The sequence below is a fragment of the Lithobates pipiens genome, unplaced genomic scaffold, assembly GCF_037356315.1.
Source record: "Lithobates pipiens isolate NorthernLeopardFrog02 unplaced genomic scaffold, aLitPip1_a1.2 Scaffold_8, whole genome shotgun sequence".
Taxonomy (NCBI): Eukaryota; Metazoa; Chordata; class Amphibia; order Anura; family Ranidae; genus Lithobates; species Lithobates pipiens.
The window spans coordinates 329278835-329423013 of NW_027507903.1; the positions used below are offsets into that span (position 1 = coordinate 329278835).

Here is a 144179-nt window from a genome sequence, read left to right on the forward strand (position 1 = left end):
CAGTGAGGCTGCGATTATGGGCACATAGAGGCTGCATTGATGGGCACATTGAGGCTGCGATTATGGGCACAGTGAGGCTGCATTGATGGGCGCAGTGAGGCTGCGATTATGGGCACATCATGGGCATATCACACAAGCCAGTCTAGGGGGCGGGACCTTGTTATAGTGCCGCAGACAGTGCACAAACCCAGCTCCATGACACACAGCAGGAGATGTCTGCTGTGTATGTGATCAAAAGCAGGCTATGGTGAGTCTGCATTCATAGGCACAGTGAAGTCACATTGATGGGAATATTGAGGCTGCAATTTTGGGCACAGTGAGGCTCCGATTTTGGGTAGCCAGGCTGCGATTATGGGCACATTGAGGATGCATTGATGGGCACATTGAGGCTGCGATTTTGGGCACATTGAGGATGCATTGATGGGCACATTGAGGCTGCGATTTTGGGCACAGTGAGGCTGCAATTATGGGCACATTGAGGCTACATTGATGGGCACAGTGAGGCTGTGATTATGGGCACACTGAGGCTGCATTGATGGCACAGGGAGGCTGTGATTATGGGCACTGTCAGGAAAGGCTGGCTGGGGACAGTGGTCCGTCACCTGTCTGTGCGCGCCTGCGGGTGCCTGGTGTGCATGTTCGCGGTTGCGCGCGATCGCGGCTGCGCGCGTTTGCGGTCACGTGGGTGTGTGCGTTCGCAGTCGCGCGGTTGCGAGTGTTCGCGTGCGCGCGCACAGTTACCGGCGCCAGGCGGGCTATTTAAACCCAGTTCTCCCTTCAGGTCTTGCTGCTTGATCTACAGCGTTCCTGAGACTACTACCTGAATCTGATCTGTTTGTGTATTGACCCGGCCTGACCTGTGACCTTCCCTGCCTTCTGCCTGCCTCTGACCTCCGTCTTGTCTACGACTCTGCACCTGTCTCATCCTCTGGTCCATCCGTGCTCATCCGTTACCGACCCGGCCTGTTCCACGTTCCTGCCTCTGCCTGCTGCATCTGTTCCTGTACTGACTGTTTGGTTTGACCCGGCTTGCCTGACTCTTCTGCGTGCCTGCCCCTGAGTGATCCACCTGTTCCTGTTGGTCTCCTGCTGTCTACTGGTTCCTGTCCACTGCCACTGGGGCCTGCTTGTCCAGCTACAGTTCCTGAAGTCAGCCTGATCCATCCACCGGCTGTTGATCCTGCCAGGCACTCGTGCTACCTTTAACTCCCATGCCTCCTGTCACTATCATCAGGGGCCGTGTGTCGGGGACGCAAGAGAGGTCTCCTTCTGCATTCTGGGCTCACCACTAGGTACGTGACAGTATCAAGCAGCCATGACCGAGCCCAGGCAGGGAGCCTCTCCTTTGGATGAACTGTGTTTGCATTTGGTGGGTTTGACCCAGGCAGTCAAGGGTCTTCAAGAAAGCTATTCCCGTTTGGAGGAACGTGTTCAAGCCCTCTCTCCGCCAGCTACTACCCAAGGGTCACCATCTGCCTCTGCCAGTATGCCTGTTCCACCAGCAGTGGTGATGTTACCCCCTGAACCTCGAGTGCCCACGCCTGAAAGATTTTCTGGTGAACGCAGCAAATTCAGGGCCTTTCGCAACTCCTGCGAGCTATACTTTGCTCTTCAGCCACGGACATTTTCTTTAGAAGACACCAAAGTAAGCTTTGTGATCTCCTTGCTCCAGAACGAACCCCAGATATGGGCACATCGCCTTCTTGAACAAAAGGCTGACGAAATTTCCAACCTGACCACCTTTTTTGACGCGATGGCCCGAATCTATGAGGACCCTCAGCTCTCAGCAACTGCCGAAGCCGCTCTCCATGCATTACAGCAGGGTCGCAGGGCCGCAGAGGACTACGTTGCAGAGTTCAGGCGTTGGAGTGCAGACACCAATTGGAACGATGCTGCTCTCCGCTACCAGTTCCGGTTGGGTCTGTCTGATCCCCTTAAAGATGAACTCGCCCGTGTAGGGGTTCCTCAGACTCTGGATGAATTAATCAATCTATCCATACAGATTGACAGGCGCCTACGTGAATGCAGGTCAGAGAGAGCCGCAGGTCCATCAAGGCCCACCTGGATGTTGCCGAGAGTGCCCAGTTACTCAAGTACTATGCCACCAGCTCAGTCTACTCCAACTACTGATGTGCCGGAGCCTATGCAGCTGGGTTTGCTACGACCAACGCTCACACCTGAAGAACGTCAGCATCGCCGCATGAATGATCTGTGCATGTATTGTGGGGAGCCTGGGCACTACGTGAGGTCCTGCCCAACCAAGATCCGTAAGTGGCTTCCTCCTTCTGCTGATCAAGTCCTTGCAATCACCAATGCTTCCCCTCATCTTGCTCTTTCCGTTTTGTTGCAGCTCCCCGGAAAGAACATCCAGGTTCCCGCTATCGTTGACTCGGGAGCATGCAGCTGCTTTATGGACTCTGCTTTTGCAGCGAAACACCACATACCACTACGCTCCAAGACCCAAGGACTACTGATACATCTTGCCGATGGATCTGCCATCCGGTCTGGTCCTGTCACCCAGGAAACCATCCCCATCTCTGCCAGCATATCCAATCTACACCATTAACTTTTATGTCTTGACATCATCACTTCACCCTTGTTTCCAGTTATCCTGGGAATGCCCTGGCTCCAGGCCCACAACCCCTGCATTGACTGGACTACCAGAGATGTTACCTTTCCTTCACCTTATTGCTTCCAACATTGTCTACCAAGGACTTCCAACCAGCCCACAGCTCTGATGTTCCTGGATACGGAAGCTTGCCAATTAGTTCCAGAGGCATACCACGACTTCATGTATGTCTTCAGCAAGAAAGGTGCAGAGACTCTTCCCCCTCACCGGGTCTATGACTGTCCTATCGAGCTCCTCCCTGGGGCCGAAGTACCATTTGGAAGAATTTTTCCTTTAACTGAACTAGAACTGGCAGCACTTAAGGACTATATTGACGAAAATCTTAAGAAAGGATTTATCCGCTCTTCTACATCCCCTGCAGGAGTTGGCATTTTCTTTGTGGAAAAGAAGGACCATACCCTTCGTCCATGTGTCGATTACCGGGAACTAAACAAGGTGACCATTAAAAACCGATATCCTCTCCCTTTGGTGCCGGAACTTTTCGAGAGACTGGGGGCAGCAGTCATTTTTACTAAATTAGACCTACGGGGGGCCTATAATCTGGTCCGCATAAGGGAGGGTGACGAATGGAAGACAGCTTTTCGCACCCGATTCGGACATTTCGAATACCTAGTTATGCCTTTTGGGCTCTGTAACGCCCCTGCCACCTTCCAGCATTTTATAAATGACATCTTCAGAGACTTCCTGGACCTATTCGTCATCATCTACCTGGATGACATTTTGATCTTTTCTGCCTCCATCAGTAGCCATCGTCAACATGTCAAGTGTGTGTTGGAGCGACTCCGTCAGCATGGCCTTTATGCAAAACCTGAGAAATGTGAATTTGAACAACAGAGCATACAGTTTCTGGGACTAATCATTTCTGTTGAGGGCATTAAAATGAACCCTCAAAAAATGTCCGCTATCCTTGAGTGGCCTACTCCTGTGGATAAAAAGGGTGTTCAGCGGTTTGTGGGCTTTTCGAACTTTTATCGGAAATTTATTAAAGGATTCTCAGCCATCATCTCACCTATTACCCAGCTGACCAAGCAGGGAGTTCGATTTCATTGGACTCCCGAAGCCCAAACTGCTTTTGACACCCTTAAGAGACTTTTTAACTCCGCTTCCGTACTGAAACACCCTGACCCGGCTCTCCCGTTTGTTCTGGAGGTTGGTGCATCCGAAGTCGCCGTTGGGGCAGTACTCTCACAACGACAAGGTCCCAAGTCTCTTCTGTTCCCTGTTGGCTTCTTTTCATGCAAGCTTTCTGCTCCTGAAAGAAACTACGATGTGGGAGAACTATTAGCAATAAAAGCGGCTTTGGAGGAGTGGCGGTACCTTCTGGAGGGAGCAGCTCACCCGATCCTGATCTATACGGATCACAAAAACCTGGAGTACCTGAAATCTGCTAGAAGGTTGAAGCCACGTCAAGCCAGGTGGGCGCTGTTCTTTTCCAGGTTTGCCTTCCATGTCACCTACAGACCGGGTTCAAAAAATACCAAACCGGACGCATTGTCCCGCATGTTCAATGATCCCAAAGTACCTACCTCTCCGGATACTATTCTGTCGGCGGAAAACTTTCTCCTTCTTCAGGAAGATCTTTTAAGTCGGATTAAGCAAGCTTCCAGTGAAGTCCCCCCTCCGGCAGAAGCAAGGCTGCTTGCGAAAGACGGTCTGTTCTGGCTTGAGGACAAAATCTTAATTCCAGAAAATCTTCGGGCCACCATACTCGAGCTCTGCCATGACCATGTACTAGCCGGCCACTTCGGTGTCTCCAAGATGCCTGACCTCGTGCAACGCACGTTCTGGTGGCCGCAAGTTGCAAAGGACTGCAAAATATACGTGGAGTCTTGTACTATCTGTAATCGCAACAAGGGTAATAAGGCCAGGGCTTGGGGCCTACTCAAACCTCTACCTGCTCCAGAGAGACCCTGGAAATGAATCTCCATGGACTTTATTGTTGAACTCCCCCCTTCAGAAGGCCATACGGCCATCTTTGTGGTAGTGGATCGGCTGTCCAAGATGGCACACTTCATCCCCTTGAAAGGATCACCATCGGCACCAGAAACTGGAAAAGTTTTTATCAGGGAAGTCATCAGACTTCATGGAGTTCCAGCCAACATCTTATCAGATAGGGGGGTGCAGTTTACCTCTCATTTCTGGAAAGCACTGTGCAGTTCCCTTGGCATCGAGCTATCTTTTTCTTCTGCATACCACCCTCAGACAAATGGGCAGACAGAGAGAACTAACCAGACTCTTGAGCAGTATCTTCGCTGCTTTTCCTCATTTTCTCAGGACGACTGGTTCTCTCTGTTGCCACTGGCCGAGTTTGCTTATAATAATTCCATCCATTCTACCATCAAGCAGACCCCGTTTTTTGCCAATTATGGTTACCACCCATCATTTCTACTTAACTCTGTTCCTGAATGTTCTGTGCCAGCCGTTCTCAAGACTGTGGATTTTTTCAATACCAACAATAAACTGTTGCAGGAAACCATGACCAGAGCATAAGCTCTAAACAAAGAGACTTTTGATAAGAACAGACGGGGGGAACTGATCCTGAAACCTGGAGACCAAGTTTGGCTGTCTACAGTTAATCTCCAACTCGCTTGCCCTTCAAAGAAATTGGGCCCTAAGTTTCTGGGTCCCTTCTCAGTCAAGAGGAGAATCAATGAGGTGGCCTATGAACTGGAACTGCCAGAATCACTTCGGGTACACCCCGTTTTTCATGTTTCTCTCCTGAAACCCGCCATCTCTAATCCTTTCCCAGGACGAGCCACAGATCCCCCTGCTCTTATTTTGGTCAATGGTGAAGAGGAGTTCGAAGTGGAGGCAATAATGGATTGCAGGAAGAGAAATAACTGTGTCCAATTTCTCATTAAATGGAAGGGGTACGGTTCCGAGGAAAACTCATGGGAGCCTGAAAGCAACATACATGCCAAGCATCTGATACAAGCCTTCAAGAGATCCCATCCTGAGAAAATGGCCCGGTTGGGCATCCGAAGGCTGCCCCTTGGGAGGGGGCAATGTCAGGAAAGGCTGGCTGGGGACAGTGGTCCGTCACCTGTCTGTGCGCGCCTGCGGGTGCCTGGTGTGCGTGTTCGCGGTTGCGCGCGATCGCACGGCTGCGCGCATTCGCGGTCGCGTGGGTGCGCACGTTCGCATGCACGTGCGCGCACAGTTACCGGCGCCAGGCGGGCTATTTAGACCCAGTTCTCCCTTCAGATCTTGCTGCTTGATCTACAGCGTTCCTGAGACTACTACCTGAATCTGATCTGTTTGTGTATTGACCCGGCCTGACCTGTGACCTTCCCTGCCTTCTGCCTGCCTCTGACCTCCGGCTTGTCTACGACTCTGCACCTGTCTCATCCTCTGGTCCATCCGTGCTCATCCGTTACTGACCCGGCCTGTTCCACGTTCCTGCCTCTGCCTGCTGCATCTGTTCCTGTACTGACTGTTTGGTTTGACCCGGCTTGCCTGACTCTTCTGCGTGCCTGCCCCTGAGTGATCCACCTGTTCCTGTTGGTCTCCTGCTGTCTACTGGTTCCTGTCCGCTGCCACTGGGGCCTGCTTGTCCAGCTACAGTTCCTGAAGTCAGCCTGATCCATCCACCGGCTGTTGATCCTGCCAGGCACTCGTGCTACCTTTGACTCCCGTGCCTCCTGTCACCATCATCAGGGGCCGTGAGTCGGGGACGCAAGAGAGGTCTCCTTCTGCATTCCGGGCTCACCACTAGTTACGTGACAGGCACAGTGAGGCTACATTGATGGGCACATTGAGGCTGTGATTATGGGCACAGTGAGGCTGCATTGAGGGGCACAGTGAGGCTGTGATTATGGGCACAGTGAGGCTGCGATTTTGATGGGCAAATTCAGGCACATTAAGGCTGCAATTATGGACACATTGATGGGCACAGTGAGGCTGCTATTATGGGCAAACTGAGGCTGCATTGATGACACAGTGAGGTTGTGATTATGGGCACAGTGAGGCTGTGATTATGGACACATTAAGGCTGAATTAATGGGCACATTGGGGCTGTGATTATGGGTACAGTGACGCTGCATTGATGGGCACAGTGAGGCGGCGATTATGGGCACATTGAGGCTGCAATAATGGGCACAGTCAGGCTGCGATTTTGGGCACAGCGAGGCTGTGATTATGGGCACATTGAGGCTGTGATTTTGGGCACATTGAGGCTGCGATTATGGGCACAATGAGGCTGCATTGATGGCACAGTGAGGCTGCATTGATGGGTGCAGTGAGGCTGCAATTATGGGCACATTAAGGGTGCATTGATGGGCACAGTGAGACTGTGATTATGGGCACATTGAGGCTGCATTGATGGGCACAGTGAGGCAGCGATTATGGGAACATTGAGGCTGCATTGATGGCCCAGTGAGGCTGTGATTATGGGCACAGTGAGGCTGCCATTTTGGGCACAGTGAGGCTGCGATTATGGGCACATTGAGGCTGCATTGATGGGCACAGTGAAGCTGCATTAATAGGCACAGTGAGGCTGCGATTATGGGCACATTGAGGCTGCGATTTTTATGGGCAAATTGAGGCACATTGAGGCTGCAATTAAGGGCACGCTGAAGCTGCATTGATGGGCACAGTGAGGCTGCGATAATGGGCACAGTGAGGCTGCACTGATGACACAGTGAGGCTGTGGTTATGGTCACAGTGAGGCTGTGATTATGGGCACAGTGAGGCTGCGATTATGGGCACATTGAGGCTGCATTGATGGGCACAGTGAAGCTGTGATTATGGGCACAGTGAGACTGTGATTATGGGCACATTGAGGCTGCATTGATGGGCACAGTGAGGCTGCGATTATGGGCACAGTAAGACTGCATTAATGGGCACAGTGAGGTTGCAATTATGGGCACATTGAGGCTGCGTTTTGATGGGCAAATTGAGGCACATTGAGGCTGCAATTATGGGCACATTGAGGCTGCATTGATGGGCACAGTGAGGCTACGATTATGGGCAAAATGAGGCTGCGTTGATGACACAGTGAGGCTGTGATTATGGTCACAGTGAGGCTGTGATTATGGGCACTTTGAGGCTGAGATTATGGGCACAGTGAGGCTGCATTGATGGGCATATTAAGGCTGCGATTATGGGCACAGTATGGTTGCATTGATGGGAATAGTGAGGTTTGCGATTTTGGGCACAGTCAGGCTGTGATTATGGGCACAGTGAGGCTGTCATTATGGGCACATTGAGGCTGCATTGATGGGCACATTGGGGTGGCGATTATGGGCACAGTCAGGCTGCATTGATGGGCACAGTGAGGCTGCGATTATGGGCACATTGCGGCTGCAATAATGGGCACAGTGAGAATGCGATTTTGGGCACAGTGAGACTGTGATTAGGGGCACAGTGAGGCTGTGATTATGGGCACATTGAGGCTGCATTGATGAGCACATTGGGGCTGCAATTATGGGCACACTGAGGCTGCATTGATGGGCACAGTGAGGCTGCGATTATGGGCACATTGAAGCTGCAATAAGGGGCACAGTGAGGCTGCGATTTTGGGCATAGTGAGGCTGTGATCATGGGCATGGTGAGGCTGTGATTTTGGACACAGTGAGGTTGTGATTATGGGCACATTGAGGCTGCACTGATGGGAACATTGAGGCTGCGATTATGGGCACAGTGAGGCTGCATTGATGGGCGCAGTGAGGCTGCAATTATGGGCACATTGAGGCTGCATTGATGGGCACAGTGAGGCTGTGATTATGGGCACATTGAGGCTGCATTGATGGGCACAGTGGGGCTGTGATTATGGGCACATTGAGGCTGCATTGACGGCACAGTGAGGCTCTGATTTTGGGCACAGTGAGGCTGCGATTTTGGGCACAGTGAGGCTGAGATTATGGGCACATTGAGGCTGTGATTATGGGCACATTGAGGCTGCATTGATGGGCACAGTGAGGCTGCGATTATGGGCACATTGAGGCTGCAGTGATGGGCACAGTGGGGCTGTGATTATGGGCACATTGAGGCTGCATTGACGGCACAGTGAGGCTCTGATTTTGGGCACAGTGAGGCTGCGATTTTGGGCACAGTGAGGCTGAGATTATGGGCACATTGAGGCTGTGATTATGGGCACATTGAGGCTGCATTGATGGGCACAGTGAGGCTGCGATTATGGGCACATTGAGGCTGCAGTGATGGGCACAGTAAGGCTGCATTAATGGGCACAGTGAGGTTGCAATTATGGGCACATTGAGGCTGCATTTTGATGGGCAAATTGAGGCATATTGAGGCTGCAATTATGGGCACATTGAGGCTGCATTGATGGGCACAGTGAGGCTGCGATTATGGGCAAAATGAGGCTGCGATGATGACACAGTGAGGCTGTGATTATGGTCACAGTGAGGCTGTGATTATGGGCACATTAAGGCTGAGATTATGGGCACAGTGAGGCTGTATTGATGGGCATATTGAGGCTGCGATTATGGGCACAGTATGGTTGAATTGATGGGCAAAGTGAGGTTTGCAATTTTGGGCACAGTAAGGCTGTGATTATGGGCACAGTGAGGCTGTCATTATGGGCACATTGAGCTGCATTGATGGGCACAGTGAGGCTGCGATTATGGGCACATTGCCGCTGCAATAATGGGCACAGTGAGAATGCGATTTTGGGCACAGTGAGACTGTGATTATGGGTACAGTGAGGCTGTGATTATGGGCACATTGAGGCTGCATTGATGAGCACATTGAGGCTGCGATTATGGGCACACTGAGGCTGCAATAAGGGGCACAGTGAGGCTGCGATTTTGGGCACAGTGAGGCTTTGATTATGGGCACAGTGAGGCTGTGATTTTGGACACAGTGAGGTTGTGATTATGGGCACATTGAGGCTGCACTGATGGGAACATTGAGGCTGCGATTATGGGCACAGTGAGGCTGCATTGATGGGCGCAGTTAGGCTGCAATTATGGGCACATTGAGGCTGCATTGATGGGCACAGTGAGGCTGTGATTATGGGCACATTGAGGCTGCATTGATGGGCACAGTGGGGCTGTGATTATGGGCACATTGAGGCTGCATTGACGGCACAGTGAGGCTGCGATTTTGGGCACAGTGAGGCTGAGATTATGGGCACATTGAGGCTGCATTGATGGGCCCATTGAAGCTATGATTATGGGCACAGTGAGGCTGTGATTATGGGCACATTGAGGCTGCATTGATGGGCACAGTGAGGCTGCGATTATGAGCACATTGAGGTTGCATTGATGGCACAGTGAGGCTGTGATTATGGGCACAGTGAGGCTGCAATTATGAGCACAGACAGGCTGCGATTATGGGCACACTGAGGCTGCATTGATGGGCAGAGTGAGGCTGCATTGATGGGCACAGTGAGGCTGCACTTTTGGGCACAGTGAGGCTGCAATTATGGGCACATCGAGGCTGCAATTATGGGCACATTGAGGCTGAGATTATTTGCACATTGAAGCTGCATTGATGGGCACAGTGAGGCTGCGATTATTTGCAAATTGAGGCTGCATTGATGGCACAGTGAGGTTGCAATTTTGGGCACAGTGTGACTGCGATTTTGGGCACAGTGAGGCTGAGATTTTGGGCACAGAGAAGCTGCGACTATGGGCACAGTGAGGCTGCAATTATGGGCACATTGAGGCTGCATTGATGGGCACAGTGAAGCTGCATTAATAGGCACAGTGAGGCTGCGATTATGGGCACATTGAGGCTGCGATTTTGATGGGCAAATTGAGGCACATTGAGGCTGCAATTAAGGGCACGCTGAAGCTGCATTGATGGGCACAGTGAGGCTGCGATAATGGGCACAGTGAGGCTGCACTGATGACACAGTGAGGCTGTGGTTATGGTCACAGTGAGGCTGTGATTATGGGCACAGTGAGGCTGCGATTATGGGCACATTGAGGCTGCATTGATGGGCACAGTGAAGCTGTGATTATGGGCACAGTGAGACTGTGATTATGGGCACATTGAGGCTGCACTGATGGGCACAGTGAGGCTGCGATTATGGGCACAGTAAGGCTGCATTAATGGGCACAGTGAGGTTGCAATTATGGGCACATTGAGGCTGCGTTTTGATGGGCAAATTGAGGCACATTGAGGCTGCAATTATGGGCACATTGAGGCTGCATTGATGGGCACAGTGAGGCTACGATTATGGGCAAAATGAGGCTGCGTTGATGACACAGTGAGGCTGTGATTATGGTCTCAGTGAGGCTGTGATTATGGGCACTTTGAGGCTGAGATTATGGGCACAGTGAGGCTGCATTGATGGGCATATTGAGGCTGCGATTATGGGCACAGTATGGTTGCATTGATGGGAAAAGTGAGGTTTGCGATTTTGGGCACAGTCAGGCTGTGATTATGGGCACAGTGAGGCTGTCATTATGGGCACATTGAGGCTGCATTGATGGGCACATTGGGGTGGCGATTATGGGCACAGTCAGGCTGCATTGATGGGCACAGTGAGGCTGCGATTATGGGCACACTGAGGCTGCAATAAGGGGCACAGTGAGGCTGCGATTTTGGGCACAGTGAGGCTTTGATTATGGGCACAGTGAGGCTGTGATTTTGGACACAGTGAGGTTGTGATTATGGGCACATTGAGGCTGCACTGATGGGAACATTGAGGCTGCGATTATGGGCACAGTGAGGCTGCATTGATGGGCGCAGTTAGGCTGCAATTATGGGCACATTGAGGCTGCATTGATGGGCACAGTGAGGCTGTGATTATGGGCACATTGAGGCTGCATTGATGGGCACAGTGGGGCTGTGATTATGGGCACATTGAGGCTGCATTGACGGCACAGTGAGGCTGCGATTTTGGGCACAGTGAGGCTGAGATTATGGGCACATTGAGGCTGCATTGATGGGCCCATTGAAGCTATGATTATGGGCACAGTGAGGCTGTGATTATGGGCACATTGAGGCTGCATTGATGGGCACAGTGAGGCTGCGATTATGAGCACATTGAGGCTGCATTGATGGCACAGTGAGGCTGTGATTATGGGCACAGTGAGGCTGCAATTATGAGCACATTGAGGCTGCATTGATGGCACAGTGAAGCTGTGATTATGAGCACAGTGAGGCTGCAATTATGGGCACAGAGAGGCTGCGATTATGGGCACACTGAGGCTGCATTGATGGGCAGAGTGAGGCTGCATTGATGGGCACAGTGAGGCTGCACTTTTGGGCACAGTGAGGCTGCAATTATGGGCACATCGAGGCTGCAATTATGGGCACATTGAGGCTGAGATTATTTGCACATTGAAGCTGCATTGATGGGCACAGTGAGGCTGCGATTATTTGCAAATTGAGGCTGCATTGATGGCACAGTGAGGTTGCAATTTTGGGCACAGTGTGACTGCGATTTTGGGCACAGTGAGGCTGAGATTTTGGGCACAGAGAGGCTGCGACTATGGGCACAGTGAGGCTGCAATTATGGGCACATTGAGGCTGCGATTATGGGCAAAGCGAGGCTGCATTGATGGGCACAGTGAGGCTGCAATTATGGGCACAGTGAGGCCGCATTGATGGACACAGGGAGACTGCAATTATGGGCACAGTGAGGTTGCATTGATGGGCAAAGTGAGGCTGCATTGATAGGCACTGGTGAGACTGCATTGATCTCTTGTACCATGTCTGCAGTCTCTGACCATCTCTTGTCTTATATCATGTCTGCAGTCTCTGAGGGGGTCTGGGGAGAGGAGTCAAGAGTGGGAGTGCTACCAGGATGGGGGTCATGGGAGAAGTCAGATGTGTGTGGACTCTGGAAAGGAGACTATAGGATAAAACCAGAGCCACCAAGCTGGAGCCGACTAACTGAGCCCTGCAAGGTGCACCTGAGAGGAGGCCAGTGACAGTGCCGCCAGGCCAGCCTAAGAGGGGGTCACTGAGGTCTATCCCAACGCACCTTCAGTGTCACTTACAATTCTACTTCCTCCACTCCTCTTCCCTTCTCTGTCGGAGTCCCCCAAGGTTCTGTTCTCTGACCTCTTTTATTTTCAATCTACACCTCTTCCCTGGGTCAGCTGATAGCCACTCACGGCTTTCAATATCATTTCTACGCTGACAACACACAAATCTATCTCTCCACCCCTCAATTCACTCCATCAGTCTCCTCACGCATTACTAACTTACTAACAGACATATCTGTATGGATGTCACACCACTTCCTCAAACTCAACTTGTCCAAAACCGAACTTATAATATTTCCTCCCCCACGTGCCTCTTCCTCTGACTTCTTTGTCAAGAGCAATGGCACAACCATCCACCCATCCCCACATGTCAGGGTGCTAGGTGTTATCCTGGACTCTGAACACTCCTTTCGGCCCCACATCCAATCACTTTCCAAAGCTTGCCGCCTCAACCTCCGAAACATCTCTAAACGTCCCTTTCTAACCAATGAAACCACAAAGCTCCTGATTCACTCCCTGGTTATTTCTCGGACTACTGCAACTCCCTCCTCATTGGCTTACCTTTAAATAGACTATCCCCCCTTCAGTCCATCATGAAGTCTGCTGCCAGACTCATCCACCTTACAAACCGCACAGTGTCTGCTACCCCTTTCTGCCAATCCCTCCACTGGCAGCCACTTGCTCAACAAATTAAATTCAAAATACTAACACTTACAAAGCCATCCACAATTCTGCCCTCATCTACATCATTAGCCTAGTCTCAAAATACCAACCTAATTGCCCACTTTGTTCCTCCCAAGACCTCCTGCTCTCTAGCTCCCTCATCACCTCCTCCCATATCCACCTCTAGGACTTCTCCCGAGCCTCGCCCATCCTCTAGAATTCACTACCCCAATCTGTCAGAATGTCTCCAAATGTATCCACTTTTAGGAGATCCCTGAAAACGTTCCTCTTCAGAGAAGCCTATCCCGCCTCCATCTAACAACTGCACTAATTTCTCCATGAGTTCATCCCCCACAGCTAATACCCTTTTGTATAACTTGACCCTCCCTCCTAGATTGTAAGCTCTAACGAGAAGGGCCCTCTGATTCCCCCTGTCTTGAATTATATTGTATTGTAATGTCTGCCCTAATGTTGTAAATCGCTACGTAAACTTTCGGTGCTATATAAATCCTGTATTATAATAATAATAATAATAATAATAATAATAATAATAATGTAAGGGGGGCGTAAATACAATAATGTAAAGGGACACTGATATAAAGGTTTCCCACTCATATCAGTAACCCCCCCCCCCTTACCTAAGTGGATTCTTTCTGCAGAAGGTGGTCTCTGGTAATCAGAGTCCCCCCCCCCCCTCACGTTCCCAGAGTTCCTGGGGTCCCCCTTGATGATTGACCACTGTTACCACTTTTAACTGGAATTTTCTTTCATATATATATATATATATATATATATATATATATATATATATATATATATATATATATATATACACACATACTTGTAGCACTGACCCCCGAAGGAGCGGCTGATTTAATTGGGCTTACCATTACCTTCTTCACCTCATGTATGTCTAGGGGTTTCCCGAGGTAAATGGCCCATGAACTGTAGAGACTGACGCCAGGTCCGCTTAAGGGATTTTTATTTGCAAAAGAATAAACGAAACACAGTCTCTCAAAGTAGGATTAGAGGGTTTTAGGTATGAAAGTCCAGATACTCTTGAACTAAATCGAACAGGCAAAAGAGTCTCTCGCATTAGGAAATCCAGAGAATAGCCATTCACAACTGGATCCTCACCCTTATTGGATAGTCCTTCTCTCACTAGGCCTAGCAGCCGATAGAGTGCTTAAATCAAACAAAGTCTCTGCCACAGACTTGTTGTAGAACACTTGAATAGAACTGAAAGATGTAGACAACTCAAAGAACCCTCGTATGGTGCCAGTATCTTGCAGCCGGTCCGGCGATACCACATGAGACTAGAATCATTTGGGGTCTTTGAACTTAGCCTCCAGGCTCCTGCCGAGAAGCCAACCCTTGCGTGGTTCTCTCCCGAAGAGTCCTCCCCTGGATGCCTTCACAGTTGCTGGGCCTCTCCACAAACCGAGACGGCACCGGACCACCTTAGAATCCTTCTTTCAGTTACTTTGCCTAGGGCTAGCCAGCCCCGAGACTTGGAGTCGGATGGATCCACACCCCAGGCCATGAGAGCCCTGGGGGCTGGTCAGGACGACCAGGACCAAATAGCCAGATCGCACTTCTGGACCGGAATCCTGAAGCACGTGATGTCTGTACCTTAAGTACCCTCTCCCAGAATGCACAGCAAGAGTGACACTCCCACTGGGCTGGTTCCCGAAAGAGAACTGGCACCTAATGTACCCAATTGGACTACGTTCTAGCACCTGCCAGGGATGTGACAGCACCACCTATGGTCAAGCAGAACGCAATGCAATCCAGCCAGACTGGTACTGAGGCCAAAATTTAGAGTAATTAAACCCAAAACCAAACTGCGGTTACAGAAATTTTAAATGCCAAAAACACATAGCGTGTGCTCTTCAGGAGCCGGCGCTACATATACATATATCCCTATGTGCTTTCATATCTGTCTAGCTATATATATAATACACTCTTCAAATGTGCTTTAAAATGCATAGTTTTACCTTTCATGAACAAGAAAATAATGACGCTATGATTGTGGGCTGGTATAATAATGCTATAGGGCTGGTATGGCATTTTTTCCAGGGTTGTTTTATATTCCCAGTGTGGTGGAGATTTTGAAATATAATATTTATAGCAAGGAGCTTAAAGGAAACCATTCTGAATGTATGACTTAATATTTTCAGGTTTATGTGTGTATGTGGGCAGAGGTTTTAATACAGAAATGTCTCCTATCTTGTGGGAACCATTGAATGCCCCCAGGTGTTAAGTGAATACCAATCATCTTTGCAGACATTGAGGCTCCATCTCCCCAGGGGACATTAACATGCTAATGTCGGAACTGTTTGGGCTTAAGGATCAAAGGAGGTGGTTCATTAATTGATAGACGAAGTGGCTCCGGACGTTCAAACCTGAAATATGGACATTTCTCGGAGCTTGAGAAATAGCCAATCAGTGTGTGAGCCATCCTGAACCAATCGCCATTTAGACTTCAGAATCTGCCAATCAGAGGTTGATGCGAACTCAGAGCCAATGGGTGTGTTCCATCTTCTGATTGGCTGAGAATGCATATTAAATAGGGCGAGAGTTAGCTGGTGGCCGGTTCAGTTCCAGACCATCGGGGCGACAGGATGTCCGTGTGACGTTTACTTCTCTCTCTCTCGCTCTCGCTCTCTCGCTCTCTCGCTCTCGCTTTCTCACTCTCTCGCTCTCTCTTGCACTCTCTCGCTCTCTCTCTCCATCCACTTGTCTTGAAATATTGATAAATATATTGAAAGTGTATGTCTATTGTAACCATATGGCCTAAATTATCTTTTCAGCCTAAGCAACACTGTACTTGTAACATCACTTGAGTTATATGATAAGTTCTAATTATTCTAAAGTTTCTTTTCTGTATAAATAAATGTAATTTTTTATCTTTTCGCACTGTAATCGTTAGTTTTTATTCTTATATAGACAAAGGTTTAATCACGTATTTCTTGTATCATTAATCATTTAAGTGAGATATAAAAATAGCCAAAACAAAAGTCCGGCCCTGGGCTCAGGTAAGTATAAGGGGGGCTGGGGGGGAGGGGGGAAAGGAGCTGCATACTCAAGGTGTTTTTGCCTTTATGCAGTGAATGCATTAAGGCAAAAAAACCTTCTGACTTTAGAACCACAGATCAACATTAGAAGTCTGCTTATTTCCTTTAACATAGTATATATTATAGAGAGCATAAAAGGAGGAGTGGCTACACTCCAGGGTGCATAGGAACACCCTACAAGGAGGTGAAAAACAGAACAGGTAGCATACAAGGCTATCATGTTGCAAAAATCCCCAGGAGATCAACAGTTAGGGCCGGTTCACACAGCGATGCGATGCGAGGCGACACGGCTCGCCTCGCCTCGCTCCCGCAAGTCGCCCCCGTTCAGTACTATGGAACCGTTCTGAGAGGAGCGACTCGAGTCGCTCCGACTCAGAAAAAAGGTTCCTGTACTACTTCTGGGCGACTTCGGGGGCGACTTGCATTGACTTCTATACAGAAGTCCTCTGCAAGTCGCCGCTGAGATCCCCGCAGGTCGCGGCGAGGCAAGTCGGAGACGCCTCGCCGCGCCTCACTGTGTGAACCGGCCCTCAACTCATTAGACTTCACTTATAAATAAAGTATTGTTTTTTATGAGGCTGAACTTTTATTCATTGTTATAAATAAGATGGCAAAAAAGTACATAATATGGGGAGTCTTGCCAAATGTGTTCTTATGACCAGTGCCTTTCTCTATTTTCTCTTTCCTGGTCTTTGAGCTCTATCCCTAGACTACTGCTATTATCTGCTAGCCTTCACCTATCAATCAAATACTCTGTCTTCACTAGTACCTGGTTTGAGGGCATACAAGGACTCCCACAGGGTTTGCTAATGTATTGCGTGGGTAGCCTGTAGTCCAGTCCCTGTTCTGTGGTTCTGTAATTCTACAACTACTTTCTTTATTTCTCTGGCATTTTCAATAATCCCTGTTTCTCTCTGTCTGACACCTACTTCTACCCTCAACTCTGCAAGATTCTCATAGCAAAACTCAAATCCACAAATCCTTATACAGTAATTCTCTGTTTCTTGTTACACATACCGTACTGTACATACCCATATTCTTTGTGGACATTCTAATACACTTACAGTACCTTGTGCTACACCTTGTGCTACACCTGTAATCTGCTCCCCTTCCCGAAAATAATCTTATGTCAAGCATAAATGTATCTCAAGTGTCTGTATTAGCCCAGTGAAACCAAGCAGATTTAAATGTTCACCTCCTAAAATTATTATGAGGCAATATGTAACCGCAACTGCCATACTTTATAGTGCTTGTGTTGAACTCTGTGTAGAGGCGAGTGACTATCACAAGTAGGTCCAAACTGCATTGATGATTGTAAATTGTTTTGTAGTATGAAACTTAAAGAGGAAGTAAACCCTGATGAGTTTACTTCCTCTTTCATTCCCTGCAAAGGCAAAGCATAATGGACTACTATGCATCGCATAGTAGTCCATTATGTGTCACTTACCTGACACAGGAGCCAGCGAAGTCGTCGATGTCCCCTGTAGTCCGCCGCATCCATCTTCTTGGTGGGGTCTCGCAGCTCTGCCGCTGTCATTCGGCGAAGCCGCGATGACGTCACTCCCGTGCATGCGCCGTAGACAGCGGTGCCTGTTTTCGGGCAAATATCTCCTAAACCATATAGGTTTAGGAGATATTTCTTGGACCTACAGGTAAGCCTTAATCTAGGCTTACCTGTAGGTCAAAGTGGTTTGTAAGGGTTTACAACCACTTTAAGCAAAACTTCCGCCTTTCTGCCTCCTCTGCCTCCTCCCCCCTTCTCCAACACCTTTGGACGCAATTTTTGACAGGTGCTTTCACTTCCACTGAGATCGCCCAGCCCCCCTCCCCCTTTTCCATAGCATTCTATGTGACAGTTTCCAGGAAAGCTGTGGGACCATTCAAAAAGGAAAGCACACCTCATGTATGTGCAATAGGAAGCCAGCACCAGCTGTGAAGCCGCTAGGATTCACGGTCAACTTTCCATAGTAAGTGGAACTCACTTTAAACACTCCTTGCCCCCTTACATGCCACATTTGGCATGTAATTTTTTTTTTGGGGGGGGGGTGCCTAGTTTTGAGTGGGACTTCCTGTTCCACTTCTGACTACAGGCCGCCTTGGCGACTCCCTTTCTTACCCTAGGCGGCCCCTCCCTCTCGGCAATCTTCTGGGACACGTCACAGGTCCCAAAAGATTGCCTGTCCACTCAGAGATCTGTCATTGCTGGGTGCCCACAATTTCAATGGAGGCGCCGCAGAGGGGAGGGTGATAGGAGCGAGTCTCCGTGCGGCCACATCGCTGGATCGTGGGACAGGTGAGTGTAGCTGCCGACTTTTAATAAATTAACAAAAGCCTGGAACTCCGCTTTAACTAATTTCAGACAGAAAACATTTATTACATTGCAAGCCTCCCATTAATGAAAAAAAATGTATGCACACTTAACCTTATAACTCAGTCCCTAAACCTAACCCTTAAAGTGGTGGAAAACCTCAGATATAAAATATGAACAAAGCATATCCCTCTATAGCAGTGGTTTACAAACTGCAGCCTGCGGGCCAGATGAGGCTCTCTGCTTGCTTTTATCTGGCCCTTTGGGCACTATTCCTCCCACTGACACCAACAATGTGGTACCATTCTTGCCACTGACACCAACAGTGGGGAACTGTTCCTCCTTCTGACACCAACAATGGGGCATTTTTCCTTCCACTGACACCAACATAGGATACTATTTCTCACACTGATAGAAATGATGAGGCACTATCCCCCCCCCCCCCCACTGACAGCAAAGATGGGGAAATATTTCTCCAAATAATACCAACAATGGTGCACTATTCCCCTGCCAGCCCTGCACTTACCCCATCCAGGTTGCGGCTTCTGCGGCTTCCCCTCTGCGTCTCCTCCCTAATTCTGGTGAACACTTCTCCTCCCAGCCAATTAGGACTTAGAACTCGCAGCCAATCGGGTCTTAGGACTCACGGCCAATCGGGTCTCAGGACCCGCCTCCTAATTGGCTGGGAGGAGAAACAGGAAAACATTAGTGGATATTAATTTGCTAATGTCACAGAATTGGGTAGGCTCTGGGCGCAGTGCTCTTCCCTCTGAGCCCATCCTTTTTTAAGCCAATTACAGCCTCTGGCTCTAATCATGTGCGTTGAAAAAAAAATGCCCATTGGAATCTTGCGTCTGGTGCCCTGCCTGTAGATCAGGGGCCTGGTGCATGGATTAGGGGTCTGCGCCCCTGCACCCTGCATGAGCAGCCACCACTGGGGTGGTCCTAAGCAACTGACCACCAGCTTGTTAATATGAAAAGTCACTCTGACAGCTCCCGCCCTCTGAAACTGCTTGTGTGGTGGGTGATGTTAAGGAGCAGAGGTCGCTGCTATGGGAAACTGATATGAGAGATATGGGGTGGGGCAGAGGACACAGCTGGGGGGTAGGGGGGTCAGAGGTCACTGCTATGGGGGAAAAGGGGATAGAGCACACTACTGTGTGTGTGTTGGGTGATGTGAAGGGCTGACGTGAAAGGGGCAGAAGACACTGGTATGGGCAGGGCAACCCCCATAGCAGTGTCCTTTAGTCTCCTCTTCTCCCCCACAGTAGTCTCCTCTTCTCCCCCATAGTAGAGTCCTCTGCTGTCCCTTTCACCCATAGCAGTGACCAGGACCGCCATCAGGGGGTACAGCCGTCACAACTGTAAGGGGCCCCAGGGGCCCGAGGGGGACATCACAGAGATGGGACATCACAGAGATGGGACATCACAGAGATGGGACATCAAAGTAGATAGTAAGATTAGGAACCTACATTCCAAACAGCGGACAGCATTAACCACTTTCAGACCGGACCATTTTGCTGGTAAATGACCAGAGGTCTTTTTACACTTTGGCACTGCGCTGCTTTAACTGGTAATTGCGCGGTCATGCAATGTTGTACCCAAACAAAATTTGCGTCCTTTTCTTCCCACAAATAGAGCTTTCTTTTGATGGTATTTGATTGCCTCTGCGATTTTTATTTTTTGCGATATAAACGTAAAAAGACCGCAAATTTTGAAAAAAAATGATATTTTCTACTTTTTGTTATTAGAAAAATCCAATAAACTCAATTTTAGTCATACATTTAGGCCAAAATGTATTCAGCCACATGTCTTTGGTAAAAAAAAAGTCAATAATTGTATATTTATTGGTTTGCGCAAAAGTTGTCACATCTACAAACTAAGGTACGTTTTCTGGAATTTACGCAGCTTTTAGTTTACGACTGCCTATCTCATTTCTTGAGGTGCTAAAATGACAGGGCAGTACAAAACCCCCCCAAATGACCCCATTTTGGAAAGTAGACCCCCTAAGGAAATTGATAAGAGGCATGTTGAGCCCATTGAATATTTTATTTTTTTGCCTCAAGCGATTGAATAATGACAAAAAAAAAATTTTTTTTTTTTTTTTACACAAAGTTGTCACTAAATGATATATTGCTCACACATGCTATGGGCGTATGTGAAATGACACCCCAAAATAAATTCTGCTGCTTCTCCTGAGTACGGGGATACCACATATGTGGGACTTTTTGGGAGCCTAGCCGCGTACAGGGCCCCGAAAACCAAGCACCGCCTTCAGGCTTTCTAAGGGCGTAAATTTTTGATTTCACGCCTCACTACCTATTACAGTTTTGAAGGCCATAAAATGCCAAGATGGCACAAAACCCCCACAAATGACCCCATTTTAGAAAGTAGACACCCCAAGCTATTTGCTGAGAGGCATGTTGAGTCCATGGAATATTTTATATTTTGCCACAAGTTGCGGGAAAATTACAAACTTTTTTTTTTTTTTTTTTTTTTTCACAAAGTTGTCACTAAATGATATATTGCTCATGCATGCCATGGGCATATGTGAAATGACACCCCAAAATAAATTCTGCTGCTTCTCCTGAGTACGGGGATACCACATATGTGGGACTTTTTGGGAGCCTAGCCGCGTACGGGGCCCCGAAAACCAAGCACCGCCTTCAGGCTTTCTAAGGGCGTAATTTTTTGAGTTCACTTCTCACTACCTATTACAGTTTTGAAGGCCATAAAATGCCAAGATGGCACAAAACCCCCACAAATGACCCCATTTTAGAAAGTAGACACCCCAAGCTATTTGCTGAGAGGCATGTTGAGTCCATGGAATATTTTATATTTTGCCACAAGTTGCGGGAAAATTACAAACTTTTTTTTTTTTTCACAAAGTTGTCACTAAATGATATATTGCTCACGCATGCCATGGGCATATGTGAAATGACACCCCAAAATAAATTCTGCTGCTTCTCCTGAGTACGGGGATACCACATATGTGGGACTTTTTGGGAGCCTAGCCGCGTACGGGGCCCCAAAAACCAAGCACCGCCTTCAGGCTTTCTAAGGGCGTTACAGTTTTGAAGGCCATAAAATGCCAAGATGGCACAAACCCCCCCCCCCCAAATGACCCCATTTTAGAAAGTAGACACCCCTAAATTTAGGGGTACACTAGTGAGACTAGGTAATAAATGGCGGGTGCCCTGAAACTATAAAAAAATAACTAACCAACCAGCGTCACCTGTAACAGTTATATGGTGATCACTGGTGAAAGGGTTAACTAGGGGGCAATCAGGGGGCTTTATGCGGTAGTATATGGGGGTCCCTGGCGCTATAAAAAGCTGCGGCGAACCTAAATACCTACCTGCCTAACTAGCGTCACCTGTGACACTAATACAGCGATCAGAAAAACGATCGCTTATTAGGCTGGGTTCACACTGGAGCGATGCGGGAACGCCACGAATGCGCGGCGGGTTCCCGCATCGCATGCCTCCCGGCGGCAGTTCACACTGCCCTAGGCGAACTGCTGGGAGTGTCAGTGAAATGTTAATGACACCCCCAGATCAGTTCGCATATCGCAGTGCGATCTGCAAACTTGGATCGCATGGTGTGAACACCCATGCGATCCGATTCTGCTGCGGACCAAAAAAAGGGTCCCGTGTGAGTTTGCGGCGGGTGCGGCGGGTGCGACACGAATTCAGCCATACTATCTGTATAGCTGAACTCGAATCGCACAGAGATCGGATGTGATTTGCACTGCAGTGCGGTGCGAATCACATCCGTTCTCATAAACCGCTGCAATGTGAACCCAGCCTTAGTGACACTGGCGACGGGGGGTGATCACGGGGTTAAACCTTTATTGGGGGGGTTAGGGGGGTACCTTAGAACTAAAGGGGGCTAACCCTAACTGCCCTAACAGTTATTAGTCACAAATGACACCTGCCGGGTGATCAGGGGGTTAAACCTTTATTAGGTAATAAATGGCGGGTGCCCTGAAACTATAAAAAAATAACTAACCAACCAGCGTCACCTGTAACAGTTATATGGTGATCACTGGTGAAAGGGTTAACTAGGGGGCAATCAGGGGGCTTTATGCGGTAGTATATGGGGGTCCCTAGCGCTATAAAAAGCTGCGGCGAACCTAAATACCTACCTGCCTAACTAGCGTCACCTGTGACACTAATACGGCGATCAGAAAAATGATCGCTTATTAGGCTGGGTTCACACTGGAGCGATGCGGAAACGCCGCGAATCCGCGGCGGGTTCCCGCATCGCATGCCTCCCGGCGGCAGTTCACACTGCCCTATGCGAACTGCTGGGAGTGTCAGTGAAATGTTACTGACACCCCCAGATCAGTTCGCATATCGCAGTGCGATCTGCAAACTCGGATCGCATGGTGTGAACACCCATGCGATCCGATTCTGCTGCGGGCCAAAAAAAGGGTCCCGTGCGAATTTGCGGCGGGTGCGGCGGGTGTGGCGGGTGCGGCGGGTGCGGCGAATGGCTGAACTCGAATCGCACAGAGATCGGATGTGATTTGCACTGCAGTGCGGTGCGAATCACATTCGTTCTCATAAACCGCTGCAATGTGAACCCAGCCTTAGTGACACTGGCGACGGGGGGTGATCACGGGGTTAAACCTTTATTGGGGGGGTTAGGGGGGTACATTAGAACTAAAGGGGGCTAACCCTAACTGCCCTAACAGTTATTACAGTCACAAATGACACCAATGCAAAAAAAAAAAAAAAAAAAAAAAAATGACATTGGTGTCACTGTGACTGGGGGGGCAGGGGTAATTGGGGGGGTGATCGGGGGGTAAAGGGGGGGTGTGAGTGTGCCTGGCATGTTCTACTGTGTGTGGGATGTGTTGGTGCAACTCACTGATCCGCTCTCCTCCGTGTCGGAACGAAAAATACCGACACGGAGGAGAGAATACATCACTTCCTCTCCTGTGTTTACATTACAGGAGAGGAAGTGATGTCACCGGGGATTTCTATTCGTCGGGAGCGATCGCGAGGGGGTGGCCATGAATGAATGGCCGTCCCCTCGTCCGGGATCGCTCCCGAACGAAAACCGACCGCCGCAGGCACCGGGCGGGGGCCCGATCGGGCCCCCGACCCGCGGGAGGCAAATCACGTACATGTACGTGCTTATGCCTGCCCGTGCCATTCTGCCGACGTACATCGGCGTGAGGCGGTCGGCAAGTGGTTAAAATCCCTAAAAGAGAACATGAAAATAACCATAAAAGCATTAGATAAGGGAGGCAATGAAGTTTTAATGAACAATGAAATGTATTAAAACATATGTCAAAAAATTCTTAATAATAAAAAATGTTACCGCAAGATTCCTGCCTCCCTGATAGACAGACTTAATCAAGAATTCTTTTAGTAGATGAGGCTTTAGAAGAGGGGATAATTACTAAAGACATGTGGGAATTTATTTGTGTAAAATATCCCTGTATTCCAACTTTTTACGAACTTCCTAAAGTACACAAAGGCTTATTTAATCCGCTAGGAAGACCTATTATTTCTGGGAATGGCAGCATCTCAGAGGGAATCAGTCAGATTATTGACGCCCATCAAGACCACATGTAATGAGCATGGCCTCTTACATCAAAGATACGATTCACCTGTTACAGATATTGAAAAATTTGGAGATTCCCAAATTGGCTATTTTAGTGACTGTGGATGTGGATTTGCTCTATGAGAGCATTCCGCACAACAAAGGAATTTGCCGCTGTGGGATATGTCCTTAGACAAAGGGCTACACAAGAATGTAAGTTGAATCAATTTATTCTACAAATGTTGGATTTCATCCTGCAACATAAAATCTTTCTTTTCAGGGCCGCCCACTACCTTCAGGTACAGAGAGTGGCTATGGGGACATGTTGCGCCCCCTCATATGCCAAACTGTATCTGGGGGAATGGCAGAGTAATTTTTTGTCAGGCGATCGCATATCTATGTATACTCAACACATAATTATGTGACAGAGATACATAGATGACATATTTTTTGTTTGGGATGGTTCAGAGGACAAACTACAGTCTGTCTTGAGCAGATGAATCACAACAATATTAACCTATTCTTCACAATGATAATAATAGAGTTGATTTTTTTGGACATCAGTATCTTAAAAGAACCAAATGGTAGACTAATGAGTAAGCTTTTTAGGAAGGAATAATCAAAGGGGTGAACAGCACTGATCAGTAGACATAAATAGGACCCTCAGAGACAAAGTAAAAACTTTTTATTATTGTTAAAAAAATCATAAAATGTTCACCAAGGCATACAACAGTCAGTTGATGGTCATGCAGAGACTTGGATTAAAAAACTGCCAGTACCTGGAGGCTGGAACCGCATGGATGACATGCCTAAGTGGCTTAGGGAAACCCAGCACAAAGCTGTTGAACAAAGAACACAGGAGCACTGCTGGTGGGGAGCCCATCCAGGACCATAAGGCCAGCGGTCTGATGAAGGGGGAACCAAACTGCAGGCACAGGAACTTGTTGGGGCCAGTATACAACAGCCGCTCGCACTGTGTACGAAACCCAAAAGTGATGTCACAGCCTGGCGGAGGTCAGCCAAGGGAATCCAAAGAGTATGGGCAAATCCTGCTGCTAGGTAGGGCCAATTAGGAACTGCTGATATCAAGGGTGTAAAGAGTCAAATATAACCGACTGGAGACATTACATGTTTCGGCGGCACGCCCCTACTTCAGGTTATCTGATTAGTCGGCAGAGTGTGAAGATTAAATAGGGGAAAATGACCCAGAAGTATAAGTGTGGGAGGGGGAGGAGCTAGCAACCCCTGTCATCCATACGGATCCACCCACCCGAGTGGATAGTAACAATATCCAGTGCACAATACTTTATCAACAATTGCATATCTTAAAAACGTACTATTGAAAAGTAATAGTATTAATAATAATAAAAATCAAAAAACTAAAAACAACAGTTTTTTTATTTTTTTATTTTTATTATTATTAATATTATTACTTTTCAACATAGATTGACTTCAGTACAACCAGCCTGCCCCCAGAAGATGCATTGAACTTCGGCTGGTGCCCGCTGACATGGCAGAGAGATTTGATCCATCTTTGGCTGGCTTTAGTCTGAGCCTTCCCTAGACATTTACATGTTTTTTAGATCATTTGTTATGATCGATATTCATTAATTTGGATAAACTAAGTAACTTTAGATAAATTTGAATTCATTACGTTCCATTCATATAGATGCGGTATTCGTGATTTTGATAATTCGTATCTTCAGATAAATTCAAATTCATTTCATTCCATTTGTTTAAATGCAAATGCATCCGAAAATAAGAAAGAAAATCAGAAAATTCGTAAACCCGAAAGAACAAAAAACATTCGGATAATTTATATTCCTTATCTATTACCTCTCTCTCACCATAGATAGATGCATGCATTGCATGCATCTATCTATGGTCGCCGCTGCCACCCCCTACTGCACCGGGCACCTGAGTTACATTGACAGTTTTTTTAAGCGCCTGATTAGAGCCGTGGGCTCTAATAGGCATCCTGATTAGAGCCGTGGGCTCTAATAGGCACCCTGATTAGAGCCGCGGGTTCTAATAGGCATCCTGATTAGAGCCGTAGGCTCTAATAGGCTTCCAAAATGGTAAACAGCAGGGGCAAAGCTGTGCATTTGCTGTTTGCTCAGTGTTGTGTTAGGAAAGCGAATAAATCGCTTTTCTAGCACTGACCCGCCTTTCAGCCAATCAGGTGCTTAGGTCTGGTTACCTGTCACCTGGCTGAAACAACAGGCACTGTGATTGGATGCCTGATAGAGAGGACCGGAGACATCAAGGAGTGTGGATGTGGAGGACGCCACCATGACCCGCTGTGAGACAGATAAGTCCCGACTCCCGGGTGATGCACACTGGCAGCATTTGATGGGGCACAGTAGCCGCAATTGATGGGCACAGTGGCAGCAATTGATGGGTGCAGTAGATGCGTTTGATGGCACAGTGGTGGCAATTTATGGGTACAGTGGCTGTGTTTAATGGTACAGTAGCTGCGTTTGATGGGCACAATGGCTGCACTTGATTGGCACAGTGGTTGGGCTTGATGGGCACAGTGTCTGCAATTGATATTCTTTTTCAGTTTGTTTGCGCCCCCCAAAAAATTTGCAGCACCAGTCGCCACTGAACTGTACATCAAACTGGAGAAATGTGAGTTTGAACAAACCCAAATCCAGTTCTTGGGATAAATAATTTCTCCAGAAGGAGTGAGCATAGATCCCAATATGATCAAAGCAGTGATTGATTGGTCCCCCCTAGAAACATTTGGGAAATACAATGATTTGTTGGATTTTCAACTTTTACAGATTTATAAGGAATTTTTCCAAGGTAATTGCACCAATTACGCAGCTGATGAAGAAAGGGGCCCTTTTTTTGTGGTCACCTGAGGCATAGGCTGCCTTAAGTAAACTAGATTCTTTTCACTTCTGCAGTGCTGGTACATCCTAATACTGAACTACCTTTCATGGTGGAAACTAATGCTTCAAACTCTGCTATGGGAGCTATCCTTTCTCAGTAAATTGGAGAAAAAATGTAGCTTCATCCTTGTATTTATTTCTCTTGGTCTTTAGTCTTCAGTTGAAAATAATTATGACATTGGAAATAAGGAGTTGCTGGCAATTAAAAAAACATGTTCTGAGTGGAGTCATCTGCTGGAAGAGACCAAGCATCCTGTAACTGTCCTTACTGATCATACAATATTAGAATGTATTCATTCTGCCAAAAGATTGTCTTAGAGACAAGCACGTTAAATCCTATTCTTTTACAGGTTCAATTTCATTATTTTGTATTGCCCTGGGTCAAGAAAAAATTTGACAGATGCCTTATCATGAATGTTATCTGGGTCTCTTCAGAAAGGCAACTCTCAATGTACTACCCTGAGTAAAAACCTTAACCTTAAGCTGCGTAGGGAGTTTTTCACTGTCAGAGCGGTAAAGATGTGGAACTCTCTTCCACAATCGGTGATGTCGGCAACAAGTATAGATAGTTTTAAAAGACTCTTTTATGTGCATTTTAGCTAAAACAACATAAGGGGATATGGGAAATTATTTTTCTACACACACACACACAACTACACAGGTTGAACTGGATGGACTGTTGTTTTTATTCAACCTTACCAATTACATAACTATGTAAAAGGACTCTCTAGGGGCCATGCGTTCTAAGGCATTTCTGAATCAAGAAGGGTTATAATAATGATCCACTTCTTAATCATACTTCTTAATCATTCTTCTAAGGACATTAACCTCAGTTACAAGAACAGCCTTCAGACGCAATCAGATCGCCCCTATGTACCGGAATCTGCTTAGGTAGAAGTTCTCAGGTTGGTTTATGATTCTAAGCTTGTAGGGCATTTTGGGGCCTTTAAGACACAAGAGCTTTTATCATGTTCTTTTTGGTGGCTGGGTAAGAAGATGGATGTCAAAAACTACGAAGTCTTGTGTCTGACTGCTGTGTGCAATAAGACACCCTATCTTCTCCTCTGGGGTTATTCCAACCACTCCCTTTCCCATCAAGACCATGGGGGTCAATTTCTATGAACTCATGTCAATTTTCTCTTTTCAAAATAAATGATTACTGTTTTGGCAATCATTGACTGTCTCGCTAAGATGGCTCACTTTATACCAGCTAATGAGGTACCCACTGCAACTGCGGAGTTGATTGTCCGAGAAGTCTTTATACTACATGGAATTCCTTATGATGTAATATCTGACAGAGAAGTACAATTTAACTCAAAATTCTGGAAAAGTTTCTGCGCAGTTTTAAGTGTTACAAATAACTTGTTCTCTGCTTTTCAACCTCAAGCTAATGGTCAGTCTAAGAGGACCAATCAAACTCTGGTTATCATTTCGTTTTTATTCCTGATCTCCCTATCCCATATCTAATTACTGCAGACGGCTAAACTATATTACAGAAAATTCATCAGAAATTGATTGATACTTTGAAGGAGGCTCAGGAATATTACAAAGAGGCTGCCAGCTGAAATGCTGGACAGCTCCTAATATGGTCCTGTGGACATTCCTGATTTATACCTTGTCTTTGTTGGCATCCCAACTGCTACAGTCACTGGCATCTGAGCCTGAGGCCAGACCGTGACCATAACCTACCTCTCAATCTATCCCTTACATGCATCATTGGTACTGGCATCAATTCATTTTAAAAATGTTTGCACTAGTATACAATGTTCCAAACATCTGAGACTAAAAATTCATCCTGAAATTGTCATGAAAACTATCAGTCCATCTTTGGGCACCAATTGGTGTGACAGAGCAGACTTTTTAGGGTGATAACTGTAAAGCAAATGGGTATAATACATGGGATGTGTATATGTTGCTGTTAGCTACTGTTTTTATACAGGCTGTAGACCCAGGATGATCAACTGAGGCAGTGTTTACCACAATGAGATTGAATAAGCAAGTAAAATAAGCTGATGTATTCTTGCACTGTACTATAGATCTGGTCAGTCCAAAATCACAGTTTAAGCAACACAGGCTCCCCAAGGGTGGGTCAGGCTAGGAATGACCCACCAAAGAGTGTGGAGTTGTATGAGATATCAGTCCGGTGTGCACTCACAAGCTGTGCCATTGCCCTCAAGCCATGTGTATTCTGCCAATCAAGCTAAGGTGGATATCCATCAGCTGCCTAACTAAGTGAAAATCCTTTACTACAAGTGTCATGCCAAGTCAGCTGATTATTCCAGCAGTACCAAGGAACTTTGGAACTGACCCATAAATTAACTTTGTACATAGCCATTTCTGTGTGCTGTGATCCTTACTAAAGTTTTTTTTTTAGAAGTGTGTTATCTTCTGTACAGTTCAATTTTAGTACAGCTTGTAAGTGGGTTGGAAGTTATGCAAGTTAGGTGCTGTCCCCAGATGGGAGGATAAGAGTTAATATTTTCCTGGTTCATTGGTTTTGGTGGGTTTTTCTCTGGGTCTGACCCACTGATCCTGTGTTATAAAAGTGGCACAGTGGTCTGGTTAGAGAGAGAGGAAGGAGAGGGGCGTGCATGTGTAGACCAGTGAGATATCCTAGAGACCCAGGGTTCAGTGCCCATGAGGGGAAAGAGTTGGAGAACAGCAACCGGGAGGAGCAAAAGAATGTCACTTACTATTGCCGAGATGTAAAAGTCATCAGAAACTTGGGGTTCGCCCCAAGGACACCAGCTGCTGGAGTATACCACTGATGAACTCTGCATTATACATGAACCCTACCTTTGCAGGTATGCTGGGGCAGCACATAGTCAGAGTTTGGGTTAAGGACATAGGAAGGAATAATGTTTCTGCATGTTGGACTTTGTAATGTGTTTTGCACTTTTTCAAGTAAAGCTTGAAACCTTGTTCCTGCCTGCTCTGAAGTTACTAAAAGGGGTGTAATGCAAGTAACCGGCACTGTTCCATAGTTCAGGTCACTGAGGTACTTTAGGGTATAAACATATAAGTTCAAGAGTAATACAGTGTGAAGACACAAGGCTAACCTAGAATGATGGAAGCTACAAGCAGCCTGTCATTAAGTGTGTCCCTGTGATAGGTGGGATAGCCTCTTGCAGGAGAGAGTTGTTGTTGGAATTCTTTCAGTGACCAGTCTGTTTCCCATAGTAACAGAAGTAGACTCCTGCCACAGAGGCCCTCAGCCTGTACCCAGGTACAAAGGAGTTAAGTGAAGTGAAGGGCACACATGGAGTCCAAGTCTATGCTATGTGCACAGTGGGGCCCCATACAATTACTGAGAGTGAAGTAGCGGTGATACACTGGACAGGTGTATGTGGACAAGACTAAGAGTATCCCCTCCTAAATGCAAGTTACAGAGAAGATGTACATTGTCACAGGGACCGGAGAGTTGACTGGAGAACAGTTACAGTGCAGGTGTACACAGTGTACATTCATCTCTAAAAGCAGAGACCTGCCTTAAGGTCAAGTATTTCCCCATGACCGTCTCAGCTATTTTCTAGGGCACTGATGAAGAGGGCACAGAAGTAAAGGTATCCCATGTGAGGTAAAGTGATCCTGTTACAGGTGCCTAGCATAGTCCAGAAGAACCCATTACTGGGTAGGCCTCTCATGTGACCCTTGCTTGGTGCCCAATGAGGAGGGAAACATTAAGGATGTGATGACCACCCCATGATCCTACTACCACCCCTTACAAGCTTATTAATCTGTAGGGCCCTTTAACAGCTGTTTCCAACCAGGTGATCGCTGGGCAATGTCTCTGTCAAATTTAAGCATAAGGTTGGTGGTATATAAGGACTGGTGGGTGGAATTATGGAATCCTGTTGTCCGCAGTTGGCAAAAAAGCTAAGGAGGAACTTCACACAGGTATCTCATAAAAAGTTTGGACTTACTGAATCAGTCAAGTCATTCTGCTCATACAGCATGATAAATGCATTGTGTGTGACATGGGTTGAACAGGAGCCACAAGGAGTAGCTATACCAACTTCTGTATACTCATCCATCTTCAACTCCTTGTGATTCCCAGTGTGCTCCTATTGATTTTCTCCCTGCATTTGTTTTCATTATTAATAATGGATAGGATCATTTTTCCATCATCGTGCATGAAGGCAAATTTTGTGTAAAAATCAATTGAGTGAGCGCCGTGGATTACTTGTTTGTCTTTTTTTCCTCTTGCTTTCATCTCTTGAATACACGTTCCTTGGAGATAAAAAGCAGGTTGTTAGGGAACAAATTCCACAACTTATAAATGAAAGAAATAACAAAGAAAAAGACAATAAATAAAATAAGGGAACAAATTCCACAACTTAAAAATGAAAGAAATAACAAAGAAAAAGCCAATAAATAAAATAAAACAAAAATAATTACAAACGGTTTATACTGAAAATATGGCTGCATTATTGTTGTCAATAGCTACAGTGCCTTTCAAAAGTATTCAACACCCTCAGATTTTTACCTATTTTGTTACATTACAGCCTTTAGTTCAATGTTTTTTTTTATCTGAATTATATGTGATGGATCAGAACACAATAGTCTAAGTTGGTGAAGTAAAATTAGAAAAATATATACATACAACTATTTTTCAGTAATTAAAAAACTGATAATTGGCATGTGCATATATATTCACCCCCTTTATTATGAAGCCCATAAAAAGCTCTGTTGCAACCAATTACCTTTAGAAGTCACATCATTAGTGAAATGATGTCCCCCTGTGTGCAATCTAAGTGTCACATGATCTGTCATTACATATACACACCTTTTTGAAAGGCCCCAGAGCCTGCAACACCTAAGCAAGAGGCACCACTAACCAAACCCTGCCATGAAGTAACTCTCCAAACAAGTAAGGGAAAATGTTGTTGAGATGTACAAGTCAGGATTAGGTAATAAAAAAAAAACATCAAAATCTTTCATGATCTCTAGGAGCACCATCAAATCTATCATAACCAAATGGAAAGAACATGACGTAACAGCAAACCTGCCAAGAGACGGCCGCACACAAAAACTCATCATAGAGACCTAAGGTAACCCTGGAGGAGCTGCAGAGTTCCACAGCAGAGACTGGAGTATGTGTACATACCCTGTTTCCCGAAAATAAGACCTAGCGCGATTGTCGTTGATGGCTGCAATATAAGCCCTACCCCCCAAATAAGCCCTAGTTAAAGTCCCTGTAGGTCTTCTTATCAGGGTAAGGCTTATTTTCAGGGAAACAGGGTAGGACTTATTTGGGGGGTAGGGCTTATATTGCAGACATCACTGACAATCACACTAGGTCTTATTTTTGGGGAAACAGGGTAGGACGACAATAAGCCGTACGCTCCATAGAGTTGGGCTTTATGGCAGAGTGAATAGTTATGCATATTGACTTTTTCTGTTGTTTTGTCCTATTTGTTGTCTGCTTCACAATAGTAATAAAAAAAAATCTTCAAAGTTGTGGGCATGTTCTGTAATTTAAATTATGCAAATCCTCAAACAATCTATAGCTATACTGTATTATCAAAGTTAATACCCTGTTAACCTTTGAATAACTGTTTATTTCTTACTTCATTCATCAATACCACATTATATAGTGTACCTAAATGTACATTAGGCATCATTGCTTAGTTCTGGTGATTTTGCAAGGACCAGGTGATGACTGCCTTATTATATTATTATAGACAAATTTAGAATGGCATTGCTTATTGTTTTAGAGGAGAGAAGGGGGAGTCAGTCACTATTATTTGGGCTTTCCCGGACAATAGTGCATCCTAATGCAGTAAAGTTGCTGCTGGAGATTTTCCTTAGATCATCAGCATGTACAGTTGCAACAGCTGAGTTTGAATTTATATGCAAGAATCTATCCATATTGTTTGTCAGGTAAAAATTCTGTGCAAATATTGTCTGATTTCTATGTCCGGCTTAAATGTGCCCTTTATTTCGAAATTTAAGCCTTTAATTGCATACCTTAAACTACCTGCTCCAAGAATTTTTATAGTGTGCCAGTCCACACCAGCTTAAAAAGCATACATTCAGAAAATAGACCAAACCACCCAACTTTTTGGAACCTGCAGACAAACATTGTTTGCTGGCAATACATCCTCTTTTGTTGCTACAAATAATAACCTGGGAATCTCAGCTTCCTCTGTACATATATATTCACATAATAAATACACAAAGCAAGATTTTCAATAAAAAATGAGGGTAATGTTTCCTACTGCAGCTGGTAGCACAGTTTGCTACTTTATTAAATCTAATATGCGAAAAATGATGCTTACCTCTCAGTATCCGTCTTATCTATGACCATGTGCAAACTCCTTTATAGCTGAAAAGTTTAGTTCAATGCATGCACATCAGAAAATGTCTGCCATCCCACAACTTGACCATGGACAGTAAAGCAAGCCTCACTATTAGTGATGGACGAACTTCCGACGGGACGTTTCGCGAACGCGAAACGCGAACGGACACAAACGTTCGCAAAAACGACCGTTCGCCGCGGGCTCCATTGACTTCAATGGGAGGCGAATTTCGCAAACCTTTAGGTCGAATTTGCGGCCACGGGGTAATTATTAGGGGGTAGCACGTAGTCCCACCACCTGGACAATAGCATAATACATGTATGAGGTGAATTTGGGATCGATAACTACAAGCATTTTTTTTTTATTTGGGAAATTGTTCTGACAATTCAGGACTATGGAGCTAATGAAGGCAATGGAGGAGAGGGAAGGTCAGGGACCAGGGTAGGCAAACAAGAGGGTGCAGGAGATACAGAGCACTGACAGCAGCACCGTAATACAGAGCACTGACATCAGCACCGTGACATACAGCGCTGACAGCAGCTCCGTGACATACAGCGCTGACAGCAGCTCCGTGACATACAGCGCTGACAGCAGCTCCGTGACATACAGCGCTGACAGCAGCTCCGTGACATACAGCGCTGACAGCAGCTCCGTGACATACAGCGCTGACAGCAGCACCGTGACATACAGCGCTGACAGCAGCTCCGTGACATACAGCGCTGACAGCAGCTCCGTGACATACAGCGCTGACAGCAGCTCCGTGACATACAGCACTGACAGCAGCTCCGTGACATACAGCGCTGACAGCAGCTCCGTGACATACAGCGCTGACAGCAGCACCGTGACATACAGCGCTGACAGCAGCTCCGTGACATACAGCGCTGACAGCAGCTCCGTGACATACAGCGCTGACAGCAGCTCCGTGACATACAGCGCTGACAGCAGCTCCGTGACATACAGCGCTGACAGCAGCACCGTAAGCAGCCCCAGGAGGAAGTCAGCACAGCACAGGGATGGTGTGATCCCCTCATAATAAGAACCCCCAGGAGGAAGTCAGCACAGCACAGGGATGGTGGGAGCCCCTCATAATAAGAACACCCAGGAGGAAGTCAGCACAGCACAGGGATGGTGGGAACCCCTCATAATAAGCAGCCCCAGTAGAAATATGACACCGCTCAACCTCTTCAAAGAGGAGGGTAGGGGCATATAGTACGGTGTGCTTTTTTGGGTCAGGGAAGTGAGCCAAATGAATTAAGAAGGTCTGTGTGCTTGATTCCAAAAATTGTTTATAGACATATACATGGTCTACTGATCACATGTGTTGAATTCCTCCGAGATCCATGCCTCATTCATTTTTAGAAATGTGAGGTAGTTAACACTGTCGTGAGCTAGGCGAGTACGCTTATCGGTCACAATCCCCCCTGCTGCGCTGAACGTCCTTTCGGACAGGACACTGGATGAGGGGCAAGCCAACAGTTCGATTGCAAATTGGGCAAGCTCTGGCCAGAGGTCAAGCCTGCCCACCCAGTAGTCTAGGGGTTCATCACTCCTCAGAGCGTCCACATCGGCCGTTAACCCAATGTAGTCGGACACCTGACGGTCTAGGCGTTCCCTGATGCTGGATCCGGATGACACCTGTCGATGGGTCGGCTGAAAGAATGACCTCATATCCGAAGTCACCAACACATCTTCAAACCGGCCTCTTCTTGCAGGCGCTGTTGGATTGGTACCCGCAAATCCTTCTCTGGGAGTGGGAATTGCTCCTCTGCCAGCGCACGCAAAAGCAGAATGCAGCATTTCTCGAAGCAAGGCCTGGAAGTGCTGCATTCTGACAGCCCTCTGCGACGGCGGTAACATTTCCGCCATTTTGTGTTTGTACCGGGGATCTAAGTACGTTGCCACCCAGTACTGGTCCTTGACCCTCATGCTTTTTATACGGGGGTCCCTATTAAAACACTGGAGCATGAAGGCCCCCATTTGCACTCAAGCGGAAGGTATGTGGTGGTGGTGGTGTTGTTGGTGGTAGTGTCTTTGGGGGTGCACATAGCAGAGAGTGAAGAAGAGGGTGCAGATCGAGAGGATGAGGAGGGTGCAGAAGAATAAGGCTGAGTGAGCCACTCAACCAAGTCTGGTGCGTCCTTTAAAGTAATTGAACGCACCTTCTGCAACTTCCCACTTTGGCTCAAGGCTGTTGCTCCTGCCCTACCCCTACCACCCCTGCGGAAGGGCCTGCCTCTTCCTCTGCCTGTCATTTTTTAAATCACCCTGTGACAAAACTCTTAGTCCCTATACCGCTGAAGGACTGCTGCAGTATAGGGCAGCGGTCAGCAGTAGTGCACGTCAACCCTATGTATTGTGGACCGATAGCGGTCCTTACAGAACAGCAGACTGTACTGCACTCAGGCCTATGTACCGTAGCACCCTATACCAAGTTACCAGTCCTTATAAAAACTTTTGTGGACCAAGCAGGTTGTGTGTTAGTGTTTAGCAGACTGTGCGTCAGTCCCTATACCGCTGAAGGACTGCTGCAGTATAGGGCAGCGGTCAGCAGTAGTGCACGGCAACCCTATGTATTGTGGACCGATAGCGGTCCTTACAGAACAGCAGACTGTAACGCACTCAGGCCTATGTACCGTAGCACCCTATACCAAGTTACCAGTCCTTATAAGAACTTTTGTGGACCAAGCAGGTTGTGTATTAGTGTTTAGCAGACTGTGCGTCAGTCCCTATACCGCTGAAGGACTGCTGCAGTATAGGGCAGCGGTCAGCAGTAGTGCACGGCAACCCTATGTATTGTGGACCGATAGCGGTCCTTACAGAACAGCAGACTGTACTGCACTCAGGCCTATGTACCGTAGCACCCTATACCAAGTTACCAGTCCTTATAAAAACTTTTGTGGACCAAGCAGGTTGTGTGTTAGTGTTTAGCAGACTGTGCGTCAGTCCCTATACCGCTGAAGGACTGCTGCAGTATAGGGCAGCGGTCAGCAGTAGTGCACGGCAACCCTATGTATTGTGGACCGATAGCGGTCCTTACAGAACAGCAGACTGTAACGCACTCAGGCCTATGTACCGTAGCACCCTATACCAAGTTACCAGTCCTTATAAGAACTTTTGTGGACCAAGCAGGTTGTGTATTAGTGTTTAGCAGACTGTGCGTCAGTCCCTATACCGCTGAAGGACTGCTGCAGTATAGGGCAGCGGTCAGCAGTAGTGCACGGCAACCCTATGTATTGTGGACCGATAGCGGTCCTTACAGAACAGCAGACTGTAACGCACTCAGGCCTATGTACCGTAGCACCCTATACCAAGTTACCAGTCCTTATAAGAACTTTTGTGGACCAAGCAGGTTGTGTGTTAGTGATTAGCAGACTGTACGTCAGTCCCTATACCAATGAAGGACTGCTGCAGTATAGGGCAGCGGTCAGCAGTAGTGCACGGCAACCCTATGTATTGTGGACCGATAGCGGTCCTTACAGAACAGCAGACTGTACTGCACTCAGGCCTATGTACCGTAGCACCCTATACCAAGTTACCAGTCCTTATAAGAACTTTTGTGGACCAAGCAGGTTGTGTATTAGTGTTTAGCAGACTGTGCGTCAGTCCCTATACCGCTGAAGGACTGCTGCAGTATAGGGCAGCGGTCAGCAGTAGTGCACGGCAACCCTATGTATTGTGGACCGATAGCGGTCCTTACAGAACAGCAGACTGTAACGCACTCAGGCCTATGTACCGTAGCACCCTATACCAAGTTACCAGTCCTTATAAGAACTTTTGTGGACCAAGCAGGTTGTGTGTTAGTGATTAGCAGACTGTACGTCAGTCCCTATACCAATGAAGGACTGCTGCAGTATAGGGCAGCGGTCAGCAGTAGTGCACGGCAACCCTATGTATTGTGGACCGATAGCGGTCCTTACAGAACAGCAGACTGTACTGCACTCAGGCCTATGTACCGTAGCACCCTATACCAAGTTACCAGTCCTTATAAGAACTTTTGTGGACCAAGCAGGTTGTGTATTAGTGTTTAGCAGACTGTGCGTCAGTCCCTATACCGCTGAAGGACTGCTGCAGTATAGGGCAGCGGTCAGCAGTAGTGCACGGCAACCCTATGTATTGTGGACCGATAGCAGTCCTTACAGAACAGCAGACTGTACTGCACTCAGGCCTATGTACCGTAGCACCCTATACCAAGTTACCAGTCCTTATAAGAACTTTTGTGGACCAAGCAGGTTGTGTGTTAGTGTTTAGCAGACTGTGCGTCAGTCCCTATACCGCTGAAGGACTGCTGCAGTATAGGGCAGCGGTCAGCAGTAGTGCACGTCAACCCTATGTATTGTGGACCGATAGCGGTCCTTACAGAACAGCAGACTGTAACGCACTCAGGCCTATGTACCGTAGCACCCTATACCAAGTTACCAGTCCTTATAAGAACTTTTGTGGACCAAGCAGGTTGTGTATTAGTGTTTAGCAGACTGTGCGTCAGTCCCTATACCGCTGAAGGACTGCTGCAGTATAGGGCAGCGGTCAGCAGTAGTGCACGGCAACCCTATGTATTGTGGACCGATAGCGGTCCTTACAGAACAGCAGACTGTACCGCACCCAAGCCTATGTACCGTAGCACCCTAGACAGACCAAGTTACCAGTCCTGATAAAGAGCTTTGTGGAACAAGTGAGTTGTGAATGATTAGCAGACTGCAGCAGAAGGGCAGCAGTCAAGTATAATATTCTTTCTATATTTGGAAGAAAGAATATTATACGTGTACAAGCCTATTACCGTACCACTGATACCAGTCCTGAAAAGAACCTTTGTGGAACTAATAGTAACAGCAAGTCTTTAAAATTATCCTCACTGCCTGACACACTGCTTCCTGCCTGTCCCTATACAAATTGGCAAAAAAGAGTAGGCTGGAACGATTAGCTGGAACAGCTCTTTTGTGGACCTGATAGTAACAGCTAATGATGATGATGATGATGATGATGAAGAAAGACTAATCTGGCTGAGCTGTCCCTAAAATAGCAGCATACAGCGCTCTGTCCCTTTATCTAAACTGACAAAAGAAACTCAGGCTGCTGACCTAACACCTATACCAGTCCTGAAAAGAACTTTTGTGTACCAAATAGCTAGCGTTTTCTCTGTCCCTACTCCACACAGGATCCTTTCCCTACAGTGACAGAAGAAAGAATGTAAAATGGCCACCGGATCGGGTGTATTTATAGGTTAGGGGGAATGTCCAAGTGTCCATGAGCTGTCATGTCTCAATTGGTTGTCCTGTAACACATGATAAACGTGTCACGAAAGGTTAAAGTTCTTGTATACATTAAACACGTAAGTCCGCCGGGGCGAACGACGGAAAAAGGCGTTCGAACCCGCGGACGGCGAAAGTCGGAAATTCGCCGCGAAACGACCGCCGGGCGAAACGTTCGTCCATCACTACTCACTATGAATTTAGGGATCACAAAAATCAAAATATAAGGCATTCATGGTGATATGCATTTTACAAAGCTTTACTGGTCTTGACAAGTGATACATAACAAAGTTTCATGTTTTTGGATTTTGACTTCAAAAGGGACATTTAAACATTGGGATACAATTACCTATGTTTTTAGTATTGATAGCATAGCTACCTGTAGATAACATAGAAAGTGAGTAAGTTGGAGCTGTTTTTTTAATAGATTTTTGTGCATTTCAAGACAAGCTCAGTGCATTAACGTCTCAGTCACATATAATGCCAAACCAATCAAAATGGTACATCTAAGGCCACAAAATGGATAATATTATTGTTGGAATACATTGTTCAAGTGATTGTAAAGGCTCATTTTTTTTCTTTAAAAATAACAAAAATGTTATACTTACCTCCTCTGTGTAGTTGGTTTTACACAAAGCAGCCCAAATCCCCCTCTTTGCTGTCCCTGGCTCCTCTTCCTATCGAGTGACCCTTAGCCAGCAGTCAACTACAGGGGACACCCGAGCTGAGTAAGAGCTCTGCGTATCCATTCAAACACAGAGCCCCAATCTGGCCCGACCCCTCTCCCCCCTGATTGGCTGACTGATTTTGATTGACAGCAGCAGGAGCCAATGGCACCACTGCTGTGTCTCAGCCAATCAGGTGGAGTCTCTGGGACAGCTAAAACAATCATGGAGAGAAGGGTATCAGTTAAGTAATGAGGGGGTGCGGGGGACACTGCTACACACATAAGGTTTTTATCTTAATGCATAGAATGCATTAAGATAAAAAAACGTCTGCCTTTACAACTTATTTCATGTATTTTTGTACAACTACAGATATATTTTTCAACCAGTAGATGGCAGTGTTTATAGGTTTGTAGCTGCTCTATGGTAAACTCAGCAAAGCCCATGTGGACTGTTCTGTAGGTCTATATACAGAATTTCTAACAATTATTAACCCTGATTCAACAAAATATATCAGGTTGCAATGTTTCCATCAAAAAGCCAAGTACAGAGTGCTGACATTACAGCTTTGTAGACCAGGAGTCTTCAAACTATGGCCCTCCAGTTGTTCAGGAACTACAATTCCCATCATGCCTAGTCATGTCTGCGAATGTCAGAGTTTTACTCTGTTTTACTTTGTTTACTTTAGTTTTACTTACTAAAAGGTCTTTCAACTCATAGCATGCTATGAGTAAGGACATTGCGACCAAAACGTGTTAGAATTGTTTTACTGGATGTACTTGTGTAGCCAATAGGGATTTTCAATGTTTGAGTCCACCTAGTTGCCAGCTTATATCTATCAACGTTAAAAATACAGAGGGACTGCACATCCTAGCCACGAGCACCAGTTTTCAGCCTTGGATAGCATCACCAGCAGTATAGCTTGGGTATTGTATTCAGTAACTAAAAGGTCTACCTGGACAAAAAAGGGTGCCTGTGGATAAGGGATGGTGTCTTTCACACTCACCTGGGACTCTCTTTAGAGAGATCAAATATAACAAGATCTAGAAGCAATGCAAAAAGCTGCAACCAAGTAAAGCTTGCACACTCATATAGTCATTATCAAATTCCAATGAAATTCACATTGGGTTCAATTTTTTCTGTACATGGTTCCTTGCTGCTTAATTACAGGCATACCCCACTTTTAAGTACACAATGGGGTTTATTTACTAAAGCTGGAAAGTGCAAAATCAGGCTCACTTCTGCATAAAAAACCAATGAGCTTGCAGGTTTTATTATCAAAACTTAATCGAACAAGCTGGGGTTAGCAGTTAGCTGGTTTCTATGTAGAAGTGAGCCTGATTTTGCACTTTCCAGCTTTAGTAAATAAATCCCATTGCATACCTAAAAGTGGGGTATGCCTGTAAGCTGATATAACTGGAACAAGTAAAGACTGATCTGTTGCCATTGGCGTGCAATCCGATTTCATGCTTTTTTCTACTGCAGTAAGTTTGAAAAATAACATCTGATTTGCTGCTATGGCTAGACCACCTATTTTCCTTTGCCAAGGTTAACTTCAATAAACCCCAATACATTTGCTTCTTCTACTCCTCAGGCTAACCAAATAAAATGCACTGAAATTCCTGAGAACAATACGCAAAGAGACAAGGCTCCTACCTGTTACAGAAAGTGCTGGGATCCTCTGCACTCCACTAGACAACTCTGCCAATAGCATTTACACAGGGGAGAAAATCTTGCAGGAAGGAAGTGTTTGCCCAGGAGTCTTTTTTATTCAGTAAAAAAATATCTGTGTACTATAAAAATCACTTAACCACAGTTAATTACCTACTAGGGTGGCCCTAAAAAGCCCAGTCCCCCCCAAAATTTGCACTTGGCCTCTGAATCAGGGTGGGGGATTTTTGATCTTCTTTCATCCAGACACTAAGCCTGCCAAATTGAAATAAGGTTTCACATAACTAACATAGCCTTATTAAAGCTGCAAGGTATCTATTTTCTCCTGGCGTCAAAGTAACTTTTCATCTTTGTTCACAGTATATTCTGACTACAGTATATCTGCGCTTTACCATATAAATATTAACCTTCAAAACAATCTTCACATAACTTAGAAGCAAACAACAAAATATTCTCTAAAAAGTCAAGACAAGCCTTTGTTGTGCAGTTTGTGTACTGTGTGATGAGCAGTCCAGCCCTCAACCATGTCAGAACATGCAAGGCACAGCGGAGTAGTCACTGAAAGTAATCCTCCTATGATGATGACAATAAAAAGGCTACATAAAGAAAAGGAGCTGCTGAATAATTCATTAGCACTCCAGATGGGTCTGCTGACATCGTTATAAAGCGAGAGAACAACTTTCAATCTGAGGAAATAATCAGAGGGAAAAAACACAAGGAGCTGAAGAGGTTTCCTATGTTTCCATGTACAAAATCTCCAGAGGATGTGTTATTTCAGTTACTGCATGATATAGTTATTCTTTGCCTTGTGTTCAGAATACATTGGATTAATTTTTCAAATGGTCCAGAGGGAATCAACCTTGTAAATCCATATATTGAGTCTTTAGTGTCAGATATCTGGTCTAAAGCTTCGTACAAACAGTCGGATTTGCCGCCAACAGCCTGTCATCACACATTTCCCATCAGAAAATCTGATCGTGTGTACGCAGCTTTAGACTTATTCATTTTCAGCTACCTTGGGAAGCCCCCTCTATCGGGTCTTGGATTCTTCCAGCTGTTCACCTGTGTTACCAAAGCTACCTTAGACTTTACTGTTAGGAACATAATCTATGAGAATATTTGCAAGTAGCTGTTTTCTGTACTGCTTTACTGATGTAGTAATTTTCAGCTTGACTCTCTCTGTTGTCAAAGAGTATTATAGAGGCTATGCGATACGACCTACAGTGCCTTGAAAAGTATTCACTCCCCTTGGCTTTTTACCTATTTTACCTATTTTACCTATTTTGTTACATTACAGCCTTTGGTTCAATGTTTTTCTTTTTTATCTGAATTATATGTGATGGATCAGAACACAATAGTCTAGTTGGTGAAGTAAAATTAGAAAAATATATACATAAAATTATTTTTCAGAAATAAAAAACTGATAATTTCCATGTACATATGTATTCACCCCCTTTGTTATGAAGCCCGTAAAAAGCTCTGGTGCAACTAATTACCTTTAGAAGTCTCATAATTAGTGAAATGATGTCCACCTGTGTATAATCTAAGTGTCATGATGATCTTATTACATATACACACCTTTTTGAAAGGCCCCAGAGGCTACAACACCTAAGTAAGAGGCTCCACTAACCAAACACTGCCATGAAGACCAAGGAACTCTCCAAGCAAGTAAGGGACAATGTTGTTGAGAAGTACAAGTCAGGGTTAGGTTATAAAAAAATATCCAATTCTTTGATGATCCCTAAAAGCACCATAAAATCTATCATAACCAAATGGTAAGAACATGGCACAACAGCAAACATGCCAAGAGACAGCCACACCATCATTACTTTCAGCAAAGAACAGAATGGCACATTTTGAGTTTGTGAAAAGGCATGTGGGAGACTCCTATAATGTATGGCAGAAGGTGCTCTGGTCTGATGAGACTAAAATTTAACTTTTTGGCCATCAAAGAAAACGCTATGTCTGGCGCAAACCCAACACATCACATGAGACCTGGCTTGATGAGTTTGGTATTGAAAAACTCAAGGAGCTTATGCAGAGCCCTGACCTCAAACCTACTGAACACCTGTGGGATAATCTGGAACACTAGTTGCAAATTAGGGCTTCTGGTCTAACATGAGTACCTATCCTCACAAATACTCTTACAAACATACTCTGAAATCTTGTGGAAGACCTTCCTAGAAGAGTGGAAGTTGTTATAGCTGCAAAAGAGGGGCCAACTCCAAATTAAATTTCATGGAAGGGTATGTCCAACAAGCTTATACAGATGTTATTATGTATGCAATGTCTACAAACTTTTGGTCAGACAGTGTATCTGTCCATCATGAAGCAAGTAATGTGAATGGCAGGACCGTCTTTGATAGTAACAGTGGAACATATGTAGGCAGGTTGAAATATGTAAGCCAGCAGCCAGCCGAGGCTGGGGGATGGGCTAAGTGTTTCTTGCTTAGTTCCCTGGCTTTTGGTCCCAGCTAGCCCACCTGTGTTGTAAAAAAGGGGATGGTTGAAGTCCAAAAAGGCTGGTTATGGTGGGTCCAGCGAGTTCCACCATCACCTGTGAGCGCAGTTGTTGGTGCTACCAAAGAAATAAGAAAGGGTTTTCAGAAAACATCCTAGTCATGGACAGTGTTGTTATGGACTCTTCCTCATTGAGGTATGCCTGGGCCACTACAATATTCTAGTCAGGATTAGGGAAAGGACATTGTTCTTATTGAACTGTTATGCCACATCTCTCAAGTAAAGTTACATTAACTGTTCTGAACTGGGTCTGAAGTTATTCAAAGGGGTGCATATTGGTTTTGGTGTATCCAAAAAACAGGGTCTGTAAAGCACTACAGGGTATGAAGCAACACTGTTACATAAGGGTTAACTTGGCAAGATAAGAAGAGGAGTGTAGTTGCTAAGAGTAACCAAGTACAAGTTCAAGACACAAAGAGGGTCATTTACTAAAACTGCATGTTGCAAATTCTGGAGAAGTTCTGCAGAGAAACCAATCAGCTTCCATGTTTTATTGCCAAAGCTTAAGTTAGAAGCTGATTGACTATCATGCTCAGCTGCAACAGATTCTAAATGCACCAGTTTAGTAAATCTCCCCCAGAGCAACCGGTCGTTAGGTGTGGTAACTGGTATGGTGACAGATCCTCTGGTAGCAAGGGGATCAATGTCTGACTCCCTCCCCAGTGGTCAGTATCCAATAAAAACTGGATCTGAACCCACGGTATGGAGAGCTATGGCCTTGTCACAAGGTACTGGAAGGGAATTTTTAAAGTGAGAGCATGCATGAGGTCTGCTTTATGTGCTCGGCGGGACCCCATTCTGTTTTCTGGGAGTGAGGTAACAGGGGTATGCTGGACTGGTGGAGTGGGCACAGACTGAACATGTCCCTCCTAATGCAAGCATACAAGTTACAAGTTACCCTGTTAATCTTAACACTCCTGCTACTTCTAAGCTGCTGAGCATAACCTCCTCTTTTGATCTAAAACAATGGACAAGTGCTTCCACTCACTCTGTTGGCAACTGCCTTGACCTCATCTGCTCCTACCTATGCACTCCGCACACCCTCTCCAATATTCCTTTGCCTCTATCTGATCACCACCTTATTAGTTTCAATCTCTCCTTGTCTGCCTCCTCCTTACCCTCCAACTACCAAACTATTACCCGTAGAAACCTTCGCCATCTTAACCCTTCTCTTCTTTTCTCTGCTACAGATTATCTCCACGACAAAATCTCATCCTTGTCCTGCCCCAACTTAGCTACTTCTGTCTACAACAGTTCGCTGTCATCCACCCTGGATACCTTGGCCCCCCTTACTACGCACAGAATCAGGCCCGACAACTAAAACCCTGGCAGACAGACAATACCAGAAGCCTAAAAAAACGTAGCCGTGCTCTTGAGCGTCTGTGGCGTAAAACTAAGTCACAGCAAGACTTCAGCCAATATAAATCTGCCCTCCAAAAATACCATTCCTGCCTGCATGCTGCCAAACAGACCTACTTTATCACTTTCATTAACACCCTCTCACGCAGTCCCCGTCAACTCTTTTCTACCTTTACCACTCTACTTCGTCCTCCATTACACCCACCCACTAACTTACTCACTGCCCAGGAGATTGCTTATCACTTCAAAAATAAGATTGAGACGATTCATCTCGAGATCTCCGCTCTACAGACATCTCCCTCACCTTACACTCCCTGTCCTCCTGCACAATCAATTCTTTCCTCTTTTGGCCCAGCTACTATAGAGGAAGTCACTAAACTTTTTTCTAATGCCCACTTAACCTCCTGCCCCCTGGACCCTGTTCCTTTTCAAATACTACGGTCACCATCTGACTCAATCCTACACTCCTTAACTCATATCTTCAACCTCTCACTCTCTGCTGGCATCTTCCCCAACCCTCTAAAACATGCACTAGTCACTCCCATACCAAAAAAGGCCTCAGACCCCACCAATCTTAACAACTTAAGACCCATCTCTTTACTCCCTTTTGCCTCCAAACTCCTTGAACGTTTAGTCTACAACCGACTGAGCAACAACCTCATTGAAAATAACCTTCTCGATCCTTTTCAGTCTGGATTTCGCCCACAGCACTCCACAGAAACTGCCCTCCTAAAACTTACTAACAGCCAAAACCAACGGTCATTATTCCATACTCTTACTCTTGGACCTTTCTGCTGCCTTTGATACAGTTGACCACCCCCTCCTCCTCAAAAAACTAAATTAGCTTGGTCTCCATGGCTGAACTCTCCGTTGGTTTGAATCTTACCTATCTCATGGCACCTTCAGTGTCACTTACAACTCAACTTCCTCTTCTCCAACTCCCCTTTCCATTGGGGTCCCCCAAGGTTCTGTGCTTGGACCTCTACTATTTTCGATCTACACGTCCTCCCTGGGTCAGCTGATAGCCTCCCATGGCTTTCACTACCATTTATATGCTGATGACACCCAAGTCTATCTCTCTACCCCTCAGCTCACCCCATCAATCTCCTCATGCATCGCTGATCTACTAACAGACATATCAGCCTGGATGTCACACCACTTCCTCAAACGTAATCTATCTAAAACCAAGCTCTTAATATTTCCTCCCCCATGTACCCCTTCGCCTGACTTCTCTGTCAAGATCAATGGCACATCTATCAGTCCATCCCCACATGCCAGGGTGCTAGGGGTAACCTTAGACTCCGAACTGTCCTTTCAGGCCCACATACAAGCCCTGTCCAAATCATGCCGCCTTAGCCTCTGCAACATTTCCAGAATACGCCCCTTTTTAACTAATGCCACCACCAAGCTTCTAATTCACTCCCTGATCATCTCTCGCCTCGACTACTGCAACTCCCTCCTCGTTGGATTACCTTTACACAGACTATCCCCCCTCCAATCCATAATGAATGCCGCTGCCAGACTCATCCACCTTACCAGCCATTCAGTGTCCTCCACCCCTCTCTGCCAATCCCTCCACTGGCTTCCACTCACCCAACGAATAAAATTCAAAGTACTAACAATAATTTACAAAGCCATCCATAACTCTGCCCCCAGCTACATCACTGACCTAGTCCCAAAATACCAACCAAACCACCCTCTTCAGTCATCTCAAGACCTCCTGCTCTCTAGCTCCCTTGTCATCTCCTCCCATGCTCGCCTCCAGGATTTCTCCAGAGCTTCTCCCATCCTTTGGAACTCCCTACCCCAGTCTGTCTGACTGTCCCCTAATCTATCCATCTTTAGACGATCCCTGAAAACCCTTCTCTTCAAAGAAGCCTATCCTGCTTCTAACTAACACTGTTTTACTTCCTATATCAGCTCATTCCCCACAGCTATTACCTTTTGTATCAATTGCCCCTTCCTTTTTAGATTGTAAGCTCTAACAAGCAGGGCCCTCTGATTCCTCTTGTACCAAATTGTAATGTAAATGTAATGTCTGCCCTCATGTTGTAAAGCGCTGAGCAAACTGTTATACTGCGCTATATAAAACCTGTATAATAATAAAAATAATAATAATAAATGGGACAAGTCGCTTTTGAGAGGAACGCTATACATTAATTACTGCACATAGTGAAGGCTCATCTCTGAGTCAGCTCCCTAATGCCGCGTACACACGACCAGACTTTTCGAGGGACTAAGTCTGACAGACTTTCGACGGAGTTCTGACGGAGTTCTGACAGAGTTCTGACGGACTTTCCGAATGAACGGACTTGGCCACACACAATCACACCAAAGTCTGACGGATTCGAACGTGATGACGTATGACTGGACTAGAATAAGGAAGTTCATAGCCAGTAGCCAATAGCTGCCCTAGCGTCGGTTTTAGTCCGTCAGACTAGCACACACATGAGCGGATTTCTCAGTAGGAACTGGGCCTGGCAGAGTTCTGTCGGAAAAATTTGAAACATGTTCCATTTCTAAAGTCTGTCAGACTTTTGCAAATCAAGTCCGCTGCAGCCCACACACATTCGAATAGTCTGCCAGAATCATTCCGTCAGACTTTTGATGTTGAAAAGTCTGGTCGTGTGTACGCGGCATTAGGGTTTGATTCCTCACATGACTGCAGTCTCTGCCTAGTCCGGGGAACTGATGAGCATGCTCCACATGAGAGGTACCCCCATGTGTATGGACGCAGATGAACCCACCCACACATACATGATTCTTTGGTCCTTTAAGTAGATTAATGATCGATAAAAGATGCTCAAGTTCTTAAAGATGTTTTCACCTCCTAGGAGTTTTGAAATATATCAATGTTTGCAATTCAAACTCCAACTTGAAGGTATTGCTTACTACTGTTGGATAATTTATGTCCGGCACTAGACAGGAACAAAATACTTAATAGTAAATACTTTGGAGTGTTAAAAAAGGCAAACGCTAAAATTATACTCATAGAATACTCCTGCGCTCCATATACCAATTGTTGGCTGTCTCTCCCCTGATGCTGCCACTGGGAGCCGATCACACGACCGGACCCGAGCACCCTAAGAATAGGCAAGAATATGCATCTTCCTTCTACAGGGTAGTTGGAAACTGCTTTAGATTCATTAGCTAACGCAAACGCTGTGGTTTTTGGACAGACCCTGTCTGGTAGACTTGCATGAATAGGAGGATCAGCTGGGCACAATCGTTGTACATAACTAATAACGCTGTACATCACTAATAACCTCCCTGGCGATAATCCTGAGTGTGGCTTGTGGTTAGATTTCAGTACCATTAGTGGTAACCCCGAGCCACACTCAGGATTGCATTGCAGAATCCTGGTCCAGGTTACTTACCTTGTCACCAGTATCCTGTGATGTCCCCCCGCTGTGTCTGTGGGCTGTGTCTTCCTCCCCGAAGCTCTTTCTGCCTGGAAACTTGAGATTGTCCATAGCAACCAAAAAGTGTCCCTTTACGTCAAAAGGGGTTTTAGACCAGCTAGAAAACAGTGATAGTAAATTAGAACACTTGCAGAATTGAGCGCTAGTGAATCGTGGGGAAAAATAATTTTATTATTATCATATTATTATTTTTTTATTATTTATGGTTATTTATTATATTATATTTTATGATTTCATGTTTCAAACTTTATTGTTTGGACAGATTTAACCACTTCTGGACCGCCGCACACTGATATACGTCCTTAATTTGAATGAGTATATCCTATTGTTCGGTCGGTGGTCCGCTTCAGGATAAAAGTGGTCTCTGCAGCGGATTCACCGCAAGATCACTTTTATCGGCAGTGGGAGAGGGCCCGCCACACTCCGGTGCTCTCCGATGCTTACCGGAGCTGTCGTCAACGGCGGAGGTAATCGGATGTTGTGCCTTCCTTGGCATGAAGACGCGTGAGGGGAAGATGGCTCCCACTCGTCTCCATGACATTGCAGGGCGCAAGTGACGTCAAAGCATCACATCTGCCCATAGCTCTTAAAGGCCCACTTTTTTAAATAATTTTTTTTAATAAAATTTTTTTTTATGCATTTTAGTGTAAATATGAGATCTGAGGTCTTTTTGATCCCAGATCTCATATTTAAGAGGACCTGTCATGCTTTTTTTCTATTACAAGGGAAGTTTACATTCCTTGTAATAGGAATAAGTGTGACACAATTAATTTTTTTTTTTTAAAAACAGTGTAAAAATAAAATATAAAATAAATAAGGAAATTTTTAAATGCGCCCCGTCCCGTCCAGCTCGCGTGCAGAAGCGAACGCATACGTGAGTAGTGCCCGCATATGAAAACGGTGTTCAAATCACATATATGAGGTATTGCTGCGATTGGTAGAGCTGTGTAAATAGGGTGTGACATAAAGTATTGCAACAACCGCAGTTTTTTTCTCTAGGGTGTTAGAAACAAAAATGTATAATGTTTGGGGGTTCTAAGTAATTTTCTAGCAAAAAAAAAAGTTTTTAACTTGTCAAAAACACATCTAAAAAAGAGGCTCGGTCCTTAAGTGGTTAAGTGTACTAATAATTACAGGGCTACAACATAAAACGCCAAATTTCTATGCAAAACAATGTACAGTACCACTTTGAGATGCAAAAATCTGACATAATCATACTGCCGGGGTGGTTAAAGTAAAATAAAGGCAAAACTTTTTTTTTTTTTGTTTTAGACAGAGTGGAGAGGTATTAGATCACCAGTCAGTTTCCATTGCTGATTGTGTCCCCATTAGGGACATTCACCCTCTCTAAAGCCATGGCCAAAATTTTGAGAAGGACACAAATATTCATTTTCACAAAGTCTGCTGCTTCAGTGTTTTTAGATCTTTTTTTGTCAGATGCATGTGTAAACAAGCAAAAAATATGCAAATATGCAAACAAGAAACATATGACTGTGCAAATACAAACTTGCTTGTGCATATAAATGGCATAAATGAATAACCAATAAATAAAGTGCACAGTGCTACAAATAAATTAATAAGCCCGCATGTGAAAATTATAGGTGAGAAAAATTTGCTTTTATCCCTTGCAGGTAAAAGACAGAAAAATCAGTCCATATGAATGAATAAACAAATCGCTGAAAGATAAATAATAGTTCAAGGTGAGATTGGAAATATGCTCGACATCTATAGAGGTAGACCACCATCCAATGAATACTCTTACCAAACTGTGTGGACCCTATGCCAGCAGCAAACGATCAAACATGCATGAGAACTGGGAAAGAAATCATTCGCAGGGGACACCATAGAGGGTCAGCTTCCACACCATTTCATCAGCCGATAAGACTTTGAATTCAGCCGTTCATAAAAGAAAAAGGCCGCCACATAGTGTAAAACTATAGACTCTGGGTTTATTATCAAAAGGTAGAACACTTATATCAATGATGATAATTAAGGCACAGAATAAATGTGATCCCAATCAAATCCAGGGAGCGCAATGACATGGAGCTATCTCAATATGAACTGATGCGTTTCGTCCACTAGGACATATATTTAAGTATAATTACAAGCATTTCATGTGTCAAAGGCTTTTATTGACAATTACATTAAGTTTATGCAAAGGGTCAAAATTTGCAGTGTTGACCCTTCTTTTTCAAGACCTCTACAATTTCCCCTGGCTTGCTGTCAATCAACTTCTGGGCTACATCCTGACTGATGGCAGCCCATTCTGGCATAATCAATGCTTGGCGTTTGTCAGAATTTGTGGGGGTTTTTTGTTCACCTGCCTCTTGAGGATTGACCACAAGCTCTCAATGGGATTAAGGTATGGGGAGTTTCATGGCCATGTACCCAAAATTTTTATGTTTTGTTCCCCAAGCCACTTAGTTCTCACTTTTGCCTTGGGGCAAGATGCTCCATCATGTTGGAAAAGGCATTGTTCCTCACCAAACTGTTTTTGAATGGTTGGGAGAAGTTGCTCTCGGAGGAAGTTTTTGTACCATTCTTTATTCATGGCTGTGTTCTCAGGCAAAATTGTGAGTGAGCCCACTCCCTTGGCTGAGAAGCAACCCCACACATTAATGGTCTCAGGATGCTTTACTGTTGGCATGACACAGAACTGATGGTAGTGCTCAAATTTTCTTCACCGGACAAGGTTTTTTTCCGGATGCACCAAACAATCGGAAAGGGGATTAATGAAAGAAAATTATTTTACCCCAGTCCTCGGGAGTCCAATCCCTGTACCTTTTGGAGAATATCAGTCTGTCCCTGATGTTTTTCTGGAGAGAAGTGGCTCCTCTGCTGCCCTCCTTGACACCAATCCATCCTCAATGCACTGTGCATGCAGATGCACTCACACCTGCCTGCTGCCTTTCCTGAGAAAGCTCTGCACTGGCGGTGGCCCGATAATGCAGCTGAATGAGCTGTAGGAGATGGTCCTGGCACTTGCTGAACATTGTTGGGTTTGCCTGAAGCGTTCTTCACAAATGCAGTGGAAATGTTTTTTTATGGGTTTAAGTTCATTTTCATGGCAAAGAGGGACTTTCGCAATTAATTGCATTTCACCTGATCACCCCTCATAACATTCTGGAGTAAATGCAAATTGCCATTATAAAAATTGAGACAGCAGACTTTGTGAAAATTTATATTTGTGTCATTCCCAAAACGTTTGGCCATGGCTGTATTTGTCCTGTTTACCATTATCATCAAGAATGAAAGCAAAAGAAAATCCCAAATTTTGGATTGACATCAGAATACTAGTAGAGGGGAAACTTTCCTAAGGCGACACTAATTCTGGTGACGCCCCAGGATTCCCTTACTTTGGAGGGATTTCCTCTCACTTCCTTTTTTGGATATGGGACAGGAAGTGAAGGGAAATCTCTCTAATGGGATAGAAAAAAACTGATAGGCATTATAAACCTCTATCACTCAATCCAAAATGAATAAGCCCTTGTACACACGGTCGGAGATTCCGACGGAATGTGTCCGATCGGACCGTTTTGTCAGATATTCCGACTGTGTGTGGTCTACATCGGACTGTTTCCATCGGAGTATCCAACGGACCAAGTTTTCCAACTTGTTGGTAAAATTTTCAGACAAAATGCTCTGATCGGACATACTCCGATCATGTGTAGAGAATTCCGATCGGACAAAGTGCCATGCATGCTCAGATCAAATTCCTACACCAAAGCTATTGGCTACTAGCGTGAACGTAGTCCCGTCGTAACGAAATAACGTCATCATGTTGGATTTTCTGTCAACTTTGTCCGACCGTGTGTATGCAACAGTTTCGGACAAAATCCGTCGGATTTGGTTGTCGGAATCTCTGACCGTGTGTACAAGGGCTAACACATGTTTTGTCTTTCTACTTTAGGCAGGAAGGGGCTCATTGCTAATTAGAAAATACATCATACACATATATATTTATAAACTAAACATAGGAAAAACTTTTTGTATAAACATTAAAGTATATATCAAGCAATATTTTGTTTTGTTTCAGATAGAGTAGGGAAGTGTTTGAACCCATACCTGTTTTTTTTCGATGTCCGAAGCTCAAGAGATTTTATAACATAGGGGTTTCAAGTCTCCCCCTATTTAACAAAAAATAAACTTTATATTTCTGTCTGGGTTGGTGTTAGTGGTTTCCCTCACTTCCTGTTTGGTAAAAAATCAGGGGAAATGTCTCTAACAGGGGCCTTGAAAACAGTAAAACCTGACATTGCTTTTACTGACAGTAAAACTGCTGGCACCTTGAAGAAGGGTACATACCCCCAAAAGCTTGTCCTGAAAAAATGTACTGTATGTTAGTGCAAATAAAAAAGTACCATGGACAGCACTCAATTGATTTTGACCCACATTCACTGATTGCGTTACAAGCAGTAAAATGAATTAAATAACTTTTCTCAGTGGAGGAGGATGGAGAAGGGATGGGTCTCTGTTTTTTCTATTGAATTCAGCCTCCTCCACACATAAAGTTTAGAACCATTTAGAGCATGTGGCATCCCTGCAGTGAAGATTTCTCCATAATCCAACTGGATGAAATAGCATTGATGACAATGTCAAGTTTGTTGTTGACAATAGAAATAGAATGCTGTCACTTCCTGTTACAGCACAACAAAATTGAGCACACACCAATGCTGTAAATGCTAAAATTGATCGTTATAAACAGGCACTAACATATGTGTGAAACGCATTAACAAGCAACAGCATACTCTGTGTTCTTTATGCTGTCTTCATATGATTATGGAATAAAGGATTTAGCATCTACAGCTGTGGTGTGTGGCTAATTTCCTCTATCTTGCTGTGTGGCGGTGGCAAGCTGGGGCGGGCACACACATTGGAGATCGTGTGATGTGAGCAGCAGTCTCACCTGGAGTGGTGTAATCTCTTCTTTGGATACAGCCCAAAAAACCAATGCAATATATATTAGCATTATATATATATATATATATATATATATATATATATATATATATATATATATATAAATTGTATTTGTATGTGTGCGTCAAAAATGTTGTCTGTTGAGGTTTGAAATGCACGTTTATATCCATTCTTTTCTGATTTATTATGCTTTCTGCTGTGTTATTGCTGTAGGCATTAAACAGATGACCTAGCATTTTCTCTGAAAAGATCAGTAAGATGCGTGTACACTGACAATGTATGTATACAGTGAGTTATAAAATTATGTTTGTGAATTATTAATGCTCAAAATACAATCCATACAAATTAACCAGCTTATTTTGGCTATAAGGGATCTTTTTCCTGTGGCAGAAAGAGAAAATGTAGATATAGTGGAGCCAGCTGCTTCTACTTTTGTCTTGGAACAAGTGCAGATAATTATATATAACAGAATAGGTAGTCAGCTGAATGCTCAGTGGGAAGTCTGCAGGCTATTCAAATTCATTCTGCACAAAGTGTACAAGGGGTCTTCTGGAGTTAAGTCTTTGGGAGCGTCTCAGGGGTTGAGTCTTAGTTATTAGTTAGTCATGTTATAGGGTGAGAGACAACACATCTCAGTTGATAGTGGTTCAGATGCCTCCACAGCAGTAGCATGGACCTGAGCTGGATGACCATTGGGCTGTGCAATATTGTCAGACTACTTGGCTGTTCCTGACCATATTGGAGAAAATGATGGAAGAGCTGGTAGCAGCCACCATTGAGACATTTGTGGTTCATAAGCTTGGACAGGTTCCTCAAAAACTGCTTTATCAACCTCTCCCTGTTTCTCGACATGTTTGAGGAGCTTACAGTGTAGGCATCTCAGTTATTGTTGGGTTCCTTCTCTGCATATCATAGACTGGCAGGCCTGGAATGGGCTGTTGTATAACATCTTAAGAGACTTCTTCCACGGTGTTTGTAATTCTTCTTGCTGATGTGCACGTTTACACTGTTTTAGCACTCTGTCCCCGGTTGAAGGTCTGAAGCTTCTAACTTTTCTTACTCTACCCATTGCTGGTCTTTAGCAATCTGTTGGATTTTTTTCCCCCCTAAATCCAAGAAACTAGAATTTATTCAAGTTATTCTGTGTACACTGGGCCTATATAGGTCTGTGGGTCCTCTCAAGAATATGGACAAACATAGGATAGTATGATGAGTAACCTGTACTGTATTATTGTATTTCCAGACCACTTTGACTAGGTAGTGGGTAAATTTTCTTAGTTTACCATGAGCTAAGCTTTTAAACAGTTGTATCAGGTTGCGATTAAACCTCTCATGTGTCCCACTGCCTTGTGAGTGTAACGGTGTAGTGCACAGTTTTTTGAGTGCCACTATTTTTTGAGGAACCTGATTTCAAAACAAAGTCCCTGTTTTGAATGTATCTTCGATGGACAGCCATAAGGAAGGCAGGAGAGTATCCACACCATCTGTGTGGCAGTCTTGGCACTCTTGTCATGGTCAGTATTGACACTGCAAACTTGGTAAAGTAGTCCTCCATAACAAGGATATAATGATATGCATTTTCTGGCATATTGAGTGTTAGAAAGTTGATGGTCAGTAATTCCCATGGAGCAGATGTTGCCAAGTCAGGGATGGAATCTTTTCTTCAGCCCCCTTCAACACCGAAGAAACAAAATTGCTAAACCAATTAAAATAGAACTGCACATTTATACCAAGTGAATGTTTTGTGGACACCCCAGTGGCCAGGTTCCACCTGTATTATTTCTGCCACAAATAGGGCCTGCCCACTTGACAGTATGACCTTCCAAGTCACTGATGAGGCATTAGCAAACACTGGTAATACAGTATACCATCCCTCAGGACAAGACAGGCCACTCACTCAGCCGCTTGTTGGATTTTGGTAATAGCTTAGATTTTACTCTGGGACTGGGCCACCACTGTAAGTGTATTGCCTCTGTTGGTGGGCAACCACTTGATGCTTTTTCTGTGTCTCTGCCCAGTTATACTTTTCCAGCACATGTGTTGTGGTTCACCTGAGGCCTATTCATAGGCCTTTTTTCAGTCAAGTAAGGGACTTTTGTCTCTTAAGTTTCTTAAAAAAAGAGAGAGTAAAGTTCTGTAAAGCACTATCCAAATGACAACAGCCTTACTGATATAGATAAATTATCCCAATAAAGACAAAAATACAAATAACAGGTCAACTGGTGCTTGCTTTCCCCTATAGACTAAATACATTTCAAAGGTGTACTTTGAAAGTGCAGTTGCTCCAGAGCTCTGCTAATTTACATCATCCAAACAAAAATGCTGTTTTGTTTTATTTTCCTTGCATCCGATTGGGTATTTTTTGCAAAGTGAAGCTTGGCCTCTTAACTAAGCTCTGAACCAACTGCACCATCTATTTGCCTTTAGTAAATCCACCCCATTGCATCCAAGTGTATTGCAAACTATTTCAGTTTGTGCCACTGGCTGACTGAACGATAGGGGCAGATCCAGAGTCCAGTCACTGCTATAAAATATTTTTTTTGGGGGCAATTTATCAGGGAAATGGCTGGTATTGGCGCTTCAATCATTATGGCACCATGGTTGTTATGGTGTCAGGATGATTGAAGCACATAATTTCTATTATTAAATTGTAATATAAAATGAAATGGTTCAACTCACCATAATGCAGAATCAGTGGGAGCCATGAGGGTGTCACTTGCCATGTCGCCTGCCACCAAATGCAGATTGTCACTTGCTACGTCACTTGTCACCAAATGCAGATTGTCACTTGCCACGTCACCTGCCACACATTGCGGATTGCCACTTGCCACGTCACCTGTCACACATTGCGGATTGCCACTTGCCATGTAGCCTGCCACACATTGCGGATTGCCACTTGCCATGTAGCCTGGCACACATTGCGGATTGTCACCCACTGTGTCACTTTTCTGCTAAGGTAGTCTTTTGTTGTGTCCCAGAGTGAAGATAGGCAGCAGAGAAATGATGTAATCTCTCTGCTGCACACAGTAAGGGCGGAACTGGAGGGATGCAGGGCAGTGAGAGATGATGTCATCTCCCTACTCCCCTGCCCGCTGGCTTCCTGATTTGCCAGCAGCCCTCAGACCCTAACCCACCCAGCTGCCCCCCCTCACCCGTCCTTTCACCAGCACTCAGCGCAGTCACCCACGGAACCGGGCGTGCTGGCACCCGCGTAACCGGCTGCGCTGGCACCCGCGTAACCGGCCACTCTGGCACCCGAGGAACCGGCCGTGCTGGCACCCACGGAACCAGCCGTGGAAACCGGCCGTGCTGTCACCCACTGGCCGTATTCTCAGAGGGGGCAATTGCCCCATTGCCCCCCCTGGATCTGCCCCTGCTGAAAGATACAATGTTGCTTAATGGTGGAGTTTCTCTCACATGTGGAGCTTCTCTCACTGGAGATCTGCATGCAGTTTCTACATTAAATATTCTAGTTCTAAAAATAGGACTAGAGCAGGGGTGCCAAACTCAATTTCATTGCGGGCCGCATCAGCATTATGATTGCCCTCAAAGGGCCAGTTGTGTCTTTAAGACTAGATGTCCAGAGCACCATTGCCCCCCTTACAGTGCCTTGAAAATGTATTCAAAGCCCTTGAAATTTTCCACATTTCATTATGTTACAACCAAAAACGTAAATGTATTTTATTGGGATTTTATGTGATAGACCAACACAAAGTGGCACATAATTATGATGTGGAAGGAAAATGATAAATGGTTTTCAAAATGGTTTTCAAATCATTTTTATAAATATATGAATAAATATCTGAAAAGCATGGCATACATTTGTATTCAGCCCCCTTTACTCTGATACCCATAACTAAAGTCTAGTGGAACCAACTGCCTTTAGAAATCACCTAATTAGTAATAAGTGTGTAAATCTGTGTGTAATTTAATCTCAGTAAAAATACAGCTGCTCTGTGAAGCCCTCAGAGGATTGTTAGTGAACAAACAGTATCATGAAGGCCAAGGAACACACCAGACAGGTCAAGGATAAAGTTGTGGAGACGTTTAAAGCAGGGTTAGGATATAAAAAAATATCCCAAGCTTTGAACATCTCATGGAGCACTGTTCAATCCATCAATCGATAAATGGAAAGAGTATGGCACAACTGCAAACCTACCAAGACATGGCCATCCACCTAAACTGACAGGCCAGGCAAGGAGAGCATTAATCATAGAAGCAGCCAAGAGGCCCATGGTAACTCTCTGGAGGAGCTGTAGAGATCTACAGCTCAGGTGGGAGAATCTGTTCGCAGGACAACTATTAGTCATGCACTCCATAAATCTGGACTTTATGGAAGAGTGGCAAGAAGAAAGCTATTGTTGAAACAAAGCCATAAGAAGTCCTGTTTGCACTTTTCGAGAAGCCATGTGTGTGACATGGCAAACATGTGAAAGAAGGTGCTCTGGTCAGATCATACCAAAATGTAACTTTTTGGCCTAAAAGCAAATCACTATGTGTGGTGGAAAACTAACACTGCACATCACCCTAAATACACCATCCCACCGTGAAACATGGTGATTGCAGCATCATGTTGTGGGAATGCTTTTCTTCAGCAAGGACAGGGAAGCTGCTCAGAGTTAATGTGAAGATGGAGGGAGCCAAATACAGGGCAATCTTACAAGAAAGCATGTTACAGTTTACAAAAGACTTGAGACTGGGGTGGAGGTTCACCTTCCAGCAGGACAACAACCCTAAACATACAGCCAGAGCTACAATGAATGGTTTAGATCAAAGCATATTCATGTGTTAGAATGGCCCAGTCAAAGTCCAGACCTAAATCCAATTGAGAATCTGTGGCAAGACTTGAAAATTGCTGTTCCTTATCTTGTGCTGCTGTTGAGAAGAAGCTAGGGGTGGAGGAGTACCAGAGGAGGACAGTCTGCTGAATGCTCATATCAGGGAAGATGGAGACGAGGGGTTGCTCCACAGAGAGGTGGAGGATCTGTAGGAAGAGTTATGTCCTCCTCTCTGCTGCCATCTGCTGAGATGCTGAGATGGCGAGGGGGGAGAAGAGACAAGCCTCTCCACACCTGCATGGAGAAGCGCAGGACCTGGAGGAGGAGCTCTTTCCTCCTTTGTGCTGCTGACTGCTGAGACAAGGTAGGGGCAGAAACAAGGGGATTGCTGCAGCTGCAAGAAAAGTCCAAGGCCCACATGGAATGGCCTGAAATGGCCTGGAGGGCCAAATTCAGCCTACGGGCCTTGTGTTTGACACATGTGGATTAGAGGGTAAATCTCACAATAGAAGCACCTGTTTTGGTAAATGCCATCAAAGTCGGGAATTCTCCCACTTTGAAGACACTTTTGGGCTGGTTTAGCAAAGGATTTGAGAATTGTCACACAATAACTTGTGTGAAAATTCACTTACATTTTCCAATCATGTGCAAATAAAAAGGGTATTCATGTGAGTGGATAATTGAAGTGAATATTCACACAATTTATTTAGACTGATTTACTAAAGGAGTTGCGAATGGTTACTCAAAAGAGGGTGTAGATTTATTTCAATTATCCAGTCATATGAAAGATTAAATAAATAAATAGGAATTTACTTTTCACATACCGTAATTGGATATTTGAAGTAAATCTCTTAAGTGAACATTTTCAACTCTTTTAGTAGCTCAGCCTCAATAAATTGTGTAAATGTTCATTTGAATTATCCTGTCACATCAAAAGCAACACTCCTGTCACTGTTTTCATATGCAGATTATTGGATAATAGATATAATGAGAGTTCCAGGGTGAAGACAAAAATGGCAATGGGAATATAGGGGTGGGTGGCGCTGCCCATCACCTGAAGAGTGCTCCTCCACAATGGGTCACTCTTCCTAGGTGAATGTGCCATAAATAGATGAAAAGCACTGCCGTCACCTGAAGGATAATCCTCCACAGTGAATCATTCCTTTGGGAATGAATAGTAAGTGCTAGATATTGATGATTAATCACAAATAAAAACCTAATAAATGTCATAACGGGTGTTCTTACCCAATGCTTAAAACAAGTTTATACAAATAAAGCCCTGCTAATTGTGCTAATTGTAAGCTGGTTTATCATCCTGCAATGTAAGGCCCTTTTCACACGTGCGGACCATATGTCCGTATTTCATCCCTCCATTTTCGGATGAAATACGGACATACATGCATCCCCATGGGATAGCGGGTGTCAGCAGATGAACATAATCCTCTACAGTGAATCTTTTGAGAATGAATAGTGAGTGCTAGATAGTGTGATTAATCACAAATAAAAACCTAATAAAAGTCATAACTCCATGCATGTAGTTCTGCGAGTGCACATAGTTCTGTGAGTGGTCTGCAAGTGCAAGTAGGTCTGCGAGCACCTGTGTATTGTCTTATTGAGTACCTGTGTATTGTCTTGAGTATTAGTGTCAGGAAGCTAGTTGTTAGGCAATTTGGACAGGGTATAATCCCCAATCCTCATTAAATTTAATAGGTTCAATGCCTGCCGGATGTGGAGAGGCGACTTGTTGTACATCTTGCGGCATGTATGCGTTCCTTGATCATCCGATCGAGGGTGAATACTGCTGTGCAAAATGTAAGTGCATTGTTTCCCTGGAAGCCCAGGTTCTGAATCTGGGGAAGCAACTGTCAGCACTGAGAAGTCACTCCATACTAAAGGAGAGCCAGGAACGTAAACAGCAGGTGCCGGCATGGACCAGCACAGAGGTGGGTGGAGACAAAGAGGTTCAGGCACTAGCAAAGAGTAGATGGATGACAGTCAGAAAGGGTAGAGGGGGAAGTGCCAGGGAGGCTGATCCAGGGCTGGAGCATCCCAATAAGTACGCTCCATTGAGTGACATTGGTGAAACCAGTCAGGGACCAGCACTGCTGGAGCTGAGGGATTCTCCTAGCTGGCGGGGGAAGAACTCCTCCAGTGAGAGTGGGGGGAAGCGAAGGGAAAGGAAAGACAGATTCTGGTGGTAGGGGACTCAATTCTTAGAAGGACAGAGAGGCCAATCTGTAACAAAGATTTGAAGCACCTAACAGTATGTTGTCTACCGGGCGCTCAGGTTTGGCACATCACGGATCTGGTGGACAGATTACTGGGAGGGGCTGGGGAAGACCCAGCTGTCATGGTGCACGTTCTCAGGAATACTACCGGTACATCGAGCCACACCAGAAAGGCAGAGAGAGATTAGGGAAGTAAACAAGTGGCTGAAGAGCTGGTGTAGTAAGGAGGGGTTTGGGTTCCTGGAGAACTGGGCCGACTTCTCAGTCGATCACAATCACCAGTACTATATAAGGGACGAACTGCACGTCAATGAGGAGGGTGCAGATCAGCTGGGAATGAAGATGGACAAAAAGTTAGAGGGGTTTTTAAACTAGGTGATGGAGGGGAGGGTTCAGAGGTAGAGATAGTCAGCATGGAACATATTCCAGAGGGTAGTATTGGGGGCATTAGTGGTAGGTTGACCAAAGCACATAAACCCAATGTAAGTATTGTAGCAAGTCCTAGTTGCAATCTCGGAACACCCAATAAGAGGATAATATGCAACCAGTCTAAACTACGTGGCATGTTCACCAATGCCAGGAGCCCGGCGGACAAGATGGGTGAACTAGAGATACTGTTGTACGAGGAGGATTTGGATTTTGTGGGAATTTCAGAGACTCTGTTCAACAGCTCTCATGATTGGCTGGCAAACATTCAAGGGTATACCCTTTATCACAAGTATAGAGAGGGAAAAAAAGGGGGAGGGGTATGCCTATATATCAAGAATAATGTACAAATGAATGTGAGAGATGACATCACTAAGGGACCTAAGGAGGAGGTGGATACCTTATGGGTAGAGCTCCAAAGGGATGAAGCTATGGGCAAAATAATACTGGGGGTATGCTATAGGCCCCCTAACCTGAGGGAGGAAGGGGAGACAGATCTCCTATCACAATTTGGATTAGCAGCAAAGATGGGAAGTGTTATCATAATGGGGGATTTTAATTATCCAGACATAGACTGGGCGGAGGGAACTGCGCATTCATCTAAGGCTCGCCAATTCCTAAATGTCCTGCAGGACAATTTTATGGGTCAGATGGTGGACGCACAAACTAGAAATAAAATGTTACTGGATCTACTGATTACCAACAATACTGACCTGATCACGGATGTGGAAATATATGGCAATTTAGGGAACAGTGATCACAGGTCAATTGGCTTCAGTATAAATCACACAAATAGGAAACATAAGGGGAATACAAAGACACTGAATTTCAAAGAGCCAACTTCCCTAAACCACAAACCTTGCTAGAAGGCATAAATTGGGATAAAATCTTAGCAACAAAGAACATGGAGGAGAGATGGGTTTGCTTTAAAATCATATTAAATAAGGGCATTAGCCAATGCATCCCACTGGGAAGAGTGAACAAATGTCCTGGATGGCTTAACTCCAATGTAAAAATGCATATAAAAGAAAAGGAGAATGTCTTCAAAAAATACAAGGTTGAGGGATCATCATCAGCATTCAGACCTTATAAAGAATGCAACAAGAAATGTAAGGCTGCAATAAGGGCGGCTTAGATAGAACATGAAAGACACATAGCGGAGGAGAGCAAAAAAATTCCAAAGAAATTCTTTAAGTGTGTAAACCATATTGGCCACATAAAGAATGAGGAAGGACATCTGGTTACAAAGGATGGGGAGATGGCGAAGGTATTGAATTTATTCTTCTCCTCAGTCTTCACGAGGGAATCGGGGGCTTCAGTAATCAAAACTGCATGTTTATCCTCATGACACATCAAAGGAATCACCTCCATGGTTAACAGAGGGCAGAATTAAAATTAGACTTGAAAAACGTAACATTAATAAATCACCGGGACCAGATGGTTTGCACCCGAGGGTACTTAGGGAACTCAGTCAAGTAATTTCCAGACCATTGTTTCTAATTTTTACTGACAGTCTACTGACTGGAATGGTACCATCTGATTGGAGAAAAGCCAATGTAGCATCAATATTTAGAAAGGGCCCAAAATACATCCCTGGGAATTACAGACCACTTAGCCTAACATCAATAGTATATAAACTCTTGGAGGGGCTGATAAGGGATTATATGCAAGATTTAGTAATGAGAACGGTATCATTAGCAGTAATCAGCATGGATTCATGAAGAATCGTTCTTGCCAAATCAATCTACTAACCTTCTATGAGGAGGTGAGCTGCCAGCTACACAAAGGAAGGCCCGTAGACGTGGTGTATCTGGATTTTGCAAAAGCATTTGACACAGTTCCCCATAAATGTTTACTGTACAAAATAAGGTCCGTTGGCATGGACCATAGGGTGAGTACATGGATTGAAAACTGGCTACAAGTGCGAGTTCGGAGGGTGGTGATAAATGGGGAGTACTCGGAATGGTCGGGGTAGGTAGTGGGGTCCCCCAGGGTTCTGTGCTGGGGCCAATTCTATTTAATATGTTCATAAACGACCTGGAGGATGGGGTTAACAGTTTAATCTCTGTATTTGCGGACGATGCTAAGCTAAGCAGGGCAATAACTTCTCCGCAGGATGTGGAAACCTTGCAAAAAGATCAATAATGCACTTGGGTGGCAAAAATATGAATGTAACCTATACTCTGGGGAGAGAACCTCTGGGGGAATCTAGGATGGAAAAAGACCTGGGGGTCCTATTAGATGATAGGTTCAGCAATGGCATGCAATGTCAAGCTGCTGCTAACAAAACCAACAGAATATTGGCATGAATTCAAAAGGGGATCAACACCAGAGATAAAACAATAATTCTCCTGCTCTACAAGACTGTGGTCCAGCTGCACCTAGAGTATGCTGTCCAGTTCTGGCACCAGTCCTCAGGAAGGATGTACTGTAAATGGAGTGAGTACAAAGAAGGGCAACAAAGCTAATAAAGGATCTGGAGGATATTAGTTATGAGGAAAGGTTGCGAGCACTGAACTTATTCTCTTTGGAGAAGAGACCCTTGAGAGGGGATTTGATTTCAATATATACCATACTGGTGACCCCACAATAGGGATAAAATGTTTTTGCAGAAGGGAGATTCGTGGCCACTCATGAAAATTAGAAGAAAAGGGGTTTAACCTTAAACTACGAAGAGGGTTCTTTACTGTTAGAGAGGCAAGGATGTGGAATTCCCTTGCACAGGCGGTAGTCTCAGCGGGGGGCATTGATAGTTTCAAGAAACTATTAGATACTGAACGACCGCAACATACAGGGATATACAATCTAATACTGACATATAATCACACACATAGGTTGGACTTGATGGACTTTTTTCAACCTCACCTACTACGTAACTATGTAACTATAATGGGTGTTCTCACCCTATGCTTAAAATAAGTTTATACAAATAAAGCCCTCCTAATTGTGCTAATTGCAAACTTGTGTATCGACCTGCGATGTAAAAGTGAGTGTGCTTAGTGTGGTGGTGGGTATTCTCACCCAATCAGCAATCACAGTTTATCCCACCAACTATATCATAAATGTGCAGCATGAATTAATTCATTAGTGAACCTAACTAAATACATTAACACATTCTATTAAGAGGAATTTTTCTGTGAAAAAATGTGTAAAATAAATTTTTAGTGGTTAATAGTTGATTTTAAGTTCAGTCTTTTGTAGAGCAAAAGTGGCAAGGTTTCAAGTGACTTCTCTAAAGTAACTCATGCCTATGTAGCAATTTAAGTGACTTCCGTGCTCCCCTTCATTTCCCCACTCACCAGATCCCTGTACCTCTGCAGGGGTAAATCACATGCAGTGAGTGTAGTGGCAGTCCTACACTCACTAAAATCATACGGATTTACACTACGAGTACCCATCTCTTTTGTCCATGAGGATAACTTGTGGTTTACCACAGAGAAGGTAACTACTGCAACCTAATCTATTGGGAACGGCTTACCCACGGAGTGGTACAAAGATCTGGATACCATATTGCGTGCTGAGCTTAGGAGGAGGTGACTGCCCTGAGGACTGCCACTACACTTACTGTATATGATTTACCCCTGCAGGGGGGCAGGGAGTGGGGAACTGAAGGGGAGCACGGAAGTCACTTAAATTGCTGCATAGGCCCGAGTCACGTTGGACAAGCAAAAGTCACTGGAAACCTTTCCACTTTTGCACTACAAAACTTAACCACTACAATACAGGGCACATTCACCCCCTTCCTTCCCAGCCCAATTTTCAGCTTTCATCACGCTCGCACTTTCAATGACAATTGCGCGGTCATGCTACACTGTACCCAAATTAAATTTTTATCATTTTGTTTGCACAAATAAAGCTTTATTTTGGTGGTATTTATTCACGACTCCGTTTTTAATTCTTTGCGATATAAGCGCAAAAAGAGCGGAAATTGGGGAAAAAAAAAACAATATTTTATTTTTTCAATTTTAAAAGAAATACAATGAAATCAAATTTTGTCGTAAATTTAAGCCAAAATGTATTCTGCTACATGTTTTTGGTAAAAAAAATTCTGTTAAGTGTATAATAATTGGTTTGTGTGATCACGGACATATGTACGCAAATGATCAGGTACATATGTGTGCAGGTGATCACGTACATATGTGTGCAGATAATCATTGGGACATGTGATTTTAGTGGGACATATGTGGGGGACATGTGTTTTTATTATTTGGGGACATGTCTTTTTATTATTTGGGGACATGTGTGTTTTGGGGACATGTGTGGAGACATGTGTTTTGGGGACATGTGTTTTGGGGACATGTGTGGGGACATGTGTGTATTACACTAGACTAGTGATCAGTGAGTAAAAAGCTGTAAAAACAGCTCATACTCACTGATCGCCAGCTGGCTGCAGCGATCTGCTCTCCTCTCCTCAGCGACGACTTCCGTGTGAGGAGAGGAGAGCCGATTGCCTAGCAACCGGCTGTTTGTTTACATCACATGATGGCCATGATTGGACACGCCCGCCATGTGATCAGGAGGGCCAATCACAGAGCCCTCCTGCCGATCCGAGATGCGCCGTGTCCGGGTGACACGAGTGCATCGGGATTGCGCCGCTGCGCGGGCACACTCGCGCGTGATCCCCCTCCTTCTGATGGATGTTCAGGAATGTCCAGTCAGAAGGAGGCGGCTCCCACCCGGCCTTATATGTACATTGGCCGGGTGGGAATTGGTTAAAATCAACTACAGTTAACCTCCCTAGCGGTAATCCCGAGTCTGGTTCGGGCTGCATTTTCAGTACCACGAGCGGTAACCCGGAGCCAGACTCGGAATCGCATTGCTGGATACAGGGAGGATACAGGGAGAGGTTACTTACCTTGTCCCCTGGATCCAGCAATGTCCTCCCCGCTGTGTGTGCAAGCTGTCCTCCGCTCGATTCACACAGTGCCCGAATGCCGCTGAGCTCCGTTCCCTGCGACGTTACGACGCACAGGAGCGGAGATTGGCGCCAAATTCAAAAAAGTTAAAATACACAAGACACATACAATACTGTAATCTTACAGATTACAGTACTGTATAAAAAAAAAATACACATCCCCTTTGTCCCTAGTGGTCTGTCCAGTGACCTGCATGTAGTTTTATATTATAAATACAGTTTTTTTCTGCCTGGAATTTGGAGATTGTCCAAAGCAACCAAAAAGTGTCCCTTTATGTCAAAAGTGATTTTAGACCAACTAGAAAATAGCGATAATAAATGATAATCACTTGCAGAATTGAGCGATAGCGATTTGTGGGGACATTCGTCATCAAATACTAAATCTAATGACAGCGACAATTCTGCAAATGAGCAAATTTCTGTGTTTTTGGATTTGATTACATTATTGAATAATTTTTATTATTATTTATTATCATTATTTATTATATTATAAACGTTATCATACCCAGGATGTCTACTAGACTCTTGTTTGAACAGATTTAAGAGAGTTATTCCTAAGAATTGCAGGCCTACAATATAAAACGCCAAATTTCCATGCAAAATAATTGTAAAATTCTAAAATCAGAAATAATCATACCGCCAGGGAGGTTAAACCTTGGATTGCGAGCATAATTTGTTCCGGAAACATGCTTGTAATCCAAAGCACTCGTATATATCAAAGCAAATTTCTCCATAAGAAATAATGGAAACTCAAATGATTTGATTCCACAACCATATATTCATAAGTTCGCCATAAATGGAGACAATCGGGAGGCAGAATTCAAGACACTGTTGTGAGCAAACTCTGCCCAAGGTAATAGGTCAGACCAGTTGTTATGATGTTCAGAAATATAGCAACGTAGGAATTGCTCCAAGGACTGATTGGCTCGTTCTGCGGCCCCATTAGACTGCGGGTGATACGCAGAAGAGAGCGCAAGATGGATTCCCAACTGTGCACAAAAGGCTCACCAGAACTGGGAGACAAACTGACTGCCCCTATCCGAGATAATTACCTTGGGTAGCCCATGTAAGCAAAAGATCTCCCAAGCAAAAATGGAAGCCAGTTCCTTAGAGGTGGGCAACTTCTTAAGTGGAATACAATGACACATCTTTGAGAACCGGTCAACCACCATAAGGATAACAGTGTTGCCTTGGGAGTTGGGCAATTCCACAATGAAATCCATAGACAGGTGAGTCCAGGGCCTCTCTCCATTGGGTATGGGTTGTAGGAGGCCCACTAGAAGGTGTCATGGAGTCTTACTCTGAGCACACACGGGACAGGCAGCTACGAAGGCAGTAACATCAGCCCGTAGACTAGGCCACTAGAATTGTTGGGAGATGGCCCGAATGAGTTGATTCTTCCCAGGATGGCCAGCTGCCTTGGGAGAATGGTAAGTCTGGAGCACTGCAGTACGGAGACTCTCTGGGACAAAGCAGTGGTCACAAGGTTTATCAGGAGGAGCATGGACCTGAGCAGCAAGAATTTTGTCACCACCCAAAGGAGAAGTAAGACTGGTGCGAACCGTAGCCAAGATACGATCAGGAGGAATCATAGGAACCGGAACCAACTCCGACTTGGAAGTGGAGGAAAATTGTTGTGACAAGGCATCAGCCCTTACATTCTTAGTACCGGGTAAGAATGAGACAATGTAATTAAAGCTCGACAAGAAAAGAGCCCATCGCGCCCTTCTGGGAGAGAGTCGCTTAGCCTCAGACAAGAATGTAAGATTGTTATGGTCAGTAAGAATAAGAACAGGCACAGTGGTACCTTCAAGAAGATGTCTCCATTCTTTCAGGGCTAAAATGATCGCCAACAGCTCTCTGTCACCAATCTCATAATTGCATTCAGCAGGTGACAATTTCTTGGAAGAGTAACCACACGGATGCATAGCGCTCTCAGAGTTAGGACGTTGAGACAGAAGGATGCCAACTCCAGTCTCAGAAGCATCAACTTCTAGGATAAAAGGCAACGTAGGATCAGGATGTGCCAAAACAGGAGCAGAAACAAAGGCAGCCTTGAAAGTCTCAAAGACCTTAATGGACTCCGGAGACCAACTCTGTGGGTTACCGTCCTTTCTGGCCATATCAGTCAGAGGCTTGACCAGAGACGAGAAGTTACGAATAAACTTCCGATAGTAGTTGGCAAAGCCCAGGAAACACTGCAGAGGAGGTAAACCCATGGGTCGAGGCCACTGTAGGACTGCCAACAGTTTCTCTGGGTCCATCGAAAACCCAGCAGTGGAAATTACATAGCCCAGCAATGTAACCTGTTCACGATGGAACTTGCACTTCTCCAGTTTACAATAGAGATTGTTCTCTCTTAGTTTCTGAAGTGCACGACAGACATCTGTGTGGTGGCTCTCCAGGGACTTGGAAAATATGAGGATATCATCGAGATAAACCACCACACACAATTGCAACAAATCTCGGAGGACATCGTTAATAAATTCCTGGAAAACTGCCGGGGCATTACAAAGGCCAAAAGGCATTACCAGGTATTCATAATGGCCAGTTCTGGTATTAAACGCAGTTTTCCACTCGTCTCCCTCCTTAATGCGCACGAGATTGTATGCCCCTCTCAGGTCAAGCTTTGTGAAAACCGTTGCTCCCTTGAGGCGGTCAAATAACTCTGTAATCAATGGAATCGGGTAGGCATTCTTAATCGTGACACGATTGAGATCCCTATAATCTATACAAGGTCTCAGTTCACCGCTCTTCTTTTTCACAAAGAAGAAACCAGCACCAGCAGGAGACGAGGACTTGCGGAGGTCAGCAACATACTCCTCCATGGCCTTATCCTCCAAGACCGCCAAAGGGTAAACCCGGCCACGAGGAGGTATGGCACCAGGTTGAAGGTCAATTGCGCAATCATAAGGCTGGTGTGGAGGCAAACTACCAGCTTGACCTTTATCAAAGACATCGCCAAAATCACGATACTCCTCCGGCAGAGGGGAGTGAAGCGGTGCACAGGACCTTCGATACCTTCAGGAAGCATGTCTCACTGCATTGTGGTGACCAGGAGAGAACCTCAGCATGGAGCCAATCAAAAGAGGGGTAGTGCCTCTGTAACCAAGGATAACCAATAACCAGCGGAAATCTGGGTGAGGAAATAACTTGGAATTGGATTATCTCATGGTGAAGTGCCCCTACGGCCATGGACAATGGAACCGTCTCATGAGTCACATGGGCAGGCTGTAAAGGTCTCCCGTCAAGAGCCTCAATGGCAAGTGGAGTATCACGCAGCTGCAGCGGAATCGAGTACTGCGAAACAAAAGCAGCATCAATGAACAGGCCTGCAGCCCCAGAGTCGATTAGCGCCTGTATCTCGATGGACGACTCAGCCCAAGAAAGGGTGACCAAAACCAGGGGCTTATCCTTCTGGAAAACTGGGGACGAAACAACGCCACCTAAGGTCTGTCCATGACAGGACCTCAAGGTTCGGGTGTTCCCTGGACAGGTAGGACAAGACTTCAAAAAGTGACCTGCCTGGCCACAATAAAGGCACAATCTCTTCCTCCTCCTAAAGGCTCTCTCATCCGCAGAGAGACACGTGAAGCCCAGGTGCATGGGTTCATCTTCACTGACCAACTCGGTACCAGGAGGCATGGAAGGTGAGGGAGGCATGGGTGGGACTACAAAGGCAAACGTACAGGAGGCTTCCGCAAGCGCTCCTTAAGAGAAAGTCTTTCTCTGACTCTGGAGCCAATGAGGATGGCAAACGAGATCAAGCTCTCCAACTCAGTGGGTATATCTTGGGCTGCTATCTCATCCTTGATGGAATCCGAGAGACAATGAGAAAAAGCAGCCACGAGGGCCCCATTGTTCCAAGCAACCTCTGCTGCCAGAGTACGGAATTCAATTGCGTAGTCGGCAACAGTTCTCGTACTCCGTTTGATGGACATGAGGCACTTGGCAGCAGAAGCGAAGCGTGCGGGAACGTCAAAAACCCTTTTAAAGGAGCCCACAAACTGAGGGTAACTCAAGACAACAGGTTTTTGCGTCTCCCATAGAGAGTTAGCCCAGGCCAAGGCTCTCTCAGAAAGCAAAGATATCACGAAACCTACTTTGCTTCTGTCCGCGGGAAACGCCTGCGGCAGCATTTCGAAGTATATCTCAACCTGATTGAGAAACCCTCTGCATTGAACTGGATCACCCCCAAATTGCCGGGGGAAGCGGAGCAGAACCAGACATACCTCTTATAGAGGTAATACTTGAGGCTGGTGCCTGCACAGAGACTGGCGCAGCAGCAGGGACGGCCTGCGACTCGGGTTGTACCGGAGCAGCCACCGTGAGGGATTCCAGGCAAACTCATCTATGCAGTGATCTTGCTCATCCAATCTGGAAAAAATATTACCAACAAGTGGATTGACTGTATCTTCTGAATTCATGGCCTTCGCGTACTGACAGGAACCATGAAACAGACAGAGACAGAAGTACAATCAAATCACAATTGTTTATTAATTTAAAAAAAAAAGGAAAATAGAAAAAAGCGCAGTCAAGCATAGCCAGAGTCCAGTAGCCAGATCGGGTAGTCAGCCAGTCCAAAGTTCATAAACCAGATCGGATAATCAGCCAGTCCAGACGTCAGGGATCCAAGGAGAGCAACTGCAAGCAGGATAAGAAGCCAGGAGGGATGTCAGCAAGCCAGTCTTGAAACAAACAGCAGGAGATGGTTCCTTGTGATGTGACCAACGCGAAGGCAAAGGAAAGAGTGAGCTGGAAGGCTTTACGAGCATCATTGTGAACAGCTGGTAACTGTGGAAAGAGAAGAGAGCTGGCAATTAGCCGACAGCTGAGCGGCCAGCCCAGAGGAGGAAGGGCTAAGCCAGCCCTGACACCCAGGACTTCCATATCCAGCATCTTCACCTCCAAAATTGTCTGAAACCAGCCACCCGGACAGCTGCTGCAACAATCGGTTTGCATAATCAAAGAATTTATGCACAAATTGTCAGAAACCATCTTAGGGAAGCTCATCTGCTTGCTCAACGTCCTCATCGGGGTCTCAACCTCACTGCAGTTCCTCAGTGTAACCGACTTGAGTGGGTAAATGTTCACATTCGATGGTGTCTGGCACTTTGGAGAGGTGTTCTCTTCACAGATGAATCATGGTTTTCCCGGTTTGGATCGAATGGCCCATGGTGGCGGTGGGGTTATGGTATGGCATGCGTATGCTATGGACAACGAACACAGGTGTATTTTATTGATGGAATTTTGAATGCACAGAGATACCGTGATGAGATCCTGAGGCCCATTATTGTGCCATTCATCCACGACCATCACCTCATGTTGCAGCATGATAATGCATGGCCCCATGTTGCAAGGATCTGTACACAATTCCTGGAAGCTGAAAACATCCCAGTTCTTGCATGGCCAGCCTACTCACCGGACACGTCACCCATTGAGCATGTTTGGGATGGTCTGGATCGGCATGTACGACAGCGTGTTCCAGGTCCTGCCAGTATGCAGCAACTTTGCACAGCCATTGAAGAGGAATGGACCAATATCCCACAGGCCACAATCAACAACCTGATCAACTCTATGCGAAGGAGATGTGCTGCACTAAGTGAGGCAAATGGTGGTCACACCAGATATTGACTGTTTTTTGGACCCCCTCCGACCCCCCCACCATACAGTAAAACTGCACATTTTAGAGTGGCCTTTTATTGTGGCCAGCCTATGGCAAACCTATGCAATAATCATGCTGTCTAATCAGCATCTTGATATGCCACACCTGTGAGGTGGAGGGATTATCTCGGCAAAAGAGATTTAGACAGATTTGTGAACAATATTTGAGAGAAATAGTCATTTTGTGTACATGGAAAAGTCGTAGATCTTTAAATTCAACTCATGATAAATAGTGGCAAACACAAAAGTGTTGCGTTTATAATTTTGCTCAGTGTATATATATATATATATATATATATATATATATATATATATATATATATATATATACCGTATATACTCGAGTATAAGCCGAGATTTTCAGCCCCTTTTTTAGGGCTGAAAGTGCCCCCCTCGGCTTATACTCGAGTCACCGCTGTCTGCCTACCCGATCAGCGTGTCGTGCAGACAGACGGCGGCCATTCCATTATTCAAAAGCCGCGCCTCCCTGACTGTGATAGGCGGAACACTCAATTTCCCAGCAGTCAGTGGTCCGCCTATCACGGACATCCGCTCATCCTCATACTACGGACGAGGATGAGAGCATGTCCGTGATAGGCGGAACACTGACTGCTGGGAAATTGAGTGTTCCGCCTATCACAGACGGAGGCGCGGCTTTTGAACAGTGGAATGGCCGCCGTCTGTCACAGACGAGAAGAGGTGCGGCGATCCTGGCATGTTTTTACATGCAGATCGCTGCAGAAGGACAAAGGCACAGGACAAAGGCACAGGACAAAGGCACAGGTATGGACGGACACACACACAGGGATGGACGGACACACACACAGGGATGGATGGACACACACACAGGGATGGATGGACACACACACAGGGATGGACGGACACACAGGGATGGACGGACACACAGGGATGGACGGACACACAGGGATGGATGGACACACAGGGATGGACAGGCATGTCTCACCCTCGGCTTATACACGAGTCAATAAGTTTTCCCATTTTTTTTGTGGTAAATTAGGGGCCTCGGCTTATATTTGGATCGACCTATACTCGAGTATATACTGTATATATATATATATATATATATATATATATATATATATACAGTGGTGTGAAAAAGTGTTTGCCCCCTTCCTCATTTCCTGTTCCTTTGCATGTTTGTCACACTTAAGTGTTTCGGAACATCAAACCAATTTAAACAATAGTCAAGGACAACACAAGTAAACACAAAATGCAATTTGTAAATGAAGGTGTTTATTATTAAAGGTGAAAAAAAATCCAAACCATCATGGCCATGTGTGAAAAAGTGATTGCCCCCTAAACCTAATAACTGGTTGGGCCACCCTTAGCAGCAACAACTGCAACCAAGCGTTTGCGATAACGTGCAATGAGGCTTTTACAGCATCCTGGAGGAATTTTGGCCCACTCATCTTTGCAGAATTGTCCTAATTCAGTTACATTAGAGGGTTTTCGAGCATGAACTGCCTTTTTAAGGTCATACCACAACATCTCAATAGGATTCAGGTCAGAACTTTGGCTAGGCCACTCCAAAGTCTTCATTTTGTTTTTCTTCAGCCATTCGGTGGTGGACTTGCTGGTGTGTTTAGGATCATTGTCCTGCTGCAGAACCCAAGTTCGTTTCAGCTTGAGTACACGAACAGATGGTCGGACATTCTCCTTCAGGATCTCTTGGTAGACAGCAGAATTCATAGTTCCTTTTATCACGGAAAGTCTTCCAGGTCCTGAAGCAGCAAAACAGCCCCAGACCATCACACTACCACCACCATATTTTACTGTTGGTATAATGTTCTTTTTATGAAATGCAGTGTTCCTTCTACGCCAGATATACTTGGACACACACCTTCCAAATGTCTCATCGGTCCACAGAATGTTGTCCCAAAAGTCTTGGGGATCATCAAGATGTGTTGTGGAGAAATTGAGACGAGCTTTGATGTTCTTTTTGCTCAGCAGTGATTTTCTCCTTGGAACTCTGCCATGCAGGCCATTTTTGCCCAGTCTTTTCCTGATGGTGGAGGCATGAACGCTGACCTTAACTGAGGCAAGTGAGGCCTGCAGTTCCTTGGACGTTGTTGTGGGGTCTTTTGTGACCTCTTGGATGAGTCGTCGCTGCGCTCTTGGGGTAATTTTGGGCGGCCGGCCACTCCTGGGAAGGTTCACCACTGTTCCATGTCTTCGCCATTTGTGGATAATGGCTCTCACTGTGGTTCGCTGGATTCCCAAAGCTTTGGAAATGGCTTTATAACCCTTTCCAGACTGATAGATCTCAATTACTTTCTTTCTCAATTGTTCCTGAATTTCTTTGGGTCTCGGCATGATGTGTAGCTTTTAAGGATCTTCTGGTGGACCTTACTGTGTCAAGCAGCTCCTATTTAAGTGATGCCTTGATTGTGAACAGGTGTGGCAATAATCAGGCCTGGGTGTGGCTAGAGAAATTGAACTCAGGTGTGGACAACCACAGTTATAGTATGTTTTAACAAGGGGGGCAATCACTTTTTCCCACAGGGCCATGATGGTTTGGATTTTTTTCACCTTTAATAATAAACACCTTCATTTACAAATTGCATTTTGTGTTTACTTGTGTTGTCCTTGACTATTGTTTAAATTGGTTTGATGTTCCGAAACACTTAAGTGTGACAAACATGCAAAGGAACAGGAAATGAGGAAGGGGGCAAACACTTTTTCACACCACTGTACATAGGCAGGTGTGATGAAATGCTGTAAAATAAGAATGCTTTTAAAAATATATATTTTAATTGTTTATTGTTATCAATTTACAAAATGCAAAGTGAGCGAATAGAAGAACAATCTTAATGAAATCAATATTTTGTGTGACTACCCTTTGGCTTCAAGCCAGTATCAATTCCTCTAGGCACCCTTGAACACAGTTTTTGAAGGAACTCAACGGGTGGGTTGTTCCAAACATCTTGGAGAACTATCCACAGATTTTCTGTGGATATAGGCTGCCTCAGGTCCTTCCGACTCTTCGTGTAATCTCAGACAGACTTGGTGGTATTGAGATTAGGGCTCGGTGAGGGCCAAACCATCACTTCCAGGACTCCTGCTGCAGAATACATTTGGTGCCATTCACATGCCTCCCTGATGGTATGGCATGATGGATAAGTATCTACCTGTATTTCTCAGCATTGAGGACACCATTGATCCTGACTAAATCTCCAACTCCATTTTCAGAAATGCAACTTGCAATGATTCTCTACCATGATTCACTGTTGCATGATTTGGATTTTTCTTCTGTTCATTTACTTTCCATTTTGTTAATTAATAAAACAATAAATAAACAATTAACACTTCTATTTCTGAAAGCATTCTTAATTTACAGCATTTTTTCCACATCTGCCTAAAACTTTTTCACGGCAGTTTATATTTTATAAATATCTTTTTTTCATTTTTTCACATTTCCTCTATTCTCATCTGCATAAGGGGCTTAGAGAGCTAGGGGTAGATACTGTAGGGGAGCATGGCAGCAGGAGGCAGAGAAGCAGCAGGACACTGATCTTCCGGGTGAAGAGCTGTTTTTTTTTTTCTTTTAATTAAAATCTGCAATGTAACAAATTGTTAACGCTCACAAATTTGCTGTCATGTATTGTGTACACGTTAACTGATGCTGAATAGTATAGTTCTTGCTATACTTCCAGCCTGCTGCAGCTATGAAAGCTGCGGCTCTCATACACAGCAGCAATCCTGTTGTTTATGCCCCCACCTCACCCTTTGTTCATTCACAGAACACCTTGTATTTTATAAAAGATTAAATGATATGAATGGTTTAATATATGTATCAGAGGGCATAGGGATTCCATTAGGGCTACAATCAGAAGAGTATGTGGAAACCTTTGAGGTGTCTAGGATGGCAGTTAAAGGGGAAAGTCAGGAACTGTCAATATTTTCTTGGGCTTCTTCATGAAGGGACCAGAAAACAAAAACCCAGAACACTTATTTAAACAGCATTCTAATGTCACGTGAACAAAATCCAATAAGCAAAAAGTCCATCATCTCTGACTGTATTTGCTAATGGATGTATTTATCTCCTGGCGTTTCAAACATAAGTGACTGGTACTGTGATTCACCCAGCCTTACCAACTCTCCTTGGTGTCATCATTGACTTACCTATACCTTTATTACATGCATCAAGAACAGGGGTCTCCAAACTTTCTAATCATAGGGCTGGTTTACTATCTTTCAGTCTTTAGGGGGGCAATGGAAATATAAAATGCCCCAGCATCAGTGGGAGTAAAAAACTGACATAGTGCCTGTAGTCAATAGAAGGAGGAATAGTGCCCCATCATTGGTATCAGTGGAAGGAATAGTGCTCCCAATATTGGTATCAGTGGAAGGAATAGTACCCCATAATTGGTATAAGTGTGAGGAATAATACCCTATCATTGGTATCCGTGGTATAAATAGTGCCCCATTGTTGGTGTCAGTGGAAGGAATAGTCCTTTATATCATTGGAAGGAATAGTGCCCCAAGGGCAGGATAAAAGCTCCCCCATCATTGTTATTAGTGGGAGGAATAGTGCCCCCATCATTGGTATCAGTGGGAGGAATTATGCCCCATTGCTGGGAGGAATCATTGGTGTCACTGGAAGGAAAAATCCTCCATTGTTGGTGTTTGTGAGAGGAATGGTTCTTGGTGTCAGTAGGAGGAATAGTGCCCCGAAGGCCAGAAAATGGCAAGCAAAGGGCCGCATTCGGCCAACAGGCTGCAGATTGGAGACCACCGATCTAGAACACATTTAGAACCTGTCTTTTCAACTTTTCATAATTTTTGCATTGGTTGCTTCAATCTCCATTTATATTGTCATTTTTATTGTCCAATATAAATGGTACACATATTTAGTATATTTCCCACCACTAGCTACCTATTGCCCAGTCTGCCATTCAATTCATTCATTACCACTTTAACACTGGGCCAATTCTGACACTTCTTACATATATGTAAAAATCTAATTTTTTTGCTAGAAATTAATTAGAGCCCCCAAACATTATATATACATTTTAACTGCTTCCCGACCACCTCACGCGATATATAGAGGCAGAAGGGCACATATAGGCAGAATAATGTACCTGTACATTGCCCTTTAAGAGGTGGCGGGGCACGTGTGCGTGCCCACGGGAAGCTCCGTGAGTCCGGTCGCAATCGTCTCACGGAGAGGAAGAACGGGGAGATGCTAAAGTAAACAAGCATCTCCCTGTTCTGCCTAGCAATTGTGATAATGATCTCTGCTCCCTGTGATTGGAGCAGAGATTAGTGATTTGTAAAACACAACCACACCCCCCACAGTTAGCAACACGCCCCTAGGACACATTTAACCCCTACACTGCCACCTAGTGGTTAACCCCTTCACTGCCAGTGTCATTTGCACAGGAATCAGTGCATTTGTATAGCACTGATTGCTGTATAAATGACAATGGTCCCAAAAATTTGTAAAAAATGTCAGATGTGTCCGCCATAATGTCGCAGTCAAGATAAAAATCGCAGCTCGCCGCCGTTTAAAAAAATATATATATATTAATATAAATGCCATAAAACTATCATCTATTTTGTAAACGCTATAAGAATACATATCGGCCTAAACTGAGGAAAAACATTTTTTTATATATATTTTTGGGGGGTATTTATTATAGCAAAAAGTAAAAGATAATGCGTTTTTTTTCAAAATTTTCACTCTTTTTTTGTTTATAGCGCAAAAAATAAAAACCACAGGGGTGATCAAATACCACCAAAAGAGAGCTCTATTTGTGGGAAAAAAGGACGTCAATTTTGTTTGGGAGCCATGTCGCATGACCGCACAATTGTCAGTTAAAGCGACGCAGTGCCGAATCGCAAAAGTGCTTTGGTCAGGAAAGGGGTAAATTCTTCCGAGGCTGAAGTGGTTAAGCAGAGTATAAAATGGTGGGTGTTGTAATTTTTCATCTCAAACGGTATTTGCACAGCGGTTTTTCAAACGCAATTTTGTTGTATAACATAAACTTTAGTGAATTTTAATGCACAAAAGACAATATAATATCTGTTGGTTTGGTTAAATTAAAAAAAATGGTGTTACACCAAATAAATAGACACTTAACATGTCACTCTATAAAATTGCGCACTCTCGTGGAACAGTGCCAAACTACGGTACATAAAAATCTCCATAAGAGATTTTTATAAGCCTTTACAGGTTACCAGTTTAGAGTAATGCCCTGTACACACGATCGGACTTTCCAACGACAAAATCCGTCTGATTTTTTCCGATGGATTTTGGCCCAAATTTGTCTAGCATACACACGGTCGCACAAAGTTATTGAAAAAATCTGATCGTTCTGAACGCGGTGATGTATAACACGTACGATGGGACTATAAATGGGCCAGTAGCCAATAGCTTTTGTCTCGTAATTTATTCTGAGCATACATGGCACTTTGTCTGTGGGTATTGTCTACACACGATCAGAATATAAAGATCAGATTTTGTTGTCTGAAAATTTTAGATCCAGCTCACAAACTTTGTGTGTCGGAAATTCTGATGGAAAAAGTCCAATGGAGCCTACACACACGATCAGATTTTCCGACATCACGATCCGATTGCACATTTTGTGTCGGAAAGTCCAACCGTGTGTATGGGGCATTACAAAGGAAGTTTGATGATAGAATTATTACTCTCACTATAATGTTCGTGGCATTACCTCACATGTGTGGTGCAAACATCATGTACTTACGATTGTGCGACCTACTTATATGTTCGCCTTTGAGCGCTGGGAGTCTTTTTTTATTTTATTATTTATTGTTTAAAAACAAAAAATTACGTTTTACTTTTATTTTTTATCTCTTATATTGCTATCAGAAGAGATTAACAGCATCCCTTGTTATAACATGGGCTGTGACATATCCTTTTAATGGAGAATTCTGGGGTCTATGAGACCTCAGATCTCTCCTCTGCCCTTCAAAGCATCGGATCAAATGATCGGTTAGATCAGATGCATGTTCAAGCTGGTAACGGCTTGTTTACATGAGACAAAATCCTCATAAAATCCAGTTTCTGACGTCACACAGTTGTAGGAACAACATCAGCTCCCAGTGTCCCAGGAAGTGGATGCCACCATTCTCATCCTTACCAGACTCCCCAATTGCACAGGAGAGCCCGGTAAAGACAGTGACGGCAGGAGGGAGGTGAAACCCACTCCCCTTGCCTGTAAAGATAATCCAGCGGCTTTTTAGCCGCTAGGACTACATTTCATTTAAGGGATTTGCTGGCCCTACAAAATAATATCTGGATCACTGCTGCAGCTGCAGGGATGACCAAGATATCACCCTTCCAATCCAGCGACGTACCAGTACTTTGCTGGATGGCAAGTGGTTAAAGCCTAAATTTAGTGTAATCCCACTGCAGTAGTGGTCTTCCGGTGCTGTAGAGGTCAATGCAGTCGCTGGGCCTGCCAACTATACCTGCTCCTCCAACTCGCCTTCATTCATAGAAGCTTTACTATAGCTTTCAAAGATGGAAATCGCTCTATGAATCAATAAATGATCTCTAGGGATGAGCAGAGTGTTTTCAACTAAGTTTTTTTTTCAGTAGAAAACATTTTTTTTCAGTGTTTCAGTGGGAATTTTCAGTTCTGCTTTGTGATATTTTCAAGTGAAATTAGCTTGAGCTACTTATTTTTCTCTTCATGTTCAGGACTTTTTTTATTTCAGAAGGGAAGTGGGATTTATATAGGGCAGTTTAGTTTATTTCATTTAGTATTCATTGTGTTTGTTTTCCCCCCTTTTTTGTGTATTTAATAGCTATTTGTGTATTTCCACTTTATATGTTAAACTTTGGGGAAAATGATAATGCTCAAATTTGTTCATCCCTAATCATCTCAGGATATCTAAAAAAATGTGCCACATTTAAGTCCTGCCTTATTTTACAGCTGAAATTAACTCTCAGGCGTACAGTTTCTCCCTGAAAACATGGCATGGCTTGCTGTGATTGGTCGGTGAAGGAACAGCAGCTCCTCAGTGAGGTTTGTTCTCTAATGCCCCGTACACACGAGCGGACTTTTCGACATCCAAACTCCGACGGACTGAGTCCGGCGGACTATCCGCTCGTGTGTGGGCTGCAACGGACTTTAGCTTCGCAAAAGTCTGACGGACTTTAGAAATGAAGCATGCTTCAAATTTTCCCGACGGAACTCCGCCGGACCCAGGTCCGATGTAGAAGTCCGCTCGTCTGTATGCTGTTCCGACAGTCCTAAAACGACGCATGCTCTGAAGCAAGTACGAGACGGAAGTGCTCGGTCTTGTAAAACTCCAGTTCGTATTGGAAGTAGCACATTCGTCATGCTGCAAATTCTGTGCTCGTTTAAATGTATAGCGCATCTTCTTTATAATGCTAGAAGAACGAAGCCTTTTTATTTATAATGCTAGAAGAACGAAGTTGCTTTGCTGCTCATATTCACTCACAGAGTTCTCACCAAACACATTTCTGTTTTATTTCTCCTCATCTCATGAATGATCTTGTTTTTATTTTAAAGCCCCATCTCAATATTTTTTTTTTTTATGTTTTTTTTAATAATTTTTTTTACTCCATATTTTTGGTACAATTCTTTACCATGTTTTTCTTGTGATCTCCATATTAAATTATTCTGTCAATTAAAACCAAAAAAAAAAAAAAAAGTTGTTAACTTGACCGAATAATTAAATATGGAGATCACAAGAATAAAAATGTTCATGATTTCACCCAAAAATATTGATGAAAAAATTACTCCAAAAAAATTAAAAAAAACAAGAAAAAATGTTGGTGACTAATTTTTGGCCTACATATTTTTGGTACAATTCTTTACCATTTATTTTTTATTGTGATCTCCATATTTAATTGTTCCGTCAAGTTAAAACCAAAAACTTTATTTTATTTTATTTTTTTTTCATTACCACAATAACCTTTTTATTTTTATTCTGGTGACAAGTTACCACAATAACATTTTTATTTTGTTTATAACCTCAAGGAGGTTAGTGTCCCTTGTTAATTTCACATTGTCTTTTATAGAAAGGTATTTGACCAAAAAACACATAGGCAATTATATTTTCAAACAAAAATAGCCATTTATTCTGGTTCTACAAACAAAAAAATGAAGGCAACACTGGAGAAAATTGTGACATTTCTGTAGCCTTTTGGCCCCAGGGCAAACGTGAAACTATGTGGACAAGAAAATTCAAATATTACAAAATCAAATATGGTCCCAGAATCCCAGACATCAAGAGCAGCATCAGATGGTATATATGTCCCCAGGCTGTGGTTGGTCGGACCAGAGTGAAGCCAGGTCATCACCTTCTTCTCTTCGCTCCACCCTTCACTGCACCCTTCCCTGCAGACTTCCCTGTAGCCTTCCTGGGAGGCTGTGTCTCCGGTGGTGGACTCGTGGCAGGAGGAGGAGGAGGAACAGGAGGAACTTGCTCCACAATAGTACTGTTGGCTGATAAATCTCCACTGAACCCCTTCTGTAAGGACAGGAAAATGAGCCTTTCGCAGTGGAGACGTTGGCCCATCTCTAGTTGCTGGAGCCGGCTGGCAATGTAGCAGCCGTAGGCCTCTTCTGCGTCAGGGGGGCTGTTTAAAACATTAGTCGCCTCTCTAATTAGTCGCAGGGATTCCTCCTGTGCCTGTGTATTTTTTTTGGCCCTTTTGGATGGAAGACGGAGGGGAGGCACTTGAGAAGTCGTCATGCTTCTACTAGGCCCGGCCACCTCCTGCCTGACAGAGGGCATGGACTCCTCCTGGCTGAGAGTGGGCATAGCCTCCTCCTGCCTGCCACTTTCACCACCTTCCTCCTGGCTGAGCTCCTCCTGTGTATAAAAAAGGGACATTGTTTTAGTTTTTTGTTCATCAATCCTAAACATTTTTCAGCTCCTGACTTCAAAATTCGGTTAATACATATAAAAGAGTATCATTATGACACCACTATTTCTTGTTTCTGCTGGTGACAAACATTTGTGGCCACTACTGTAAATTGATATGTCCAAATTTTAACTATTTTTTAACATCAATAATAGCGTACAAATTCAAATAACATCTAGTTAACATCATTAATATTCTGAATATCACTATTTTTGGTAAAAAAAATACCTGGCTCCAGCTGGGTGCATCCGCTTCCTCCAGGATGGAAGGCTCATCAGCCTCTGCTGAGGTGGAGGGAATGCTGCAGGGAAGGGTGGAGGGAAGGGTGGAGGGAAGAGTAGAAAGCGACTCCCTGGGTTTATACCGGTCGTCCAGGAACCGTAGCTTTTCAAAGTACCACAGCCTGGGTACATATACATCACCTGGTGCTGCTCCTGATGTTTGGGATTTAGCGATTTTCCTCTTTTCCTTTCGGAACATATTTTGCAATATTTGAATTTTCTTATCCACAAAGTCCACGTCTGCCTCTGGGATCCAAGGCTGCACAAATGTCACAAATCTCTCCAGTGTTGCCCTCCTTACTTGTTTATTAAAATAATCCTTGTTCTTGGTATGCCACAGATTAGACATTTCTTTATACTTGTCGATAAACAGACTTAAAAATTCTGGATCCCTGAATTTTTTATCCATTTTTCTGCAAGACAATACACAAGCCAAAAAACATAATGTTAGCTCAGACTCTCCTAATCTTAGCCCAAGATAGACTCCAGGATCTGCCACTTATTTGGGGAAATGGTTTAAACTTACCTTCGTTTTTCTTGCTCCCAACTTCTGTTCCTATTTTCGCAAACGAACATACGACATGTGATTTTTGTCGTTATATACAGTGCGTACGCGTAGAACTACGCCTGCGTTGCCCGCCCCTGACGTTCTTTTAGTCAAGTTCATGGTTTCCCGCCCTTTCTGCGCACTTAACGTACGTATGACGTGTGATTTTGGTGTAAGACCCAGTGCGTACGCGTAGAACTACGCCTGCTTTGCCCGCCCCTGACGTTCTTTTAGTCAAGTTCATGGTTTCCCGCCCTTTCTGCGCACTTAACGTACGTACGACGTGTGATTTTGGCGTAAGACCCAGTGCGTACGCGTAGAACTACGCCTGCTTTGCCCGCCCCTGACGTTCTTTTAGTCAAGTTCATGGTTTCCCGCCCTTTCTGCGCACTTAACGTACGTACGACGTGTGATTTTGGCGTAAGACCCAGTGCGTACGCGTAGAACTACGCCTGCTTTGCCCGCCCCTGACGTTCTTTTAGTCAAGTTCATGGTTTCCCGCCCTTTCTGCGCACTTAACGTACGTACGACGTGTGATTTTGGCGTAAGACCCAGTGCGTACGCGTAGAACTACGCCTGCTTTGCCCGCCCCTGACGTTCTTTTAGTCAAGTTCATGGTTTCCCGCCCTTTCTGCGCACTTAACGTACGTACGACGTGTGATTTTGGCGTAAGACCCAGTGCGTACGCGTAGAACTACGCCTGCTTTGCCCGCCCATGACGTTCTTTTACAAGAATATTTCCCGCCCCCTTTTCTCTACGGTGCGCAGTAGGAGAAACATGGCGGAAACACAACAGGTGCTTGATATGAACGACTCCAGTAGTCAGGAATCCCCGGAGCCACAAACGTCCCGATCCGGAAAGAGGAGATTTAAGGCCTCAAATATGGCATTTCAAGAGATGGTGGAGATGGTGGGAATCTTGCGAAGTAGGGATTATGATGGCAAGCATGGACCATACACCCATCCGAACTTGCGCAAGGCCAGAATCATGGCCAAAGTAGTTAAGACCCTGCATAATCGTTTTGGAGTACGACGGTCAAAAGACCAATTGAGGAAACGGTGGTCCGACCTGAAATTGAGGGAGCCGGATCAATACAGAAGGATCAAGAAAGTTCTGAAAAAAAGTAAGTACTTGTCGTGTGTTCCTATTTTATGATTATTGCATACAGATCCATATGCTTTACCTTTGTACAATGTAAAAAATTGCTGCTTTCATGTTGTATACAGTAAAAGAATCGTATCGTTTTAACAAACCCTCGTAAATTGTTCGTGGCAAACCTCGTTTATGATACAGGGTTTGAACAGCATTTTTTGGGTGTGTAATGTTTAGGACACAACAAATGATTAGGACATTGTGGTTTAGATGTGTTTCAAAATACAATGACTAGAAAAGAACATTCAGTGTAATTGAAGGAGAGGACACTTGGCAGCTGGGTAAAAACACATCTGCACTCATGAGCAAAGGTGTGGGACACCAGAGAACATTTATTAGGGTAAACCACACGCCACACGGGGTTCCCTGGTATACTTGGGGGGGGGGGGGGTTGGGCATGTGTGAACCTTGGCACAAAAACCTACTTATTAGCTTTTTTGGCAAAGTGAATTGATTTCTCATGTCTTCACATTTTGCATCTCTTCATAAACCGACAATTGTACAACACTTCTAATCAAGGTTTCATCTTCCTAGTTCTGGCCTTAAATATCTGTGTGCTAAAGTATACCTTTTGGTTTGTTAATTTCTCATAGGGGAGAAAAGCCTCACAAAGCAGGATCCCAGGGACCGCCATCCTTGCCAGCAGGAATGTGAGGTTAGCCCCATCCCCCCCGTGGATGTGCATGTGGAGGAAGGAGAGGTGGAAGAAGGAGAGGAGATGGGCACCCCACCAGGTGAGTGTCTGACACCACAGCTTCAGGTAATCGATGTATACCTGCATATTTCCAAACACATGTTTTTACATCTATTTTAGGTGATGTTGTGGTTGTGGAAAGCGACACATTTCCAAGCACCAGTGCCCCCCCCGAGGATGTCGAGGAAGGAGAGGTTGAGGAAGGAGAGGTGGAGGAAGTAGGGGAGCTGGGCACCCCACCAGGTGAGTGTCTGACACCCCAGCTTGTTGAAATCCATGTATGACTGCCTAATTTTTGACCCAATTTTTCCCATCTATTGTAGGTGATGTTCTGTTTGTGGAAAGGGCCCCATTTTCCAGTGACAGCGCACAAAGGCTGATTGGCCAGATAATGGGCTGGAATGGGGAACTAGATGACATGGGAACTAGCCTGGATCTCATGAAGACTCAGATTGACAATATGCAGCTGGAAATGAAGAACATGATCGATATTTTGGGGAGAATATAATCCGTTTCTCCATAATATCGATCATGTTCTTCATTTCCCTTGTTTTAGTTCAAAAAGATTGTTTTACTTCACCAATTTTTACGATTGTGGCTGATTGTTGTTTTATACATTTTTCATATTTTTTCTAGAAAAATAAAAACCACAAAAAAAAAAAAAAAGTTTATAAAAAATTGAAAAAAAAGGAAACAAAAAAATGTTTGGCAAAGAAAGTTAAATAAACCCCCAAAAAATTTAAGATCACTAAATATTCAATGGCACATGTGAATGTGGCCAAATTAAAATTTTGAATAATCAAGAATGTGTGGCGTATTCTTTCAATGCTTATAATACCAGTTTGGGAAAAGGGATTTTGTGTATCCAGTGACAATGGGCCTTATTGAATTTAATGAAAATACACTTGGCACTACAAGTACACTAGGATAGCATAGGAGACAGCACAAACCAAAAGCAAGCAAGAAAACACATTTCAGATTTGAGGTTATTTTATTATTTTCCTCTTTTTTAAAATTAAAGATTGGGTGGCATTGCAATGGCCCCCCTACCATTAAAATAAGTGACATATCTCTCACGCACTTCCCGTGCACTTTGGGGGGCCAAGCCAGTACGGCCAGTATCCAGGCCTGTCATGGATTCTGGCCCAACTCCAGCCTCCGGCATTATTCCTGAGAAATATGTAGTGGAATATTTGTGCAAAAAGTTGTGCAAAATGCAGCACGTAAGGATGACATGGTTCAGTTTGTATTCCGCTAGGTTGAGATCCGTCAGAAATACACGGAACCGGCTGGCCATTATGCCAAAAGCATTTTCCACCACTCTTCTCGCTCTGGCCAGCCGGTAGTTGTAAACCCTCCTCTCCGGGGTGAGGGCTCTTTGGGGGAATGGCCGCATTATGTGGTTGTCCAGAGCAAAAGCCTCATCCGCAATGAATACAAAGGGTAGTTCCTCCACATTCTCCGAATCAGGTGGCAAGCCCAGGCCACCTGTCTGTAGACGGCGGTAGAACTCCGTCTCGGCGAAGACTCCTCCATCCGACATGCGGCCATTCTTCCCCACGTCCACATAGAGAAATTCATACTGTGCCGACACCACCGCCATTAACACAATACTGTGAAACCCCTTGTAATTAAAAAAGTATGACCCCGAATGGGGTGGTGGCACAATGTGGACGTGCTTCCCATCTATGGCACCACCGCAGTTAGGAAAGTCCCACCGGGTGGCAAAATGGGATGCCACAGTCTGCCATTCCTGTGGCGATGAAGGAAACTGGGGAGGCAAAAAGCAGAAAAAAAAACAAAATAAGTACTTTGGCACATTAAACATTGTACATTACAACACAAACTTTCTTTCACGCTTCTGCCTAGTCACATGACACCGATCGTCTGCTCCCTGTCATTGGGAGCAGTGATCAGGGTCATGTCACTGCTAGCCCATCCCCCAGACAGTTAAGAAAAACACTCACCCAGAACACACTTTAAACCATTCCTTGGCCCCCTTGTGCTTAATAAAACACCTTCACTGCATGTGACATTTTTACAGTAATCAAGACAATTTTGGACAGCATTGATCACTGTATTAATGACAATGGTCACAAAAATGTATGGAAATTGGCCAATGTGTCCGCCATAATGTGGCAGTCACCAGAAAAAAAAATAAAAAAACATAAAAAAAAACGGTTAGCAACGCCATTACTAGTTTCAAAAATGGCAAGATTTTAAAAATGCCAGCAAAATAGACCATATTTACTAAACGATAGAACTTTAAAAAAAAACAATCAAGAAACGCTTAAATTGTGATTCATTTTAACACATTTTTGTTTACTAAAAGACTACGTATCAGCATCAAATGAGGTCCCAAAAAATCATGGTGATATATTTTTGTGACTATCTTTCTTTAGAGCGAAAAGAGAGAAAAAAAAGCATATTTAGAAAAATGCATTTTGGGTTTGTTGGTGGTTAATCACCAAAACTAAAAAAGCAGAGGTGATCAAAGACAACCAAATACAAAATCGCTTTGTGCTAATAAAATGAAGATAATTTACTAGGAGGAGCCATGTTACAAGGACGCACAATTGTCAATTCAAACAACGCACTGCCAAATCACCCAAAAAAGTGATGAAGGTCAGGAAGGGGGGGAAAATCATTCCAGGGTTGAAGTGTGTTAAAAATACAATATATAATTCAACATTAATTTAAGGACACACAGACTCGTTGGAATTATATTAAGTGTGTGTGGGGGGGATCCAGTTAAAGGACACACAGACCATTTGGGATACTATTAAGGGGGGGGGGGGGATTCAGTTAAGGGGACACAGACCATTTGGAATAAGCTTTAAAATGTTTGGTTTTAGGATAAAGCAATAGAATGGAGCTGACAAAAGACATTTTAAGTGACTAGACTAGGTGGATATGGGCCTACCATAGCATGTTGGTGAGGTTTAATGAAGGCAAATATGCATGAAAAAGAAAAAAGGAGCATTAAAAGATTGCAGCATGCATGAGGACAAAGGGGACATTCACAGCATATTGCAATCATGGTAATTAGAGATTGAGGAAAGAAATACAAGGCATTAGCAAACATTAAAGACAATAAAATGTGATGTTAAATGCTAAAATCTTACCTTAATATAGTCCTCCTGCAGGACCTGTATAATGGCAGAACAGGTCTCTGGGATAATGATCCCCAGAGCCTGGGGGGAGATGCCTGTCGAGAACTTCAAGTCCTGAAGGCTTCTCCCTGTCGCCAAGTAGCGCAACGTGGCGACGAGCCTCTGCTCCGGAGTGATGGCTTGCCGCATGCAGGTATCCTGCCTGCTGATATAAGGGGTCAGCAAAGCCAGCAGACGGTGAAAAACGGGGTCCGTCATCCGGAGATAATTCCTGAAATCATCAGGATTATTCTCCCGGATCTCACGAAGCAAAGGCATGTGCGAGAACTGGTCACGCTGGAGCAACCAATTCTTCGTCCATGAACTCCTCAACACCCCGTCCAAGGACTGTTCTTGGGTTGCAGAATGAACTACAACACCAAGCGCAAGCAAAGCACGAACTCGACGACGAGTACGTACACGCAACATGGCTTCAAAACGGTCGGATTGTCAGAGCGAACTTAACAGACGTCACTGAAGAACAGCAAGGCCTGTGAAGAGCGACCTGAAAGTCAGCGAGCGCAGTTAGATCGCACTGCAAAATACAGAGACGAACTGACTACACGCACTAAAAAACAGATACAAACCTCACAAGCACAAACTGAAAAGCAGTGAAAAACGTTCTGAAAAATACGAGTCTGAAAAACGCGAATCGTCTCTCACCAAACTTCTACTAACACGAGATAAACACGAAATTAGCAGAAGGAGCCCAAAGGGTGGCGCACTTGGTATTGAACTTCCGTTTTATAGTCTCGTCGGACCTGGTGTACGTCACAGCGGACCAGACGGGCGGACTTTAGTGTGATCGTGTGTAGGCAAGTCCGTTGCGTCGGAACTCTGTCGGAACTCCGGCGGAACTCCGGCGGAACTCCGTTGGGAACTCCTTCGGAATTAAGTCCTCTCGTGTGTACGGGGCATAAAATCTCTAGTTTGTATGCTCTGTGTTTGGATGCTAAGTACTGTCCAAAGAAATTGAGCCTTGATTGGCTCACAATGCTGCCCCTTCCTTTCTAAGTACAGCAGTCAAATATGAAGAAATCTGGGTAAAAATGCTAGTTGTATGTAAAAATGCATCTAATGCTTTTTTCCAAATTGATACATAACTGGATTAAATAACATTTTTGAATATTTGTCTGGAATTCAACTTGAATATCTCCTGGTATTTAAAAAACGTATTTAAAAAAATAATATGGTTAAGTGATATTTTTATTTAATCAATGTACTAGTTCATAAACTCAGACCTCACATCATCACTAATTATTATTATAGTAAAAGTTATGAACTTTTAATACTGCCCTGTAGACTATTTATTTATTTATGGCATGTTTTAATTTGTAAAAAAATAAAAATAAATTTGCATTAAATTAGCCCGCAGGATGCTGTTACAACTCGCTGCCCTTAGGCAGTATGGCACACATGACAAAACGAATAGTATTACGTTTCTATATGCTGTCAATAAAACATATGCATTTGTTTTTTACATAGATAATCATATCACTTTGTATAATATTATTTATGGATGTGGGGAAGTTGCTTTCACTGTAGAGATAATAATACAATTGCTAAATGCTTTAAGAAGCAGACCAATAATCAAACATTAAAGTGCACATTGCAGAGAAAAGTAGGGTCTGCTTATCAGCTAAACCATATCCCATCCCAAGAATGCCTCTCTGCACAGTACAGAAGCCAACTCTTGTGAGATTTGATATCCTCAGTTTTCCCAGGATCCTGCAAGAAATCCAAGTTCTATTACCTTTGCTTAGGTGAGCATACCAGAACTTAGGGTGGAAGATATTTATATATCTTTTGCTTTGACTATAGAAGCAGTTAGGGAATCCAAGAAGTAGATCTTGACTTTTCATGAAAGGTTCACCTATCAGAAACAGAACCCTTGCTCTTCACTACCAAGCATTCTGGATAATAATATAATAGGTTAATATTTTTTTTGAAAGAGATATTATCTGATAATTATATCTTAGACTGTTATATCATAAAGCCCATGTTAGTTTAATTTGTTTTACCTAAAAGGTTGAATCACCAAAAAGTGATATGTGGGACCCGGTGGGCTGGGTCAGCCTTTGGCTTTTTTGGATTTGTTTTTGATATTCCAGCAATGAGATTTCCCTATCATAAATCAGTTTGTGTCCATCTAATGTACTAATGCCGCGTACAGACAATCGGACATTTCGACTACAAAATCCTGGATTTATTTCCGACGGATGTTGGCTCAAACTTGACTTGCATACACACGGTCACACAAATGTTGTTGGGAATGCCAAACATCAAGAACGCGGTGAGGTACAACACGTACGATGAGCCGAGGAAAATGAAGTTCAATAGCCAGTGTGGCTCGTCTGCTTGATTACGAGCATGCGTAGAATTTTGTGCGTCGGAATTGTGTACACATGATTGGAATTTACGACAACCGGTTTTGTTGTGGGAAAATTTGAGAACCAGCTCGAAAAATTTTGTTTGTCGGAAATTCTGCCAAAAAATGTCCGATGGAGCCTCCACGCTGTCGGAAATTTCCGACAACAAGCTCACATCGAACATTTGTTGTCAGAAATTCCGACCGTGTGTACGCGGCATTAGTGTTCCTGCCCAGTATCTTCCTCTATTTTCTCCATAATATAAAAGAAATAAAGAATCCAACAGTTTCCAAGGAAAGCAAAATCCTTTCTTTTATTAAGAGATGTACTGCAGAGAGAGAGAGAGAGAGAGATATTATTTTTCCCTGTACAAATCATTAGTAAGACTTCATCTGGAATATGCAGTTCAGATTTGGGCACCAGTTCACAAAAAGGATATCAGGGAACTGGAGAAAGTGCAGAGAAGAGCAACCAAACTGATAGGAGGCATGGAGGAGTTCATCTATGAAGAAAGATTAGAGGAACTGAATTTATTCTCTCTTGAGAAGAGGTGATTGGAGGGATATGTATAAATGCATAGGTGGCCCATATAGTGAACATAGGCATTGATTTACTAAAAGGGTAGAGTGTAAAATTGGGTGCCGCTGTAGCTAATCAGGTTTCAGCCCTCATTTATACTGAACGCAGGTTTGAAATTCAGCTGAACTCACACAATTTCAAACCTGCATTTCAGTGCGAGTGTCTTGAAAGACATCTGTGCGGGTTCATGCACAGATGTCTATTGAAATTGCCCCTGAAATCACCAAAAGTTGTGCAGGAACTACTTTTGGAAATCGGTGCGGTGTCACAAAGTCAAAGTCACACCGATTGGGACAGTGCTGGCAATAGGCTGTGATTTGGCATGCAATTTGACATGTCAAAACGCGCCGATGTGAACGTGAGCTTATTCTCAAAGCTTAATTGAACAAGCTGAAGTTAGAAGCTGATTTGCCACCACGCACATTTTCACCATATTCTGAGTGCTCCAATTTTAGTAAATCTCCCCCATAGTGTAGATTAATAAAGTGTTATTCACTTTTCGGTCATTAGCGTGGACAAAAGGACACTCTTTACATCTAGAGGAAAAAAGATTTATACTCCAAAAGAGTCTTTACAGTAGGATCTGTGAAATTGTGAAATAGACTCCCTCAAAAACTAGTCCTGGCCAACTTTGTAGATTGTTTTAAAAAAGAGCTGGATGCATTTCTAAGTGCGAAAAATAAAACTGGATATTAACATTTATAGGTAATAACAAAGATTGTTAATCCAGGGAATAGCCAATTGTCTTCTGAGGCATCACAAAGGAATTTACCTTTATCCTGCTGGAGCAAATTGGGTTTTATAGGGGTCTTATGTAGCTAACAAGGAGATGTCTGCTTTGACAAATGGCACTTTTCTCCATCTCTAAGCATTTGCCTGAAAAAAAGCATTTCAGGAGGACTGCAGGGGGGCTTGCCAGCTAAAATGTTCAATGTAATTGGACTCAGAGACAGAGAAAAGTACTGTTTATCAAAGCAGCATTGTTCTTGCTATCTGTATTCTTGGATGGCTGTGAATGGAGGAAGAGTGCTCTTACTGACCTCACAGCTAGTCTAAAGCTGGGTACACTACACACTATGAGAAAATAGGAAGAAAGTTTCCATACACGGCACGATTGTACGATTTTCGTATCGTGTGTACATTTTCGACATCTGATTCAGATTTAGCAAACCAAAATTTCTGAAAGGACAAACTCCAAAATTATTCTTGTACATGAACAGAATGAACAATTTACGTTTAATGTGTACTGTTTTCGTACGAGAAAATTCGGATTCGAAAGACTGGCCGTGATCAGAGACAGTAAACAACAACAAAAAAAAGCCTTTGTCGTACGAGAATTTTTGAACGTTATTTCCCATCATCGGTTCTGACTTGCACTGAAGGAATAAGTAAAACCAGACAATAAATATCAAGGTGGTAGTTATGGCGCTCTCCTATGACAATGCAAAAATCGCATACTATTTATGAGTTAAAAATTATTCCAGCCTTCTTAAGGTGCTAATATTGCATATGTTCTTATGTGTCTTATGTGTCTCGTGAGATCTCGGCTGTAATAACCGAAATCACGCGAGATGTCGGCTGTATTAGCCGAAATCTCGCGAGATGTCGGGTGCATTAGCCGCAATGTCTCCTGGGATTACTTGAACGAGATCCCAGGAGACAGTGCGGGCTTCAGCAGGAAATGATGCTGATCCCCGCAAGAGACCGCCCATCGCCGCAGGGGATGAAAATAAACTACTACGGATTACAAAAGGTAGGTAAATCAAAAAAAAAAAACAGGTGGCATTATCAAATATATGAACTAGAGGCAACAGAATGGGCAAATGTTTTATTATGAGTGCAGAACCGCTTTAAGAAGGCTGGAATAATTTTTAACTCATAAATAGTATGCGATTTTTGCATTGTCATAGGAGAGCGCCATAACTACCACCTTGATATTTATAGTTCTTTCCAACCCATTAGGCTGGGATTTTTTGGTAGTGGCAGCCTCCCCCCCCCCCCCCCCCCTTACATGTGATTTAACAAATTTTTGGCCTTTTTATCATAATATCTTTTGTCTCCATAGTGCAAACCCTACCTCTCTTTTATAAAACCAGACAATAGTTCCCCGATTTTCTCATAGTGTGTACCCAGCTTTAGACAGCATATAGGAAGAATGGAAACATACTTTTTCCCCTGGGGATCAGAACACATTAGCTTTCTTTAACTTTCCAGAATCAAAAAAAAAAAAAGAAGATATTTTAGTGATGGGTTTGGGTGCCTTTTAATTATAGTTGACCAGATTGTTTTCCTAACAATTATTATATTAAAGTTCTGACTTCTGATATCATTATCAGCATTATTATTAGTACACATAAAAGTTGTAATAGTGGAAGCAGTTTCAAGGGCCCTAAGATAACATTGTGGTGTGTTAGCATACTCACGTTATGCTGCACGTTAATGTTCATATTCCCCAAATGATTTCATTTTTTGGAGGATGTTCACAGCTGCATACATGTATACATACAGTACAGCTAGACCTAAAGAAAAGATATGACAGAGCCTGCTAGCATCCAGTAGCTGCAATATGGGTCACCAGAATGGCGAAAACCTGCTACGCATTACCTGCACAGAAAACAGGCTTCAGAATAAATGTTGTCTGCATTGTTAAAACATTCATTTCTTGCTCTTTGAAATAATATATAATAATATAAAATAAAATGTATATTATAAATAGGATAAGTTTTTTGTGAATAAGAAAGTATGTGATTGTTTGGCAATGGCAAAACATGCCAGCACACTGAGTATCAGCATGGTCACGTATAGTCTCCACAAGAAGAGCATGTAACAGGGTGACAATACAGGAGAGCAATTAGGAGACAGGGGAAAAGAATATCTGAACAAAGATCATCATGGCAGGATCACCAGGTTTATTAAAGAAAGCTGAAGTTTAAAATATATATATATATATATATATATATTTTCCAAAGTTTTCTACTTCCTTGTATGGGGCTCAATAAGCAGGACACACCTTGGTATCCTAGCGCATTGCAATAACACACGCCAGGGTTGCCAATCATCTGTAAGTTCACAGACAGTTTGTAAACATCAGTGGCTTTTACATCTGTCTCTGAATGTCTGCTAGGGGCATAAAGGGTGTGAAAAAACACTGCACAAAGCCACACACAGTGCAGCCAGAGGTGGGTGCCAGGGGATTTAGATGGGTCCATCCTTGAACTGCAGATGATAATGATTCTTTCTTTTCCTGCCGTGGGCCACTGAAGTTAGTGCCACGTGCCGCAACTGCAAGCTCTAGTAGTTGGTTGCTAGGACAGCCTGGTGTGTTAGCTAACCAGCCATGTGCTGACCCCGCCCCCAACATTCAGAGGTGGAGGACAGAACTTCCCCCTCCAGAGTCTGGACCTGCTGCAAGCGCCCCGTCTCCCAGCTTCACATGACAGAATGGAGTAGCTCAGTAAACTCTGATGCAACATGCAAGAAGGTAAGGGACCTCTGGAGAGGGAGACCCTAATATAATGTTAAAGGAAGGGAAGCTCTGGGGACCTTGATATAAGAAGGGGGGGTTTACTCTGGGGACCGTGATGTGAGGAGGGGTGTTCTGAGGACCCTGATGTAAGGAGGGGGGACTCTAGGGACCCTGATTTATGGGGATGACACTTTTGAGAACCCAATGTAATGGAGTGGCTCTTGGCACCCTGATGTAAGGTCATGGCACGCGGGGGACACTGACATAAGGTAGTGGCACTCTGGTGGCACAGATGTAAGGTGGGGGCACTCTGGGGACACTGAGGTAAGGTGATGGCACTCTAGGTGCACTGATGTAAGGCGAAGGCACTGATGTAAAGTGGTGGCACTCTACAGGCACTGATGTAAGGTGGTGGCATTTTGGGGACACTGATGTAAAGTGGTGGCACTCTAGAGACACCAATGTTAGAGAGGAATGTGGCGCTCATCCTGACTGCAGAACTCCATATGTTGTTTTGTTTGTTATTTACTGCTTATTGTCTCAATAATTTCTGGTTTTAATTAAGTTTTTCTTTAAGGTGTGCTCAGTAAGACAAAAATATCCTCTTTGTGTGCATAAAAACATATTTGATGGAAACGTTTTATAAAAGAAAAATGATTCTTTGTCCTGAGGTTTATTTGTGTCTGTGAGCCTGTCAGTTTTGGCAAAGTAATTAGTATTTGTGGTTACAAGGATTGTCGTATATCGGTACATTGTATACAGCAGGGCAAAATTCTGTTCAATCCTCCTTTAAGACCCTCCCAGTGGCCATGCCCATTTCCCCCCGTGGGCACACTGTGCACATTGCAGAACCTTTCCCTTCTATCCCAGTGTACCTTAGTCTTGCTCATATATTGCCATGCTGTTTTGACTTTTTAATTTTAAGGCCTGGTACATTGCTTGTTATGAGCATTGTTAATGTTTACATATTGTTTGTACTGTTTTAAAAAGCTAGGAACATGTTTCAATTTACACCCATATTTAGGGTGTAGCATGTAAAATGTTGATAAAGCACCCTGAACCTCACCTCCTGAGCCTCCCTTGTGACAACTGGCGGGGGTTCTTTTCCTCTGCAGCCACTGTCACATTTAAAATTAGTGTGGCTCGTTTTAACATCCTGTAAGATGTTCTATCCAAAGTTATCTGATAGACTTACCCAACTGTATATACTACATAGATCCTATATGACCCCTATCCGCTTAACCAGTAATAAACCTCACTATGACTCTTCTTTCCCCAGATGTGGAAAACCCAGTGGTTCCTTCTACAACCTACTGTTGACTTGCCCCACCATTCAGGGATATTGGAAGCAGATGGTCTGATTTCTACATGATGAAATGGGCTCCTGCTGACTCTATGCCCTAAACATTGCTTGTTGGGGCTACTCCCTGATCAGGATATTAATAGACTTCACATTTTCTTACAGGAAACATTATTTATGGCTAGATTGTTGATAGTAGAGTGTGGCTTCAGACCTCCACACCAACGCTTCAGGAATCGGTGGTGGCTGTCAGTCAGTCCTTACCCTATAAAAAGGTAATTTACATACACAGAAAATGCCCGACAAAATACCATAAAATATGGGATCATTGGCTAGACTTGGCATCTACCTCCACAGAAAAAGAACTGGTAACCAAATGAGTATTATCAGTTTGCACAAAGTTATCTTTACCTATGTTTATACGCCCTTTTGGATTATTGTGAGCAGAAACTTTTCTTGAATATATCCTATATACCTGGCTATGCATATAACAACATATTTGCACGATCATTTTTAGAACGTTACTGTATGATAATCGTCTTTCTTCATGTTAAGATATCTGTAAACCTCTGTTTATGACAATCGTTCTCTATAATATTTTTCACTGGAGTTTAATGTATTGCTTCCACCCTCTGTATACCTCTTTTATATCTAATGAAGAGTTTGTTGGATTTAAAATGAGTGTGGCTCTGTGGGGCTCCATCCATACAGCCACGTCATTCATTCATTCACAGATCTGTGAATGAATAAACTACAAGTCCCGTATGCCACTGTGGCAGACAGCCTGTCGTTTTCAGTGAACTAAGGGTGCGCTGATCAGCAAGTGCGCTGTCCATTGACAGTTCGTCCAGCTTTCTACCTGAAAGCCCTTATGGAGATACAGGCAGAAAGCAGGGAGAAATATCTGCAGGAGCCTGACATTGCACCTGTGATCCTGTGGGGAATAAAAGTAATGCACTTTTTATTTTTCCTGCAAAAATATGTGCATTTATTATATTTTCCTTAAAATGAAATGTAGGCTTTAAATATCAATTGCTTTTGTTTATAATATGATGTTTTGTCTGTAAAAAGTCATTAGGAGTTGGCAACCCTGGCACATGTTTTTCATGCATTAATGTGCATAGTTTTAGGAAGGCCCATTTAAATGGATAGGTTGGCAATACACCAAATTGTCTAAAAAAATATGGACGTGCTTCATTTTTGGCAATGCATTGCATCATAATGCAGGGTTATAAATTACTTTGAGTTGTGGTACACTGCAATGCATGTGCATTAGAACTACACTGCCTTGGTGCATTAGGGTGCCACAAAAATAAATGGCACCACAACACACTGGTTCACACAACATGCACTGTGGAAACTGCAATGCATAGCAGTGCAATAGTGTGTTTTAGAGCTGCAACTAACGATTAATTTGTCTGTCAACTAATCTATTGATTATTTTTTCGATTAGTCAACGACTATCCGATTATTATTTTTTATTTTTTAATGAATCTAGTGGTTTTTTTTTGATTAGCTAATCCTTTGGATAACCTTGAGAGTATTGTATTGCAGAGTATTGTATTGCAGAGTATTGTATTGGCGGGCAGTGTATTGGCGGGCAGTGTATTGTACTGCATTGGCGGGCAGAGTATTGCATTGGCTGGCAGAGTATTGTATTGCAGAGTATTGCATTGGCTGGCAGAGTATAGTATTGCAGAGTATAGTATTGCAGAGTATAGGCGGGCAGAGCATTGGCTGGCAGAGTATTGCATTGGCTGGCAGAGTGTTGCATTGGCTGGCAGAGTATTGTATTGCAGAGTATTGCATTGGCTGGCAGAGTATAGTATTGCAGAGTATTGCATTGGCTGGCAGAGTATAGTATTGCAGAGTATTGGCAGGCAGAGTATTGTATTGGCGGGCAGAGTATTGGCGGGCAGAGTATTGCATTGGCTGGCAGAGTATTGGCTGGCAGAGTATTGCATTGGCTGGCAGAGTATTGGCTGGCAGATTATTGCATTGGCTGGCAGAGTATTGCCAGGCAGAGTATTGCATTGGCGGGCAGAGTATTGCATTGGCGGGCAGAGTATTGCATTGGCTGGCAGAGTATTGCATTGGCTGGCAGAGTATCGGGCTGGCAGAGTATTGGCAGGGTATGGAGGGATGGCTGCATCCATCCGACCTCTCCCCTCCACTGCACAGATCAGTACAGAGAGGGGAGAGAAAAACTGGCGTCATGTCATGACGCCGGTTTGTTTACAAGTGATCGGTCCATCGGAGCGATCACATTGTAAACGCCTGGGTGTAGAAACATGGCCACCGCTTCGGAGCTAGGCCGAAGCCGCGACCTCTCCTAAGGCCGAGACCGCGGAGCGCTCCGCGGATCGGGGCATGTGCGCACAGATCGGTGACGATCCGTTGCACCCCTAGGGACGGCGGCACTGAGGGGGAGAAGAGAGGGGGGCGGCGGCACGGAGGGGGAGAAGAGAGGGGGACGGCGGCACGGAGGGCAGTGGTAGATACTAAGCACTGCCCCCACTGTGGCGCATCGACGCCCTGCGCGCACGTATTTTCTTAGTCGACGTAGTCGATTACGTCGACGCATCGTGGCAGCTCTAGTGTGTTTTAGCCTAAAGTAAATAAGAACAAGAATAAATCACTATGCGCATAGTGTGTGTGACACAATGCAGTCTGAGAGTCAATGATTAAATAAACCTATGTTCCCTTCGACCACCTTATTATGTGTATAAATCCAGTCAAAACTTTTTATTTCATTTTGGCTAAAGTGTGAAAAGGTTAGGACCTCTGCCAAGTTTTTGCTGCCAAATGTGTCCCCATAAGGATGATGCCCCTCAATATTTATTAGGACAGGAAGTAATGGAACATTTCTCCAAAGGGGACACACAAATCACATTTTAGTAGAGTAGGGAATAACAGTTTGCTTCTTTCCATGCTCTCCTCCTATAGTGACAACTATACCCCCCAATTTATTGTATGGGTGCAACAGAGACCAGAAGTGTGGGAATTACTTCATCACATTTGTCTTAATCAAAGACAAAAGAAAAAAAACTAGACAAAACTTTATTTCTTCCATTCTAAACAAAACAAAAATGTTGGCTAGAGTTAGGCTCTAATACAACAAATGTTATCATGTATGTAAATGGGTGGCAGAAGTAAACAGGGGTTCACTTAACCAGTAATAACTATAATCCCTTTATTAAATTACCCCCAAGGGCTTGTTCTACATATTTTTTTTATTACTAAAGATAAAAAGACACATGATGAAAAAAAATTTGATAGTATTGCAAATATCTTGGTTTAACAAACTATGGTTGCTTTAATAAATCAGCCCTATGACCTGTATTGGAAGCAGCTCATATATAAATAAGACTCAAGTCACAATGTAATCATCAGTTAGATTCCTAATAAATGTTTAATTTTACTTCTTAATTTAGTAACTGGATGCTGAACATGTTGGTTAGATATACTGGACACACATCTACATATTTAATTTATAATTTATATTTCAGCTGTCGCAAGTGGTATTATCTTATCATTAGGTTGCATTATACTCAAACTCAGATTTATAGGTAGGCCAAATAGACAGGAGCTTAGGGAAGCAAAATTACAAGGGGCAGCAAGCTGGTGCCTTGTTCTTTCTTGTGCACGCCTGCAGGGATGCATGAATAAAAAAAAAAATATATATATATATATATATATATATATATATATATATATATATATATATATATATATATATATATATATATATATATACATTTATTTATTGATTATGTTAAAAATAGACATTATTACAGTGTAAGAAATTCAAAAATGAGCATACTTCTGTAAGCATTTTGCTGATCACATAGGCAAGTTTTTTTTCTGGAACAAAAGTTCCTGCATAAATGATTAGTAAATTGCTTGCCTTTTAAATGAGTGAAATTATAGTTTTATATACTCCTGCTTTCTTTTCAGTACCAGAATGCACTGTTTGCATCTATGTATACGCATTTACATGTGTTTACATAGTTTACACTTGTAAGCATGGAAAATGCATGCCCTGAGATTCAAATCTTTCAGTTTTGGGTTAGGGATCTAAATTGACGTGCCCGTGTGCATGTCCCTACCGAAAACAATTCAGATCCATAAACAAAAAATGCTTTGAAACAAGGCCTGGCATATTACTGAAATCTCCCTCTGATTATTTATTAACTTCCCTGGTGGTATATATATATATATATATATATATATATATATATATATATAGATAGATAGATAGATAGAATGAAAAATAAAATAAATAACTATAAATAATTATAACAAAAAATTATTCAATAATGTCATCAAATCAAAAACACTGATATGTGCTGAGTTGCAGAATTGTCGCTGTCACTTTTAGTGTTTGATGAAGAATTTCCCCACAAATTAATATCGCTCAATTCTGCGAATGATTCTAATTTATTATCGCTGTTTTCTAGCTGGTCTATAACCACTTTTGATGTAAATGGACATTTTTTGGTTGCTATGGACAATCTCCAGTTTCCTGGCATAAAGAATAGTATTTATAATATAAGAGTGCATGCAGGACACTGGGCAGACCACTAGGGACAAAGGGGATGTGTAATTATTTGATACAGTATATACTGTGTTTTTTACTTATGTGTGTAAATATGAAGCAGGCAGCAGGTACCTTCCGCAGAACTTTCAACAGAATAATTTCCAATATTGTTTTACTAAATTTACTAAAACTGGTGCACACAGAATCTGGTACATCTGTGCATAGTAACCAATCAGCTTCTAACTTAAGGTTGTTCAATTACACTTTGACAATACAACCTTAGTTGCTGACTTATTACTATGCACAGCTGTGCCAGATTCTGTGGGCACCAGTTTTAGTAAATCTCTCCCTATATGTCCACTAAAGCATCCTTTAAAGTGATTGTAAATGATCTTTGTTTTGTTTTGTTTTTTTTCGTTTTTTTAAATAACAAACATATCATACTTACCTCCACTGTGCAGCTCGTTTTGCACAGAGTGGCCCCAAACATCCTCTTGTGGTGTCCTCTGTTGGCTCTCGCGGCTCCTCCCCGCATCAGTTAACCCCCTAAGAGAAGCGATCTCACGAGGGGGTTACCTTGCGGGCGTGCTCCCGAGTCCAGCATTTGCATCCACAGACAGGAATGTTAGACTTGGCCCCGCCCCCAGGCGTCCGCGTCAATGGATTTGATTGACAGCAGGCAGCCAATGGCTGCGCTGCTATCAATCTATCCAATCAAGAGCTGGGACCCCGTGGAGAGAGGGACATCACGTCCCTGCCAAAGAGATGACAGGCTCAGGTAAGTAAAATGGGGGCTGGTGACTGCCAGGTGTTTTTTCACCTTAATGCATAGGATGCATAAGGTGAATAAACATGAGGATTTACAACCCCTTTAAGCAGATGTATAAAAATGACTTTTTCTATTGCTTATGGGTGTATTAATATTGTTCACTACATTCCCATTCATCCCAAGCTGGCCTGCAAAAATGACAGTGACAGAGGCAACGACAAACCATAACACCACCAGGGTGCATACAAATGGTTGAAACCTCCTTTTCAAAAATAAAATCTGTTGCTCCATCTACTCAATCACCCCTGGCAATATATATAAATAACATATCATAAAATAAAAATGGTGCTGAAATACAGAATATTATCAATTTGACTGTTATTTATATACAGTTATCAGAGCATTTTTTTCATGATAGTGGTCCTTTAATACTCTATGAAATATTACTCATCAGACAAATTGAAACCTGTACATAATGCTTACATCCAGCCATAAAATATCCATATCATAAAGTGACTTGCGTTGTCTCCTAATGATAGCAGGGGGACTCGGAAATAAACGTCCACCTTCTAATAGATTAATATTTTGTATAATAAAACTTGGGATACATCATTCATGCTCTTGTGTGCTAATAGCTGGATCTCCTTTGATTCACTCAATTACAAGCAAATTGACAGCAGACATTTATACTAGCATTTATACTAGCAAGCTTAAAACCCCTCTAATGGAGTGCTTAATGACTAATTGATCAGATCCCTGAGTGGCCTAGAGGTATGCATGCAATTAGTTTTGGTTTGGTGGAAATTGAGTGCATATAAAGTAAGTCCTTATGGCTCTGATTGATGATCTATAACAATTTTATTTATCTGGTTGGACTTGGAATTCTAGCAGCAATAATTTAGTATAACTGTAGTTATCTATTTTTCCATCCTATTTTATGAATAGAAATCCATGATAATGTATGTTCCCTGGTATAACTTGTTTTTAAGAACAGTCAGCAAATTGCATTATCATAGAAAGTTTTAAGAGCAACATTTAAAAAAATATGTCCTTGCTTTGTGAAATGTTATATGCAGGTGAGTTTTGTTGTATAAATAAATAATATGAGTTCAAACAATAAAATAAGAAAATACAAAGGAATTTTTAAGTTATATCTGTCATTGGGATCAATCAAGCTTCTGTGTTTTGTTAAAAAAAAAAGAAAGAAAGAGAGGCAGAGAGCATTATGCAGGTACAGTAACCCATAATATAAGCTATGTACTATACTCTGTCATTGTGCTGATGACAGGTTACATGTGATTGGTCGCTGCTGCATGTAATTGCTGTTCTGTACTGTCTAATTAATTCGTTATATAGAGGTATTATTGCGAATACATACCTTGGAAAACATTTTTCTTCCTCCAGAAGCTGAAAACATTATGGCATGCCACATTCAAAATAATAAATAGGATTCCCTATGGGCTAAAGTTTCAGTACTTTCTTATTGCAATGTATATCCCAAATAGAAGCTGATCAGCCTAATGATTGGGATTGGATTTCAGCTGGAAAGGAGTGCAGTCACCTGAAGAGGAAGAACCAAATGAAAATATCATCTAAGTCCTGAGATTGCTACATTAACACATTTGTATCTTCCCATGTCAAGTAGTCAGTCTCCAGTACAAATGAGTTATATGAAAATAATCATAATACAAAGAGCAAGCATATGTGTTGTGTACTATTAAGATCCTTGAGGGGCACCCTGGATTCATAAATTCAGAAAACACACACAACAATCACAGACCTTACATATAAATTTGGCATGTGCACAACATAATCTAAAAAGACAGAAGAAAGAGAGAGAGAGAGATGAGGACCAGAGAGAGAGATAGATGATGACCAGAGAGAGAGATGAGGACCAGAGAGAGAGAGAGATGAGGACCAGAGAGAGAGAGAGATGAGGACCAGAGAGAGAGAGAGAGATGAGGACCAGAGAGAGAGAGAGAGAGAGATGAGGACCAGAGAGAGAGAGAGATGAGGACCAGAGAGAGAGAGAGAGATGAGGACCAGAGAGAGAGAGAGATGAGGACCAGAGAGAGAGAGATGAGGACCAGAGAGAGAGAGACAGAGAGAGAGATGAGAACCAGAGAGAGAGAGATGAGGACCAGAGAGAGAGAGAGATGAGGACCAGAGAGAGATGAGGACCAGAGAGAGAGAGAGGGAGAGAGATATGAGGACCAGAGCGAGAAAGAGATGAGGCCCAGAGAGAGACAGAGAGAGATGATGAGGACCAGAGAGAGAGAGAGATGAGGACAAGATAGAGAGATGAGGACCAGAGAGAGAGAGATGAGGACCAGAGAGAGAGAGATGAGAACCAGAGAGAGAGAAAGATGAGGACCAGAGAGAGGGAGGGAGATATGAGGACCAAAGAGATAGAAAGAGATGAGGACCAGAGACAGACAGAGAGAGAAAGAGAGAGGAGGACCAGAGAGAGAGAGAAAGAGGTGAGGACCAGAGAGAGAGAGAGAGATGAGGACCACCAGAGAGAGATTAGGACCAGAGAGGGAGAGTGATGAGGACCAGAGAGAGAGAGATGAGGACCAGAGAGAGAGAGAGGTGAGGACCAGAGAGAGAGATGAGGACCAGAGAGAGACAGAGAGATGAGGACTAGAGAGTGAGATGAGGGCCAGAGAGAGAGTGCGAGAGAGATGAGAACCAGAGAGAGAGAGAGATGAGGACCAGAGAGAGATGAGAACTAGAGAGAGAGAGATGAGGACCAGAGAGAGAGAGATGAGGACCAGAGAGAGAGATAAGGACCAGAGAGAGAGAGAGAGAGAGAGATGAGGACCAGAGAGAGAGAGAGAGAGAGATGAGGACCAGAGAGAGAGTTGAGAACCAGAGAGAGAGATGAGGACCAGAGAGAGAGAGAGAGAGAGAGAGAGAGAGAGAGAGAGATGAGGACCAGAGAGAGAAATGAGGGCCAGAGAGAGAAATGAGGGCCAGAGAGAGAGAGATGAGGACTAGAGAGAGAGAGAGAGAGATGAGGACCAGAGAGAGAGATGAGGACCAGAGAGAGAGAGAGAGAGAGAGATGAGGACCAGAGAGAGAGAGAGAGAGATGAGAACCAGAGAGAGAGAGATGAGGACAGAGAGAGAGATGAGGACCAGAGAGAGAGAGAGATGAGGACCAGAGAGAGATGAGGAGATGAGGACCAGAGAGAGAGAGAGAGATGAGAACCAGAGAGAGAGATGAGGACCAGAGAGATGAGGACCAGAGAGATGAGGACCAGAGAGAGAGAGAGCGATGAGGACCAGAGAGAGATGAGGACCAGAGAGAGAGGTGAGGACCAGAGAGAGAGATGAGGACCAGAGAGAGAGAGAGAGAGATGAGGACCAGAGAGAGAGATGAGGACTAGAGAGAGAGATGAGGGCCAGAGAGAGAGAGAGAAAGCGAGAGAGATGAGGACCAGAGAGAGAGAGAGAGATGAAGACCAGAGAGAGAGAGAGAGATGAGGACCAGAGAGAGAGATGAGGACCAGAGAGAGATAGAGACATGAGGACCAGAGAGAGGTGAGGACCAGAGAGAGAGGGAGAGAGATATGAGGACCAGAGAGAGAAAGAGATGAGGACCAGACAGAGACAGAGAGAGAGATGAGGACCAGAGAGAGACAGAGAGATGAGGACCAGAGAGAGATGAGGACTAGAGAGAGAGATGCGGACCAGAGAGAGAGAGAGAGATGAGGACCAAAGAGAGAGATGAGGACCAGAGAGAGACAGAGAGATGAGGACCAGAGAGAGATGAGGACTAGAGAGAGAGAAAGAGAGAGAGACATGCGGACCAGAGAGAGAGAGAGATCAGGACCAAAGAGAGAGATGAGGACCAGAGAGAGAGAGGGGTGAGGACCAGAGAGAGAGAGTGATGAGGACCAGAGAGAGAGATGAGGACCAGAGAGAGAGATGAGGACCAGAGAGAGAGAGAGCGATGAGGACCAGAGAGAGAGAGATGAGGAGATGAGGACCAGAGAGAGAGAGATGAGGACCAGAGAGAGAGAGAGAACTAGAGAGAGAGAGTTGGGGGAGAGAGAAAGTGAGAGAAGGGGATAAAGAGAGAAAGAACTAGAAAGAAAGAGACAGAGAGAATGAGAGAAAAAAAGAAAACTAGAGAGAGGGGGCGAGAGAACTAGAGAGAGAGAGAGAGAGAGAGAGAACTGGAGACAGAGAGGAAGAGAGAGAGAACCAGAGGGTGAGAACCAGAGAGGGGGTGAAAGAGAGAGAGAGAGAGAGAGAATGAGAAGGGGGAGAGAGAGGGAGAGAGAGAGAGAACTAGTGGAGAGAGAAAGCAAAATAAGTAAAGAAAGTGAGAAAAGAGAGAGAGAGAGAGAGAGGGTGGTAGATACCTTTAGGAGATGCAGTTTTATGTACCTTTCTATACAAATATTATATTGAATAAATATATAAATAAATAAAAAGAATAGAACCTATATTCAGAAAATGTATTGTGGCTGTGGCTAGAGAGAGGGGGGAGAGAGTTAGAGAACAGGAGAGAGAGGAGGGGGGACTAGAGAGACAGAAAGAGAGAGAGGGGAGAGAGAGAGAACAAGAGAGAGTGAGAACTAGAGAGGGGGAGAGAGAGGAAGAGAGATGACAAGAGACAGAGAGAACAATAGAAAATGAGAGAGAGCTAGGGAGAGAAAGCGAGAGAGAAGCATGAGACTGAGAGAACTAGAAAGAAAGAGAGAGGAAGAGGGGACAAGAGCGAGATAGAAATAGAGAATGAGAACTGGAGAGAGAGAGAGAACTGGGGGGGAGAGAGAGAGAACTGGGGGGAGAGAGAGAGAGGCCTGGGGGGATAGAGAACTGGGGGAGAGAGAGAGAGAACTGGGGGGAGAGAACTGGGGGGAGAGAGAGAACTGGGGGGGGAGACAGATAACTAGGGGGAGAGAGAACTGGGGGGAGGGAGAGAGAGAAAACTAAGGGGGGAGAGAGAGAGAACTGGGGGGAGAGATAACTGGCAGAGAGCGAGAACTGGGGGGGAGAGAGAGAACTGGGGGAGAGAGAGAGAACTAGCGGGAGAGAGAGAGAACTAGGGGGAGAGAGAGAGAACTGGGGAGAGAGAGAGAACTGGGGGGAGAGAGAGAGAACTGTTGGGAGAGAGATAGAACTAGGGAGAGAGAGATAACTAGGGGGGAGAGAGAACCGGGGGAGAGAAAGAGAGAACTGGAGGAGATAGAGAGAACTGGGAGAGAGAGAACTGGGGGAGAGAGAGAGAGACCTGGGGAGAGAGAGAGAACTGGGGAGAGAGAGAGATCTGGGGAGAGAGAGGGAGAACTGGGGGGAGAGAGAACTGGGGAGAGAGAGAACTGGGGGGGAGAGAGAACTGGGGAGAGAGAGCTGGGAGGGAGAGAGAGAGAACTGGGGATAGAGAGAGAACTGGGGAGAGAGAGAGAATTGGGGGGGGGGGGAGAACTAGGGGGAGAGAGAGAGAATTGAGGGGGGAGAGAACTAGGGGGAGAGAGAGAACTATAGGGGAGAGAGAGAAAACTGGGGGAGAGAGAGAGAACTGGGGGAGAGAGGGAGAGCTGGGGGGAGAGAGAGAACTGGGGAGCGGGAGAACTGTGGAGAGAGAGAACTGGTGAGAGAGAGAGAACTGGGGGGGAGAGAGAGAGAGAACTGGGGGGAGAGAAAGAGAACTGGGGAGATAGAGGGAACTGGTGAGAGAGAGAAGGGGGAGAGAAAGAGATAGAACTAGGGGAGAGAGAGAACTGGTGAGAGAGAGAGTGAGAACTGGGGGAGAGAGAGAGAACTGGGGGAGAGAGAGAGAGACCTGGGGAGAGAGAGAGAACTGGGGAGAGAGAGAGATCTGGGGAGAGAGAGGGAGAACTGGGGGGAGAGAGAACTGGGGAGAGAGAGAACTGGGGGGGAGAGAGAACTGGGGAGAGAGAGCTGGGAGGGAGAGAGAGAGAACTGGGGATAGAGAGAGAACTGGGGAGAGAGAGAGAATTGGGGGGGGGGGAGAACTAGGGGGAGAGAGAACTAGGGGGAGAGAGAGAGAATTGAGGGGGGAGAGAACTAGGGGGAGAGAGAGAACTATAGGGGAGAGAGAGAAAACTGGGGGAGAGAGAGAGAACTGGGGGAGAGAGGGAGAGCTGGGGGGAGAGAGAGAACTGGGGAGCGGGAGAACTGGGGAGAGAGAGAACTGGTGAGAGAGAGAGAACTGGGGGGGAGAGAGAGAGAGAACTGGGGGGAGAGAAAGAGAACTGGGGAGATAGAGGGAACTGGTGAGAGAGAGAAGGGGGGAGAGAGAGAGATAGAACTAGGGGAGAGAGAGAACTGGTGAGAGAGAGAGTGAGAACTGGGGGAGAGAGAGAACTGGTGAGAGAGAGAGAACTGGTGAGAGAGAGAGAACTGGGGAGAGAGAGAACTGGTGAGAGAGAGAGTGAGAACTGGGGGGAGAGAGAGAACTGGGGGAGAGAGAGAGAACTGGTGAGAGAGAGAGAGAGAGAGAGAGAGAGAGAACTGGGGAGAGAGAGAACTGGGGAGAGAGAGAGTGAGAACTGGGGGAGAGAGAGAACTGGTGAGAGAGAGAGAACTGGTGAGAGAGAGAGAACTGGGGAGAGAGAGAACTAGGGGAGAGAGAGAACTGGTGAGAGAGAGAGTGAGAACTGGGGGGAGAGAGAGAACTGGGGGAGAGAGAGAGAACTGGTGAGAGAGAGAGAGAGAGAGAGAGAGAGAACTGGGGAGAGAGAGAACTGGGGAGAGAGAGAGAACTGGGAGGGAGAGAGAGAACAAGAGAAGCAGAACTAGGGGGAGAGAGAAAGCGAAAGAGGTAAACAGAGAGAGAGGGCGGTAGATACTTTTAGGAGATGCAGTTTTATGTACTTTTTTTATACATAGATTATATTGTATAAATATATTGTAAAAAAATAATAATAATAGAACCTATATTCAGAAAAATGATTGTGGCTGTTTATTAATCTGTAACATTTTTAATATATAAGTAACTAATCTTCAGATCATAATAATATTATTAATAATAATTGATATTATTTTTATTATTATTATTATTGTTATTATTACACTGCAGAGGAGTAACACTGGGAGAGAGGAAAGAAGAAAAAAAAACAATTAACTAAAACACAATTTTCAAAAGTATATCCATATATTATATATGTATATGTAGCATACAGAAATGGAATGACAGCGGTAAATGAGAGGAGTGTATAGATGAGCTTGTAGCAAAGAACAAATAATGAGGCTCCTTACCTGGCTGGGAAATCCCTGTAGTAGACCCTGAAATCCTTGTGGACGAGGATAGAGTCTCTATGAAGCGTGGCCTCTGTTCCCTGCTATTTTATACCGCTCTAGTCAATTAATATTGCATTAGGCTTATTTTAAATTTTCGAAACCCACAATATAATGTAATGGCATAAGGACATTTATTATTAAAGCCCATCTGATTGGAAAAAAAAAAAGGCAAATCATCGGGGTGATTAAACAGTGTAGAAGCAGGCATGCTACAAGTCGAACTCAGAGGAGATGAGAATAAGAAAATAATGAGTTGGCAGGCTGGTTTTGCTGCTCTTCTATGGTGTCTTTTGTCGGTGATGTGAGGTTTGATGTTTGACACTCATTGAAATGCTACAGTGAAATATTCAGAAGACGCTTGTGCTGTGAGCATTAATTTTTAATCTTAGCCAAGCTTCTGGGATTCATGAATAAAACGCCTGGTTTAAAACACAGATTTACAAATGAACTTTTGTCTTCCTCATCTGATGGGGAATTTGCACCTCTGCGAACTTTACAAATCGCCTTCCTTCCTAGTCATCTGCCGGCATCCTTGTCTTTCCCCAGACTACAATCCGTATAATAATATATTAACATCATACATTCCTGATAAAAGTGTGACCAACATGGCTACCTGCTGTCCCTCTGACAACCAATACAGCCCCATGGATCAAATACATTCATCTTAACCCCCATGATTTAATAAACTACTTTCAACTGCATTGATGCTGAGCGTCTGTAACCCACAGCAACCAGCAAACACTCACATCCTGAAAGATGATTTCTGATTGGTTGATATGGAATACTGTGGGCAAATGCAATTAGATATAATACTGTACATTTTTTAAAATTGTTGATGAAAGGTCCAACAAATCCTATTTATTTTTATTTATTGTCTGTGTCTCCTTTACTTCCTGTCTTAAAAAAAAACACAACAGGAAATGAGAAGAGCTCTCCCCAAAGTATAAGGGTTTTTTTTCCCCCACTGTCACCAGTGGCCCCACTGGAAGATATCCTCTCTATTCCTGTTACAGTACCAACTCAAGATGGTACTTTCCCCTTTATTCTCATTAGCAGTGAAAAAAGTCACCGGGACCAAATGAGGGGCACAGACATCAATGACAAGCATGACAGGTATATATAAATATATCTATAAATGAGAAATAGATAGATACATATATACCTGTTATATATATTTAAAAAAAATGCATACATATAAAAAGCATATGTTCGTGTGTATGTATGTATGTATATATATGTATATATATATATATATATATATATATATATATATATATATATATATATATATATATATATATACACTTATATGTTTATATAAAATTAGTTTTTATTTGTATATCTATATAAATATATATATAAACTATTTTATACATATCTATTTAAAAAACAATAAAAATATAAAAATAGATAAATTTCTCTCTCTCTCTCTCTATATATATATGTGTGTTATTTATTTTTAAATAATAAATTTTATATATATATATATATATATATATATATATATATATATATATATATATACAGGCATAACCCACTTTTAAGTACACAATGGGGTTTATTTACTACAGCTGGAAAGTGCAAAACCAGGCTCACTTCTGCATAGAAACCAATGAGCTTCCAGGTTTTATTACCAAAACTTGTATATATATATATATATATATATATATATATATATATATATATATACATACACACATATATATATATAGTTGTTATTACAGTGTTAGTTTTTCAACTCCTTATGCTTCAGTCAATGAAGTAGTCAAAGTATTTTAACATTCCAACATTAAACACCCATATACTACCAAGATTTAACATATTCATAAGTGTATCTAAAATACTTTGCATGTATGTATTGTACATAGTTGTTATTGCTGCAACTATGTCCTTGCAATCAGTTTTGTCTTCAGCTCTTTATGCATTTAATATAATCAATGAAGCAGTCCAAGTAATCAGTATTCTAACAATCCCCTTGGTTCACCACGATCAGTTTGACCTAACATATTCATATGTGTATCCAATGTATATTGCATGTGTTTATGTATATATTATATATAGTTAAAGTGCTGAAACTAAGCCCTTGCAGTTAGTTCTGTCTTTTTTTTTTTGTTATTACTTTACTATAATTAATGAAGTAGTTAAATTAATTTTAATTCTAACATTAAATCCCCATATGTTACCATGATCAAATTTAGATTTTTTATCACACACAATGGGGCTGATTTACTAAAATTTGAGAGTGCAAAATCCAATGCAGCTGTGCATGGTAGCCAATCAGCTTCTAACTTCAGCTTGTTCAATTAAACTTTGACAACAAAACCTGGAAGCTGATTGGTTTCTATGACGTGCTCCACCAGATTTTGCACTCCCTCATTATTTATAACTAAATGATAATTGTTTTGCAAAACAAACCCTGTCCACACAATGTATTCAATTTAAAAAATATGAACCTACAGTGTACTGCACAATATATACATATATAAAAATAAAAAAAATAGAGTTCAAAAATAAAGTATTTATTGCAGAGGTTGGTTTGTGGGAATAAAACATATATATATATATATATATATTTTCCTTCATCTTTTAGGTTGTGATCAAAGAACAAAATAAATGCATTCACACACAAGCACATGAACGTCACAAATGACAATGACATAAAATATTAAATGCATAGAGGAATCGGGGATTGGGCGTACAGAAATGAAGAATTTACAAAAAACAACCAAAGGACCTGATTTTAGTTTGTGTATAATACAGAGGCAGCTAAAACAAGGAAGAAAAGCGGTGTCATGGAAGTACAGGCTGAAGGCAAATTGTTGCATAATGACGGTGACTTTAGCTACAGTAGCACTATGCACAGTCACAGTGATCGCCTAACCCCTAGTGTAGGTCCCGACCACCCTATGTACTACAAGAGCGATCACAAGCTCCCTTTAGTACATATGGAGGGAGAAGAAAAGCAGAAACGAAACAGATGAAAACTGCTTAGCGGTTCTCATTTATTATTGATAAACTTTTCTTGCTGCTGGAAAAAAAAAAAAAAAAAGGACTGTGTTTAAAAAAAAAAAAAAATTGTGCTGTAGCGAACTTATCAGTTGCCTCCAAAGCTGTCCACACACTGTACAATCTGATTGTACAATCCCCATACATGCATTTATTTTTTCCAACAATTTCTCTCGATAGGAATAATATAGTCGACAACACAACTAATCAATATGCCACAAGTGGGAAAGCAAAATTTGATTGATAGTTTGATTGATAATTATCAATTGTATCTCTGTTTTCAACATGCATTCAATACAAATACAACAAATGTATAGCCAAAATCATCTCAGCAATGCCTATTGATGTAAAGAAATGTATAATTTTTAGCCCTCAGTTGATCGAATCAGATCTAAATCAATCATAAATTATTCCTATTTGATCAGTTTCCGATTAAATAAGTGTAATTGCATGGCACATTGGTCGGATAATTAAATGTAAGCATGTAGGGCCACCATTAGATCTACCAAAACTATGTAATATTAGGAGAAACCGAACCCAAGTATTTTGTATGAAATCAAACTAGTTGGTGGATCTAAAGGAGATTGCACAACAAAATTGTATAGCACATGTCAGCTTAAGGTTGGCCATACATTGTACAATTTTTATGCCCAATGTTCCTTCCCATGCAATATGAGGTCAAACCTAAATACTTTTTCAATTTGTATGCAATCAGGCAAGTCCTGGAACTACATAGTAAAGGTACGCTGTGGTGTAGACACCGTTTACAGTCATGTGCCTCCATCAATATTCAATTTTTTTACTGGATTTTACTAGGATGAGATGTGTACATATGGCTTAATACATTTCCAATCATGTGTATTGATCATACAACTATTGGTAGGTTATGTGCCTCCCATCAATATTATATATATTTTTTTTTACAGGATTATACTATGATGGGCTTTAATAAATTTGCAATCATGTGTATCGATTATACAACTACTTGTATGTTATGTGCCCCTATCAATAGTATTATTTTTTTTTTACTGGATTTGACTATGATGAGATAATGTGGCTTTAATACATTTGCAATCGTGTGTATCGATTATACAGCTATTTGTATGTTATGTGCCCCTATCAATATTATTATTTTTTTTTTACTGGATTTGACTATGATGAGATGATATGGCTTTAATAAATTTGTAATCATGTGTATCGATTATACAACTAAAATGTTATGTGCCCCTATCAATATTATTTTTTTTTTTACTGGATTTGACTATGATGAGATGTGTACATATGTCTTAATAAATCTGCAATCATGTGTATTGATTAGACAACTATTTGCATGTTGTGTGCTCCATTTAAAGTCCCATGACTAATGTATTTAAAGCTAAAAGAAAATCGAACAAGAAAATTGTATAATGTATGGCCAGCTTAAGGATTCTGGATCAAATCAAGGAGTAAAGTTTTTTTTTTATCTCTATAAAACAGTACTAATACTGTAACGATGTTGGTAAGGACAATATAGAAGAAAATGGTGTTACAAGCATAAGCCACAGTGAAAGACTAGTGTTAAGAGTTATTGCAATGTATTGGTAAAACAAGATAGTGGAATTCTACCAGCAGAACCGCTGCACGAGTAGGGGGAAGAGTCAGCTGCACCTAGTAAGGAAGACCAGTTCCTTCAGGTACCATGATCCTCTGAAAGTCCTCTTCTACCTGATGTGACCACACATGTCAAGGTGGAGGAAGGAAGGAAGGAGAAAGTTGATGGCTTCTTGTGTTGATTGACTACAAGTCCTCAAAAGTTCTCAATAAAGATCCCTGCTCTTTTTTTTTGTGAATTATATCTCTAGTAAAAAGTCAAGGGTCTGCCAGATTAATGAACGGCAGAATATTTCATCCTTTTCTGTTTTTGTCTCTGATTACAAAACCAGACCCGCACCACGTTCTTTTTAAGGTCCAGTTTCTCGGCAATTGCCGCTATTTTCTCCGAAGAAGGTCTGGGTTGGATGGAGAAGTACGCTTCCAGCGAACGCTTCTCGGGGGCGGCAATGGACGTGCGTTTACGCTTCCGTTCACTACTGTTGAAGAGCTCAGGCTTGGCGTTCTTCTCCCTATAAGCGGCCTCCGCTTCCTCAAGCCAAGCCTGAAGGACAGGTTTGAGGGCTATCATGTTGTTGTGGGACAAGGTCAAAGACTCAAACCTGCAGATGGTGCTCTGGCTTAGGGAACCCACTCCTGGAATCTTGAGGTTGGCCAAGGCTGACCCAACATCTGCTTGGGTGACCCCAAGTTTTATCCTCCTCTGCTTGAACCTCTCGGCAAAAGCCTCCAACTCCCTAGGATCCGACTCCACGTCGTTGAGGCAGGACATGCCATTGTGAGAAGACATAGAGTGGGGATGGCCCATGCCCATAGCCTGGTGAAGGTGCCCCATGGCTCCCAGGTGGTGTGAATGGATCTGGGAGGACATCACCGAGTGGTCAGTTGTTCCCATACCACTGACAGTCAAGGTGGGTGCTATGTGGTCTAGGAGGTCCCCTTCCAAGCATTGGTGCACTGAGTGGTGAGGGTGAGTGGTCAAGGCGGAAGGATGGGAGATGGGCACTGTAGAAGAGGTAGATGTACATGGGACACTGCTCATGGTATGGTAGGTCACGTCTGGTTTGAAGGGATGGTTCTTGCCGTGTGAGACAATATCCACAGCCGCCAGAGCTTCAGCACGGGCCAGTAGACTCTCATCAAAGCCTCCAAATATATTGCCCTGGAGCTGCAAGCAAGAATGCGCATATTGGTGTCAGTGGGGAATACTGTCAACTCAGGATTAAAAAACATTTTCAAGCACACAGATTCCTCCTCAAAGCTCAGGTCATAAAAATTAATATGAAGGCAGAAGCTTTGCTTGGATAGACATGTGGATCTGAGACAAGAGAGGGGGAGAGGTACTGAGGGAGAAAGAAACAGGGAAAGAGAGAGAGAGAGAGAGAAAGGTTCATAGGCAATTGTTCTGATGACATGAAAAAAACATTAAGCAAGTGCCTGTCAAAAAATGTGCCTTAAAGCAGTAATTATGCTTGATGTCCATACCTGAGGGGCTTGAAGACAGACCCTGCGCATAGCCTCTGAGCTGGAGTGCAGGTTGGAGTACTTGGGTTCCTGTAGGATGGGGTGCATGCTGAACGGCTGCTTACTGTTCATGGCCATCATTCTGGCTCACCTGGCAGGTAGGCAAGCCTTGAAATAGATTCAGGGATGGCTCTGTGGCTTGCTCCTGTTAAAGTGAGCTATTTTCAAAGACAGAGATCCTCTCTAGCTCTCTCTCTCTCTCTCCCTCTCTCTCCCTCTCCCCCACCTGCTTCTTCACTCATCTTACAGCCAAGCATGCCAAGAATAGGTCCAGGCACAGTGCGCAGGCGTGCTGCAACTTAGGAAGCCACACAGCGCCTGTAAGTGGCCCGGGGAAGGAGAGGAGCCACGTCACGTGTGCTGGTCCAGGGAAGAGGGGATGAGAACTCTGACATGGTGCCATTCCTAGTCCACTGTGTTCAGCAGCTCTAATCTTATGTACAATCAGCTTTCTGATTCTAGAAGTGGGTTTAAAAAAAAATAAAAATTTTAAAGTTTACATTTCTTGGTCATAGATGGGCAAATTAGAGAATTCAAGAACAACTAAGCACTTTCCCACTGACTATCCTAGAAAATGCATAGAAAGTTGGATATCATCTCTCCTAATTTACAAACCTTCTGACAGTTCTCCATTTTAGTTGTATTAATAAAGGAAAATGCATAGAAAATCATGGGGGGGTTATTTACTAAAACGAAAAAGTGCAAAATCTGCTGCAGCTCTGCATAGAAACCAATCAGCTTCCAGGTTTTATTGCCAAAGCTTAATTGAACAAGCTGAAGTTAGAAGCTGATTGGCTACCATGCACAGCTTCACCAGCTTCTGGGGGAACCAGTTTTAGTAAATCTACCCCTATGGGTCAGAGCTCATATTTCACGAACCTTCGAAGATGTCTCCACTTTATTTTGATTGAGTAACTTTGTTAAATTAGTTGTGATACATTCAAAAGCATAATTAAACAAAATAATAAACATCGATGATAATGCAGACTATTAGTCCTTAGATGTGGTTGCTGCATTCATTTTCCCTTTTTCACAACTTTTTCCTATAGTTTAACCACTTCAGCTCTGGAAGGTTAACCCCACTTCCTGACCAGGTCTTTTTTTGCAATACGGCACTGCGTTATTTTAACTGACAGTTGCGCAGTCGTGCTATGCTGTACTGATCGCCTCTGCAGTGTTTATTTTTTGTGCTATAAACAAAAAAAGACAGAAAATTAAAAAAAAACACAATATTTTTTACTTTCTGCTATAAACATATCCAATAAAAAAATGTAAAAAATCAATTTAGGCAAATATGTATTCTACTACATATTTTTAGAAAAAAAAAATTCCAATACTTGTATATTGATTGGTTTGTGCAAAAGTTATAGCGCCTACAAACTGTGGTATATTTTTATTTATGTATCTTTTCTTTTTTACTAGTAATGGCGGCGATCAGCGACTTTTAGTGGGACTGCGATATGGCGGCGGACAAATCAGACACCTAACTGACACTTTAGACACTTTTTGGGGACCAGTGACACTAATATAGTGATCAGTGCTGAAAAAATGCACTGTCGTTGTATTAATTACACTGGCAGGGAATGGGTTAACATCAGGGGCAATCAAAGGGTTAACTGTGTTCCTGGGAGTGATTACTAACTGTGTAGGGGGTGCTTTGACTAGGGGAATGTAAAGATCCATGTTCTTGCTTAGCAGGAACACAGAATCAGCACATTCCCCTCTCACAGAACGGCAATCTGCCTTGTTTACATAGGCAGACCACCGTTCTGCTTTTCTCATGAACAATTGATGGCTCCAGTCGGACATTGTGTCCGCTGGACCTGCTGATTGGCTCTCACTGTGTCCAAACTCAGCGGGAGCGGGTCATCAGCGGCACGCACACATGCCCCAGACCTGTCAGATTACATACTAGGTACGTGATCTGGCTCAGAGTGGCCACCCTGCCGCAGTTTATCTACAGTGGGTGATCACTAAGCGGCTAACAAGGTAATCCTGTCATTGACATATTTCCTGTCCTAGGGAGAGAATTGTACTGAGCAGCTTTGTCACCTTAGGACAGGGAGTATCTTAGGACTACATAACACCTCCCTCTCTTCTCCATAAGGGTTGAGATGCTTGTAATCCATGGAGATACCAGGGAACAATGCTGATAACAGTCCAGAGTCAGAAAGACAAGAAGTTATCAGCCCACAAGATTTCTATCTGGATGAACAGCTATATCCATTTGCCAACTGCAATACATATACTGTATATACGTTGCGGTTTGCAAGTGGTTTACCAGGGGTTATGGCAGAGGATATCAGCCATAACTGAATTTTATTTATTTTTTTTAGCCAGCGATTTTATCAGCCAAGTAAAGGGCTAAATGCACCCTAAAAGTGCCGCTGCTGAATTGCTGTGGAGGGGCTTCGGCATTGGTGCCCATTCATTTCAATGGGCAGGGGCGGTGGAAGAGCACTCCTCCACCACCCCAAAGACGCTGCTGTGTGTGAAAACACTCAGGCTTTTACACTGGGGCTGCAGGGGAGGCATTTTTCAGGTGCTTTACAGGCGCTATTTTTAGCCCTTTAGCGCCTGAAAAGCACTTTCAGTTTGAAAGGGGTCTTACTCCTTGGTGGGGGGGCTGGGGGGAATGGGATGAGTGGCAGGGCTGGTGCGGAGTTGGGATAAGTGGCAGTGCTGGTGGGGGAATGGGATAAGTGGCAGTGCTGGGAGGAGTTCTAATCAGCCAACTTAGGTGCTCTTGATCAAGGACATCTGCTGATCTCAGCACTGTATTTGGGACTAATGGCAACTATAATCAAAGGTAGTGTTACTCACTGTGTCTCGGGCTTCACTGTGTCTCCGACTTTGTGGTGTCTCACAGCAGTGACACCTATGCCGAAATCAGGAGAAAGTGTCCCCTCCAGCCCCTCCCACTCCTCTAGTCTCTGCCCCCCGCAAACTAACACCACCCCCCCATGGGAGGCGATCACGCCCACCACCCCCCCCCCCAGGAGGTGGGTGACGGCGAATATTCATTTGCTATTGTCAAACAAGTGGGTAGGCTCATGCCGCAATGCTCTGCGCCTGGAGTCTATCCTTTTTTTAAGCCAATTAGAGCCTCAGGCTCTAATCATGTGCTTCAAAAAAGAAAAAATTTTTTTAATCCATGCGTCCGGCACATGTAGCTTAGCGCCTGGGTGCCCTGCATATAGATTAGCAGCCAGGTGCATGGATTAGGGGTAGTCATGCAGGTAGGTTAATTGGCTTCTGTTCAAAATTGACCCTAGTATATGAATGGGGACCTAGGAGTGTGGGCTCCTTGAGGGTAGAGACCAATGTGAGTGTGCAATGTACAGGGATAGGGACAATTGTAGACACTCACTCAGTCAGGTTGAACTGGATGGACTGGTGTCTTTATTCAACCTTACTAACTATGTAACTATGTATTCAAAAACTGTGTGTGGATTTTTGTTTCTTTCTGACACTTTTTTTGGTGAATGAGTAAGGGTACAATGTACCCCTACTCATTAACATGGGGGGGGGGGGGATCTGGGGGCCCCCTTGTTAAAGGGTGCTTCCAGATTCTGATAAAAGTTGTGGGGAACAGACCCTTGTCCCCCCCACCCCAAAGCACACCCCCATGTTGAAGGCATGTGGCCTGATATGGTTCAGGAGGGGGGCGCTCACTCATCCCTTCTCTTTCCTGATCTGCTGGGTTGCATGCTCAGATAAGGATCTGGTATGGATTTTGAGGGGGACCCCACAATGTTTTTTTTTTAATGGCCAGCATGTTTTCTTTACATTCAGTTGTCAGAGGAGAACCCGCTGACAGCTAATGAGTCATATGTTGTTAAGGATGCAGTGGCCGGCTTCCCGGCCTGCTCCTTAGCAACCAGCTCAATGCAATAAATTACCGCATGAAAATATGTAGATTAGCAAATTCAGAGGACCCGCCCAGGCTGCTCTGGGCCCTCTGAGTTTCTGGCTTCACTTACACAGGGTGATGGGGCAAGGCCTTTCCCTCAACGGTGTACTCTCTGCTCAGCTCCCTGCCCAGCCCAGTACAGCCCCACCCTCCCTGCCCAGCCCAGTCTAGCCCCACCCACCCTCCCTGCCCTGCTCAGTCCTGCTCAACTGTACATGTGCACACAAGGTAGGGGCAGGCAGGCTACACTCTGAGCTCCAAAATGAAAGTGGTGGGCTCATATATGAAGCTGGAAGTCAGTGGGCTAGACCACTACGGGCTGGGTCCAGGCTGGGCCCACTAAGTTTCTTCTTTTACACACAACCCCCTGGTGTGAGGTGGAAGCGGCAGGTGGTAGTGGGGGGCCCAGGACAACTTTTGCATTGTGGCCCACAAGCTGCACGCTATCACATGATTGGATGGTGTAAGTCAGAAAAGCTTCCCTTCGTCTATATACTTACCTTTTTTCAATCTGCACTGGCTCCCCTGTGTAAGGGAGTGCTCGAAAATGGCTGTGAATTCCAGGAGTGGTGATGTCACCCATAAGCTCCCATGGCCCTTTGTCCCTCCTCTCCCCTGCAGCAGCTTCTCACTGAAACAGGGAAGCCAAAGCTGCAGAATCATGTGAGTGAACTGGAGGTGATTAAAAGGATATGCAAGGTATGCAGGATAGGTTGGGGGGGGGGGGGGCACGTTTAAGAATAGTTCGTTTTATTCTTTACTATTACTTTAATGCAGCTTTGGAGTTTTTTTTATCTTACATTATATTTTTTTTAATCACAAATTGGCTCTTAGGCTATTACCAATATTGTATCCAATAAACATTGGAGAATTGACCACTCGGTTATATAGCACATACTATCTTTAGCAATTTTAAAAAAATTTTCAGCATTTCAGTCTTAATACATTCAACATCAGATTATTACGGTATTTGCACTCTTCCCCTGCTCCTCCTTAAATGTCTTTTAGGATTAACGTTCTATATTTTGTCAATATGAGTTTTCTGTGTGTATTTGCTTTAGGAACAGAATTCTTTATTAATACTACTTTGATCCTCTGTAATTTTACAAAATGTTACAACATTAAACTGATTAGCACAGGGCTGTTTCTCTGGACTGCAAGACAGCAATCATAGACACTTCACTCACTACATGATGGTTAGAGGGTATGCACACCTTTAAAAATAAATGACTAGACATTCAGATACTTGCTTGTTAAAAATCCATAACAATAATTAGGTGTCTATCTTACAGCTAAAGCTGTTTTGAAAGCATTGGCTTATGTAGGTCCATGGTGGGCATTCCCTGCCAGTTTATGACATTAAAACTGTCCCCACACTGATCACTGATGGATGGAGGAATACGTTAGCACGCTGAATGAAAAATAACGAACAGAGTATGGCCAGCTTTAGATGGGGCAGTTTGTCCATCGGGCCGGACATTGTTTAAATCAATAACGCAGTCCTTACAACTCTCCCCTTCACATGCCTTTATAGCAGGGGTCTTCAAACTTTCCAAAAAAAGGGCCAGTTTACTGTCCTCCAGACTTCAGGGGGACTGGATTGTGGCCAGTGGGGGTACAATTTTTCCGAGGCCCAGCATTAATGAGAATAAACATGGCCTCAGGGTTGGTGGTCAGCAGTAGGAGGAATAGTAACCCATCATTGGTATAAGTGGGAGGAATAGTACCCCATCATTGGTATAAGTGGGAGGAATCGTACCCCATCATTGGTATAAGTGGGAGGAATAGTACTCCGTCATTGGTATAAGTGGGAGGAATAGTACCCCGTCATTGGTATAAGTGGGAGGAATAGTACCCCATCATTGGTATACGTGGAAGGAATAGTACCCCATCATTGGTATAAGTGGGAGGAATAGTACCCCATCATTGGTATAGGTGAGAGGAATAGTACCCCGTCATTGGTATGAGTGGGAGGAATAGTACCCCATCACTGGTATAAGTGAGAAGAATAGTACCCCATCATTGGTATAAGTGGGAGGAATAGTACCCCATCATTGGTATAAGTGGGAGAAATAGTACCCCATCATTTGGTATAAGTAGCTGGAATAGTACCCCATCATTGGTATAAGTGGGAGAAATAGTACCCCATCATTTGGTATAAGTGGGAGGAATAGTATCCCATCATTGGTATAAGTGGGAGGAATAGTACCCCTTTATTGGTATAAGTGGGAGGAATAGTACCCCATCATTGGTATAAGTGGGAGGAATAGTACCCTATCATTGGTATAAGTGAGAGGAGGAATAGTACCCCATCATTGGTATAAGTGGGAGGAATAGTATCCCATCATTGGTATAAGCGGGAGGAATAGAACCCCATCATTTGGTTTAAGTGGGAGGAATAGTACCCCATCATTTGGTATAAGTGGGAGGAATAGTACCCTATAATTGGTAAAGGTGGGAGGAATTGTACCCTATCATTGGTATAAGTGGGAGGAATAGTACCCCATCATTAGTATAAGTGGAAGGAATAGTACCCCATGATTTGGTATAAGTGGGAGGAATAGTACCCCATAATTGGTATAAATGGGAGCAGGGCAGCCATCAGAAATTGTGGGACCCCTTACACAGCTTTAGACCTGGCTCCCCCCCAGCCTGACCACCAACATTCCCCAGGGTCCCGCCCACTGGTCGTCCCACCGAATCTGCCCACTAGCCATCCCACCAAGTCCTTCAGTGCCTCAGCCCCTCTTACACCTGTACGCTCTCAGCCCCCCTCACACCTGTATGTTCTCAGCCCCCCTCACACCTGTATGCTCTGAACCACCTCACACCTGTACGCTCTCAGCCCCCCTCACACCTGTACGCTCTCAGCCCCCCTCACACCTGTACGCTCTGAGCCCCCTCACACCTGTACGCTCTCAGCCCCCCCACACCTGTACACTCTGATCCCCCCTCATACCTGTACGCTCTCAGCCCCCTCACACCTGTTCTCTCTCAGCCCCCCTCACACCTGTACGCTGTGTGCCCCCTCACACCTGTACACTCTCAGCCCCCTCACACCTGTACGCTCTCAGCCCCCCACACCTGTACGCTCTCAGCCCCTTCACACCTGTACGCTCTCAGCCCCCTCACACATGTACGCTCTCAGCCCCCCTCACACCTGTATGCTCTCAGCCCCCCTAACACCTGTACACTGTGTGCCCCCACACACCTGTACACTCTCAGCCCCCTCACACCTGTACGCTCTTAGCCCCCCCACACCTGTACGCTCTCAGCCCCCTCACACCTGTACGCTCTCAGCCCCCCTCACACCTGTACACTCTGAGCCCCCTCGCACCTGTACACTCTGAGCCCCCCCTCACACCTGTACGCTCTCAGCCCCCCTCACACCTGTACGCTCTCAGTCCACACACACAGAGACACAGAAATGTAGACACACAGGCATGTACACAATCACACACAGCCCCCCCCCCCCCCCTGCACAACAGCCCTTACTTGTAAGGTGTTCCTAGTCCCAGCTCTTGTTTCCATATGCAGAGGGGTGCACATGCAGGAAATGGCCAGAGGTGACAGCAAAGAGCCCAATGTCAGCAGCCTGCAGACTTACACACATACAGGAGCTCCTCTGCACCCGACCCTACCTTCTCATATTCCTGACAGTCGGCCGGGCCCTTGGTTCAAATCCAAATAAGGACACTACCTGCATGGAGTTTGCATGTTCTTCCTATTTTAGTGTGGGTTTCCTCCCACACTCTAAAGACATGCTGGTGGGTAAATAACCTTCAGTATGTAGGATGGGGACCTTAGATTGCAAGGTTCTTAAGGGCAAGGATTGATGTGAATGGCAATATGTAAAAGTGCTATGTAAATTGTTGGCGCTATGTAAATACTTGTCATAAATAATAGTATGATAGTACTTGAGTAGACTTCAAAGGAAAACTATGCTGTCCCCAAAAATTAATTTAACATTTTATATTGTAAAGTGCTGTTGGCGCTATATAAATTCTGTATAATAATAATAATAATTGCCACAAAATTATTTTAGTTTAGTTTATGTCTGCAGTTATGTCCTTGATAGATTTGTATGGATTTTTTTTTCGGTATTTAATATTAACTGAGACAAATCTGTAGTGGTGCTTGTGGACCCTGAGCATGACGGACACCTGAGCCAGACTCACCAGCTGGCCCTGGTTACATCATTTAAATATTTGGGAGTGGTAGTTACACCAAATGTTTTAGAATATACAGATATGAATATACTCCTTCTTATTTTTAAATTTAGACAATTGAGTAAAACATGGGGTAAATTTCCATTATCTATAGTAGGGAGGGTGAATCTGTTGAAGATGGTGTGGATGCCCCAGATGTTATATGTACTACATAATTGCCCCATATGGCTGACATTACGACTATTCAGAACCATCGATTCAGTTTTTAGGGACTTTGTGTGGAGGGGAGGAAAACCTAGAATTAGATTTGAAATACTACAACAACCTATTGATAAGGGGGAAATTGCAATACCTAATGCAAGACTACGGTATACTTTATTACATCACAATTACATCATTGGCATGGGTGGGAAGTAGTGAACACGGTGGACCCTATACAAAAGATAATAGCATCTCAATTTTAAAAATATCATTTAGTTCAACTAATAGTAGCTCACCATTTTTATAATAAAAAAAGGTTCCCTACCTTCTACTTGATACACAGAGTATGGGAAGTAGTATGAAAAATTACTCAACATAAGGGATATACGAAAAAGATGCCTATATGGGATAATTATTGCTTTCATGAATTAAATAAACTGAATTTTCAGATTGGAAAAAGGCGTGCATAATATTTTTGTATCAGTTACATGAAGGGGATGTTTTACTCCCTTTTACTATATTAAGAGACCACTATCACAAAAACTTTTATCAATAACTTCAAATACATCATGCATTAGAAATCCAAATTTCAAAAATTAAATTACAGTATGAACACTCTAAAATATTAACAATGGCAACTTCGGTTACCCGTATGAAATGAGAATTAATAGGAGATCTTTATTCTAATCTACAAATAATGGTAAACACTGAAAAACATAAACATTGTTTTGCCTGGTGGCAAGGAGACATTGAGGGTCTAGATGAGGAGGACTGGACATGTGCTCTGGAATCGCTTCCTAGGACATCTCTCTTGCCATCCCAAAGGTTATTTCAGCTTATTATCATACATAGGGCTCACTACACTCCACAAAAACCATATGCTTGGGGAAAATATACACTGCTATGTCCGCGATGCTCTTTGTTTAATGGTTCTCCCATTCACATGCTTTGGCGATGTCCAAAGCTTCATTGTTATTGGGATAGAGTATTTACAACCCTGAATTTATTATGCTCCACTGAGATAATAGGGATGCCTAAACTTGCACTATTGGGTATAATACCCGATGGAACATTTCCAGCGGATACGCATACTATGGGGATAAGATCCCTATATTTAGCACGTAAAGTTATTCTACAAAAATGGACATCTATTGCCCCTCCAACCCATAAACAATGGATTGAGAAACTTAATTACATACTTAAAAGAGAAAAATGAACATATAAACATAGAGGTACACCCCAAAGGTTTGATAAAATATGGTCATGCTGGATAGAATCTAGTAATGAACTATAAGATGGTTTATCTAATAGATAGGAGTGAAGGTAGAGGAGATAGATAGGAGGAAAGAGCTGAGGGAGAAGGGCGAGGAGCAGAAGAAAGTTAATGAAAGATAATTTGAGGCTACCTGGAGTAAGTTGACATAAACTATTGACTGGTTTTGGAGGGGGCACAAGTTCTCATGCAGAACATATTTATGTTTCTACTATGTTACCTATATTATATGTTAAGCTATTTTAATCCGGGAGGTGCAAGGTTTGTGTGTTTTGTGTGCTTTCTTATTTTGTGATACTTTATGGATTCATTTGACATATTATTTGTTTATATGTATCACAACAGAAATGCCTTATGGATTATTTTGACAAATTATTTGTTTGTATGTATAACAAAAAAAAAAAAAATTATAAAAAAAATGACCTTTCCATTACAGTCTGCAGCAAGCTATAATTTTTAAAAATGTACAAAATGTCAAATGTCACTTCCATACAGCTATGGCATTCTGGGGATGTTCTAAAAGCTGTTTATATACAGAACACTCCAACAAATGTGTTTTCTGGTAATTGTCTCACTGAATTTGCAGTGTTTGGAGTAGTATTTACAATACAAGTATCATTATTTATGAGCTACATTCAAAGGGATCCAACAACTAAGACCAAAGAGGTGCTAGGAAGGTCCTTTTCATATCACAATGCTGAGACCGAGGTAGTTATAATAAAGGCAAATCTCCTTCAGCTTAGCAAAGAGCATTGCGAGGACTGAATATTTTCAGAACAGAGAACAAGTAAAAAATATGCAATACAGTTTGATATAATCCTTGTTGTGTACAATTCACATTTGAATAGTACTTCTTTTTTTCCCAGCAGAAATAACGTTTCTGGGGTAAAGGTGTCCACATAGACCGCCCCCCGCACCACCGACTCTCTCCGCTGTCAGTCTGAAATCGTGACCGGAAGACTACCCTGCAGTAGAGCAATTTGAAAGCAAGGCTTGAAGCGCTCATGGAGCGCAGCATGGAAGGGATGACATCAATGGTGGTGCGGAGGATAGTCTATGTGGACAGCTTTACCCCGGATGCCTGCATACTTAGATGTGTCTGTTTTAATCATCAGCCATGTGAGTTGCTAAATGTTGTACCTTCATTAAATGTAACCATATTGCTATACTTAGCAGCGTCTCTCTTCTCTTTTATACTCAATTGTGACTTGACACTACTTATATATCAAGACATCGCTTGTATATCAAGTCAAAATTTATTTTAAAAAAATAGCTTGTCCTGCAAAACGCTCTCAAACCACGTTACTCTCAATCCAAGATTTTACTGTTGTTGAACTCTGATGAAGCCTAAAACAAAGACTTTGCTATTTCAGCACCATGGATAGTGACACATTAAAGCTTTCAGTAATAGCATAAAAGAAATAATGAAAGGCTCCTTCGCACTTTGGCATTGCTCTTTACTGCAATTTGTGTTAAATGTGTTGGTGTGATGCAGTGCTATTCATTTAAATAGCACCACATAGTTCCAACAGACATGCGTTACAGCACAGTGGGGTTGATTTACTAAAACTGGAGGATGCAAAATCTGGGGCAGCTGTGCGTAGAAACCAATCAGCTTCCAGGTTTTATTGTCAAAGCTTAATTGAACAAGCTGAAGTTAGAAGCTTATTGGCTACCATGCACAGCTGCAAAAGATTCTGAATGCTCCAGTTTTAGTAAATCTCCTCCAGTGTGTGACAGTGCAGTGATGTGCACTACAGTGTGCTGGCAAAAATGGTGTATGTGCCCTTTTTTGGCAGTGCACCACAACTCACATTGGTGCGTTCCCACACTTTGCACTATACTGCAAGGCACACTCAATGACAAGGTGCATTGGGGTGCCATGGAGCCATGGTGTGAAAAAGCCCTAAAATGTATAAATAGCCCACATTGTTCTGTTGTTTTGGAGGGGGGAGGGTCAAATGTTTCATTGAGGAAATTTCTCTTTACTCTCTGTCGCAGAAATGCAACTATTAGAGAAAATCTAAAGTGAGAGAAGTTTTAGTTGTCCCTAGAACTAGTGTCCCCATTGGAATATGTTGCCTAACCTTTTGTTCTGGGAACAGTGGTAACATTTTGGGTCTCCTTCACTTTCTGTCTTGGAGACAATAGTCATCAGGGCCAGCAAAAGTGACAGTGGTCCCTAGTGCAGAATAGTGGATCTCCCCAATGGGAACACAGGCATTAAAAGCTTGACAGAGTTCTAACCCTTCCTCAAACTCTAGAGATACTCTTTAATGCAACACTTAGGGCCCAATTCACACTTGTCTGATTCTGTGCACGGTGTTAATCATTAATGCTAATGTTTTGTTGCCCATTCATATGTCTTGCATTAAAGTAGTATCCCTTTTGTTTACAGTATTCAGTTCCTGATGGGACAAAGAACATGTAGAATTTTGTCCCATCTTCCTAGGTGCCTTGTAACACTAGCTAGGAAAATGGGACAAAGAACTACATGTACTTTGTCTCATTGGAAACTGATTACTATAAAGGAAACTTCTTTAAAGCAGCAAGGGGGGATATGATCAACATGTAGAAATACATAAGTGGTCCATATAGTGAATTTGGTGTTGAGTTATTGCCTTTAAGGTCATCACAGAGGACAAGGGGGAACTCTACATCTAGAGAAAAAAAATGTTTCATCTCCAAATACGGAAAGGTTTCTTCACAGTAAAAGCTGTGAAAATGTGGAATAGACTCCCTCCAGAGGTGGTTCTGTCCAGCTCACTAGATTGCCTGGATTCTTTCCTTAATATACATAATATAACTGGGTTCTAACATTTATAGGTAAAGTTGATCCAGGGAATATCTGATTGCCTCAGGGGATCAGGAGGGAATTTATTCCCTGGATGCAGCAAATTGGATCATGCTTTGCTAGGGTTTTTCGCCTTCCTTTGGATCAACTGTGGGTGAAGGATTGTGCATGTGGGATTGTATGATTTATTTTTATTTTTTTTATTGGTTGAACTGATGTCTTTTTTCAACCTGACTAACCATGTAACTATGTATTTATTTTCAGTGGGCTGCCAATGCACAGGAATAAATAAAAAAATTGCCATTTTGCTCAATGCTTTGTACAACAATGTACAGTAGTGTGTTGCTGTCCATTGTGGTGTGCTACAACGCATGCAATTTGGAGCTGTGTTGACCTAATTCTTTGGGGTGCCATTTACAATAAATAGAACTGTAATGCTTTAACATCTGGAACCTTACCACAGTGTGCCTGATTACAAAGGTGTGTTTCAGTCCTTAAAAATAATAGTGGGGAAAAAATGGAAAACTGTGACCTGTTGGAAAAGAAGATTTCATATTTATTTTGCTTTAACTAAATTTGATTTTTCAAGTGTTGTGCATGACACATCTACTATGGGAACTTGCCTTTATGAATACATTAGGAAAGTGTAATTTACCTGATTATGTTTTGCTCAACTACCTAGTAAGTCCTAGCTCAAGCACTGTCCTAAATAGAATCTTGTATATATAAAGTTTACAAAAAAATTCCGCAATATTATCTATATTATCTAATATTTGTAAAGAGTTATTTCAATACACTATCTGTTTGAAATAATGGCACACAAAAAATATACATGTTTCAAACTGTAGTATAACAAATGAAAGGTGCAACATTGCATAAAATCAATGTAAAAAATTGTGTCATAAAAGAAGCTATAAGAATATAGTGAAATCTTCTTAGTAAAAAATGGCTTCAACTTGGTCTCCTACCCAGGGAGAACTCCCTCTGCCTCTATGATTAAGCCCCTACTAGGTCGAATATGTCAGAGGGGGTTCTTCCATGGGCAGGAGACCAAGCTAAAGTAATTTTTTACTAAGAGCAGCACACTATATGCTGAGGCAGTGTTTGGATGGGTGCCATTTTGTTGTAGTCTTTGATGTGTCTGATGAGCCAGTATTCAACCTGACCAGCACCTGCAAACACTGCGGCCAGTCAGTTGGGATGACAGGGCATTTTAGCAGTATCAATTTTATTTTTGATCTACTAAAACAAAAAGAAGCTATAAAATAAAATAAGAGACAGTTATATGATATAATCAAGTACATTAGGGTATATTAATAAAAAACCCATCAATGTACATTACATTATGTTACCCAAGAATGAACCAAAGTCCTCAAACAGCCTGAGCAATCTCTAAATTGCTGCCACATTTAGAGCATCTTCAAGAATTAACTTAACTCATCACTTAATCATGATTTGATCAAGCTTCATTTGACTTACTCCAGAGGGAAAGTAGGGAGGACCAAATTTGTTGAAAATGTCCAAAGACCATTTATTGTAACATGGGCAATAATGAAGGGAAAAAATAAATAAGACATCAAGCATTGTAAACTTACTGGGGTCAATTTAATGAAGGAGCAGAGTCTGTTTACATAGAAACATGAATGTTCACTTTTAGTGTATGTTCACTGTGGAAAGAAAATGTTCGCTTAGCTTAATAAATAAGGTGAGGTAATGTTCAGTTTAAATACCCAATCTTGTGCAAGTTATGCTTATACAGGATTGAAGTGAGCTAAACGCAGTTTCAATGTACAAATTAAATCATGAAGTTTCATGTTACTAAATGAACATGCACTTTGTTATAGAAATATCTACTACTTTAGGAAATCATTCCCAGTATGTCTATGTAAGACTGACCGAACCAAAGGTTCAACCATCACCCATTAAGAGATCACTATAGAACGCTCCCAGGTGATTTGCAGAAGGTTTATAGGGAAACATTTCTCAGACAGCGTGGAGCTGACTTGTGGATAAAATGCTTTCATTTTAATAGCCAGGTTGTGGTGAAGTGGTCTAAAAGCCCTTTACTAAACTGGTGTGAGGCATTGTAAAGCCTTCTGAAAATCAAAGGGATCCGAATGGTTTACTTCTATCACAAATCCAGAAAGCAAGGGGTTTATTCCTCGATTTAGGATTGAGAGTGGGGCCATGCAAATCAGTCCTTTTTGACCTTGAACTAATTGTGTTGCCATAACTACAAGTATAAAGCACAGACATATCCTAATATTATGATGCTAATTATTTCAAATTGCATAAAATATGAGTTTCTACATGTTACACTATGCTAAATCACAGCTGCTAGCAGTTAGGGTCACCCGGGAGACACATTTTTAAAGATTTCTGGTGGATAGATCATATTTGGTGTTGAATATAAAAAGTAGTGAGGGTATTTCAATCCAGACTGTAGTATAGCTTCTTAAAAACTGAATTCTAGTTGACATAGTGGTTGATTTTGGATCAAAATAAGAACCCGCTGCTTCAGGTGAACTAGATGAGCCTGATGGAACCTCCGCGTGAGGTGCTAGCCACAGCCCGCCTCCATGGATAATATTAAGGTAAGAAGAAACAGCTGCACATCACGTTAGTTCCAATTGCCATTTATTAGGAAACCAAAGGTGGCAGCGCAGGACACCAACAAGTAGTCTGGGTACACAGTCATGTCCAACTGGTACATCTTATATAGATCAGGACACCAACTACACCTTTCGGTTACTGGGAGACAACCCACTGAGGATCAAACATTTAATAACAAGACAGACAATGAAGCAGGCTCAGTGAGGTTACTCTTCAGGAGGCTGGGAAAGAGCATGACAAGGAAATTTGAGCGTACTGGGATTCAAGCTCTCTCTCTGAGTATCTATTGACTGAATGGATACCACGAGGATTGAGAGTAAAAAAGTTTCCCATGTTCGAGTTGGTCAATGAGTCCTTGAAGAAACAGTGGACGAACACTCTATCCATTTGATCAAGAGCTCTCATGGATACTATTATGGTATCAAAAAAGGAAAGAAATCGAAGTCAGGACATCTCAGAACTCCAACTAGCCCTTAAACCTTTACAAGGTGCAAGTGAATTTGCACACCTTGATCAATGTTTAAATTAAAAATGAAATTGTTTGGAATAAAAAGGAAAAAAATGCTACGTGATAAAATCGAATAGAACACTAACAACTATGTTTGGAAACAAAGGTGCCACTGGAGTGGTGCATCCCAATCTGCCAGTGGAATAAGGAAACATGTCCGTTTTTCAGATACTGAGACGGAACATTGAGATGATACCATGGTGGCCTCTGACTCAGATGTGTCACCTGTATGCCCATCTACAGGTGGCCAACAGGAGAACAGAAACACAGGAGGGCACACTGGGGGCACAGGAGGAGGGGTTACAGAGGAGCAGAAGAGATATCAATTCTATCGTCAGGCACACAAGTGTAAAATACTTCTCTAATGTATTGAACCTTTCTGATAGAGTCCTTACTAGCAGTGAACTGTCTTTGTTATACAAGGGACTAAATTTCTGTCCCCAGAGAAACTTCAATTTGTTTGACACAATTCTAGATGTTAACAGATTTGTAAGGAATTTAACTATTAAAAGACACTATCATTCAGAAAAAACCATCAAAGCCTCTGAACAATCTGTGTCTGCATCTGTGAACACTGTGTTGGATGTTGAGGATTTCTCATTTAGGGAACATTGTGTAATTAGAGATTTAGAAGACCTGGCACTGGAAAGTGACCCCCTTTGTACATCTAATGAGGTAATAGTACCGTGTAGTCTGTTCAATTTAAATCTAAATCGTATTTTTATCCGGTAAACTCCCATACTCCTGACATGGCAAAATTTCAAAAAGCCATTAAATTAAACTTGATGGCCCTAGCACATTGAGCAAAGGGGAAGGGGACGGACACAACTTGGCATTATAATTTAACAAGCAATGAAAGAGTAGCTCTTAATGACCTAATAGAGGACAAAACTATTGTCATCCGTAATTCAGACAAAGGGGGCCTAATTGTGGTCATGAATGAGGATACATATAGAAATGAGGCTGTCCGACAATTATCAGACCATTTGACCTATACCAAACTCAGGGGGGATACAGATCAGTATTTACTGACTGGTCCACAAGGGAGTCAAAATAGGTATCTTTAATCAAAAAAGAGCTTAAATCCCTAATACCAGACCATCCTGTCCTTCCCACCTTTTATTATCTACCCAAAACCCATAAGGGGTTAAATCCCCAACATGGCAGACCCATAATTTTGGGTATTAATTCCCTTAACGCAGGCATGTCCAAAGTCCGGCCTGCAGGCCAATTGCGTCCCGTGGTCCGGTTACACATGGCCCCACTGGTACTTTGCATATATATATCTTTTGTGGCCCCCAACGAATCCCCAAGTGCCACACGGCGTTGGGGGAATCGTTGGGGGGCCACAAAAGATATATTCTGTATTTATCGTTCCTCGGATGGGACAGGGAGAGAGTGGGATGAATGCCATCAGATTTCATACAAGAGAATCTCCTGTTTACTCAGCAGCCTCTGTAATACGAAGTCCCGTCTCCTGGGCTGGCATTGGAAGACTGTTCTGTCTATCATAGGAGGTGGGACTTTGTATTAAAGAGGCCCCCAAGTAAACAGGAGATTCTCCTGTATGTAATCTGTTGGCATTCGTTCCGCCTCCTCTCTGTCCCCTCCAAGGCTGCAGATGGGCATGGATTAAGCTGCACTGATGGCAATGGTGAGGCTGCATTCATGGCAATGATGAGGCTGCATTCAGAGGCTGCATTCATGACAATGTTGAGGCTGCATTCATGGCAAGGGTGAGGCTGTATTTATGGCAATGGTGAGGCTGCATTCATGGCAATGGTGAGGCTACGTTCATGGCAATGGTAAGAATGCATTTGTGTCAATGGTGAGGCTGCATTCATGGCAATGGTGAGAGCTGCATTCATGGCAATGGCGAGGCTGCATTCATGGCACCAGTGAGGCTGCATTCATGTCAATGGTGAGGCTGAATTCATGGCAATGGTGAGGCTGCATTTATGGCAATGGCGAGGCTGCATTCATGGCAATGGTGAGGCTGCATTGATATCAATGGTGAGGCTGCATTCATGGCACTTATGAGGCTGCATTCATGTCAATGGTGAGGCTGCATTCATGTCAATGGTGAGACTGCATTGATATCAATGGTGAGGCTGCATTGATATCAATGGTGAGGGTGCATTCATGGCACTTGTGAGGCTGCATTCATGGCAATGGTGAGACTGCATTCATGGCAATGTTGAGGCTGCATTAATGGCAATGGTAAGGCTGCAGATGGGCACTGATTAGGCTGCATTGATGGGCACCGATCCTTATTGTGCTTTATAGTTCTTTATTTAAAATGTAAGTCTCTTCCTGAAACTTCCCTCTTAAAGTGAAGGTGCATGTTATACGCCTGTGCATGTTATACGCCAATAAATACAGTATATCCAAATAACACGCCCGAGCTCATCCTTAGACCCTTCACCACACCCAGCCACAAAGGCAAGAGAATTCTTGTTGGGCAGTGTATTAGTTAATTTGAATTTAATTTGAATGTCAGACAAAATGGTTGGCCCTCCATGCCCATCTGCAGCCTTGGAGGGGACAGAGAGGAGGCGGAACGAGTGCCAACAGATTACATACAGGAGAATCTCCTGTTTACTCAGCGGCCTCTGTAATACGAAGTCCCGTCTCCTGGGCTGGCATTGGAAGACTGTTCTGTCTATCATAGGAGGTGGGACTTTGTATTAAAGAGGCCGCCAAGTAAACAGGAGATTCTCCTGTATGTAATCTGTTGGCACTCGTTCCGCCTCCTCTCTGTCCCCTCCAAGGCTGCAGATGGGCATGGATTAAGCTGCACTGATGGCAATGGTGAGGCTGCATTCATGGCAATGATGAGGCTGCATTCAGAGGCTGCATTCATGACAATGTTGAGGCTGCATTCATGGCAAGGGTGAGGCTGTATTTATGGCAATGGTGAGGCTGCATTCATGGCAATGGTGAGGCTACGTTCATGGCAATGGTAAGAATGCATTTGTGTCAATGGTGAGGCTGCATTCATGGCAATGGTGAGAGCTGCATTCATGGCAATGGCGAGGCTGCATTCATGGCACCAGTGAGGCTGCATTCATGTCAATGGTGAGGCTGAATTCATGGCAATGGTGAGGCTGCATTTATGGCAATGGCGAGGCTGCATTCATGGCAATGGTGAGGCTGCATTGATATCAATGGTGAGGCTGCATTCATGGCACTTATGAGGCTGCATTCATGTCAATGGTGAGGCTGCATTCATGTCAATGGTGAGACTGCATTGATATCAATGGTGAGGCTGCATTAATATCAATGGTGAGGGTGCATTCATGGCACTTGTGAGGCTGCATTCATGGCAATGGTGAGACTGCATTCATGGCAATGTTGAGGCTGCATTAATGGCAATGGTAAGGCTGCAGATGGGCACTGATTAGGCTGCATTGATGGGCGCCGATCCTTATTGTGCTTTATAGTTCTTTATTTAAAATGTAAGTCTCTTCCTGAAACTTCCCTCTTAAAGTGAAGGTGCATGTTATACGCCTGTGCATGTTATACGCCAATAAATACAGTATATCCAAATAACACGCCCGAGCTCATCCTTAGACCCTTCACCACACCCAGCCACAAAGGCAAGAGAATTCTTGTTGGGCAGTGTATTAGTTAATTTGAATTTAATTTGAATGTCAGACAAAATGGTTGGCCCTCACACATATTCACTTTATCAAATCTGGCCCTCTTTGAAAAAAGTTTGGACACCCCTGCCTTAACGAGCATTTGGGTCAGTGGCCTGGACAGGCAGTTACAGCTATTGCTCAAATAACTTTCTGGTTATCTTAAGGATATGAACCACCTCCCTAATATCATGAAATAATTTAAATGGGAAGATGTTTTTTCTTGGATCACCAGCAATGTCACTAGTCTATAATCCTATGTACCTCATCATCTTGCAGTGGCAGCAGTCTTATACTATTTAGAAACTTTAACCAATTTATCGATTGAGCACAGGCTATATATTGCAGGCATTCTCGAGTATTTATGGTCCCACAACTATTTTGTGTTTAATGAGGAGTTCTACCTCCAGAGATATAGAGCTGCGATGGGGGTGAAGTTTTCCCCTTCCCTTGCTGACCTCTACAAGGGTTTGTGGGAGCAGTCCCACATCTTTGGAGGAGAAAACCCCTTTAGGTTGTCAATTAAGGTCTATTTAAGATTCATTGATGACCTACTGCTTGTTGTTCAGAATGGGGTTGAATGTCTTTCATCACTTCTGGAATATCCCAATTGTAACAATAGGAATCTTTTCTTCACTGATTACGCAGACAACAGAGAAGTGTGTTACCTGGATGTCCGCCTGACTGGAGCCAATGGAATAGTATCTTCCAAATTATATAGGAAGCCCCTGTCGGGCAATTTCCTCTTACTTGCCCAGTCAGGCCATCCAAGGCACACGATTGAAGGAATTCCCATCGGTTAGTTCCCACGGGTCAGATGTATCTGCAGTAGCAACCAACATTTTGAACAGGAAACCCTGTCCCTCTATGAAAGATTTTTGCATTGAGAATATCCCAGGTGGATGTTAGACAGTGCCCTATCTATGGCTAGACATAAATATAGGGGTGATATTTTAGGGAGCAGGGATCGCCATAGGAATGAACAACAAAATAATTTAACACTTTCTACTTCATTTAGCAATTCATTTAAATTAAGAGAATGAATAATAGACATTTTTCCATTCTATACTCTGATGAGATATGTGCCAACATCCTGCAGGATGGGGTCAGTGTGGTTTCTCACGGGGCCCCCTCCCTGGGTTGTTTTTTGTCCCCTAGTTTTTTCTCAGAGAACCTCCCAAGTCAATTACATGGTTACATTTTAAGGGGAACTATAAGTGTGGAGCAACTGAATACTCATGTTGCAGTCACATTTATGGAGGTAACAAGTTCTGCTCAACAACAAACCAGAAAGAATTTGATTTTCTGATTCTTTAAAGTGGGGCTCCACTGCCCTAAACAGATTATGTCCTTAACACTTATAACTCACTTGTTGCATGTTTTCAGTTTTAAAGATGTCCGTTTTCTATAGCAATATCAACTTTTAATAATTGTTGTAGCCGGGTCTCATCTTACCTGTGGGCATGTGAAGCCCACAGGCATCCTCTTGCAGGATACAGTGCCCCTTCTCGACCAGGAGGCAGTAAAGAGGAGCGCCGTCAACAGCTTAGGTTGCCATCGCGATGGGCGGCGGCGTCGGAAGTCCCACCCCGTTGTGATGGCAACGGAGCTGTGCAAGAAAGAAATCACGCAATAACTCGCGTCAGCAGGCCGCCGCACTGACTCCTGGGAATTATGACACAAGCTCCCAGGAGACAGTGCGGATTGCGGATATTAAGAACTATCCACACTATCCCCGCCCATATCCGCACTATCCCTGCCCATATCCGCGATCACCATAGACAGGAAATAGACAAGATGACAAAAAAAAGGTAATGCTGAAAAAAAAAACGTTCCGTCTTTGAATGTTATGTTAAAATCGGGTGGCGCTCCGCTTTAATTGCAATATATGTAGTTATGTAATATATTTGATTACCTGTGGCATATGCCAGGTCCAAAATGTTGGTAGGACAACAAGGTCTCTTTGTGACTGCTTCCAGGAACATTTATATAATGTGGAGAAGAACTTATCTACAAATGTGGCAAAACATTTTAATATGTGCCATGGTGGGGACAAAACAGGCGTACACATTCAGGTTATTGATAGGATTAGGGTCCCCAAAAATGAGGTTAATGCCTTTCAGTTGTTGTGTCGGAGGGAAGTGTTCTAGATTTTCCATCTCCAGACTCATATTCCCCAGGGACTCAATTTTGAGTTGGACGTTAGCCATTATTCTGAATGAGTTTAAGTAGCACTCCCCTCCACCACCTGAAGGGCACTGTCCATTTGCCTCTTTTCCTCATCCGCTTATGAGAGCCCCTTTATGGCTGTTTGTTCCTCCTGTGTGTTCCTTCCCTTATTTTTGCACATGCAATGTTGTTAGTATATTTATGGATAGTGCATTATAGGCGGATGTGAGTTATTTATGTACAGTTATTTATGTACATGGTTTTTGAATTGTTTTTGTATCATTGTTTATTGTCCCTTTCCCCCTGCCTATCTGTGTGTGCACTATAACTAGTTATGGTATATTTTGTGGTATACTTTACGGGACATACTGTGTGGCTATAATTCTACCTTGTGGCCTCTATGCAGCCGTGCCCAAGGAATTTTACATTATGGTTATTTGTTTTTTGTATAAATGTGTTATATGTTTTTCTTGATCCTCTTCTCTCTTTTTCTTTTTTTATGGTGACTGTATATCGAACTTTATACAATGGGTTCCCATATATATTGTGATATAAGATCTAATTATGGGAACTCCTCATCCGTTTACTTGTCTATGTATAACCATTATAGTTTTTCTCATATTCACTGGAGGTGTTTTTTTTTTAGAGAGGATTTGTTTTTATATTTGTATGTTTTAGTTTAATGGTTGTTTGAGACATTTACCTGCTTCTGATTACCTCCCCCTAAACACATGTTAATACGGGGGGTCGATCTATATAAGATGTATCAGTTGGACATGTCTGTGTGTTAAGCACAACCTTATTGTGTGAAACGTGTCTACCCAGACTACTTGTTGGTGTCCTGCAGTGCCACCTTGGGTATTTTAATAAATGGCATTTGGAACGAACGTGATGTGCAGCCGTTTCTTCTTACCTTTATAGTGGTTGATTTACTAAAGGCATAGAGGTTGCTCACCTTGCTAAGTGAAAAAAACTTAGCGAACAAGGAAAAGCTGTGGTTATATATCCAACAAGTCATGTATTTTAATTTGCCTTGCAGATAATTAGGTATTGAAATTGAAAGCTTCCTCAGATCATAATCACTGTGTATATAAATGGCAAGGTTCTTCACACAGGATCCCATTACAGGAGTACTAACAGTTTGCTGCTCTTTTACTACTCTTACTACTCTGGATTCTCCAAGGAAAACCCCCAACAGTGGTGAACCCCTCAAGCCTCTCTTGCTGATTCCATTGCCCACTAGAATGTCTCCAGCATTATCAAATTGGGGACTGCCCTTCTTCATTCTCAATCACTTGTACTCTGCCTAACAAACCCCTGTGGCTTTGTACCCACAAAATACCCCAACTTTTTCTCACTGAGCCTATCATCCCCCATTGAGACAGATTCCAATGGCAAAGGCAAGTTGACTGCTCTCGAATGGAAACAAATTCTAAGATGCTTAATTCAATTAATGGTTACATCTAACTAAAATCTTCCCTTATACCATTTCTTTCATGAGGCTTGGGGCTACTCCATAACATTTCAGAAGATATGTGCCTCATGAGTAGATTTACCACTTCTAGTGGTAAAGTGTATTCTTGTGTGTTTTGAGAAATAGAAAACAGAGACACTCAACAAAAATGTGAGCTCCGACTCTTTATTGATATAAAAATTAATGAAGGTTACTGTGTTATGTATGTTGTTCAGCCTCATTAATTTAAAGCAGTAAGCATTATACTTCTAAAAAACGATGGTGTGCTTTCCAGATTGGCAAATTTCAGGGGCCTGCCCTTTCCTCAGACTGTCTCAGGAAATTGGCTCTTCCTGAAACATGCCAATCTGAGATGCAGGTCCGGAAAGTGATCAGAGAAATGCACATGGCACAGAACAGTACACAGAATTAGTGGAGTGCATGCATCTACAGTGTGTTCATTAGCTTGAGCATGCACATTTGAATCGATTTCGGAACCCAATGGCGCATTAAAGCACTACAATACTCGGGTGCATTTTTGAGTGGTCATACGCTCCTCCTTCCTTTACATTTGTGTTTTGACCTGGCTTGTTTAGCTCTGCTTGCTCCTGAAGCTTTGTTGCTCAGTGCAGCTTGTGACCTGACCTTGTCTCCTGTCTGCTGTTCCAGTACCTTCTCTGCTCACCCAATACTGACCTTGGCCTGGCTCTGACTTTGCTCCTTGTTCCTGATTCTTTACCTCTGCAGCCTAGTTGTTGCAGACTTCTGCCCGTCTTACCATGCATCTGAGATCCTGCATCTGCCAGCTTGCCTGCTGCACAGACTTCAGCTCCACATCTACTACAAGATATCCCAGCTCAGATCTTCTACATCAACCCTAGGAGAAATGGAACAAGAGGTGTAAGGAGACCCTTTCATCAACTCAGCCACAAGTACATGGAGTTGTCAGGACTGAACATGCGACCTCTGCTGTGTCTAGTGATGTGTCTTCTTGCTGCGCCACCTGAGATGCTGGGCAGCACCTTATCTGATCCATTGGACAATCCTGCCTTGTGCCTTGTTTCTGGTAAACTTTGAACTCCTTGCTCTTCCCATGAGCTTTCCACTTAAGCCATGCCTTTGCACTTTGTGTTTGACAGATTATTCTGCTCTCCCCAGCCAATATCTTGCCCTTGTCATTCCTGCTGCCGTCCATATCTCTACTAGTACTTGTTACTGCCTTTTGGCTTGGTTCCTTGACCACGCTTCTGCTTAACCTCAACCTACGACCACTTGTTACCAACCTTGTTTACTGACTATGCTTCTGGTTGATCCCTACCTGCTACATTGTGGGGCAATTCTGAGGACAGCGACCTGGTACTAACAAACAGCAAAACCCATCTTCATCATCAGAAGCTCTGATGAACACCGGTTAATGCTTAGACTTCGCACCTCAGGTGAGCCTGTGTCATCTGCCAAGGTAACCTGTTGCTTCCAGCTGGTCGGTAGGAGCTTCTCTACCACTATAGCTACTGGCCTCTGAGACAGTAGTGTTCACTTGCCGGGAAGACCTGTACAACTATATATCTGGATAAAATATTTGATAACAGTATTAAGATAGTTATTTACTGTATTTGTGAAATTTGTTTTTACTTTTATATAATAAAATGGATCTCTGTGCTTCATGAGGCCATTGCACTCTGGTGTTTTCACATATTTTGTAGTCAATTCCCTGTAAAGTCCATGGTGGTGAAATACATTTGGCTATAGCAGTATACATCCTGGAACATGGAATTGGGACTTTTAAGGGTCCTATCTATAAAGCAGCATTGTGGCCTTAACATGGTCATAGAGATGTGTTTTTGTAAAGTGCCTATTGCTCTGCTTGATTTGGGGCTCAGAAGCAAGCAGAGTGTTAGTAAAATGAATAAGAGAGAACTATGACCTGCAGTCATATGATCAGACTCTCATACAATCATGGAGCTCTCTCCTACGTTAAGTGGAATATCCTCTTTTCATTTTAAAGTCATTTCAGTATAATACCATCTTTGATGATAATTTTTTTTTTGTGTATATTTCTTAGCATCTTATGAAGGAATCCTACTTTTGAAGCCACTAAGTAATTGAAATAATAGGTCTATATCGATCTTTACAATCCAGGAATGTAATAATGATGACAGGGCAGAGGGAGTGTCAGGAAGATCCTCCTCACGGACGTCCGAGCGGCGAAAGTCGCAGAAGATCTCTTGCCCAGTTCCAGGAGCGTTACCGCGCTCGCCCGGTCGGATTGAAATCTCCCGCGCGCATGCGCGGGAGTGACGATATCGCGGCTCCGGCCACTCACAGCGCCGGAGCCGCGATACCCGGAAGAGACGCCGAGGGAGCATGTCGGCTCCCTCGGCGTGGATCGGGCGAGATGTCGGGGCCTCGTTCTAAGGTAAGTATTTCATAATGAGCTAGTATGCGGTGCATACTAACTCATTATGCCTTTTGCTTTGCAGGTTTAAAAAAATAAAAAAATAAATTGCGGGTTTACTACCGCTTTAAATCTCTACAAGAAGGCTATTCTCGATTGGAAGAGCGTGTCCAGGTCTTATCTACCACAGGCCCTACCGTGTCGGGAACTTCTTCTGCGCCATCAGTGGTTATGTTACCCCCTGAACCCAAGGTCCCAACTCCGGAGAGGTTTTCGGGAAATCGCAGCAAGTATAGAGCTTTTCGCAATGCCTGTGAATTGTTTTTTGCACTTCAACCCAGAACTTTCTCTCTAGAATCCACTAAGGTGGGTTTTGTTATCTCCCTTCTACTGGGTGAGCCCCAGGCTTGGGCCCACCGCCTTTTGGAGCAAAAGGAAGCCTGCCTTAATAACCTGAATACATTTTTTCAAGCCATGGGTTTGCTCTATGAGGATCCTCAACAGGCGGCCACAGCGGAAGCAGCTTTATATTCTCTTCAGCAAGGCCGCAGAGCGGCAGAGGACTATGCGTCTGAATTTCGGCGCTGGAGTTCCGATACTACCTGGAACGATGCTGCTCTGCGATACCAGTTTCGCATGGGACTCTCTGAACCTCTAAAGGATGAATTGGCCCGGGTGGGTGTTCCAGCAACTCTTGAAGCCCTTATCAACCTCTCCATCCAGATAGACAGACGCTTGAGAGAACGGAGAACAGAACGCACTGCCGGGCCGTCCCGACCAGTCTGGATGTTACCCCGTGTACCTAATCCCCCTGCACATCCTGCTGCTGACACGCCTGAACCCATGCAAATGGGCTTACTTAGACCAACGCTCACCACCGAGGAACGACAACGCCGGCAGCTCAACAATCTGTGTCTTTACTGTGGAGAACCCGGACATTACGTGAGATCCTGTCCTGCCAAATTCCGTAAGCATTCTTCTGTATCTTCTCCTGTTTTACCTGCTGTGCCTAGTAATGCTACTCACCTGGCTGTTCCCGTCTCTCTTCAGCTACCCGGAGGGAACATTCAAGTCCCCGCAATAGTTGATTCTGGAGCGTGCAGTGGATTTATGGACTTATCGTTTGCCCAAAAGTTCCAAGTGCCCTTACGGCCCAGGGCGAAAGGGTTGTCTGTACACCTTGCCGATGGGTCAGCTATCAAATCAGGACCAGTGACACAAGAGACATGTCCTTTGACTGCTACTATTTCCGGTAACCATCAGGAACAACTCTGCCTGGACATTATTGAATCTCCCCTTTTCCCTATCATACTGGGTATGCCCTGGCTTCGGGCACACAACCCGCAAATAGACTGGTCCACCGGAAACATTTTCTTTTTCTCCCCCTATTGTCGTCAACACTGCTTTCAAGAATCAATTAAGGTTTCACCCCATTTAATGTGTATGGAGACCGATGTTGAGACTCGCCAGCACGTTCCTGAGACCTACCATGACTTCCTGGACGTGTTCAGCAAGAAAGGGGCAGAAACACTTCCCCCTCATAGACCCTACGATTGCCCAATTGAGATCCTTCCCGGAGCCGAAATCCCTTTCGGGAGAATATTTCCCTTAACAGAAGTGGAATTGGAGACTCTCAGGACTTACATTGATGACAATCTGAAAAAGGGGTTCATACGTCCTTCTACGTCCCCAGCTGGGGCAGGAATCTTTTTTGTAGAAAAGAAGGACCATTCTCTCCGCCCTTGTGTTGACTACCGGGACTTAAATAAAGTTACAGTCAAGAACCGGTACCCACTGCCTTTGGTACCCGAATTATTCCAGCGCCTTGGATCAGCTAGTATCTTCACAAAATTGGATCTTCGCGGAGCCTATAATTTGGTCCGTATCCGAAGCGGGGACGAATGGAAGACTGCCTTCCGCACCCGCTTCGGACATTTTGAATATCTCGTAATGCCCTTTGGGCTATGCAACGCTCCTGCGACTTTCCAGCATTTTGTGAATGATATCTTTAGAGATTCTCTCGACCTGTTTGTTTTAGTATATCTGGACGACATCTTAATTTTCTCCCCCTCTCTGCCAGCTCACAGGGAACACGTTAAGAAGGTTCTCACTCGGCTTCGCCAACACGGCTTGTACGCAAAACCTGAGAAGTGCGAGTTTGAACGTCGCAGCATTCAGTTTTTGGGGCTGATTATTTCGGTGGATGGAATCAAGATGGATCCGCAAAAAGTTTCGGCCATCCTGGACTGGCCAGCCCCTACTGATAAAAGAGGAATTCAACGCTTTGTGGGGTTTGCGAATTTTTATCGAAAATTCATCAAGGGATTTTCTACAATCATCGCTCCAATCACCAGATTAACGAGACAAGGTATCAAGTTCCGGTGGACTCCGGAGGCACAGGCCGCATTTTCTTCCCTTAAAGAACAGTTTGTGTCAGCATCTGTCCTGAAGCATCCTAATTCTGCGCTACCCTACATCCTTGAGGTGGATGCATCCGAAGTTGCAGTGGGAGCAGTCCTTTCTCAGAGACAGGGCCCAAAGGCTTTATTGCACCCAGTGGCGTTTTTCTCACGTAAATTGTCTGAAGCGGAAAAGAATTATGAGGTCGGGGACAGGGAGTTACTCGCTATCAAAGCCGCACTTGAGGAATGGCGCTATCTCCTGGAGGGAGCAGCCCATCCCATTCTGGTATACACTGACCACAAGAACTTAGAGTATTTAAAGACTGCTAAGAGGCTGAAGCCGCGTCAGGCCAGATGGGCACTGTTCTTTACAAGATTTTCCTTCCACATAACCTATAGGCCCGGATCAAAGAACACCAAACCCGACGCGCTATCCCGGATGTTCAGCGAACCCGAAGTTCTTCAACCCACAGACACCATCCTTGCGCCCGGAAATTTCCTTATGCTCCAGGAAGATCTTCTATCCCAACTTAAGCAGGCTTCATCTTCAGCTCCACATCCCTCAAACACCACCTTACTCTCTAGCAATAACTTGTTATGGCATGAAAACAAGATCTACGTGCCCCAACAACTACGGGTTGCTGTTCTCAAGTCTTGCCACGACCACAAATTGGCCGGTCATTTTGGGGTACACAAGACCGCCGAACTTCTCCAACGCACCTTCTGGTGGCCTCAGCTGCTAAGAGACTGTAAACTTTATGTTGAATCTTGCATTACCTGTACCCAGAACAAGAGTAGCAAGACCAAAGCCTGGGGGTTGCTGAAACCACTCCCCATCCCGGAAAGGCCTTGGAAAATGATTTCCATAGACTTTATTGTAGAATTACCTCCGTCAGAAGGCTTCACCACTATCCTTGTGGTGGTCGACAGATTGTCCAAAGTGGCTCACTTTCTGCCCATGAAGGGTACACCTTCTGCCCCTGAGACCGCAAGGATCTTCATTAAGGAGATTGTAAGACTCCACGGTATACCTGCGAACATTGTTTCCGACCGAGGGGTACAATTTACATCAAAATTTTGGAGAGCTTTATGTAAGTCCTTGAAAATTGATCTTTCATTCTCGTCTGCCTATCATCCCCAGACCAACGGCCAGACCGAACGAACGAACCAGACCCTTGAGCAATATTTGCGGTGTTATTCTTCTTTTTCGCAAGACGATTGGGTATCCCTTTTACCACTTGCCGAGTTTTCCTACAATAACTCTGTTCATTCTGCAACTAATCAATCTCCCTTCTTTGCGAACTATGGTTTTCACCCTCAGTTCCTATCAGCCAATATCCCAGAATGCACGGTTCCAGCAGTTCAAGAAACTTTTGACTTTTTCTGCACCAATAACAAGTTGCTTCAAGAAACGATGGCAAGAACTCAAGAACGCAACAAAGCAGTTTTTGACAGAAAGAGGAGAGGGGAGCTCGACCTAAAACCCGGAGATTTGGTTTGGTTATCTACTCTGAATCTAAAATTAACATGCCCATCTAGAAAACTGGGCCCAAAATTTGTGGGTCCTTTCCCAATTTCCAGGAAAATTAACAATGTGGCTTATGAGCTGAAATTACCAGAATCGCTGCGTATTCACCCAGTGTTTCATGTGTCCCTCTTAAGACCTTCAATCCAGGATCCCTTCACCGATCGGAACGTGGGCCCTCCTGAACCTGTGCTTATTAATGGTGAAGAGGAGTTTGAAGTAGAAGCAATTTTGGATTGCAGAAAGAGACGCAACCAGGTACAGTATCTGGTGAAGTGGAAGGGGTATGGTCCAGAAGAGAACTCCTGGGAACCAGAGACTGGCATCCACGCCAAGAGGTTGGTTCTGGCATTTAAAAGATCTCACCCAGGTAAGATGTCCCAGTTGGGCATCCGGAGGCTGCCCATTGGGGGGGGGCAATGTCAGGAAGATCCTCCTCACGGACGTCCGAGCGGCGAAAGTCGCAGAAGATCTCTTGCCCAGTTCCAGGAGCGTTACCGCGATCGGCGGTGGGAGCGCGCATGCGGGTGCGCGCGCGGCCGTTTGACGCAAATTGGCGCCAATAGCGCTATTTAAACTGGATCCATGCCTCACTGCCTTGCTGCCTGATCAACAGCGTTCCTGTGCGTCCTGGTGATCCGTATCTGAATCTGAACCTGAACCTGTACCTGTATCTGTACCTGTACCCTGATCCGTATCGAACCTGGCTTGTTCCCGACTCTGCTGTTTGCTGCCTGCCCCCCGACTTTGGCTTGTACCCGACTACTCTTCTGGATTCCGTTTCTGTACCTGATCTGCCCGCCTGTGCCTGACCTGGACTGTTACACCATCCGTCAACTGTAAGTTGCTTGCTGTTGTACTACAGGACACCTCCCAGTCCTCCGCAATATCTGGCTGTACTCCTTCTGCGTTTGTAGCCTTCTACCTCTGGCCGCAGACTACTGGACTCTTCCGCTTCCGCTTATCCATTGCACCTGCATCCGTTGTTGGACTACAATACCCCTCCGTTGTTTGTCACTTCCTGCAATCACTTGTATGCCGTTGCTGGACTACAGGAACCCTTCTGCTGTCTGCTGGAACTTATCTCACCTTTGCCTGCATTCAGACACCGGACTACAATACACCTCCTCCTTCAACGGTCTTCTGCCTCTACCACCTGCTATCCAGTCAGGCACTTGTGCCCCTCTGTGCTCCTGAGCCCCTGTCACCACTACCAGGGTCTCTCGAGTCAGAGGTCTACGAGAGGCCACTCCCTGCACTCCGGGCTCTGCTTAAAGGTACGTGACAGGGAGTTTAAAAAATGTTTAGCTTATTTATCTAGTGGTGTGGACGTGGAAAAATATTGAGTCTTTCTTTACTTATTTATTGAAAATGATATATATATATATATATATATATATATATATATATATATATATCCTATAATTATCTTCTAAAATTGTAATCAGTTGGGATATAATTTCATTAAGGCCTAGGCATAGGTATTTTAGTGATATATTAGTTAAATGCTTTCCCTTGTTTCTAGAATTTTAAAAAATAGTGTGGTATTGGTGATCCTTGTTTATATCGGGGAGTATTTTTACCTAAACTTACTTTGAATAATAATTACTTTACATTTTTTGATACAATGATGTTAGACAATCCTGTGTATTCTCATTCTTCAGAACACAACAATATGTTTTTTATTTTTTTACTGTATTTGGGATGTGATCCTTCACAGACCGTAATCAATGTTCTGGCCATCAATATGGCTATCAATGTAATTTTCAAAACTAAAAAACAGAAATAAAAAACAGATCTAAAGTTCATTGTATATCTTGTTGTAGCTTCCCA

At 43.7% G+C, this 144179-nt stretch overlaps 1 protein-coding gene and 1 long non-coding RNA gene across 2 annotated transcripts; both read right to left on the reverse strand.

Annotated features, from left to right (window-relative positions):
- Window positions 1-24807: 24807 nt before the first annotated feature.
- Window positions 24808-107343, reverse strand: LOC143963375 (uncharacterized). The gene is made up of 3 exons (XR_013270952.1): window positions 107129-107343; window positions 101269-101451; window positions 24808-31265 (listed from the first exon to the last, which is right to left on the reverse strand). It is a non-coding gene; the product is annotated as an uncharacterized LOC143963375 (long non-coding RNA).
- Window positions 107344-109673: 2330 nt separating this feature from the next.
- Window positions 109674-113525, reverse strand: POU4F3 (POU class 4 homeobox 3). The gene is made up of 2 exons (XM_077473002.1): window positions 113252-113525; window positions 109674-112934 (listed from the first exon to the last, which is right to left on the reverse strand). Exons 1-2 carry the CDS (start codon window positions 113369-113371, stop codon window positions 112041-112043), a joined length of 1014 nt encoding a protein of 337 aa, XP_077329128.1. The 5' UTR covers window positions 113372-113525; the 3' UTR covers window positions 109674-112040.
- Window positions 113526-144179: the final 30654 nt, after the last annotated feature.

Bases quoted from the DNA above. Each gene is read 5' to 3' on its own strand.
- POU4F3 (XM_077473002.1), bottom strand. From the start codon at position 113,371: ATGATGGCCATGAACAGTAAGCAGCCGTTCAGCATGCACCCCATCCTA. The intron at 112,935-113,251 runs GTATGGACATCA...TCTTGCTTGCAG, and splicing joins TCTGTCTTCAAGCCCCTCAG to CTCCAGGGCAATATATTTGG.